The sequence below is a fragment of the Ammospiza nelsoni genome, chromosome 15 (genome assembly GCF_027579445.1).
Source record: "Ammospiza nelsoni isolate bAmmNel1 chromosome 15, bAmmNel1.pri, whole genome shotgun sequence".
Taxonomy (NCBI): Eukaryota; Metazoa; Chordata; class Aves; order Passeriformes; family Passerellidae; genus Ammospiza; species Ammospiza nelsoni.
Window position 1 is genome coordinate 6390563 of NC_080647.1, and position 123692 is coordinate 6514254.

General features: G+C 45.1%; 3 protein-coding genes across 4 annotated transcripts; 1 reads left to right on the forward strand and 2 right to left on the reverse strand.

The window, feature by feature from the left end:
* The first annotated feature begins 23111 nt into the window (after nt 1-23111).
* Nucleotides 23112-53521, forward strand: LOC132079831 (rho GTPase-activating protein 20-like). The gene is made up of 15 exons (XM_059482650.1): nt 23112-23271; nt 37168-37250; nt 39895-40065; nt 40578-40727; nt 41243-41284; nt 42014-42098; nt 42934-43011; nt 43184-43250; nt 44494-44682; nt 45415-45590; nt 46116-46277; nt 47350-47459; nt 48359-48548; nt 49130-49247; nt 49804-53521. Exons 2-15 carry the CDS (start codon nt 37171-37173, stop codon nt 51531-51533), a joined length of 3348 nt encoding a protein of 1115 aa, XP_059338633.1. The 5' UTR covers nt 23112-23271; nt 37168-37170; the 3' UTR covers nt 51534-53521.
* Nucleotides 53522-56399: 2878 nt separating this feature from the next.
* LOC132079832 (adrenodoxin-like) lies at nt 56400-60551 on the reverse strand. Its single transcript, XM_059482652.1, has 4 exons — nt 60319-60551; nt 57971-58095; nt 57418-57547; nt 56400-57161 (listed from the first exon to the last, which is right to left on the reverse strand). The coding sequence occupies exons 1-4, from the start codon at nt 60549-60551 to the stop codon at nt 57041-57043; spliced, it is 609 nt and encodes a 202-aa protein (XP_059338635.1). The 3' UTR covers nt 56400-57040.
* A 6118-nt stretch (nt 60552-66669) lies between these two features.
* On the reverse strand, nt 66670-107321 carry MSN (moesin). 2 transcript variants are annotated; one of them, XM_059483125.1, is made up of 13 exons: nt 107193-107321; nt 85180-85263; nt 77085-77180; nt 76292-76566; nt 75743-75826; nt 75259-75405; nt 74683-74779; nt 73451-73614; nt 72950-73080; nt 72141-72301; nt 71619-71711; nt 70915-71148; nt 66670-69882 (listed from the first exon to the last, which is right to left on the reverse strand). In XM_059483125.1, exons 1-13 carry the CDS (start codon nt 107202-107204, stop codon nt 69718-69720), a joined length of 1743 nt encoding a protein of 580 aa, XP_059339108.1. In that variant the 5' UTR covers nt 107205-107321; the 3' UTR covers nt 66670-69717. The 2 variants fall into 2 exon arrangements, with proteins under 2 accessions (XP_059339108.1, XP_059339109.1); XM_059483126.1 differs by lacking the exons at nt 76292-76566; nt 77085-77180; nt 107193-107321 and having other exon boundaries at nt 85180-85238.
* Nucleotides 107322-123692: the final 16371 nt, after the last annotated feature.

The window sequence follows — 123692 nt, forward strand, 5'->3', positions numbered from 1 at the left end:
TCAAACCTCCTCATTTGGGACACAGAAGATGTTCACAGACATTGAGAAAAAACATCTGTCACAGCAGGATGACCTGCTTTATCAGACCTCTTCAGAGTGGCACAAGAAAAGCCAAAACAGAATTGTGTGGGTTGGTACAACTGCCAACAAGTTTGCAAAAGTGGGAACCCTGATTTTCATAAGCATTGCCTTGGCTGCTGCAAGCTTCTCCCCCTTACCAGGAGGAAAACTGTAGTTTGAGAGAAGGCCATAACCCTCATAACTTGGGCAGCCTTTTCTTTTCTTTTGGACTCTTAAGAGTTTATTCATTAAGTCATATGCCTTCACACTATAGCTGAACTGGGAGAGACACACCAAACAGACCAGAATCTCTCCAACACCCTTTATCTATTTCCATCACATCTTTCCTCTTGTGCTGGAGCTTTTGAGACATTCCAGGGTATTTTCCAGTCCAGTGAAATTCTATCAGCACACCTCTTCCCTCTGCAGTACCTCATGTGACAGCCTAGAGCAGATGCAGGCTGAAAGGCCAGCCTGTACCATTGGAGATTTCTCCCCCTTCCCAAAGCAGCTGAGTTGCTTCACATCCTTTACTCAGGTATGAATCAGAGATCCCTTCAGGCAAGAGCATGGAAACATATGGAAGGAAGGAGGTTTTATTGACCCTGATGGCTTAATCTTATCCCAGGATGTGAATGAGCTTTAACAACACTCAGACAAAAAAGTTCAAACGTAGACACAAATGTCTCTTTCCAAAGCAGCTTATGGAACATTGCACAAATCCAACAAGGCACATAAGGTCTGTTTTAAGCAGCACCCCAGCCTTATCCAGACAGTGAACTTACACTTGGCACCAAGAAAGACAAGAAATTGCCCATCAGAGCACATGGCCTAAGTGAGGAGTTAGTGTCAGGGCATGGATGATCCGCTGAAATGCCCACAGGCAAGGAGTCCGTCCGTCCATCGGCCTGCAGGGCTGGTCGAAAGGGCTGGCAGGGACACAGCCCTTCTCGTGGCTTTCTGTAAAAGGCTGAGAAAATGTGAATACTCAATCTTAAACCTGGAGCAGACCGGGTAACTCGAGGCAGGGCCCGTTCTCTGAGCAGGTAAATACCCAGCCCGATGAGCAGGCTGGGCAGGGACACAGCTGTTCCAGCACTGTCCTGTCAGGAGAGCCTCAGCCGGGATTTGGGCAGGCCACAAAGACAAGTGTCGTTCAAAAACTGTTCTGCTGTGTATCAGAGGTATATGTTATATAAAGGATGTAAAACTTTCTAGTAGATACAAATTCAAATTTAGCGTGACTGGTGCAAGGAAGCGGGGAGAGACACAGAGGTAGAGACGCTCCCGATGTCACCGGCACATCGGGGAGAGCAGCGCTGTCTCCGGAGGTTGCAGGGGAGACTGAACTGCCCCGGCCTCGCTGAGCCGCCTCTCGGGACCAGACCGGGCCGGGCTGCCCCAGCACAGAGCGGCTCTTGCTCGGGGCAGGGCCCGGAGCTGCGGAGGGGTCCGGTTGGGCCGGCGCTGGGGCGGAGCGGCCCCGCCGCCCCCGCTGCCGTCCGCGACCGTCAGGTGTCGCTGCCGCGCCGCTCTCCGCCCGACTGGCCCCTGCCCCGGGCCCCGCTCCAGCCCCGGGCCCTCGGCTGCAGCCCCGGGCCCTCCTCGGCTCCAGCCCCGGTCCGGCCCCAGCGCGGTCCGGCCGGCCCCTCGCTGCGGCCGCCAGGAGCGCCCCGAGAAGCCGCTGCCCGGCGGGGCCGGCGGCCGGCAGAGCCCCGCGTTCCGCGGCGGGTGGTGCCGTGGAGGCTGCGTGGGAACATTCTTGGCGGTCCTGGGCTCGCGGCCTCTCCAGGGAGAGGACTGCTGGTCAGAAGGGGACAAGGACGACTTTCAGGCGGGGGTGGGGCGGCCGGTTTTATTTTTAAAATCCGTGCAAAAATACTGCAAATAAACTCCGAGCCGGCTGACGGGCCCGGAGGCTCGTTCGCAGTCAGCGCAGGGCAGTCCCGCTCTGTTACTGCGGAAAGCCGCAGCACCGAGGAATTCCTTGTGCTTGGAATTGACTTCCCGACAGCCCTGCTGTGGCCCTCGATATCGCTGTGTCAGCCACGGCTTTCTGCTGGGACTCGGCTGGAAAAAAAAATCCTGCAGGGCCTGTCATTGTCAGTAATGGCAGGAACCTGGTTATTGTCAGCCCCAAACCATATCCAAAACTCCCACTGCTCTGCTGGCCATCTCCACCTCTGTCCCAGCACTGCTGCCAAGCACAGTGTGTGCTCAGGGACTGTCCCTAAGCGTTTCTGGGTACTGTGTGCACACAGCTGATGGCAAACACCTGCCATGGACCTGATTCCTGGGCACCTTATCTCTCTGCAGAGGATCACAGTGACCATCTTTTCCCCCACTGGTCTAACTTTGCTTCCTTCAGCCTGACCCAGCCAAGTTCTTCCTTGCTATCCAGCAGTCACAGTCCCTCAGGTTTTGCAGGTGTTTCCAGTTGGGGTGAGCACTGTAATGAGTTTCATGCTGCTAATGCCTTGAGACAGGAAACTTGAGGAGCAAAAAGGATGGGTGAGTGACAGACTGCATCACACAGCCAGCACTGGGGGTGTGGATGTGGCATGGGTCAGGCTGCAAGTGAGTACTCACCGCTGGAATGTCCTGCAGGAAAGGGGCCTGTGCCAGGCCTGGGAGGATGCGAAATGAGGTGAGGAACTGAGCTGACCCACAGGCAGGTCACATCCTGAGGAAGGGGAACCCAGGGAGAGCAGAGACAGCAGGTTTGCCTGGGCTGGGAAGAGTGATGGTAGTTGCAAAGCACAGTGGAGCAGGGGCAAAAAGGGAGACATTCTTGCTCTTTAAGAATACCTGAGTTGAATCATCAGGAGTACCTGCACTTTGCAGTGGGAGCTGGAGTTCCTGTAACCACGTAGTGGGAAAAGCCAAGGCCGGTGCAGACAAAATATCAGTGCCTGCTCTCTATCAGTGTGGCCATGCCAGTGTGCCTCACCCCTGCAGCAGAGCCAGAGCTCCCTGTGCATCTCTGCAGGGCTCTGGCTCCCACCCCTGGGGTCCCACAAGCGTTCCTGCTCACAGCTACACAGAGGTCACTCATCCCCTTTGAGCAGCTCCCAAGTCACACTTGGGTTACTGGTGCAATTTGTTGATGAAGATGTGGTTTGCAATGTCATTTTCTTAGGGAATGAAACATTTTGTTTCTTTACTTAGGGACACTTTTTTTTTTTTTCTTGAATCAATCTTTGGGAGATAAATAAAAGTGTACATGCATACTGAGTGTGGCATGTTCCTTCTCACATTTCCTTTAATTTATTTGATGAAGTGAGAGGGCTCTCCAGTTTCTTTACATATGTAACATTTTTCACTTGCAAAAACATGGGATGAATAAAGTAAATGCATATTTCAGATATTTTTTCCTTTCAACCCTTGGTTCTTAACCTTTTACATCATGTGCCCACGGGAAAGATAAAAAGTATTTCTTACTTCATGTGACCTGAGAATTTGGGGTTTTCTGTCTCCTAAACCTTTTCTCAGTTTACACAGACACACACACATTTCCCTGTACGTACAGTGTGACAATAGCTTGAAAGCAAGTTTGTCTTCCTCAATTTTTTTTTAGCTCACATAAAAAAAGATTGGGAGCATTTAACTTCTCACAAAGTCCTGGCTTTAGCTTCTCTTGAGCTTGCCCCACACTGGCAGCATTTGGTTAGACTGTGCTTGTCCCAGACCTTGCCAGCAGTGGCACCAGGCAAGCTGCCTGTCCCGTGAGAAGAGAGGTCCTGGTGGGTCCACTGCAGGGAAAACTCTTTCTCTCAGGAAGAACTTGAAAGACACAAACCCCTAAAATCTTCTGCATTTCAGCTCTACACCCAATTTAAATAAATTTGCAACAAAGTTCAGCAAGGTCCAGTAAAGGCTAAACTGGCACAGTGGGACTGCTTCCCATTTTCTTTCATTCCTGTCTTTAAAGGAGGGTTTTTCTTCCAACAGGAAAGCTTCTTCCCTCCTAACCTGCAGCCCCCAGCACGGCACAGCCGTGCCCTGAGGAGCCTGGATCACAGAGCCAGCCAGCCTGGTGCCCTCCCTTGGCCATGGTCCAGCCGGTGCCACCCAGCACAAACAGGGCCAGGTGATGTGGGGATGTGCCCTCGTCCTGCCCAGCAGCTGGAGAAGAGGAGGAGAGGGCAGTGGGGTGAAACCCAGGGCCTGTGGGGAGTAGCCAGCTCTGCCCACACCTCAGAACAGAACAGAACAGGCCATTCCTGAGCCCCAGGATCAAACAGCATGAGTTTGGTTGTGTGTCCACATTTCAAAGCCCTTGAATCCACATGTGGAGCCTTTGTGTTCATAAAGCATAAGCCTCAATTTTTCATGTAGTTTTTTTTCAGTTGAAAGCACATGAAAAAAACCATATCCCATGCTGCAGTTCATCTGAGCAGTGTTTGCATAGCATGGAGCTGTAAGCTTGCCCATGCTGCCTATTGGCAATTGCTCCTGATTTATGATATTGTCCAAACAGTGTTCAGGCATCATTTAGGAGAGTATTATTAGCAAAGGCTAAAATAGTGCCAGGGTGTGAGCTAATAATTAAGTAGGATAGACAATCACTGGTCCAGTGCTGAAGCTTTTAAGCTGAGAATGTTTTGTTCACAGCATAGCCACAGCCTGGGAATCAGTGGAAGCTGGAAGGATGTCATTTGGGAGATATGCAGTTTATACACTGCTCTGCCAACTGGGATATCCCATAGCATCAGGAAACCTTCCAACACTGCCCTGTTTCTTCTTTTTCAGTGACCATCAGCTGCCATAACACAATTCAAGCACTGTAATTTTTATATTCTTAGATAAATAATCACAAAATCAGTTCTACTAGGAAGGTTGTTTTGGTTCAAAAGAGGAACATGAATGAAGTGTTGCACACTGTGTAGGGGTTCAGGCAGGATGTGCTGGGTCTGTAGCAAGCAGAGGATTGGCACCTGGAGAGCAAGAGGAGGCTTTTCTCCAAGGTAGCATTTTCATCACGGGTAGCATTGTGGTGCCATTCTTAGGGATTGTGAATACTAAAGCAACTGGGATCAGGGCTGCATGCACTTATAATACAATTTTGAAGGGCTGCCTTGGTTATTCTTCAAATGCCCAGGAAGCTTCTTTGCTCCTGTTGTTTGTACAGAATACAAATACTATGGGACCACTATTGGGATCAGGAAGGAATCAATGTGGATTATTCCTAAAATCAGGGTGGTCCACATTTCCATGGAAAAGTAGTCAAAAACATCTCAAGGCCGTTAAGTTAAAAGAAAAGCATTTGAGAATAAGTACTTTTCATGTGTTTTGAATAAATTAGACTCTCTTAAACAGCTAATTTTCTCTCTTGAGCACAGCAGAAATTGCTTATGGTCAGCAATTGAACCAATACACTTCACCCTCTGCAAGTTTTCTGTTCTGACACTCCTCTCCACCATTTTCTTTATTTACTCACTCTTTAAAACCATTTGTGTTTCTAGTCTGAGACCACATCCCCTGCCACAGGCAGCTCCCAGCTGGGGTGCACTAATCAGCACCTGACCTTCCTAGTGAATACACCTGGCTCAGCTAGGGTGAGACTGCCAAGGGTCTGCCTTTTCTGCTGTCCTTCCCTAAATTGTTATTTGTTCTCAGCAAGCTTTACATTATTTCATGATTTCTTAGATGTTTCTATCTGGCAGTTATTCCAGGGACTTTTGGTGAAAAGCAAGAGTAGAAGAAAATCAAGCTGGAAGACTACAAGGAGATGCCTTTACTCCATGGCACCTCTTCCAAGCCTCACATCTGAAGTGGGAATATTCATATGCATGGAAAGGTACTTTGGCCTAGCAGAAGTTGGTTCCCTGCAGCACATTCCTGAGCTGCAGGCTGAGCCCAGACTAACATGATTTAAGTGGCAGGGCTTCCATCCCCTCACACTGGGAAATGCTGCCAAGGTTTTACAAATCTTGCCGTTAGGGCATTTTTCTTACTAGGTTTCAATCTTAAGTATCCTTTAGCACACTTGCATCCCACTAGTTTCAGATACAAGCTAAAATGAAGAAGAATGACCTGAATTGAAGCCAAGGGAAATGAATGAAGTGATATTTGCAGAGTACGTTGATAGAAGGGGACAAAATGTCCTTGGGAGAACAAAGAAATTGATTGTTAATAACACATTTCATGATGCAGACACCAAAGGAGTTTTATAACAGTTGTGAAGTCCCCATGTGTTACCCTGATAGTGCAGATCTGCAAAGTGCTCAGGGTGGCTCAGGGCAGGGGATTGCAGGGTGGGCATTTGGATCTCCTGGGTTATCAAGCAGCCCCGTGCCTGCCCCCACCCAGCTGGGTCATCTCCAGTGCTGGGCACCCATCCCCACAGGGATCTTCTGGACCTGCTGGCTCGGGGAGTGCACAGACAAGTGGGGAGCTTCAAGGAGCAAGGCTCAGACTCAAGAAAAGTGCATTAATCTGGCTCTAAGTGCCTGACAAACTTTGTTTGATTGTATGAGAGCTGGACAGCACAGAGGGAATTTTAGTGATGCCTGCACTGGAAATGGATTGCTACCCTAAACCCTGAGCAGAAGATCCAAGCCCAGCAACATCTGACAGCAGCTGTGATTGGTCCATAATAATTTGGCAAACAAAAAAAGAATTTTAAACTGATTTAATCCTTCTGGCTTTGTCTAATAATCAGGTTAAGATGAGAGCCATGCTGTGGACAGAAGGAAGGTCAGCAGCCCCCCAGTGTCTGTCAGGTGAGAAAATTAAGTGAAGACGATGGATAAAGAGGAGAGATTCGATGAAGGTGATGGGAAAGAGGACAAAAAAAAGTTAATACCAAAACTCAATAATGACAAATTGAATGAAGTGAGGATTTCTCAGTGAGTGGGGCAGCACCAAAACAAAGTCTGAACACGCTGGGACATTGGACTGGTCCTGAAACCTAAACCATCCAAATCACTGCCAGCAGTTTTCTTTTGAAATCTTCAACTACCAGGGGAAAATAACTGGAGATGCAGAGAACCTCACAAGCAGGTACAGCACAGATGGCTGTGAGCTCTGTATCTTTTAGGTGATGTATTGGAGTTCTAATGGCAGCAACATGTATAACAAATGAGGTCACCAGACTAATATTATTACAGCAAGTTCCACATGAATTAATCATGTTTGAGCCATGATAACAGAGGGCTGCTCAGTGTATTATCTCTGAGGCTCCCATCTCTCTGGCACTTGCTCTTAAGCCAGATGCCTTGGGATGGGGCATGGACTGTTTTTCTTCAAAAGAAAGTAAGCATTTCTTTCAAAAGCAGACACATTTATTCTGTTTTATTCTTGGGTAGATCAAGCTTTGGTAGCAGAAGCAATTCCAAAACTGCAGTATGATATTTTTTGTAAGGTTTTATGTTGGGTTTTTTCCCTCCTTTCTGTGCAAGATACTGAAAGGACCCTGGGAAAGTTTCCCCCACCAGCCTTCTGGTTTTGAGATAAATATAATCTCTTTATAAAAACACACACTCACATAGCTTACAGCAGCCTTGTGCTGGATGTGGTGTTCACCATAAATCACAGCACCTCACTGCCAAACCAAGTCTAAAACAAAATGAAAGAAACTTCTTAGTGAGTGTCCAGCTTTATTTCTGTCCTCAACAGCAGGACACTCATGTGAAAGGTTTTTACTAGTTCTTGCACCAAAAAAAAAAGAAGGTTTGAGAGATCTCCAGATAAAGGTTTTCCTGAATTAATACACAGTTAGGTTAGCATACATCAATAAATAGAAACTCTTATGACCATGAGAGGGGAAAGCCATGCAGGTGTGGAGCTGCTTGGGTGCCTGTGTGTGACATTGAGAGGTCTGGCCACAGCACTGGCTTCCAGTGTGACCATCCTCCCTGATGCTGTGGGGCTGCCAGGCTGCTGCCAAAGGAATGAGAAAATAAATGAGAATGAGAATTTTGACCAAACCCCTGGTAATCAGAGCAGTTGTTAATTGACTTGCACCTCACAACAAAAGTTGAAGTCAGGTTAATGGCAGTGGGTTATCCATGGGCTATTTTTCTCAGTCTGGTCATCCCAGAATCACTGCTGTGCTTTACTTTGCAGTACAAAAGATGTCTCTGTGGCTCACATGTAGCAAGCAGGAAACCAGCAGGAAAGAGTGAAGATTCCACAAAAATTCCACCTTTTTCCTGTATTACTGACTGTGCTGATGCTTTCTCTGTTCAGTTCTTGTTTGGCTCCTGGGCACTCACCCAGACTCACCCTCTGGCAGAGACAAAAAGTGCCATTCATGGACTGAAAATTGGAGCTTTGGTTCTGGGTAAGCATTTGGCTGACAGATATTTCTGCTTGCCTGTCTCCATCATTGCTTTTTCTCCAACTAATTCCTGTCCTAGGAAGTGTGTGGCACTAGAGCAGAGAAGGAATGAGGGAAACCCACAAAAAATTAAAAACATTTTCAAAGCCTGGGGGTGTGAATTTCTGACCTGTTGGCTGATGATGTCGGGAGGGTGTGCCTGCACCTCCAGGTATGGGTGGGAGCCTGGCTGCAGGGGATCTTTCATGTAAGTCAAAGGCACAAGTTACACAACATCTCCCAGCTCTTGTTTCACAGGTCAGGAAGTGCCAGCAGTGCAAGGGTTCAGAGAAATGATCTCTGACAAAATGTGCAGAGTTCAGCCCTGGTGCTACAAGGATGAGGGACAAGCTACCCACGGTTAGTTTGGAAAAAAAAAATAGAAACATACTATAGGTTTCATTTGTTTTTAACTGTTTGGTTTGTTTTCATTTTGTTTAATTTCTGAAATGTTTTGGCCTTTGTGCAGAAAAGTAAGAAAGCAGAAAGAATTATGTTATTTTCTGTGTTCATTTGTCATGAGAGTCACAAAAATCCAGATTATTTTATTCCTAACTATGTCTATTAACTATACAGTGTCTCACAATCATCCCATAAATCCATGGGAACATGGGCAGCAGAAGAGCTGCTCATTCTGCCCACATGCCAGTGTGACAAGGAGGGTGTCACACGACTGTCACATCACCAGCTCTGGGAGTGGCTCAGAGCCTCTGACCCATCTCATGCATACAACTTGTGCCTCACTGTGTCTCAAGGCTCACACAATGATGAGTTTTTATTTCCCAACAGTGAGGCTGATGGGCCTCACTGTTCAAGGAGGGATGATGGCAAAGTTTTGTGTATGGGCATTGCTGCATCTTAATAGAAATATTTTGAGGATTTCTGACTTCCTGGAGAGGTCTCTAAGCTGCTCCACAGGACAATGGTGTTAGAGAGCAAGATTAAAATCTTGGAACTTTTACATGCATTTTTCAGAAGGAGTGAGGTCACAGGAAAATTACTTAGCTGTTGGAAGGAGACGGGGACTGTTTCTAAACATTTGTCATTTTCCTACAAGGGATTTTTGCCACCTCAATGAGCAGCTGTCCAAGGCAGGAGGCAGTTGAGGGGAACATTTTGATGACACTTTGGCTGATCTGGTCCTGCTGATGCTTCTAAGGGCGAGACAGTTTTGCAAAGCTCCTCCACCCAATTCAGAGCCCTGTGACTAACTCCCCTGCACAGAGCCCATTTCCTCAGAACAGCAATCACAGGCTGCAGACAGCAGCCTGGTCCTGCCCCAGTACAGCCAGCACAGTCCAGCATGTCTGAGGGAGCCTTAGCATGGGTGTGATACCCAGCCCAGGAATTCCAGTGTCACGAAGTAATTATTTGTAATAACTCAGAGTAACAATTTCCGTATGTAGGACTCAAAAACAAGAACTACAGGTTAGGAGATAGATACAGCTTGTTAGATGACAGCAGGATTTCCATGCCCTTTAAAATAAGATCTGTCCTGTTTTTTGTTTTGGTCTCCCCACCAAAATAAAATCAGCTGCAAACAGATGTGTCAGTGAGCAGAGGCGGAATTATTGCCAGAGGTGTGAGGTGGGGAGGGTTTGACATGGACTGAACTCTCAGCACCATGATCATACTTTTCTGATTAAAGAGCCTGAACAGATGCATCTTTCACTTCCAGTTTAGATTAAAACCTTGACTGTCTCCTCCAGGTCAGCAAGTTTGGTGTTCAGGCTCTTTCAGGACTGTTCAGAATGTGGAAATTAATAGAGTGAGACAGACACAAACTGAGGTGTCCCTAAAAACATCCATGCAAAGAAGCCTGTGTGCTTCCCTGCATGGAGGAATGGGATCTTCCTTTGCTCATCCCTGAGAGAGTTCCTTTGTCCAGCTGAGCAGAAGAAGCCAGGAAGGTGAAGGTTAATGCCAAGGAGGTTATTTAGCTTGAATGGTGGCTTTTCTTTCCTCCTCCACCCCCCCTTCCAACACACACACACACAGGGTCTGGCACACACACACACATCCTGGAGCAAGGAAAGGAATTCCCTGCAGGACAACAGGACACAGGCCAGGACCTCAGACGATACCTGCAGCTGGTGAGTCCTTGCCCTCACCCCACAGAACCTTCAGCCCTCCCCGTGCTCAGAGCTGGGTCAGCAGCCCCACACACAGAGCTTGCTCTGTTCCTGGGCACAGCATCACCCTGGCTGTGGCCAGCACAAATCCTCTGGCCCCCAGCCAGCCCACAGGGTTTCTTTCCCCCTTTCTCTGCCAAAGCAAATTGACTTGTGACACCTTCCCTGATGTTTTCATCCTTTAAAGGGCGGAAAGCTGAAAGCCTGGCTTCACTGCCTTCACTTCCATGCCTCCTTTGTGCTCTCCCACCTAGATGTTAAATGGGCTCTTTCAGGGAGCACTGGCCATTGGAGTCACTGTGGGCAGGCAGGGGCACACGTGTGCTGCACCCACTGCCAGGCACAGCCCAGGGGGAGCAGTGCTGCCCCAGCAGTGCATCCTGGCTCCTTTTGCTCCCACTCTCCAGCATTTCAGCTCCCTGGGCCTTGGCCATCCTGCTGTTTTCATTTCAGAAAATCATATAACGTAGCTCATGCCTTCTCTGATATAAAACGTTGCAGGTTTTGACTGAAAGATAAATAAGAATTTTTGTGCCCTCTAGATCATGGATCTTATTGTCATCTAAAAAAATAATTTAAAACTTGACAATCTCAGACAAGACTTTTTCCTGACAAGTGGATACCTTCTCCTATTTCCTGCACCTTAGCAGAAATCTAGTCCACATATACACTACAGGCTCACCTTCTCAGTCATGCATGGTTTGCAGCATTCTTCCCAAACAGAATGAGAAAAGGCATGTCCATGAGTGAACTCTGACTCTTCTACTCCTCACTCTTCTATTGACTCTTCTACTCCTCTCCTTGCATGAGATTATGAGGGGCCACCTTGAGACTTGTGCCTATGTGAAATATAACATTGAGGTACTATAACAATCCAGTCAATAATAAACTGTTTAATAATAAAGGTGATGCCAAAACCAGGTGGGGTCACCTGACAATTTGTTTTGCTAACAAAGGCACAAAGGACCAAGCCCAAAGCCCAGTAGAAGGCACCTGTGCACTCAGACGCAGTGCAATGCCCTTGGGTGTGGCCAGCAAATCCATCACCTGTGCTGTGACAGTGGCCAAGATGCACCAGATCTCTGCACAGGTGATGAGCACAGCGCCCTCTGCCCAGATCAGTGCAAGAAAAATGCCTTACCAGGGTCTCCTCTGCCTTTTTTCAGAGCAACTTGCTCTATTTCTACTGTAGTTACCATAGGAAGTTCCTTAGCTGCACACTGCCTTGGTGAGGGCATCTCAGCTCTGTTTATAACAAATTCAGAGCCTAGAGGTAAAAGAGCCACAAGACACCAGAATGTGTCATCTGGCCTTGGAAACTGGGAAACAAAGAGCTTCTAAATATGCAGGGACCTCCCTTTGTTCCTGGGACCACATAGCAAGAAGACAGAAAAGCTCAAACATATACAGAGAGGAATGTCTGCCCTCCTCCCTTTCCATGTGCTTCAGCCAGGATGTTTGTGCAAGAAGAAAGCCAGTTGAACAATAAAACCCACATGTCAGATGGGGAAGGGAAGTCTGGAATCCAGCACACCAAAAGAAAAGATTGACATGAGTTCATCCTCATGATAAGGTTCCCCTCTCTAATGAGGATGCACGTCACAGCATCTTTGATAGGGGACCAGACTGATAATTGCAGCAGTGTGGTACTTGGCACTTTGAAATTTTCACCCAAGAATTGTGAAGCACTTTATAATTAAATATATCTTTACATGAGATGGGAGGGGCCGTAAAGAGATAGCTTTGCTTATTTTGAGTGTGAAAAACACATAATTCCGTCACAACACAAACCAAAAGGCTCTAATTCACCTGGACATGGTGTTTTTAATGAATTTTAATGGAATTATGCCCAGCCAGAGGACTTGCATGTCTTCATGCTTAGTAAGTATTCTTATGACCTTTTATCATAAGAACATACATTTTTAGTGGTAGAAATCATATAAAACAATGGAACACAAGAGTCCTCACTTTAATAAGCATTATTAACACCTCAAAACATGGAGTAGGAATGAAAGTATTGTGAACCAAGTCTGGCAATCCATAAGATGAAGTGAGGTCTAGGCACTGGGAGGTTTTACATGAGTACTTGCAAATTTTACCACATTTTCATCAGATTCATTAGTTTTGGTTGGGGAAAAATGTTGGCCTCTCATCTGTCTGTGTGGCAAAAGTCCTTGCTAGGGTTTCCTTTTACATATAACACCAAAGTAATTAAGCTCCTAATTATTTAAACTTTGAACAAAGTTCTGGCAATGCCTTCCCTCGCAAGGAGAGTCAGCAGCTCTTACTGGACTGGGGCTGTCAGACATTTCCAGACAGCAGCACTGAGCACCTCTCAAAGCCTACAACTACCCCTCCTGCTCCAGGCAGCTGACAGAGATGTCAATGTCCCAGAAGTGATCCCAATGCAACATTTCTCTATTAAAATTACTTCCAGAGCAATCAGGTTTGCCACATGCCCATGGTCCTCAGCACTCTCAGGCAGCCGTGGTGTATCAAGGGTTAGGGCTGGTGGATTCATGCCCTTCACTCCTGCCACTGTCCCCAGCTCAGGAAGGGCTGTACCAATATCCCTTGCCAAATGTCCCCAGCCAAATGAGGAGAGGAAGAGCTTAGAGATACAGATGTGGAGCCTTCAGGTTCTGAGGCTTCCCTGCTCTGTTTATTTGCTTCTGCATGTCTATAGCCAGTTTGAGTGAGGGACTGCTGCCCTGGCTGAGTCAGCAGCTGGGGCTGTTACATTGCCAGCCCTGGCACTGACCACCACAATTTGGCTTCTGTCTGTCCCTTTGCCTGCATTTTACTTTCAGATTCTCTTTAAACTGCCATAAGCTGGTTTCCCCAGCAGCAGCAGCAGCAGCAGCAGCAGTGCTGACAGGGTTTGCATGGTGCTTGAAGTTCTTATCCCAACTTCTGTCACAGACATTTTTTCTTAGAAATCCTTTCTTTCAAATTTCTGCATCTTCTGGGAAGCAAAGGCCCCAGAAGAAGAATGTAAACAATTGTTATCAGCTGCTGTAGAATGCAATAAGATGCACCTGTGATTGGTTCATGTTCCATGTGTTTATAATTAAAGGCCAATCACAAGAGCAAGCTGGGGACAGAGTCCCAAGACACAGAACTTTGTTTTAGATTCTATTCTTAGCTTAGCTTAGCAAGCCTCTGCAAATTCTTTTTTGTATAGTCATAATGTATTATATATCATATATCAATAAATCCAACCTTCTAATCATCAAACGAGATTCTTGTCCTTCTCTCACCCCAAGTGACCTCCTCAAGTCGCTGTAATATACTTCATCCCAGGAAACGACGCATGTATTTCACCCAGCCAGCTCCCAGTGATTACCAGGGCACTATTTGTCCTTTCCATGCCAGAGTCTGATGCCTTTGGGATCAGGCTGTGCCTCACTAACAGCTCCTGGCAGCACTGATTTCACTGGGTCCTTGGCCAGTGCAGCATCACTGATCCTTAACCAGCATCCTGCCAGCAAATTACACCAACACTAACAATAAAGCAACGAGCAGGTGTCTTGTAACACATTCCTCTGGGCTCTGTGTGGACCTGGCAGTGCAGTGGCAGGGTCTGGGAATTCTGGAGATGAGGAGGAGTAAGGGAAAATTTAGATTTGCTGTGGAAGAGCTGACAAGCTCAGTATTGAATAATGGACTCCAGTTTGTGTTTGGCCTCTCATGAGTGGACAGTGGTAGAGAGCCAAAAGTGTTCCCAGCTTATGACTGACAAAGGAGCTCCTTATGGGGAAGTCCTGAGGAAAGAGCTCAGAGACACTGCTGAAAATCTCCTCTAGTCCTGTGAGGTCCTATAGGCTGCAACTTATCACAATACAGAACTGCTCTGTGCCTCCAAATTTGCTTTTCTAAGGGAGAAATGGATTATATGGGCACAGTCCTGTTTATGCTCTTATTTCTGATAGATTTTTTGGTCACCTACTTCTACTAAGATTTACCTTTTGGGGTCAGTTCCTTGGCATGCACAGGTTGGTGTTTCTCTGACTGCACTGAAGCTGTTCTGCCTGTGACTTGTGTAATACACACTGCTGGTCTCAGATGGTCACCACTGGTCCTCTCCAGCCCTTTTGCCATCACCCTCAGCAAGGAGATCAAGTGCTTTACCACCCATAAAGATATTGCCATGTCATTCTGATCCCCATCATGCCCACGGATTTTTACAGACCAGGTGGATGTCCCAGGATCTGCTGGAGAACTCCTTGCTGAAGCTGCCTGTGCCAGGTTTTGTTCTTGCAGAGCAGAGCACAGAGGTGCTTTGCAAACATTCTCACAGCCTTGGAGCAGCACGGGGCATCTTGCCACCACCTATTCCAAGCCTGAGTTAGCCTCTTCCTCTGGGACCACAGGCAGGAAGTAGTAGTCTACAAGTAGAAGCAATCTGGGGTGAAGACAGCTCTCCTGTGCTGTCTGTGTGGCTGCTCTGAGCAGGATTATTTCCACTCCAAATGTGTTATTGCAGGGAATAGACGGGAGCTGGGTGGGGCTGCAGGGGCTGCAGGGACAATAAAAGGAAATGCCTCTGCTCTGCACATGGTCTGGAGAGGGAGGGTGCTAGTGCCAGCCAGGAGGGGATGTTGTGCAACACAGGGTCCAGAGGGGAGGCATCTGCATGAAAACCAGAGCAGAAGAAAGTATTTGAGAAAGAGTGGATGTGTGGGTGTGTGGGTGGTGTCAAGGGAGTGGGAAGGAGACAAAAGAGGCTGTGTATGGCTGTGTGTGAGAGGATTGCAAAGATGAGATGAGAGGCAGAATGTCTGTGGGTGGCATGGGGAAGGATGCAGCGCCTGCTCTGTGCTGCCAGACAGAACACTCCATTCCAGATGCTCTGACCACCTTTTCAACCCCATCAGCCACACCCTCATTGTACCCTGTTAACCCTCCATATACAATGTCCTTGTCTGAGGAAGAAAAACTGTGGTATAAGGGTCTGGGTAGGGTGCCAGTGTTCAGCAAGAGCTGTCCATCCCTTCAAGCATCTTTTCAAAGCTCCCTTGAGCGCACAGAGAGGCTTCAGAGTTGCTGTAGTGTTGGGTCTGGGGGTCATTAGAGAACAACCTCTCCAAAAATGTTTCGCCTGATGTTTGAGTCACTGAGCCATCTTATTCTTACAAAAAATATTCACACATATCAGTGTTACCGGAGGGAAAACAAAAGCTTCATCCTTCTTTGCAGTAGCCTTCCAACTATACTCCTCCCTATAATTTCAACATTTTGCAGTTCAAGTTTTTGCTTCTGTTAAAAAAAAAGTTGGCTTGGTTTGGAGACTGCTTGACCCACATGGCTTTGACCCTGAGGTGCTAGCAAGTGACATTTGAAATCAGACCCCTCTCTAAGCTAGGTTCCTGAAAAGCATGGGCCAAAGAGGCTGATAAATAAAATTAACAGGTTTGAAGACAAAGTAGAGGAAAGTAAAAATCAAGCTTGCTCATAAATATCCTTCAGAAAGTGAAAACATAGAAATAGTGACCTAATGGGAGGCTCTGCTCAAAATTCCAGAGGATCATGGTAATCTGATATGTACACTGACTTTATGAGTCTGGAGTCCTTCTGAAGAATCAGGCCACAGCCACACACACTTTGTCTTAGCCCCTCCATGCCATCTCCATGCCCTGCTGTTACAGCTCTGGCTTGTAAAGAGTTTCAGTTTGTTCCTTTGCTGGATAGTAATTGCCCTGGATGAGCTTCAAATAGGAGAAAAAGTGTTTAAAAAAAAAGACAAAAGGAGCCTTCAGAGGTCCTGAGCACTGTGCCTAGGTGGTGATCTCATGGCAGTAATGACCTCAGAGGTGTGTTTGGCTTGGTTCAGATTCACAGAACTGCCTCTTGCCAAGGATATTTAAAGTGGGCCAAAAACATCTGTAAACACACCCATCCAAATACACATGCTGCAGCCATGCAGTTACAAACACACATGATGGGATTCATGTTAACTCACATGTGCTCAGAGGAGATACAGGGTCTGCAGCCACTGTCAGGTGCTGTTTATCTCACACCTCAGTTTATCTCAGTTTATCTCACAGCTCAGGTGCCCCAGCCCACAGCTCACAGACAGTGAACTCAGCCCATCAGTTGTACCCTGTGCCATGCAATACACATCTCCTGTGCAGTTCCTGATCCTGGATCCCAGACTGGGGGACTTTTCCCAGGTCTTATTTCTCTTATTTCAGGTTAAAATAATTTTTAGTAAGCCATGTGAACTTTGCTGTGCTCCTCATAACTAATCCATTTGAATCGGGAAGGAAGGTGCTCCTGGGGGTCCAGTTTTCCAGGATGAACACTGTGCTCCTCACAGCCACGGCTGTTTGATGGTTGTTGCTCTGAGCTGCTCTCAGCAGTGGCTGCAAAGAGCTGTGGGTTGCCCCTGCAGAGCCCTCAGAGCTCTGCCTGCTGACATTCTTGGTGCTCAGCACATGCCCTGGATCATTTTCACAAGCTGCTGTGCATTCCTCTCCAAACACACGTGGGATGCACTGATTACCTCCTTCTCCAAAGGCTAAATCATGTACACAGGACTAAGGCTGGAAGCTGGCAGGAGGAACAACCCTGTCTGCATAGGCAGAGTGCTTCCATGGCAAAAACTCATACTCTCAAAAGCACATATTTTCCCATAAATGGCCAGTCACACAGAACCAGCAACCACGAGCTGATGTGGGCATAGGGAGGAGCTCTAATGTCCATTACTGATGAGGAGCAGCTCTGTGACATGATTGAACTGCAGGATAAAATTGTGGGTGACTTCACAGTCAGTGCAATGTGCACTGATGGTACTTGGGGCCCTCAGCCAGCATACAGGGCTTGGGACTTTCACCTGCCCCCAGCCCTGGGAGGACACAGAGCAACAAAAGTCCATTTTCAGCACACTCAGGTTCTCAGCAGCTGCTGAACATCCAGACCAAGCAGAACACAGCTCTGACTCCAGCCTCTCCTGGGCACTGACAGCATCTGATGGGATCTCCTGAGCTGAACAAACTGCCTTTGAGGAGATAGAGTGTACTCTAACAACCACAGCAACTCCTTTTAAACTATTTCAGAAAATACACAGCTTTAATCACCTGTTTAAACTATATTTCAAAAACTTGGTCACATAGGGCCGTAGAAAAGGCTCCCTGAGCCTGCCAAAATTTGGAATATTTTCTCTTGAAGTGACTCTGTTTCAGTGTACTGTTACAGCAGATACCAAACACCACCAAGGCCAGGTCAGACTGTAACATTTGCTGCCATCCTGAGTTTGCTTCCACTGAGTATTTGACCTCATATTTCCCATGCTTGGTCCCTCTTAAGAAAGGTTGTTTTGTTGGTATGGAATCCCAATAGGTATTTTCAAGTTCAAGGAAAGTGAAAAGAAACAAACCCAAGCCCCCACTGTGCAATCCTCCCTCTGCACCAATCCTGGCTGTGCTTTTTTCAGCAGGCCTCTATCAAGGAGGGATGAAAGGCAGAGTTCAGGACCAGGTCTGAAACCTGGACTTAATCCAACAGCACTAAATCTCCAGCTGCAATGATGTCACATTGCAGGAGACAGGAGGGTGGAACCTAGAGGGAAATTATTACCAGTGCTTGAAAGTTTCCCCTGAGTGCTTTGGGGCCTCTCTTAGAGTTTTGTAATGGATCTTAGCAAGGCCTTTTCTCCATCACTGTATGGGACAAATCATTTCTGCTTCAGTGTTTCTACTGGGTTGTTTTGCATGAAGAAGACTTCAACATCAGCTTCACAAAGCAGAATTCTCAGGTGACCTGGCCTTTGTTCAGGAAAAAAGGGAAGTCACAGGTGTGTCAGCATCCAGGGAACTCCTGCCTTTCAGCTGCCCCAACAAGACCCAGTGAATGAGAGCAGGGAGCTGGGAAGGTGCTCTTTGCAGCTGGAATTTTCTGATCTTCTATTCAACCTACGATTAAGCAGTCCCAATGCAAATAGACATTCCTGCCCTTTCAAACCAGCTTTGTGTCAGGATATTTCCAGGCAGGCAATGACAAGAACAGGCAGGGGAAGAGAGCCTTCCTCATGCCATTGCTATTAAAGATCTAAAGACCTGTTCTCCAGCTCTTTCCTTTTCCAGTCCCTCCCACATCTCTGCAAAACTGTTTGGAAAATACAGCTTTGGTAATCCAGAGGCTTTCTCCTCTGAGTCTGCAGGACTCTGAAACAGAAGCAAGACAAAACCTAATTATCACATTGATTAAATCATGGCCCTGTCTCACTGGATTTACTCATGTGATTAAAGTTCCATTGAAATAGGAGAACAGGGGGCAACCAAGGAGTTATCCCACCAATTTCAGTGGACTGTGGATTTTAGCCTGGGTATTTACAAGTTAATGATGGTTTAACCCCACTGGAACTGGCTGGTCTTGTGTGCATGGAAATGCAAAAGATGAGATCACAAAAGCAGCAACACCTTGGCCCAATAACCTTGGCCAAAGGAGGAGTGAGGTGTTTTCCAATCCTGCAGCAAGACACGCTGTGTGTTTGTATTGCAAACAGGAGCACAGCCCCGAGCTGGGGGGAGAGGGAGGCCGTACCTCTGGGACAACCTGCGTCTGCTGTAAATACATTTTTTGTCTGACCTAGCAGCAAAACTATGTGTCACCCCACTCTAACCAATACTAGGCAGGCAGTGAGGGAACTAATTGGGAAGAAAATCTTTCACAAAGCAGCAAGTCAGTCATGAGAGGTGAGGGCCCAAAGGCTGAGGGTAAGGAAGGGCAATGACTGGCAACAGTGTCATGGGAAATACATACCTGATGTGGGGGTTCAGAGGACTGTGGCAGGAAATCCTGCTGTAAAACTGACATTTTGCCTTGAAGGAGGAAAAAAAAAGGAGTATCTGCCATTTAGAAGCATATTCCTTTCAGTAGCCTTCATGCTCTTCAGACATGCCCCATCATTGTGTAGAAACCCTGACAGTATTTTCAGCCCAGAATGAAGCTACACAAAAAGGAACCAGGCAAACAGGATGCCAGCAAGCCCTGCTAAAGGAAACACCATGTAAATCAGGGAGAGGAGGTCACAATGACTATAGGATGTGTTACTTCTATAGAAGGGGCCAACTCAACCTTTGCCTTGAGTAAGATTAAACCCGGGCAACTGTGTTAAATGACATTGTGTGGGGAGGATGTCATGGGCTGGCCTTCACTCCTCAAAGGTTATCATCCAAGTCACGGCAGAGGAACACAATTTTTTTTTTACAGATCTGACCCATGCCCCAGCTAACCCTGTCTCCTGCTCTCAGATGCAGCCATGACTTGGTGCTTGAAGTACTAGGGTTAGGGTGTTAGGGTTAGGGTTAGAAAAGGAGGGTCCTCCCTGGTTTCAGCTCACTGACAGTGCAAGGCCAGCCTTGATGAAGTGTCTCAGTTAGTTCCCACATTTGTTCATCTAATTAGAGCCACTGGACATCAGAGCATTACATGCACAGGTAGCAGCGTCAGCAGCATGGCAAACCCTGAGTCACGCTATGTGTTTGCAGCACTCTAGGATGGAAAACAAACTCAGAAGCATGGTGGAATGATTTCTTGATCCTGTGTGTTAGTAGACTCTTTCAAATAGTTTCTCTTCACTATCAAGTAATAAGTCCAAAAAATAAAAGATATTCCTCTTGGTGGATAAATGTTTTCCTTCCGTCTGAGCGGCTCTGTCAGACAGAGAGCTCATCCCTGCTGCTCCCACAGCAGCGTCACAGAGATCTGACAGCAGCAAAGTTTCCAGCCCTGTCCCATAAACAAGCAGAGTTTTCCAAGCCCTTCCCTGCTTGCACTATGGTCTGAAACAAATCCATAACCAGCAAAGGAAACAATTGCATTGGAACGGAATCCCTGGGCTTATTCTTCATTTTCTAATGTGGACAGAGCCAGAGGTGTGGAATTGGGTCTCTCTATGATGCCTCCCATGGGATAATGCACAGTATGCATTTCTCCAAAGCCAGTGATTTGAAATAACAGTTGTCAAGTAATTTATTCTTAATGCCCTTTTGAAAACAAATTCCAAACTGTTGGGGTTTTATTTTTTGGAGGGTGCTGAGTTCTTTTTTTAATAAAACTTTTTAACCCTAAGAGCTACAGTTGTAACAAATTGGTTTTGATCTATTTACTAATGGACTTACCTGCTAGAAAAGGCTGTTTCAGTGGAGCAGTGACATTCAGGGCCCCTTTGAAAGACACCAGGGACCTAAAGACCATTGATGCTGTCAGATTTCCAAGGCTAAATTCCTCCCTACAATATCCAGGCTTGCAGCCAATTTAGCTGGCTTGGAGCAGTTGTAGCTCTAAAACATGCTTGATGTGTATTCAGATTTCAAAAAGGAAAAAAAAAAAAAAAACAAACAAACCCAGCATTGCAGTGATTCAGAAAGATACACAGATGATGGAGTGGAGCAACAAAGTCAAGCACAAGCAGGCAAAGCCAACACAAGCAGAGATGACCTTTCTAAATTCCACAGCCCTAATTCTGCTCCTTGGAAAGAGTGCCTGAGCATTTGTACCCCAGCCCAATATAACTATTTCCTCTCTCCATATCTGACTCCCTACATGGCTGCTGTGATACCACAAAAAATAACTTGAAAACACAGTGGGCTATTTATGATTCTTTTTTTATGAAGACTCACTGTTCTTCAAAAACTGGTCATTCATGGATATGTTTCTTCGGCAGGAGGCAAAGAGGAGGGAAGGCGATTCTCTGTTTAAGTTTGCTCAAAAATTCAGGAGAAATGTTCCCATTGTTCCTGACACATTTTCCTGACCTATGGCACACAGATATCCTGAATCCCCTTTCCCATGCAGTGGAGATAAAGGAACACAGCTGAAGTCCACCCAGCTACCAGTGGCAATAAAATGTAATAAGTTTAGAGGCTCTAAAGCATTTTTTAATGTAGTATAATGAGTGTTGTTAAACTTGGAATTCAGAGGAAATCTTTTCTGCTCATAGATTAGGAAAGAGGTAACTTGGAATGAAAAGATCAAGACGTTTTATCCATGGGAATCCTTTGGAAAAGGCTGTGCCATTTAAATTATTTTATTGTTGCTACAACAGTAAGCAGAACCATATTGAGACTGTGGACCCTAGACATGGAAAAATATGGATGAAAAGCACTAACAAGCGCTAGTCTTGACTGCAGACTTAAATTAGTCTGTCCCAGTGGTACCTTTTTGCTTACAGGAAATGCCTCCTGAGGTATTTCCCAGGAGAACGAGAGCTGATGGGGAGGGACTGCATAGTTTGGAATACTCCATGAATGTGTGTGAGGAGGCAAGGAGGGGCAGGGGGTGGGCGGGGAGGAGGAAGGGAAGGAGGGGACTGGCTGCTTTATTTTGTCTTTTTAAAGGCAAATCAGATTTATTGGGGGGGGGGACGGACACGACGACACACGACACGCTACTCTTTCATTTTCCAAAAATGTCTTTATATATCTTACATTCAAAAGTACTTGTAAGGGTTGTTTAGAGACAGAGGGGATGTCATTCCCAAAATTTCACTACTTGTCACATCTTGTATGCAGAGAGAAAACAAAGATCAGACCACAGAGTACCAGATGGCAAATACAGTATCCTTCATATTTCTTCATAGTTTTTAAAAATCTTCTGACCTTCAAGACAGTCTGTGCAACTGAGATGTGCTTCACTCTCGTTTTCTAAAGGTTTCCATTTATTTAACACTTTAAGTAGTTGTTTGCAGGACTGAAACCTGTGACGTTAAAGAGATCAAAATAGCTTAACATGGATTAGAGTACATTTTTCTCATGTAATATATCCCTTTCAGCACATCTCCAGAGAGGGTTTTATAGCACAGATATTTCTCGAAGTGACAGAACTGTGAAAGTGTGTGCCCTTGGTATGTGTTTACCTTGGAATAGCCTCTCAAGAGGCTTCTTTCTCAACACAGACTTCTTCATAGACACAAAATTTCCCTGCAGTGCAGATAGAAAACTTTCTAAAGGAAACTTCCTACACAACAACAACTAAAACCCACAAATGGGTTTGAGGGTGGGATGAGGGGGCAGAAGAGGAATGCACTCGGGTCCGTATTGATTTTCCTGCCTTCTCTGTGATAACTGGCACTAGAAGCCGACATCGCAGACAGACCCCACTCTCGGCAGCACCAGAAAGGAGCGCAGCAGGAGCTCGGGCCAGGCTCTGAGGGCTCTCACACCCCACTCTGCCCTTCCTGGTATGGCAAAAATCCCCACGAGAGGAGCCTGGAGAGTCCTAGAGTGGGAAACAGAGTGCTCAGGTGCGCTGGCGTGCAGGAAGAGCGGCCCTCCAGAACACAGTGCCCGGCTGTCCGGGCTCCTGTCACGTCTTGACTCTCCCACCGCGTCTGCCCAGAAAATCGATCCTGATTTTCCAAAGCAGCGTCACTTTCTGGGTCGCTCTTTCTCCGTCCCAGCTCCGGGCTCCTGACAGCGGCCGCCGCCAGCCGGGGCAGAGGCAGCCCCGGGGCGGTCTCAGAGCCCTTCCCGTGCCCGGAGGGGCTCCGGGGGCTCGGCTGTCCGGCCGGCGGGGGCGCGCTCGGGGCGGGGGCGCCGCTGCCCCGCCCGGCCCGGCCCGGCCCCTCCCGGCCCCGCTCCGCCCTCCCGCGCCCACTCGCCGCCGCCGCGGCTCCGGGATCGAGCGCTGGGGCCGCCGGCAGCCACGGCCAGCATCCACCGGGCACCGGCCATGGGCCGCGCCGAGTCCCGGCCGCGGGCATGACAGCGCGGCCGCGCCCCGAGCTGCGCCGCGGGCTCCGCGCGGAGCCAGGCGAGTACCGGGCGGGAGCGGAGCGGTACCGGGCGGGAGCGGAGCGGTACCGGGCGGGAACGGGTCGGTACCGGGCGGGAGCGGGGTGGGTCGGCACCGCCGGGGGGGCTGCGCTGCGGGTCCCGGCAGGGCTCGTTCAGCTGCCGGTGCCGGGGGCTCACCGGGAGGCGCTGGACGGGCGGGTGCGGTGCCGGTGGTCGGGACGGGACCCACGCGCGGCTCCGGCAGCCCCGGTGCGTTCGCGGGGTCGCTGCTCCGTCCCGCCGCTGATCGGGGGAGCTGTCGGGGCTGCGAGCCGTGCGCTCCTATCGGGACAGGCTCGGGAATTGCCATCGCTGCCCCGTCCCCGGCAGCGGCTGCGGAGCGGCACCGGCTGCGGCCGGACACGGTGCCCGGGCTGCACGGAACCGCAGCTGCCCTCGTTGATTTTTCAACTCAACAGAACAAGCAACGAAATATGGTATTAGCATAAGGTTAGCTTGAAATAATGGAAAATAAGAGGGAAAACTTTCCCGAAATGCCAGTTAGAAATTCTCAAATGAATCATCCAACACAAACAGTAGCAGAGTGGAACAATTTTCTTTGCAGGGAGTTTCCACTGGAATAAATAGCAAGTTCTGTTAAAAAAATATAAAAATAAAAATTTGCAGCTAGTTGGAATATTTGTAATGCTTGCCAGGGGCTGGAATGTGCCCACAGAATCCTTGTGATCCAGAGTGATGGCTGATTGCAGCTTTTCCTTTAGAAAGTTTTTTAGAACCACTTGCAGATTTTACCTATGAGCCCTACCTAAGACACAGGTGGCTGGATTTCCCTTTACCTTCTGATGGTCTTCCATATTTAGAACATTCCTTAACATTAATTTTCCTAAGCAGACCCCTGCTTGTTGATGCCTCTCTGTCACCTGGAGTGTTGCTGTGATGTGGCAGCTCCACGTTATCTGCAGGTGATGGAAAATGAGGACCTTTAACAGAATGCTCTTTGCCTCAGCATCCCAGCCAGGGTCTCACTTGCCGAGCCTCAGCACGAACCCCTGTTTCTGCAGGAGCATGAAGTTCTGCATAGATTCTGTTCCCCAGATGGACAAGGCAGGACCAGGCACTGAACCTCAGCCTTCTGCTGATGCCTTCAAGGACCTGGTCATCACTTTTGACTTTCGGCTCATTAAGCCAGTGGTACTTGATGGGTTATGTACAAATGGGAATTTTCCTGTACACAACACAGCTGCCAATGCCTCGCTGAGTTCTGCCTCACACCCAGCTCCTGGGTAAACTTTCTGGGCCCCTGGACTGGTGCTTTCCAGTGAGTAGCTAAAGAGAAGTAAAGTATTAGTATGTGAACCAAAGAGAGGTGTTCAGGGGGCTGTTTTGGTGAGCACAGACCTTTTAAAGCCCCCCCCCCCCCCCCCCCCGAGCCTGCAGCTGACCAGTTTTCTCCAAGATCTCACTGCCTGCACAGGCAATAGCTTGCTCGTAGCCCATCTATTTATCGCCCTCTAGTGAGGTCCTAAAAATTAACATAGATTCCTTCCACGAGGTAAATAAATATTAGAGTTTGTCTGTATAAAAAGATTTACATTTTCCAAGAGTCAGTGGCTTCAGGGAATCCCTCTAAGCCTCATACCACACTTTGGATGGTTGCATAGCCTGATTTTTGGCATGGGTACAGAATGATAGTGTGTGTCTCCCCTGCAGTCTCTGGGTGCTCAGTGAAGGTCTTTGCAGCAACAGCACTGGACACAGTTCCTTTCTTTTGACCTGTCATTGAGTGCTGGTGTCATTTTGGCTGAACCCACATGTAGATCACTTGGCATGGCTCTGGTCTGGGTGATTGCTGCTGCTTCTTGGTGCTCCACCTTCCTTAATTACAATTCACCTGGGCTGGCCCCAGACTTGGGAAGTGGCCTTGTCTTTGCAGAGGAGCTAGCTCCAGGGGCTGGAACTCCTTTAGGCTGTAACCAGGGGATGTGATTCAATCACCTGTGTGGTCAGACTGGTTTTACTCCACAGGTATGGGAGAGATGAGGAATGTACTGTGAATATGGTTTCTCTTAATTAACCTGAAGATGTAGCGGATGCTTGTTCTTCATGACCAGTGATGAGGGATCTCAGATCCCCTCCTGCTAGCAATGCATAAGATTCTGATTTGCAGCTGTGATACAGAGATCCTTATGGATCTTTTTCTAGTCCCTCATGGACAGCATTACCTCAGCACACCATGCTCCATCTTCCTACCTACCCCAGGCTCAGCATCCCTCTGTCACACCAGAACCCTCCAAAACACTCCCAGATTTCTGTATTTGTTCTGTTTAACTTCATCCATACCCTACCCACTCCTCCACTCTCACCAGTGACGCCATTCAGCTGTTGCTCCCGGCAGATCTGGATACAAACAGCTCTGAGAATGCCCACAGTAGCACTCAGCCCTTCAAGCTGTTCTCACCTGTGTCCTGCATCACCTGTGTGAGGTCACACCTTTGTCACCTGCACCTGGCTCAAATGAGCAGCCTGTGGAGCACTGACAGTGCACTGGCACTGCTGAGGGGACACCCCACGGTGTCTGCCTGGAGCTGGCATGCAGGGATCCCCCAGGGGCCCTGCTGAAGTGTGATGCTGTGGTGCACTGGTGGTTTCTCAGGAAGTCAGGAAATCTGCCCTGGCAGCTCCCCACCCCTCTGTGTGTGCTGCTGAGAGGGACTGACATCTCCTCAAGGCAGTGCCAGCACTGGGGGTGCTGACTTCTAACAGAGCAAACAGAAATTCTCCTTAACAGCACCTTCTCCACTTCATCCAGGGGCTGGGAGTGTGGCAGTCACTGTGGCTTAAAACAAAGCTAAAAACCAATAAACCCCACTCCTTCTATCTTCCATTCTCTGCATTTCCTCCTGAGATGTCTTAGAGCTGTGGCAAGAGGAGCTGGCACAGGGATGGGTGCTCAGAGCCCATGCACCAGGGATCAGCCCTTCTCTGCTTGTGCACAGCGCTGCTCTGCTCATGTTCCCACAGAGCAAATGGCAGGACAGATAAGGACATGAAAGTTTCCAAAATCAGGCACCTATAGTTAGCCCCTTGGAAAACAGCTGGGGTGGTGCCCAGTTTGTGGCATGTGAGAGAGAAACTGAAGCAAAACAGGATGTTTTTGTGATTTAAAACTTATTTTTCATAGTTCCTATTTAAAGGCTTGGTTTGGTTTTGAAGTTGTCTGCTACATTTATTGGGAGATTTATAACCCAGAGAGCTTTGTGTGTGTATGATGTATGTATGTGCACATGTCCTTGTGTAGGCATTGCCTGTGAAGAGGCTACTGCTCAAACTGAGGAAAATTTTCCTCCTGAAAATGAGTAAAACTAGTAGGAACTAACAGCTAAATAATGGCAAATATAAATTCTATGTAGCTCTTCTGTAAATTTTGCTGGAGAACAGGGTTTTTCTCTGAACACCTCAAAATCAGAAAGATTATGTCAAATTATAAAGTGTTTACCAAAAACCCATGAAAATACTCATGACTGGAGATACTAGTTTATGCATAAATATGTTAAGCCCAAGTAATGGGAAATGGGGCATAACAGGCAGGTCAGGAAGCCTTTGGGGTCATCAGCACCCCACAGGATGTCCTGTATTTAGTCTTATTTCAGCTGATACAGTTTTCACACTGTGGATGTTAAGGCAAAAGTGAAAAAGAAATACTGTGAGAAATTAAAGCAGGGAATAATATATGAATAGAATAATTGTCTCTAAATGGAATGTTACTTGGAGTTTTTCACTGCCTGCTCCTTCAGGGTAGATTGGAAATGGAGGCACCAACATTTCTAAAAAGCCCCATGGCCACTCTCCAGGTGCACCTGGGGGCAGGTGAACCTCCACACCTCTGATCCAACCCCAGCCTGTGCCCTTGCATGTGGCATGAGGGGTCATAACTCTGCTTTAGCCTCACTCTGCTTGCCAGGGGATGATAACCCACTCTCACCCTCCCATCCCCTGCAGAACATTGAAATTTTATTACTGCCTTCCAGGGAACACCACTTTCTGCCTTTGTTGTTTCTTTTCCTTGGCTCATCTCTGAGTTTCTGCAGTTGCTCCTGTGGAATAATTATAACAGCCTTGTGTAGGGAACTTTATGTGCATAGTAGTGATTCCACTGCTTGTATTTTTCCACCTCTCATGCCATCAAAGAATGGGACGTGCTCTTTAAGGCCACACAGCCTGACTTGCGTTGGTTCATAGCATTCTTTTTAGTTAAGGAATGTGCACATCTCTTTGCTAGCCTTGGCAAACTCTCCCATGGCCTCCAGGTTATTTGATCTTCCAGCTCCTCATCATCTCTGATCAGATTCTCTCCCTCCCTTTCTCAGCCCACTGGCAGCTCTTCAGGCTGTGTTTTCAAACCTCTCCTTTGCATCTTCTTTTTCACATGGGTTCAGCTGCTCCCTCCTGCCTTCCCTTTCTTGACCTTTCTCAGCTGCTGAGCAATGTCTCTCTCTTGGCCTCTATCACTGCTCAACCCTTAATGCCTTCCTGCTGCTCCAAAAACTGGCAAAAAAGTGCAATTGTTTAAGCCAAAATCTACTTTTATTTGCCCAACTCATGTAACTTTAGACTCACAGCTCCACTAAAATTCATGATTGGATCCTCATTTGAGGCTAGGATGTCTATTTTTCATTTCAATCAACTGCAGAATTCTGTGGAGTTAAATCCTGCAATTCAGCACAAACCTATCCCGGGGTTTGAGAAGTAGTTTGACAGTAAATGCTACTATGAGTGTGCCCACACTGATGCTGACAGGCAGATGAGCAAGCAGCAGGAGGAAAATGCCTTTCATGGTGTGTGTGCTAGCAGAGATGCTGTTGATTAACCCATTTTTCAGGCAGCCAGCTCTGCAAATGCCATTTCACAACCACCACCAGCTCTGCAGAATGCTAACGGGATGCTTATAAGGCATAAAGGGATTAATGCTCAGCTCTAATGAAATCCAGATGCACAGAGCTGCCTCTTCTCAAAGTCCTCTCTCTGGCCAAGCTGCAAATGAAATGATTTAATAATTGTAAATAGATGAGAAGCACCATCACTTATGGAGCAGCACTCACTGGGCTCACAGGCACTGCTGGCAGTGCTGCTGGAGGGGCTGTGTCACCCACTGTCCCCTGGCTGGGGTCACCCACTGTCCCTCTGCCTGCAGGGACATCAGCCCTGGGGGAACCTGGGACCTTCCTTGGGGCACACAATTCCTGCAAGTTTCCATCAGGGCTGGCTTGGAAGCAGCCTCCTTCCATCCCTGAGCCAGTCCAGGGCAGTTCTGAGGCTGGAGGGTCTCTGGTCACTCTCCCAGGGATGCTGCGGCCACTGGCACCGTGGTGGGGCTGTGGGAGAGGTGAGGAGCTGAGCCAGTGTCATGTGGAGCTGCACTGTCTGCTCAGGAGACCTGGAGCATTTCTGCCTTGTAAACTGTTTGTGGTTTGCACTTTCTCTTCCTTGGGCAGTTTATATTTTCCTTGTCACACACCAGACCTGGGTAGTCTGCACTTCAAGCACTGGGAGTTAATCTGGGCCCTAGCAGGGTCTGGACCATCATACTCTTGCTCAGAAGCCCTGCATGGAAAGGCTGAAGTAATTCTGCAGTTGAGCAGACTCAGCTGTCTATGAACTTTTCATTTTTAATGTGGCAGGAGGAGGGGTTTTGAACCAAGAGGCAGAGGGGAAAGGAGGTATTTTAAAGGCACTAAGGAATGTGTTACATTTTTCTGTTCCTCTGGTTTGGCTGCTCTGCAAGTTTTTCATTTTGCCAAAGCTCAATTCAGTGGACTGTTTATTTGCATTTTTAAAGAAAGAACATGATTCTTCATTTACTTTGGCCTCATTGATGAATTTTTATACTGTGAAACCCAGCAAGTTCCCTTCCAATGTTATGTATATACAACTTCACAACAGAAACTTCCACCCCAACCTAAATTAAATGGTCCAAAGGGTTTTATAAAAGTGTGCCCCTTCTTATTTCCCATGTGAGCAGAATCTGTAGTCACCTTCTAACCACTGGTGTCATGCTCATCATCAGAGCATGCCTCAGCTTAAAGCCAGACACCATATATGAGTGTAGAGGTTTTCTTCAGAGTTATGAGGCAAGAATTCCTTGTGAAATGTTCCTGGGGTGGATTTCAGCATTGGTTCAAAGGAAGGAAAGGAATGAGGAAAGAGTCCTGATATAAATTTTTTATCAAAACATGTAGGGATAATCTGTTGTGATGGGTTTCCGCCATGGGAAGAAGCACTTCAGGAAAATCCCAGCAGGTGCCAGTGTTTGGTCTAATCCATTGTCAACACATATTTCAAATTTACTTGGCCCTGAGTATCAGAATTGTGACAAAACTCTCTGAACCTCTAAGAAAAGGTGAAGAAATTTTGCAAAAAAGGTTTTACATTTCTCACTGCTTTCCTCTAGCAGCTGTTCATGTCTTGCTAAGCCAAATGCTTACATTCAGAAGAATTTCTGAATCAACATCAATATTTATTGATCTCTTCAATTTCCATCAATTAGTGATTTGCTGTGCTAGAAACAGAGAATAAACTTGCATTTGTGTTGTTCAAAGTTTTTCAAATTGATATTGATGCAAAAAATACTTTGAGTGTATCCTTTGGATGTTCAGGGCCTATTCCTGCTGCGGGTGATGACTAAGACTCATCCTCCCCAGCAGTAATCATTTTTTGTGCAGTGTTTTTTGGTTTTTTGTTGTCCTAGAATACATAAACACCCTTTTCTTGCTGAACCCTAAAATTTGCAGAGAAAAGATCTCCTGTGGATGCTCTCAGCAGAGGCTGCCTGTAATTTTCAGAGATTCTGCCCACCAACACTATATCAGTGTTGGTGATGTTTGGAAATAGCAGGATATTTTTTATTATTCAATTTTCACCTCTCTGTCTGGTTGTGGGACCTCAGTGAGGGAGCACAGAGCTGCAGGTGGGCACTGTGTGTTTTACAGAGGCACAGCTGATGGATGAGAGCTGAGGTTTCCCTTCCTGCCCAAAGCTTTTGTGTCCCTTTTCAGATGCCTGTCTTTGAGTGTCAGCTGAGAGTTTTGCTCTGTTTTGGGACCCTGAGCAGTGCCCTGTTATGGACTGAACATTTGTGCTGTTCTCCAGGCATGGGCACTGCTGGAGGAGGACAAGGCAAGGCTGTGCTCAGTACCAGAAACATCCCCAAACCATGACAATTTCCCAATGTCCTTATTTGGATTCCAGCCCAGTGCCATTTTGGAATATCCCCATGACACCAGCTGCTCAGAAAGACCTGCTTCAGGCAGGACTGGTGCTCTGTGTGGTGACAGTCCCCTCCATGCCCTGCAGGACATCCTCCCTCACTGCCATCCACTGCTGACATTGCTGCAGACCCCAAGGAAGGCACAAGCAATCCATGGGAGCAGGGAAAAAATGTGGCATGGAACAGATTAGTGTGAATTAAGCTGATCCCCAGGCACCTATCTTTCCACCTCCAAGTGGAAAACCCACTTGGCTCTTGGCAGACAAGAACTGTTTCTCCCAGTCCTGCGTATATGGGAGACTTTAAAATAAACCAGCAGGGTTCCATTTCTTGGAAGGAAAAGGAAATATTTCAAAGTGTGTCCTTGCAAGCTGATTTACTGCCACCAGGCTGTGCATATTTTAAGAAATGTTTTGGTTTGTTTGGAGCTGTGTATTAGCAGTAAGGGAGAGGGAAGCAGTTAGTGAGACATGACAGGAAGATGAAGTTGTGTAAAATGGCTCAGATAAATATTTACACCCGAGTTTCTTAGCTCTGAGTTCACATCAAACCGTGGTTCATACAGAGCATGTTTTTTGCTGGGCCTGCTCCATTTTGGAGCCTTCTCCCTGTTGGGTGATGCTGGAAGGAAGCTGGTGAGCAATGCCTGGTCCTGAGCACTGTCATGGGAGCACTATCTCTGATATATATGGCATCCTCACACAATCACAGAGTGGCTCAGGCTGGAAGGGACCACACTGGTCCATCCTCCTGCTCAAGCAGAGTCATCCCAGAGCTCAGTGCACAGGATTGTGAGCAGACAGATCTGGAATATTTCCAGAGAGGGAGACTCCACGCTGTCCCTGGGCAACCTGTCCCAGTTCCAGTGTGCACAGAACCTGCACAGTAAAGTTCTTCCTCATGTTCACATGGAACTGCCTGTCTTCCAATTCCTGCCCATTGCCTCCTGTCCTGCTCAGCACCACTGAGCACAGCCTGCCTCCAGCCCTGACACCTCCCTTCAGACACTGATGGACACTGATGAGGTCACCTCTGTTCTCTGTTCTCAGGGCTGAGCAGCCCAGCTCCCTCAGTCAGTCCTTGTAAATGGGATGATCCAATCTTCCCCTGGCTGAGAATGGTGCAAAGAGAGGGAAAACAGTGCAGAAAACAAATCACAGACCTGGCTTTTGTTTGGCTCCTAGAACTCCAATCACTCACCTGTAGGGGACACTTGGAGAAGAAGTGGAGGGTTTTAATCTTATTCTGAGCTGGGCAGGAAACCAAGGCTGAGAAGAAAAGACACCTCCTCCAAGGAGCTGATGGCATGCTGTAGGAAGGAGTGCAGCTTTTCAGGGCACTGTCAGCCAAGACCAGGCTGGCAGAGTGGCACAGCACCCTGGAGAGGCTCGGGGCAGACACTCAGACCCTGCCCTGCCTCCCAGTGCATGCTCTGGGAAGGGTTTCCCATTTGAAGCAAGGGGGAATGAATGGATGCAAGACAAGAGCTGCTGGAGCCCCTGCTAAAACTGCTCCAGCTTGAGGGGTCACATTCAAACTGTGCAGTTTGCTGGGTGGCAGATGAAGTCTGGGAGCAGGGTGAAGGAGACAGCAGCTGTGTGAGTGCACTTTCCATAAACTCAAGTGTAAATCCGCATATAATGGCAAGCTCAGGTTTTTTTCACGTAACCTAATACCTGATTTCCTTTTATGCGCTGAACAATTGTCTCTTCTGTTTCATTATCTCTCTCTAATGGCATTTTCTAACTGGAAGTGCAACAGCAGTGTGCCATGGGGACATGGCAGGAGCAGGGACAGCACAGGAGGCAGCAGTGCCCACATTATCTCATTAAGAGGCTTTCGAGGGCATGCCTGTGCTAATGTAAACTCATTACTGGAGAGGACAGCAGCAGCTGTTTTCACATGGATGGATCCAAGTCCAAGTGATGAATTGTTTCTCTACTCTCAACTGGGTTCTTAAGTGTTTTTTAAATGTTGTCTGAGAGCTAAGTGGCCATGTGCTACATTCATACAGTAATGTTTGCCCTGGTCCAGCAGGCCACTGGATTGCCCTGTCCCACTGCCAGCTGTGCTCAGCTGATCAATAGCAGTGATCTGCTATCTGCTCTGACACCCCATGCTGATATCATGAGGAGAATATTTGTAGGAAGATAGTGTTTCACAATATCCATGCAAGAATAAGAATAATGTTGATGTTGTGGGCTCTGAACAATCTGTGATGCTCCAAATGATCAAAGACATTGTGGCCCATGTTTTACTCTCTCTGACCATGTCCTTAGCAACACAAGCCTCCCTGACAGATAAGAATATCAGCATGAAATGGACTCTGAATCCATGATTATAAAAATTTGGATTTTTTTTTTGAAGAGTATATGATACCCTTTAATCATCTTTGCAGCTGGGAAGTGACTGTTTGTCTGAGGAGGGGAGAGTGACACTGACAGCTTAATGTTCCACACAGGGTAACAGAACCTGGCAGCTAAGAGCAGTGGGAGCAGCAAATTTCCCTTGGAAGTGTGAGCTGGGTGCCGCAATCTCACCCTGAAACGCTGGGTTTGAAGAAAGCACAGTGTGGTTTCAAAGAAACAGCGTATCAGTGTTTCTGAAACAAATATTTCAATTTAAGTTCTACAGAAAAATAGCCCTGTTAAACAATTTTTTTTTTTCATTTCTGAATGGCAACATAACCAAACTGCATCATCCCAGTGCCACAGGCATTACAAACTTTGACCAGCTGTTGTCAGAAGGAAAACCCACCCTGTGCTAAGCAGATGTCATTATTTTTCAGCTCCATCCCACCTTAACTATTTGGAGAATAACATTCAAGTGCAGAGGTCAGCAGGGAAAAAAAACCAACCAGTGCTGCTGGCCAGCTGAGCCGATAGCAGAGACCATACATGGATCTGGAATGAAGGGCATCAGACTCACAGCCCCCCTGGTGCCAAGAAATACACAGCTAAAAGCAGCAGCTCGCAGATGAGTAATGCACAAACATGGCCCAGAGTGTTAGAAGTGTTCAGGCACTTCCAGAGTGTGTTGGGTAAATGAGTCTCTGTTTCCATGGCACCAAAACAGCACAGGGATCACGCCATGGCCTTCGGCACTGCTGTGATTCCGTGCCCAGTGAATGGAGCAGAGCTGAGCTCCAGGAACAGCCCAGCCTGGCTGTGGTGTGGAGGGGCACAGTGAGCTCCCCTCTTCCTGCAGAAGCATTTCTGTGGGCAAGGGCTGCCCAAGGCTGCTGGCAGCCAGGTGAGTCTGGCTGGGAGCCACCCCCAGGCAGCTCTGCTCCAGCCCAGCCCTTGGGCAGGAGGGTCAGGGGGCTCCACCATCACACAGGGGACCTGCAATGCTGCTTCTGTGTAGTGAGATGGGAGGTGGTTTGTGCAAGAAAACCATAAAACTGTAGGTAGAGCTTAGAAATATGCTGGATTCAAGGTGCATCTCAATGGCACTGTGAGAACACTCAAGGTGTTAGGAGACTCTGTCCTGGTCCAGCAGTATCTTAAGAAAATATCATTCACAGGGGCTGGCCCATGCACAATTAAATTGTTTAAAATGAGATACGCAGCTAGATTCTCCCATGCAGAGAGGGAGTACACAAGCAACTGTTTTACTTTGTATGCCTGCTGAAACCAAAGACAGAACAATTTATAATTCCTCTATTAAATAAGATAAGAGTGTGCGATAAGAATGTGTGATAAGAATGTGCTTGGTGTGCCATTGAGAGTTAGATATTTTCTTGTAGGTAGAGGCTCAGTAGGAGTACAAAAACATAGGCCTAGATTATCACTACTGCTACTTCTAAGAAGAGAACTAGTAAGGTTAGGAGTGGGACTGCTGGTATTGTGGAGAACAAGGCTGTTGTGGCTGTAAAGATGAGCTAGATGAGAAGGTGGCCATGCAAATTAAGTGTGTTAACCCTGAAATTGTGCCAATTAGCTGTATGTCAAATTCCCTCAGTCAGATGATTGTTTTAGAGTGGCCAAAATGATTTATTACCTACAGTAAGGGGATTCCATAATGGCAGTGATGCCCTGCCAAAGGAGTGGGACTGGCTAGGATCAAAGAGACTTTGGCTGAGGTCTTGGAAAGCAATTTTTTTGTTTGCCTACGGTCTGTTTGGGGTCAGGCAGCTGGACCTCTGGACAGCTGATGATCTCAGTATTTTTTTCAGAGAGATCAAGTATGGGGAGTACCTTGTGTCCTGTAGTCACAGCATTCCACTGGAGAATCCCAGTGCTGTCTTTGTTGGACTTCCAGGGGTAGCCCAGTGCCTGCTGGAGGTGGTGCTGTAGAACCAGCACCTGTATCAGCTGTAGAACCAGCAACCTGTAGGTCCTCAGATAAGGCTGCTTGGAAGGCATTGCTGCCACCATTCAGGAACACTGGTCAGAAGAAGAAATCCACCAGAACCAACTCCCTGAAGTTTATTCTGGGATAAATGCCCTCCTACCCTAAAATTCCATCATGTCTGTCCTTAGCACCACTTGTACCCCAGAAGAGAGTGGTTTTGGAGTGGCCAACATGATTGCCTTGCCTACAGCCAGGTTTTGTGTGCCATGGGATTTTTTGGCACAGGAGATCCTATCAAGGCTTTATTACAATGCCTCTGAAGACATTGCTGCAATCTGCAGTGCCCCTGGCACAGAGGTGCCTCAGGTCACCCTGTCCTCATCAGTGACCTCTGCAGTGGCAGCTGCTGGCATTTGTCCCCAGGCATCCACACTCATCCTCTCTGCCCACCTTCAGATAATGCATGACTGATGCTTTGCTGCATTATGTTTGTGGAAATGTTTTATCCTATTAAGGCACTTCCAGAAGCCAGATGTTCTGTTTTAGTAGGGGCTTCCTTTTTTAAAAACAAGCATTTGTGAGCTGATGTTTTTTTTATTCAGTTCTCCTTGTGAAACTTCCATAGACAGATTTTTGCTTGGCAATATCACAGCAGGGTAAGAGGGATAAATTGCTGTCCATCTGCCTCTGTCTACATTTGTACATGTACCCAGGGAACCTGCTTAGGGAGCACCAAGGATACTCAAAGCTGAATATTTATCTATTAGGAAATTGATTTATTAAGTCTCACTTGCAGGTCTGCTCCAGCTTTGAGTTATGTAATCACACATTCTTTTTCACAAGGTCATCTGTGCTTTGGAGGCCTCTGTTGGACCTGATCAGGCATGGAGTCAGGAGTCTGTTGTGGAAAGCTCTAACCTGTAGGATTCCCAGGTCCTTGGCTGCACAAGTCAAAAGGTGTCTTGTAAACCAAATGGGAGATGAGGAGGGTGTCCCTTCCCTGGCAGCTGGACTCCACTCCAGCCTCTGCCATGGATTCCCTTTCTGAACAGTGTTAAATCATTTCCACCAACTTTTATTTTCTCACACAAACCCCTGGAGACAGACTTGCAGCCATGCTGAGCTCCTGTAGCTCCAGGGAGGGTAACCAGAAGCAAACCTGCCCCAGCCAGCCTTCCAGTTTGCTCTGAAAAATGTGACACAACGTGGTGAACAGCAGTCACACAAATTGGCTGAAATGGTTCTGTCCTTTGCATTTCCATCCCTGATATGAGATAAAACTTTCCCCTGGCATCACAGGAATGGTAATGGAGTCATAAGGTGCTGAGCTGTAACAGCCTTGCATCCTCAGAGATGGGACCAGTGAGCTCCCATGCAATAAATGTTTCCATTGCTCAGCACAGACCTTGAAAAGTATTCAGTTAACAAAAGCAACATCCTTTCCCCTTAGGAGCCCTCCCTCATCAACCAGTAATCATGGTTTCTTCAATTCCTAGAATTTTTCATATTTTGTAACATTCAGAAGTCAAAAGATCAGTAAGTCTCAACATGCTCTGAACTCCCTGGCACTTAAAGCTCTAACATAGGCAAATGCTGAAATTAGAAATGAGCCACGGGACAGATTTTCCCATGCTCACTAATCAAGAGTCACTGATGTAAGGATTTCTCTCCCAGGCTAAAATCTCTCATCTTTCTCCAGCAGTAAATATACTTAGCAAATAAAAGGGGACCTGTGACCTCTGTATATGTTGACTTGGATAGTTATAATTTCTGACTCTTGGGTCTCACCATTACAGTCACCCCAGTTCTGGGTTATACAAGACTTGGTGGCTGTGGCTGTTAAAAAAGACAAAAGCGTCTTGAGGTTAGGCTGCCTGCAGAGGGGCCTGGTAACAACTGTTTGCTGAACTGGGAGTCATGGAAAATGAAAATAGAGAAAAATCTACCAAGGAACCTCATCCATTCCTCCAGCTGATGAAGAAGTACAACTTCCTAGAACATTACATGCTCTTCATATCTTGGTCTGGTTCAGTTTTAAATTGTATTTCTGTACCTTTCCTTACCAAACTATTCCATGAGTGTTTGGAAGTTTTTCTTGAACTTCATACTTTAGTTTTTTTCCTCTGTTTATTCATATAATTACTTTGAGATTTGGCTGTGAAAACATAAATGTGAGAGTTGACCAGTGTTTCAATGATCAGGAAGGGGATGGGGGTCTGACAGCACAGATCATGGCTCTCAGTGCTGAGGTTTCATGATTATTAGATAAACAAGCAGAGAATTTGGAGAGTGCAATGAGCAGGTCTGCTCCCAAGGTGGCCAGGCTAACTTGAATGTCTTTTTGTCTTGCAGAAGATGAAGCCCATCGCCCAGAGAAGACGATCTACCTCATCTGCCATTACTAAAGCTCTTGGAAAATCAAAGTCCCATTCCAGGTAGAAAAAATACCTTTGTGACTCCTGTTCCCATCTTTCTGCCTGCACAGACTGAAATCAAATTGGTTTTCAAATTCATTTAACCATGTAGAGGGGAATTGGGTCCTGTGGAAGGGGCAGGTGAGGGCAGGCAGGGGGGACAAGGCACCAGACAGCTGTGGTGGGTTGCAGGACATGGGCTGATGCAGATTTAGCACCCCTGAGGAGCATCCTGGGGTTCCACCTCTGAGTTTCCCTGTGCAGCTGCAGCCACTCATTGCCAGAGCCCTGTGCAGCCCCTGCTCCATGTGTGCACTGCCAGTGGGAGGGACAGTCCTGAGAATTGCTTCTGCCTCAGCTGCAGGTGCACCTGGGCAGGTGAGGGGGCTGGAGCTGCTTCTGCAGTGGTGGGAGGCATGGCCAGGCCCTGAGAGCCCTGTGCAGGATGGCATCAGCTCAGGACATTTGTTGGAAGAGCTGCCAGACCCAGACCTGCTCCAGGCCAGCCTGTCCCTGTCAGGGAGCAGCAGCTTTCCCTTCCTGCCAGCTCAGGCAGTGGAGAGCTGCCCCCATGCCTGCACCTCCACTGAGTGTCTGCCGATGCTTTGTTCCTGCAGTGAGGCACCAGGAGTGCCAGCAGAGTCAGGGAGCCACATGCCAGCCATGCACATTTTCTGCTGAAACACTGAGTGTTCTTACCCAGCCCTGAGCTGAGCACTCCAGCCCAGTGGGAGCTGAGTCCTCCTTGACCTCCTCCCCTCGTGCAGCACTGTGTCACTGCCAGGGACAGATAAGGGGATACCACGGTCCTTTCTGCCTTGCTGTGATAGCAGTTTTGTAAATAACATTTCCTGAGGGATTTCTTTAGTTTGATTTTTTCTCTCTTTGTAAGAAAGAGAAGATAAAGCTGAACTGATTGATCTGGACCAGTCCTCCTGAAGAATATCCCTTTAGTATCCCACCATTGGTGATGGATGCACAGTGCAGCTTGCTTCTCTGGAATGAGTGGGAAGTGTCAATCTCACAGGACATTTAATATGAAGGCCAGGACTGAATTTCATTTGGTTGTCATTTGAAAAAGTTATGTGACTTCTTTTTCCTTCCTCCCACCCCCTCTAAATTGCAGTTAGGAAAAAAAAAAGTGAGGAAGAGAAACAAATTCTTGACTTTATTTGGCTGGAGAACATCCTTATGAGGGAGGGAAGCTTTAAATGTTTCTTGTGATGAATTGCTATGGAGGGAGCTGGTCCAATGCCATCTTTGCTCAGGCCATGAAAGCATCAGTGAGATTTTTTTTTTTTATTCTGCCATTGTGTTTATAAAGCTGGGTAATCCTGCAGCTTTAGGAAATCCACTGCTTGGGATTTTGAGATGCTGTGGCTCCCACTGCTCAGCTGATGGACATGGAGAGTTTTAATATCATATCTGAAGGTGATTAAGCTTCTCATTTACAGCCCCACAGCTGCATAAGTCAAGATTCACTTGGTGGTGGCTGTGGAGGAGGGAAAAGGGAATTTCTGTTTGCCAGAGTGCAGGTGTTCCTGTGACTGGGGGAGGATTTTAGTAAAGGAGCTACTGGCTGGTTTTAACCTCACTCCTGTGAAATCAAGTGAGTTCAGTTATGAGGCCAGTGGAAAGTGAGTTAAGACCAACAATGTCAAAAATACTGCAATTACAGCTCGTGTGGGTTTTTATTTGTTTGTGTAGAGTGTCCTCAGACTAGAGGGTAGAGCAGCAAAGGGAGAGCAGAATTGCTGAGGGGTGAAGGGAAGGCAAGTATCCTTTCCTGCAAGCAAGATACACATTTTTGTCTACATGTACAGACAGGAGGATCTCTGTGAGGTATTTTCTGTGTCAGTCTAAGGCCATGTCTCAGAGTTTCACTAATTAAATCAGACTCAGGCACACAAACATAGAGTGTGAGCAGGAACTCTTGCATGTTCACGCAGCACAGAAATGGCTGTGGGAGCTGCTGTGCCAGCTGCCCTGAGCCCAGAGCAGTGCTGAGGAGATGCTCTGTGGGGTGCTGAGCTGCAGGCCAGGACACTGCCCTTGGCAGAGCTCTTCCAGCTGGGGACAGCACAGGGAGAAGGTCTGGTTCAATCTCCATGCTGCCCTGTTGACTGAAGGCAACATGCAGAAACCCTCAGGGATTTTTGGAAATGGTGAGCACCTCTATGAATCTCAGTGGAAACAGCAAGCTGGATGGCTGCCAGGCAAGCCAGAATCAGATGTCTGGAATTAGATGAGTACATGCAGTTCATTTTCTTTTTGCTGCAACTCTTGTGCTGACAAATTGTTCAGTCTGGATGGAAAACATGCACAGAAAGGGCAGTGCCCCCACGCCCAGCTGAGCCACGCCGTGAGCCACGGGCTTTCCATGGTCAAGTCATAGCTCACACACATGTGCAGGAAGTAAGTCTTTTACCTGAGTGAGAAATCACTCAAAAACTGCTATTTCAGCAACTTAATCTCACAGGATTTGTGTGGGCTTTTAGGCAGTTTTCTGTCTGAGGCTGGTAAAGTTAATTGTGCAGAGGCAGGCAAATGTGGGTCATAATAGTGGGCAGTGGGGGCTGGAAGAAGCACAGAGCTCTCAGGCTCCTCCAAAACAGAAAAGGAAACCTTCTGACAAAGTTTTGTGATTTTTTTTTTACTCCTCCAGGGAAACTACTCTTTCCTCTTCCCACTCAGACAATGGGCTGCCAAGTGGGGTGTTCAGCAGCCCAGGCTCTTCCTTCATCCTGGACGAGCGAGTGCAGCTAACCGTGGGCCTGCAGACCCAGGAAAGACATCTGATTTTGTTGAGTGATGTGCTGGTCATTGCCAAGTCCAAGTAAGAGGAATTTCCACTCCTTCCCTTTCCCCAGTAGGTGCTGTTGAAGCTAGCTCAGCATGTGGCAAGATTTTTGGGGCTGTCCTGTGCAGAGCCAGGTGTTGGACTCAATGATCATGTGGGTACCTTCCAACTCATGAAATTTTATGAAGCTCTGATCTATTTGTGGAGCACATACAGCCTCTAAAACAATGTTTCTTTGGAAATGTGGATCTAAACGTGGCATTTCCCCTTTCCACCTTCACAAATTCTTCTTGGAATTAATATTTCGCTCCATTTTTCTGAAGAAAAAGGTTGTCTAATCAGTTTTCCCCATTTCCTCATGAGGTTGCTTGAAGATACACCATGAGGGCAAGAGGCAAAAGGACAAAACTGACTTTCAATCTGACTCCTTCTGTCACATATAAATTAAGAGCTCTAACTGCATCTGCATGGCTTGAAAGGAGAATTATCAGACTCTGGAGGTCTAAATGTTATTCTCTGGCCTAAGGAATTAATAACTTCCATTGCAGATCCTCCTCCAGCCTGAAGCTGAAAAAGCAAGTGCATCTGAGTGAAGTGTGGACCGGCACCTGTCTCAGCGAAGTGACAGAGAAAAAGATGAGTCCTGAGAATTCATTTGTCATTGGCTGGCCCATCACCAACTACGTTGTCACCTTCAGGTACCTTATCAGACATCAGAGCTCCCTCTGCACCCCAGTAGCTACTCAGGTCTCCCTGTGTCAAGTGAAACAATGACTGAGGCTAAAGGGCCCATTTCCTTTTCCATTTCCTTACCCTGAAACCTGGGGAACCTGTGCTGGCAGCAATAGTTCTAGGAACAGCAGGCTTTGGGAAGGAAATACTAGGAGAAAGAAAATAGCAATTAAAGGTTGCTACAAACATAATGAGGGCCCACAAGATGAGTTAACTCCAGCTTCACAGAAAAGGATTTTCCCTTATCTCACCAGTCTGACAGGAAACCTGGTCCAGTTTGTTGCTGGGATTTTTTTGTTATTATTATTTTTGGTATTTGTTAAAATAGAACAGAAGAAGGAAAGGACTGTGCTTTTGTTCCAGGGCTTTGCAGGAAGCAACTTTGACTTACAGCCATATATAAGTGCAATTGGGTAGAGTTTCCAAAGGCTGTTACCCATTCAGCACTTGTTTGATGATCTGCCTCCCTTTTTGTCTTCAGCTCAGCTGATGTGAAGGAACGATGGCTGTCAGAGCTGCTGGGGTAAGTGACCCTCCTTTCATCCTCCTTCCAGGTGGTTCCTCTACAGGCCTTAGAGAAATCTGCCCTTCAAATTGTGCTCTGATTTTCAGCATGTTAAGTGTCCAAGTGCTGATTGAAAAACCCACTTTTGAAATCTGAATATTGATGCCCCTACAAGAGTGCAAAATTGGAGCTAACAGTTGGGGAAAAAAGGGGACCCATCAGAAGACGATATTGATGGAGCATCCTTTTTCCTTTGGAGCTGGAGGCCAACTTTGCTAACACTTGTGGAACTGTCACAAGTGTTACTGATTCTTCAGATGTTTTTTGATTTGAACTAAAATTTTTATTTCATTGCATCTAGAGGCTACAGGTTTTTTTTTCTTTTAATGTTTTATATGTTGCTTCCACTAACACCCAGACAAAAGTGTTTATATAGAGACAAAGAGGGGAAAAAAATCTTCTGACTTGTGGAGAGCAGTAGTGATCCTGAGGGAACACTGGAAGGAATTATGCAGACACATCTACCTGCACTGAAGTACTGCATGGGGGGGATTGTCAGTCTTTGTGCTCCAGGTAGATAAAGAAGTCACTAAGAGCACGTGGCCCCACTATGAACATTACATTCATGTTTGTCATAATTAATCTGTATTTATTACAGTGCCAAGGAGGATGTCCCATCCAAATTTTATGGTCCTTCTCAAATTTGGTTGGGAAATTATATCCCTTCCCCTTTTCTTTGACTTTCAGGCATATCAATGAGGTAAAACAAAATGAGTATGTGAAGACTCTGACCCTTCAGATCGTTGTGCTGGATGATGACAACTGTTCCTCTGTAAGTAAAGCTAATGCTCATCAGATCAAGACTACACAGGGGTCTGTGGAGCAGGGGAGAGAATGAAGGGCTGTGCTGGTATTCCAGCATCTGAGTACCTGCATCCTTCCCACTTGGAAGCCCACTTGGAGAGTTTTGGTTTGAGAAATGAGAAGGTAGCCAGGCCCTTATCAAACAGCACTTAATTTTTAAGATTATTCTTCACCTCTGACATCTTTTCTCTTTTCCTTGTTCTTCAGTTCAAAATTTATGACAGTTTGTGGCTGAGTGCCACAGTCAATTCCTATTTCCAGTGCTATGAATTGAAGATATTGATCACAGAGTCACTGGTGTGTTGTCCTGTATTAATTTACTGGAATGTGTCCCAGCCTAACACACATTTCTTGGCTTCATGCCAAGCTTGGTGGGTCACATTTGCCTCCTGGGTGTTCTTCCCTCACAGAGTGACCCCTGACACTCTGGTTGATGAGCATTGCCATATTCCATATTCACCCTTTTGAGCAACAGTGGCATTATGATCAGCCAAACACTGATGGGATCAAACACAGCATCTTATCACCACCCAACTCCTGTGATTTCTGCTGGATGAAATCTTTGGATGGTATAATAGACCCATGACAGAAGAAGTAGCGGAGAATAGCTTTCACTTTGTATACCCATCATCCTTTCTGGTGTAGTTCAAATTTGTACAGCTCATCCAACCATGAACACTTAGTAAAGACAGTCACTAGATACAGATGTGACATTTCCCCCAGATTTTGAAGCTATAAGAAACTGCAACCAAACTACTCACCTTTGTCTTAGCTTCCTGTATTTTCTCTGTTTGCCTTTCTAGACTACTGCAGTCAAGGTGTCCAATGTGGAAACTGCAGAGAGTGTGATGAAGAAGACCCTTCTACAGCTTGGGCTCCCTGTAAGTGGCAGATTTTAGCTAAGGATGCTGGCAGCATCTGCTTCACAGGACAGAGTGGGTGTGGATAAGTGTAGATTTGCTGTCTGCTGCTTTCTGAGTGGAGGGCAACATCATGGACCCTCACTCTGGCCCCTGTCAGCTAACATTTTTCTCTTTGTTCCTCACCCAACAGGGCAGGACCAGTGAACACCACCTCTGGGTGGTCTCAGGAAAAGATGAGCCTGCTTATCCTCTCATTGGTAAGAGCCCTCTGGCACCAGAAGAAAAAATAATAAATTGTATTAGTGTATGTGGCAGAGAAACATCATAAACATTGCACTCTTCACTTCAAAAGCAATAGCAGGGAGACTGTTCTTGATGTAAGATGTGACATCAAGTTGCTGTGAGATGTCTCTTGGCTTTTATCATCTCAGCATCGCCATTTAATCAAAGCATGGTGATATCTTTGAAAAACTTCACACTTAAATCCCTTTTCTAAGCAAATCTGTGCATTTCTGGGTGGGAGCCCATCACACTTTTAAGCAGATGCTCCAAATAAATGGGAGATCTTCAGGCTATACCAGGAAGTACCTTGTTTGCAGCAGGTGTGGTGCAGGGGTAGGACATGCCTCAAAGCCTAATTCAATCCCTCTGGCTGCTGGTATGAGCTTGCAGGGCTCCAGGTGTGGAGGCTGGTCATACTCTCCTGCTCAGCTGAGCAGGCATCTCCTCACAGGCAGAGCAGGAGGTCAGGGGCAGCCTCTGCCCACCTTCACTGTCTGTGGCAGAGGTGTCCACTGACCTCTGTCAGACAGAGCTTCTCCTGACTCTTCCCAGGCCCTTTGCCTTTGGGCTCTGTCAGAACCAAACCAATTGCTGCAGTCAGGTGGGTATTCAGCAAGGGTGTTTTACATCTAGAGGAAAGCACTTTCACAACTGAAAGAAGCAAATTTTTCCCATGGTCTATTGGTGACTTACAAGCCTCTAGTTAGGAAGCCAACATATTTCTCCTACTCTTTTGGTACTTATTTAGTTTTTATTGCATTTCAATTCTCAAATAATGACAATATTTTGTGCTTTCTGCACAAAACATTGCACCATATTGAAAACCCAGTTTGTTGAATATGGGTTGCTATTTTCTGAACTGCAACCTTAATCCTAAACTGACATCATGAGCACATGTAGGCCACTTGCATCAATGCCTTCACAGGCTGTTTATTTGAAAACTTTCCTTTTAGGTTTTAGAAACTCCTCAGGCTTGAGGGCGGGTAGGTGTGTATATGGGAGCCTTGAGGACAATCGCAATGGTGTTGGAGTGCTACAGATGTGTAGGGGATGATTTCAGAAATAGGAGAAACATTTTAAAATAAACCACTGAATTTTGTCTGTTAAGTTCTAAGCATTCATCATGGCGATCACCAAAGCTGGAATTTTTCAAGAACAGTAAGAGTTTTTACCATAGCTCTGCAGTTTTGCTTGCTCTTTACACACTCTGCTCAACAGGGCACGAGCATCCCTTCAGCATTGCCCTGAGCTGTCTCCGGGACTCTGCTGACCATCAACAAAGAACCAACAATAACACTGTCCTGGCTGATGGCACAGAGGCTTCCTTCCTTGCTCAGCTCTCAAAGGAAAAACAGTGTCAGTTTGTCCTGAAACCCAGACTCCAGGCTCCGATGCAGCTGAGGAGAGGTAAGGGCTGCAGGAGTGTGGTACAGCCGGATAGAGACTTTACTGACCAGTGCAGTGCTGAGCTCTTCTGGCATCATACATGTATCCAGAGTTGCTGTCACACCTGAATGGAATGTAAAAAGGAAAAGACTGCAGAGAGAGGAAATTTCTCTGTGCAAATATTCAGACTTAGCTTTTAGTCCTTCATTAGTCTGCAACTGCAAGTAATTGTAATAGAATCATAGAAAATGCTGAGTTGGTAGAGAACCATCAGTATCATTGAGTCCTGGCCCTGTACCCAAGAGCCCCTGAGAGCATCAGCCTGAGAGCATTGTCCATATGCTCCTTGAACTCAGACAGCCTTGATGCTGTGACCACTGCCCTGGAGAGCCTGTTCCAGTGCTCAGCCACCCTCTGGGTGAAAAACCTTTTCCTGAGATCTAACCTAAACCTCCCCTGACTCAGCTTCATGCCATTTTCTCAAGGCCTATCACTGGTCAAAAGGGTGAAGTGATTCTTGCACTGCAGAGACAGCAAGAGAAGAATGGTGGTTGAGAGTTTTGCTGATGGTTGAGAGATGAATAAGTGATTTCACTGCTGTATATTGTCTAACCATCCCCATTAAGAGTTCAGTTAATAAACAGGTGAGGGTAGAAAGTGCTTGTTTTGCTGGGAACTCTGCCTCCACTGTAGGCACTCATCACTCACTGTCCAGCAGGTAGAGGTGTAATGAAGGTGTGTGTTTGCTTTCAGAGTCACTGCAGAAGCACACCAAGAGGAAGAAGTCCTTGATTGACTGGGCCCTGCGCCGCAGCACCAGCACCCCCACGGGCAGCCCTCCCTCACAGTCCCCTACCACACCCCGCAAGCTCTTCGGCCTGTCCCTGTCCTCTGTCTGTCCTGATGGAATCCTTCCCAAGCCAATCATGGTGAGCAGCAGCCTGGACTGCTTGTCTTGATGTAAATATTTGGTGTGTTTAGCCCAAAATTTGAAGCCCCTTGCAGCACTGATGAGGATTGAATGGGGAAGAGGACCATAGTTTACTTGTGATCCAGACTCAGCTCAGTAACAAGGGTGGGAACAACCCTCTCCTGTAATCCCCATCACTTCATTCACAGGCATTTGTCCTTTTCAGTGGATGTCTCAGGGTCATCACCAGCTGACAAGGGGCAATGTCAGTGGATCCTGCCATGCTATGTAGCCTAGAACTCACTCACTACAAGAGTCCCGTGGGCTTACACTTGTCACAGGATAAGCATGCCCACATGAACTTTATCTGCAGCTTGCCTGTCAGGTTCTTGTCCCTGGTTAGATCAGGATAAATCTCTTGTATTGTTTTCTTCCCATTACTGACTCGGTCATCTGCTAATTACATTGCAACACATGATGAATAATATACACAAACAAGAGGGTAAAGAATTAGGCTCTAAAGTATAACTGGCTTTTCTCTTAGGATATGCTGCTCCTCTTGTACCATGAAGGTCCCTCTACTACGGGCATTTTCAGACGTTCTGCCAATGCCAAGACTTGCAAGGAATTGAAAGAGAAGCTGAACTCTGGAGGTGATGTTCAGGTGGATGGAGAGTCAGTCTTTGTGGCTGCAGCTGTCATCACGGTAAGTGTGGCCAAGTAACTCAGCTGTCTGGGCCAGTGGCACCTTCCTTCTTTAAGGAAGCAGTGAGTCTTTATGGGCAGGGAGGATTTCAGGGGAACAGAAAGCGTTTTCCAGCAAGGAACATTTTCACCTGTTTGTGGGCACAGAGGTGATTCAGTGGCCTGGTTTTCACATGCAGACATGTGCAGCCACTCAGGATGGGGCTCCCTTTGGCACCTGCCCATACCAAACCACTCCCAGCAGGAAATACAGTGATGTCCACCTGCAAGGCAGCTGTGAGGTCTGTACAGTGCCAAATAACATGGCAGATGCTGCACTGACATATGCATAAAAACCCTTTGGTTGCAGCAGCACAGATGTTTTCTGTCATTTCTGAATGCAAGGCAGAGGCTGCAGAAGCTTTGGGAGGCTTGTGCCACTTGAGGGCAGCTGCTCTGCAAGCCCCAAAACAGGAGCTGACCTGTGCTCTCTGAACCTCCAGCCTTCACCCTCTGATCAGCCAGCAAGCACAGGGGAAAGCAGCTGCTAAGTCCAAGCAGAGGGGCTGTGGTGGGTGGGGGATGAAGCTTGTGATAAGACCCATGTTTCAGAAAGGAAAAACCTGTATTTTGTACTGGCAATTAAATCTGGTCAGAGTAATTTAGGCACCAAAGTATAAAAAAATCCCCTTTTTTCTTGTTGGCCTGATATCCAGGCAGTTCCCAAGACAAGACATACATTGAGTTGTTGAATAGTCCCCTGAGAAAAACCAGCAGGCCTCCTAGCTGAGAAATGTTTCAGAGAGATCTGTGCAGAGTCCCAGGGCTGAGTCCTCTGCTGGACTGGAAAAGGGACAGTCCTGCTCTGGAGAAGGGGCAAAACACAAGGGCTGCCTGTTCATCCTGCAGTGCTGCCACAAAAGAGCCTGAGGAAGACAGCTTGGTGGGCATGGGAGGGGAGAATAAACATGTTTGTGTAGTGTCTTGTTTTATCTTGTGCTTAATATGAATAAACAGTGACTGTATGCATTGTGAAACTGAAACCAGGAATTCAAAACTGACCAGACTGCTCTGCATATATATATTTAATTCAGGATTTTCTCCGAAATATACCTGACAGTGTTCTATCCTCAGACATGCACGGACTGTGGATGGAAGCTATGGACACAGAAAATCGGGCACATAAGATTGAAGCTATCAAAAGGTTTGTAAAAGTTTCTTTTGGTGGGTAAAGGGGGATCATATGGGCCAAAGAATAGCCTTTGTTTTCTGGGAGATTACTGGCAATGCTCCAGGCCACAGGGGAGGATCTATTGCTGATTGCCAGTGTCATGGATCAGGAAATTTTCTTTTCAATGGTCTTTTTTGAACATCCTCAACATTTCTGATGCCAAAAAAGTAATTTAAAAATTCTCTTCTGATTATTAGTTCAAATTACCAGAACAAGTAAATTGAAAAAGCATAATAATTCAGCTACCAGAAGTGCATCTATGGTAGCAGAATTAAATCTTCAATGACAGTAACTTTATTCTTACGTGCACAAAATGAGGCTGATCATCAAGGTGGAGTCAGTCAAGGTGGAGATGTGGACCTTGAAAACAGCTTTACTGCCTTGAAACTGCTGCCCTGAACATGAGCAGTTTATCAGCCTCCTGTTGGATATCCCGTTTATTCAACCATGGCTCAGCTCAGTTTTTGAACCTTACCATTTACCTTGGGCCTTCTTTATCCATGTTCCCCACAGCACACGACACAGCAGTGTCTGTGGAGCACTGCTGGCCTGGAGCTGTCTCCTGTCTCCTCTGGGCATTCCCTGTTTAGTTAAGGCATTGTGGGTTTCCCCCACATGCTCTGAACCCAAGTCCCTTTGTCCCTCCAGCTCTGAGACCAGAGCAGGTGGGAAATTTGGATGCAGAGTTGTGGCTCTCACATGAGTTGGCGGAGGGGAGTGACACAGATTCACCTTATTATCAAGTGGGGATGTCTCAGGCTGGGTACAAAGGGGCAGGAGGGGGGAAAAAGCTTTGGGATGCAACTTCTGGAATCCAAAAAGCAGATGTTTGTGAACAGCACTGTTTTCCTTTTTTCCCACTCCCTGAATAGTCTCATCAACCAGCTTCCAGAGGCCAACCTCATCTTACTCAGACACCTCTTTGGAGTCCTGCATCATATTGAGCAGAATTCTGGAGTGAATCAGATGAATGCCTTTAACCTGGCTCTTTGCATAGCACCCAATATGCTGTGGCTACCAAGTCCCACTGGGCCTGAAGAGGAGAGCCGCTCTACAAAGAAGGTAATCTTCCATGGGTTTGGGAAAACTTCTGGTTTCCTCTTTCACTGCTTTTTATGGCACTGCCTTTTGTAGTCTAAAGGAAGGCACAGGGCCAGTGGCAGTGCTGGCTGAGTGGCACCCAGGCCCCATCCTTTCCTCTGTGCAGCTCTGCCTGTGCTGGGAGGGGTTTAGCCCCTCAGGCTGTCCAGGGTGAAAAGGGAAGCAGTGATTGCTTCACCAGATGAGCTTCCTATATGGCCAAGCAAGCCCAAGAAAACTGGAGCAGCTGAAGTTGGACACTGCCACCTCAGCTGGAACAAAATGAGCAATGAGCACAACAGTGCACCAGAAAGGAGGAATGCTTGCTTGGAGCTTATGAGGTGCAAGCAATAGTGAGGAAAACTGTAGAATGTGCTATACCTGGCTCACAGCACCAGTTCACATAGTTCATATTCTTGCCTCAGGTGTTCATACAAATGCACTGCCACATTATTAACAGCTTCTTGAGGAAATTACATCTGTAAAAAAAAATGAGATGATCTGGGTATGGTTTTACTTGCTGTTTTCATGAAACTGAATCTGAAAATTCCTGTCTTTGCCAGGTGGCCTTGTTAGTGCAGTTTCTGATTGAAAACTCAGGAGAGATTTTTGGGGGTGATATTGCTTCCTTGTTCCAAAGACCTGACATAAAGAAGTCCAAAAATTCAACGGAATCTCTGGGTAAGTTGGTGGTAGTAAATCTTCCAGAAATATTTAAAATCTTTTAGTAGGTAAAGTCCTCAGACAAAAGAGTTTGCTTTACCTTCACATTTCTTCTAAGGAACAACATTGAAAACCAGCTAGGTTTTGTTTTCCCTTTGCCTGTCAAGCATAGGCAGGAAGAGAAAGCAAAGCAGAGGGCTGAGGTGCAGAAACTCCAATGTGTCCCCAGAGATGGTTGTCTTTCTCTGTGGATGCTGTTAAACCTACTCTAACCATTGCAAGAATTTAGTGTAGCCTTAACACTGCCATGTCCCAGCAGTATTTTTATTTTCCAGGTTAGTTCTATAAAGCTAAACCACATGGTTTGTATGGAAAGAGATGTAGTTGTCTCTGTTAGCTGTCCTATGAATACAGGCCAGTGGTGAAAACTGGTCATCAAATCAGAATTTTTTTATTATTTCCTGTGAGAATAATGAATTATCTTTGTTTTTCCATGGGCTTCATACAATTTCCCTGGTTTGGTTGTGAGGTACTATATATATAGCAACAAATAAATTTGTGTCCTCTGCCCCAGACATAGGCTTGGCTCAGCATGATGATTCTTCCGATGAGCTGGAGTTTTCCACTTGTGATCCAGAAGGGCCAAAGCACCACCTGGAATCTGATGATGCCATTTTTGAAGTACCCAGAAGCTTGTTACTCGATGAGGATCAGGAAGACTGGGACTTGTTCAGCGAGATCACAGCCTGCTACCAGAGCAAAGCGCAGACCAACGCCAGTGCAGACAGCTACGAGCTCCTGGAGGAGGACGGCTCCTTCTGCTCCATCGGCTCCATCCGCTCACTGAGCCCGGCCCGGGACCGCTGCTCCTCCGAGCCCAGCGTCTGCCTCTGCTCCCAGCTGCCCCCGCAGAGCCACGAGCCCGTGGCCCGCCAGTCCAGCTGCGATGCCACCATCATGAGCAGCCACGCTGACTACGTCCACAGGCTCGGGCAGCTGCAGATGGAGAGCCAGAAGCTTATTGATGAGGGCCTAAGCCCTGGGGTTAATAAGGCCAGGCAGAGCTTGTGGCAACCACCTCAGACCACCTCCAGGGTGAAGCAGATCAGCCTTCAGAAGTCAAGCCTGTCCAACAGGTCCAGTTTCTCCAGCCTGTCCTCTACCACCACCTCCCCTTCTGCCTCCTCACTTAGCTCCTTGGACAGTGCTTTCTCCTACTGCTCAGAGTCATCAGCCATCAGTCCCACAGAGGTCTCATCCCTGCCATTCATGTTTGGCACTTCTGCCAGGCTTCATGCTGTGTCTCCCACGGCTGCCAAGAGGTCCCAAAAAGAGTGGCACAAATCCTTCACATCTCCTTTACATCTGTGCAATCTGGACAGTTTTCATGAGGGTGAACCCAAGGCTGGAGAGACCAGTCATTTCTTTGGAGAGCAGAAAAGTTTTCCATGTGTCAGCAGAGCTGCCATGGGAAGCTCATTCACTGACATTGACTGGGAAGAGGAGGAGAGACAGCTGAGTTGTTCAGGGTACCCTGGCCCAGGGCTCAGGAGCCAGGATTATACCAAAGAGTTTGAAGAAAGCCCTGAGTACCCAACTGCCAGCCCATGCAGTGAGACATCCCCACAGGTCAGCTACCAGCAGCACAGGGAGAAGACAGTGAAGAACATAGAGATCAAAGACATTGATGACTGCCCTCTGAGCCAGGAGAGCCTGAAGCGGACCAAGATAACTTTTTATGTGGCCCCAAATAAAGAAAGCTCTCAGGAGTCTCAAGTGGGAGAAGAGGAGGGATCTGTGACAAACACCAGCAGCACAGACTCACCCAGCAGCAGCAGTGAGCAGAGCCTGTCCAAGAGCTTGCAGACTGTGAGAGTCCACATCCCCCAGACATTGTTCTATGGGCAGAACACCCCCCTTGTCCTGCAGTCCTTCTCCAGGCGCTACCACCACGAGCCAATGGTCCAATCCCTGCAGGCCAAGCACAGAGAGAGCCCCCAAAGTGCCTCTGCTCCCGAGGAGCTGGAGAGACAACCAGTGGAAACGGCGCAGGCGCCAACCCAGAGCAAGGGCTCGGACACATTCAGCCACACCATCCGCATCATCCTCCCCGACACCATCCGGAACACCATCAGGGACTACTTCAAGCAGGATGAAACCGAGCCCTGCCCCACAGCAGAGGTGGAAGCAGTGGAGAAGGAACTGCTCCGGAGCAGGGTGGAGTGGCTCAGGAGCCAGCCTGTGGCAGAGGTGGCCACAGAGGAGCGTGACACAGCGGTGTTTGCAGAAGAGACTTTTGTCTAAGGCAATGGTTGTGGAGGAACTAAATATTTTTTGTGTATGTGCAACAGAAAATATTCTGTAATATATGATCAGGGTGTGAAGAATTTAGCAGGCTGCCTGGAGCAACAAGTGTAAAGTGACACTAATGTGTATGTAATACTCATTTTGGTGGGAGGTGGGGGGGCTGCTCTTGTGTTTTCTTTATGCCCTTTTCTGATGAAAGAGACTTCACTGGCTGGGTGTGGAATGGAGTGAATACCACCAGACTCTCCCTGTCCTTGAATTAGCTGACCGGTACAGGGCCTGACTCCATTTTTTTTAATAGCAGGAAAAGAGAAATGTTGCTTTATTTTCTCCAGTCAGCCGCTGATGTTGGTGGATGACTGGACAACAGGGACAGCTAATGCTTTTAATAATTAGTTAAAAATCTTTACACTTGCACAAAACCCACCGTTATTCACAGTTCATCACAACCATTCATCCAAAGGAAAATTCTTCACCTTCATTCCAGAAATCACTGCTGCTTCACTCTGCTCATCTGTTGTCTAGCTCACAGCCCTCAACCATTATTGGTTGAGGCTGGGTTCCAAAATCAGCAGCTGGAGCCCAGAGTCCAAAGTCCAGCATTCACTGACAGACAGCATGTGTAACATTTCACGGCCAAGATTGCTTTTTTCTGGAATTAATTACACTGTGATTCTTTCTTCTCATACCTTCCCCAAAGTTAGCATTTGACAGAGACACAGTTGCCATGAAGGATTTTAGTACTGTCACTTTGACAGGGCTGTGAATGTTCTTCTGTGTCCTCTGGGAGTAGCTCAGTAGCTAGGAGTTTCAGTCCTAGTGAAAGTTGACAATTTTCTGTCAATGTTGATGCCCCTTTCTAGAGGCAGTGTGGATGAGGCAAGTGACTAAATTCCTAGCCATGCTGAGAGGGACTGGAGCAGGGCTTGGTTTTAGCATGAGGTCAAGGAGTTGTGGAAGTTGTCAGGAATGTTGTTGAGTAGATGCTGAAGCAAAGTCCCATCTTGCCAGAAAGTTGTCAGTCCATGCACTGAAACTGTCCAGGCTTCATCACCGATGCTGGCTCAGAGAAACACTGAGTTCCCCCTCAGCAGAGTATGTGGCCCTGTGCACTCCAGCAGAATTAATTTTGGGGAATTCCAGGCAGGGATGTGCTGAGTAGGCTGCTGGTAAGGACCACCAAAGAGATGCAGCCAGTGGAGTCCTGAAGCATCCCTCAAAGCCATGCTCAAAGTGCCACAGACAAAATGGGACTTGTTAGAGGGTTGTGACACTGCCAGCTGAGCTCTAAAAAGATGCTGAGAGCACCACATTAGTTTGACAGGTTGTTTTAAGGAAACAATGGGAAAGGTCTCAAAGGTTGAAAGGTTTGGGATGGTTCATTTGAAAGTTACATGAGAGTTTTCTATGGTGGTATCTGTCAGAGAGACAATCCTTTTACTCAGTGAACAGTGAATGGGTGAAGGAAAAGAGAAATACATGAATCCTAATGACTGAAAGCTTGTGGAATAAGTGTCCCTGCAAGCTGCTGAGTGTCTGCAAATAACCAGAGCTGGAGCTGCATGACAGCTGCTATGGTTCAGTCCTTGCATAGATGGGAAAGGCACCTCTGTAAAATTATCTGGTGTCAGATCGCTCCACTCATCTGCCAGGTGCCTGTGAGGGTCAGTGACAGGAACCTGGCCCAGCACTCCAAATCCACATCATCAAATACTAGGGCAAGGGAACCAGGGGGAAGCCCAGAGCCCACTTTCCTAGGTGTATACAGTCTATTTTGTTAGATGAAGGGTGTTTATCTCTTAGATGTGGCACTCTGTCCCAGATCACCTTTGTGGCCCTTGTATAATGAAAGGTGTATATAATCATAACACAACTCCACCACCAACATAATTTTCCTCACACATAAACAGCAATAAAGCATCCACAGTTCTTTTTTTCCAGAGCTAAAGTTGTAACTGTTTTAATAAAAGACACACAAGTTGTCACTGTGGTGTTGTCACCTTTTGTTCCCTTGCTCTTGCTCCCCTCTCCCCTGTGTCAGGGTGGTGGCATTTGCACTGAACTGCTGTGAAACACACTCACCTCCCAGCCCAGCTCTGCCAGGCTGGCCACGCTGGCAAGAAGCCTTCTGCCAGCACAGCACTCTAGGCATTACTCCTGTCTTTTCAAGAAGGTGAAAGAACAGTAAATATTATAAGAAAAGTCTGCCTGTTCTTGGAAGAGAGATGATTCTGTGTTCTAAACATACTAACAGATGTAAACTCAGTGACTGGGCTCAGGTCAAAGGGGACCTAAACCAAATGCAGAGTAAGAGCTCATAATTTGCATCACCTAAAAAGATCACAGGAAACTTAGAAAGAAATTAGTTTAGAGAAACACTGGGTGAAACAGGGAAAAACACACAATTTTTCTTTGCCTCATCTTAGGCTGCCTAATGCGGGCACAGTTCTCTGGGTAGCTGCTCTAACCTAGCTCTGTATTATAACATTTTTCTTTATTTTAAACAAAACAAAATCCTGCAAAACTTAACACAAACCAGAGTTCTGGGCTTGGAAATTCACAGCCCTCCTCTTCCATGAGCCAGACAAAAATGCAACTCAGAGACCAATCTTGAAAATGTTCCACAGCCCCCAGCTTGCTCATAACAAGAAATAACAAATGCACAGAAACTTGGTTGGCTTTCTGCCTCAGAAAGGCCACACTTTCCCTTAATGTATAGACCTGGGAGGCAAACAGGTTTTTCCCTTCTTTCTCTGCCCTTTTTCAGATCATTTAGACCATGCTGGCCTGTCACACACTAACAGCCCTGCCCACTGCCCCAGCAGATGCAGCTCTTGGGAAGTCGTGTTCCATGGTCACCATCCAGGAAGTGAGGAGCCTTCAGGGCCTGCTCCCAATTTAGACCAAGGCCAAACAAGTCCAGTTCATCTGCCTGGAAGAGAAATGACTCATGCAGCCTCATCTTATTTCTGTTCAGGATATATGATTTCTTTCCTTATCCTGCAGGCTGACAGAAACGTGACAGGAGTGCCTGAGGCAGCTGCAGTTTACTTTAAACTTTCCAGTTCTATTTCTGATGTTTCAACTGTGAGGAAAGCCAGTCTTCCAAGACATACTCTCCCTCATCCTTTGTAGCAGCTCCTCTGTGCAGGGGCCTCTCTTGTTATTCCAGGGCACCTTCAAGGGACAGCCAGCCCCACCAGAGCAGCCCGGGCTACTCTGACTCCCTGCATTTCCATGCTAACAGCTTGTGCTAGAAACTCTTTCTCCAGAGGTCACCCACACTCTGAAGAGGAACACAGCAGTCATTCAATCCTTCCAAGCCAGAAGCTGCTCCCTCCCTCGCCATCCTGCCAGGATGTGTGGAGAGCTGACCTTTTCCAGCACAGCCTGGGCTCCAGCTGCCAGCTCACCACAAGGTGGGGACTGAGGAGTGGGACTGCAAAGCTCCAGATCACCTTGGCTTTGCAAGAGACTTGAAGTGCTACTGAAGGAGATGGCTTAGCTGCTTTCATTTAATCCATATTTATTATCTTTGCTTTTTTTACAGTAAACCTGGGACAAGTTAGAGGAGAAGAGGTTTCGGAGAAACAGGCAGAGCCTGGAAGATTTTTCTGATGTATGACAAAGCAAAGGGCTATCCTGTCACATGCCAGTCACAATCCTGAAGCCTTAATACATCACCACATCCATGGCCCCCAAATAGAGCTGGGACCCTGCAGAAACCCACCCTGCTGCCATCACCTCTTACAGCACATGGCTCTGGCCCATGCCAGAAATCCTTCCTGCAGGTACCCTTCTGCTAAGGATAAAATTCTGGCATGGATAAACATTTGTACCCATTTTTGCATGAAGAACCAGAGAGGAACACAAAGTCCACTGAGAGGATTCACAGCTCACTCATCACCAGTGCCCACAGGGATAGCAGGCCACGCACGGCACGGCAGGGCTGGTGTCTGCAGTGGGGAGGCACGGAGGTTCACAGAGACCATTAGACACAAATGGCAGCTGTGGCTCCCCGAGACAGGCCCAGGCACCGGTCAGGGCGAGAAGAAGGAGGAGGGATGGGCACGGATGGACACAGGGCAGCAGCCCCGCCACCACCGCGGCCTCCTCATCCTCCTCCTCCTCGCAGCCGCCCCCCGCGCGCCCCCTGGCGGCAGAGCGCCGCCACAGCAGCCCCGCGGCCCAGGCCCAGCGGTCGCGCTGCCATTCCGTAAATCACAGAACCGCAGAATATCCTGAGTTCAAGGGACCCTTCAGGATCATCGAGTCCGACTCCAGGCCCTGTGCAGGACGTGCCAAGAATGCCATAATGTGCCGAGGAGTATTGTCCACACGATTCTTAACTCAGGCTGGGTGCTGCTGCCCTGGGGAGTCTGTTCCAGGGCCCAGCCACCCTCTGGGTGAAGAACCTTCTCCTGAGATCCAACCTAAACCTCCCCTGACTCAGCTTCGTGCCATTTTCTCGAGTTCTGCCACTGGTCATGAGACTGAAGAGCTTGGTACCTGACCCTCTGCTTCTCATTGTGAGGATGTAGAAGAACAATCTCACCTTAATCTCCTCCAGGCTGAACAAACCAAGTGACCTCAGCCACTCCTCATAAAGCTTCCCCTCCAGAACTTTCATCACCTTCATGGTCCTACTCTGGACCCTCTCTAACAGAATAATGTCTTTTTTACATTTGGTGCCCAATACTACCTGCAGTATTCCAGGTGAGGCTCCAGCAGTGCTGAGTACAGCAGGACAATCACCTCCTTTGATCAGCTGGCAGTGCTGCACTTAATGCAGACAACCAAATTTCCATGCATCTCATTCTATTCCAGCCAGGCTCATGGTACCATCTTGTAGGTCTGAAAGGCTCATTGTTAGAATTTTATTTGACAGGTGGGATAGTACAGCAATGACAAAATTTAACATTTGGAGAAAGTGGCTCCTCACAGCACAGAATAATTCAGGGACCCAAAACATCTCAAGTTCATAGAAGTGGTGCCTGCTTACAGGAACTGTCAGCACCCAAACGTCCTCAGTATGTTCTTTCTGACCAAACTCAAGTCACCTACATCACCAAGCCCACCAGTGCACTGACTTGCAAACACCAATCTCTTCTTAAGCTTCCCAAATTGGAAAAGTCTGCTACACTTTTAAAGAGTCAAGCCTTGCAAAATTCTCAGCAGTTAATCAGAATAGCAGAATTCTTCAATTTCAAAGGAGAAAGCGAGTCACATACAGCAGAGATATTTAGCCACCCAGGGAAATATAAAGCCATACACTTTAATCCAGTTGGTTCAGCAAAGCATTTAAGCGCTTAAAACATGTACCAAAGACCCTATTAAGCATGCTGCCTTGTTCAAATAAGAGATTTGCCAAACACATCTTTTTTACTGAATCAGACCTTTATGGCCTACTTTGAGCCAGTCACAAAAAGCAATAGTGTCAACCAAGAGCTAAGTACCCTGCCACACCTAAATGAGGGTGTAAGCTGTGCAGCAGTCATTTCCAGTCACTGTTTGCTTTGCTTTCCAACCTCCAGCTGCCTCCTCATGTCCGACACATCCATGGGGACCCTCAATGTCACACCATCCATCCACTTCTTAACGCACACCTGGCAGCCAAGGCGTGATCTGAGAAGAAAACATGAAGTGAGGCTCCTCTGTTCCCCAGGAAAAGGCAGAAATCCCCCACCCACACTGGGATGTCTGGCTCAGGATGGGTTTTCACTAAAGCTCCTGTTAAAGATCAGCTGTACCTCAAGAGAAAGCAGCTCTCAAGGCACAGCTGTAGTACAGAGCAAGCTCCATCCCCCCTTGGAAAGAGGTGGCACATGGTGAATCAGCCTCAGAGGCTTGAGGATCTGCTGTGATCAGCAGGGAGCCTTACGTGTCAGTGAGTCCATATGCCAAGTCCAGCATGTCTAGCTCTTCATCTGAGATGGCATCAAGCTTTTGGAAGGTGTCCTTGTCAAAGATGAGGTGACAGGTAGAGCAGGCTAATGTCCCTTCACAGGCACCTGGTGGAGAAGCAAGGGAAGGAGAACAAATCAGGAAAAATAAGGGGGTGAGAGAGACCATCTTTAGGAACAGTGTGAGAAAAGGCCCTTTAACAGATCTGGAGCATGTCAAAAGAGATGCCAGGAAACACAACAGATGGATGCAGTTTCCAGCCTGCCTCTTCTCTGGGAGAATCACCATCAGTTTTCAAATTTTTACATCAGCTCCATGCAGCCAAAAGCACTGACAGAGGCTGCTGCAATGCCAGTGTGACAGTGTGAGGTTACATTGCCATCTCAGCATGGTGAGCCACCCAGCAAGCAGCTGGTGGGGAAGGGAAACTTGTTTATGGTCTTGGCAGAGCACAGTGGCAGATCATTGCACTATTCCTAAGTACCCACTGGCCCTAACAGCCCATGCACATATCCTGCTGCAGCACCTACCAAATCCATCAATGGCCAAGTTGTGATTGACTACCACCTCCAGCAAGCTCTCCCCTTCTTTGGCTGTGGTCGTTAGTCGCTCTCCATCCCGATTTATAAAATGCACTGTCACCCGATCCTCAGAGCTGTAAGACAAATTTGCAAAAAATCAGGACTCCACCCTTTTCTGCACATCCACAAATGAGGTCTTGTGGCTGAGAGCTAGAGACATGGCACTTGGAGGGAAATGTGCACACAAACACTTTCTCAAAGGATTGTGCCATGTGCATTAGAAAAAATTCAAATTATCAGTTCTCAGTGGCAGGCAAATCTGAGTTGACCCAAAATATTTCCCACTTTATCAAACAGCCCACAGAATAAATGTCTATCTGTGCACAAACAAGTGCAGGTGCCCTTCAGGTGCTGCCCCTGCTTGGGCTGGCTGGCAGAGGCAGCATGGCTAGGCAGGCAGCACATTTGCAGGTCCCAGGCCTGGGCTGTTAATCCTGGCTAGAGCAATGCAATTACAAGCAAAGTGCTCAGGATCAGATACTGATACAGCAAGAAGGACTGTTGTCATTCATGTTTTGCTTCCCCTTCCCTTTCCCAAGGAGATTACTTGGTGATTGTTCCTTTTTTGCTGCTTTTTCTTCCATGAAGTGCCCATGCCTTTCCTTAACTCCAACACAGGGAGCCTTCTTGTGGTGAGACATGTTCAGCCTCAGCTTTTACAGAGCTGCTGGGCTGAGTAATTTCCTCTGAGCTGATATGATCCATGCTCAAGAAAAAATGCTAATTATTTTGACAGCCTGCAAGATTTAATCTGGCCAAGAGTTAGGAACACAGCCATCAGCTTCTCTTAATGATAACTGCAGAAAGGGAATCTACAAATGAAAGGGAAACAGCATCCAGTTCATCTCCTCCTGACCAGGATCTCACCAATCTGGAGAAGGATCCTACCCTGACAGCAGTGTTCAGGATTTCTCACCAGACAAGCATATCCTGAGACTGTTATATTTGCTAGAGGAAGCAAATATGAGCAAACTGTTTTTTTCCTTAGTGTACATACCAAACGCTCACTTAGATATAGATATATATACCTATCACTTATATATAGGAGGTCCCAGTCACCCAAAGGTCCCAGCTCCTGTGCAGAAAGAAGGCAGCACCCTGGAAGTGGTTGGACCTTTTGTTCTGTAACTCTCAGTGTGCCACTGCCCAAGTGCCCATCATCCAAAGCTCAGGGCATTCTCCAGTGGCAGAAGCTTCTCTTTCCCCAATTTCCTTCATAAAGACACCTACAGATATTTCTAAATATGCAATTTAAAGACTAGCCCTCAAATGTCAAAACAAAACAAAACAATCCTCCTCATTTTTGATGGATCAGAGTAATTTATTCCATTTGTACGGCAAATAGGCATGTTTCTAGGCAATGTTTGGTTTATCTTTATGGGTGAAACAATTTGTTACAAAATAGAAATGGTAAAGTGATAGAATGCCACTTAGTGGTGCAACCGAATTGATTTTTTTAGCTGGATAATTGTCAGAGGTTTGGAAAGATCTTACCAGGATGTGATAAACTCAACACTGTAAATTCAGTGTATGCCAACTGATTATTTCCTTTTAAAAAATAAAATCTCAAACCTTTTGTGACACAGGAAAGTGGTGAAGGAGGTTTCACGAAAGCAGTTCTTCCCCCATCAATGTTTTCCTTAAAAGATACTTTCCAAGGCTATATAAACCAGCAAGATGCCTACAAGTACTGCCAGAGATAATTTCATAAGCAACAAACCAATTAGAAAGAAATCCCATTGATAATGAGTCTTCATAAATCCGCCCAAGTGGGGTTATCTATGACCTTTCTCTAAGGTCAGATGGCAAAATAGTTTGTTGTATTTTCTGCAATGGTTGGCTCTCTCTCTCAATGCCTAGCAGATTACAGTTTCACTCAGATTATATTAGTCTAGGAGATCCACAAATTACATTTATTTTACTTTCTCTTCCTGAACTATCCCAAAAGCAGAGAGAAGAAAGGCTGAAGATAGAAGAAAGGCCGGCAGGGAGCCTGCAGTAGTTCCTGCTGTGGAAATGAGCCAAAGGACTCTTGTGCCTCTTTGTCACCTTCACTATCTGTGGCCCCCACAGCTCTGGAGACAGGACCAGCACCTCTGACAGGCCCCCACAGCTCCAGGGATGGGAAGCAGCTCCTCTCAGGCTGGGTCCTGGCACCACCTTCCTCCCCCATCAGCATCTGCTCACCCAAGCTGGTGGTTTCATCCCCCACCTCCCAGAGGCCATGGCTTGGCTGGCCTCTCTCCTGTTCCTGCCAGGGGCAGGTGCCTCCATCCCTGTGGGAGCATTTGACCCACCTGGAGTCCCCAGGGGCATCCTGGTGCGTGGAGCTGAAGGCTCTCTCTGCCCAGCCCCTTGCTGGGCCCTGGTGCTGCTCAGTCTCAGCACACAGAAGAACCAGGCGAGTTCTGCTGGCGCTCAGTCTGCTCTGCAAGGGCCGCAGGAGCCCCAGGATGCCGTGAGCCATCCTGCTCCCTGTCCCCTGGGCTGTCCTCTGATGCAAGGACAGCTTGATTAGGCATTTATACATACAGCTGGGGAGGATGGGGGGAAGGAAAGGAAAAAACCATAGTAGGACAGCCTCCCTGGGGGTGGAGGGAGGGAGGAGGGAGGGGAAGCAGGAAGGAAGGATGGACAAAGGGATTGTGCTTGGATCTTGCTGCAGTCCAGCCCAGCAGGGCATGGGAATTGGTGGAAGCACGGGAACAGGTGAAACATCACATCCACATGCCCATTTCCAAGCAATGCTCACTTTGTTTTCTTTACACACTTCAGTTTAGGAGCCAGAACTAAATCAAATCTCAGGAGAAATATTAATTGTGATGTCTAATCATACAAGGAGTTGCAAGTTAAGGGCTGGAAGAGCAGAGAGGCAGGAGTGCCAATGACTGCTTGAGAAGAGGGGCACACAGTTCCTACAGCAATGGAGTGAAAGCAAGACATGAATTCTGCTCTTTACAAGATGGCATCCCATCTCTGAAATGTGAATATTCCCTTCACATGATGGTGGTGAGAGGCAGCCACACTTAGCTGCTTGTTTGCTAAACTCTCTGCTGAAAAGTACCATAAAGGTGCAGATAACTATAATTCATTTCATGCTAACTGATAATCCACATTACTAAGCTTTGAAGCCTTGCAGAAGAAAACTCTTAACTTATTCCCAGAAACACTGGTTTAGTCTACCCTCCTCTACAGGGTAAATCAAAATGAATTTGAGGGCCAAAAATACAACAGTAGTTTTAGTTCCTGGTTTCTGTGGAGTTGGGGAACAGCTCTCACCCCAAGAGCATGAATGGTTCCTTCCATCAAATTTACAGCTCACCATTTGGTAGGATGTCTGCTTTAATCAAGCTTTTTTAATGCAATAACATATTGGTAGCCAGTATAAGCAAAAAGAAAAAAAAATGTTGATACTGGACTCTCTAAGCAATTTGTGCAGGGGAAAAACCACAGCATAAGATAGAAAATGTCTGCCTCAACACAGACACACACACAGAGCATTGGATTCATAGTTCTGAAGATGACCAGAAAGTTTTGGCTTTTTGCCCCAAAATGAAAGTTTTCCACCCAAGGCTTTCAGGTTGGAAGGGCTGGAAAGAGGTGCTTAGGCTTTCTGAAAAAACCATCGAAGACATTAAGGAATGCAAGTGTTTTCCATAAGCCAGGAGGGAAATGTATTCTTCAGTTCAAAGGCAAGTGTTCAAGCATTCAAACATACCTCTCAGACAGCTCCAATGGAGACAAATTCATGGGCAATGCATAAAGGATTAAAAAAATAATAATAATTCTCAGGCCAACTTTTCCAGGTGGTTTGCTCTCTCCTACAAGCTGCCCCAAATGCTTCAGGCTTCAAAGCCAAATTCTTGAGCTCCATCTCACCCCCAAACTGAAAACTACTCTATACAGCTTCTGCAGCTGAGAGACTCTGGCCAGTTCTGCCTTTGCTTTTCAGGCACTACAGAGATGCAGCAGAGAGCCCAGTTCTGTCTCTCAGCCATTTCCATGGAAAGAAAGCAAGGCTGGAAAAGAGAGCCACAAGGAGAGGGGCCACAGCACATACAAACCACAAAGCATCTTATCTCTCCAGCAAACCTTGAGCTGAGAGAGATACATTAGATATATGCACAGCAGTTTCCCCAGCAAGGACATTGGTGTGTTTGTCTGGCACTGACTCCTCTCCCTGCCAGGAGCTCAGAGCACAGCAAGTGACAGGTCAATGTCACCTGATGGAAGAGAGGCCAGTGCAGAGAGGGAAGTAAGGGAGACTTTGAGGTGCAGCAAAGGGGACAACTGCTCCCTGCTGAAAGCAAAACAATTCTGCTGGGGCAGGAGAGAATCAGGCCCTTGCAGATTTTGGACAGTCTGTTTTAAGATCTTTGAAATACTGAGAAAGGGCAGAAGCAGGATCTCCTTTCCAGAGTAAATCATTGTTCATTTAGCTAAGGCACAAAAATAGAAAGCTTTGCAAATAGCCACCCCTCCCACAAAAAAAAAAAAAAAAAAAAAAAAAAAAAGGCCAAAAACAACCTCAAAATGTTGCTTCACAGGACAGCACATATTTTATAATAAGGCCAGGCACAGCTGAAGAGAGCCCTTAGCTCTGTTTCAAGTATGGTTTGGCAGGAACCAACCTCGCAGCAGTGCACACAGGCACGTTGCCCCCACCTCCCTGGTTTCTTGCCAGCAGTGCACACTCTGTAAGTGCAGTAGCTGTGCCCACACATCCAGTCATGTTCTGGCACATGCTGGTAAGGAAATGGTTTTCTAGCTTGAAATGCATTGTCCAATACCTTCTGTAGCACACACCAAACAATGTGGTCCTCCCTCCCCCCAGTCTAGGCACTCTCATGCAAATATCCAAAACACCTGTGACTGCCTCAGCTCCACCTCAGCCCCAACTTCTGCACAAGGAAGTGAACAGTGAAATCAGCACTGGCCTAACCCAACCAGAAGCTACACAACACCTTTGCAGCCCTCCACAGCAAGAAGCATACTTGGATTTTTGAGATAGCAAACCCAGCTCCTCTGGGTTAGGATTTCTTTCCAGCAGGCAGAGCTGCCCTGGCTCAGTCTCTGCCCATGCTGTTCCTGTGTAGAGGGGGACAAGCTCATGCTGGTCCCATGGGAGAAGTCTCAGGGACTGTAGTCAGAGCAGCAGGCACACAGACCCAGGAACAATGAACATTTCCAGAAGGCAGCCTTCATTAATTGGAAAAGCAAGAACAGCTTACCCCTGCCCTCCTAACCAAGCCTCACAAATACTTCTTTAGGGAAGCAGATATGGGCTGCTTGCTGACACAGAACTAAAGCACTGAACAAAACTCAAATTCACCTTTCCCATTGTCACTTTAAAAACCCATTAACCACTTTTCCTGTTCCAGAGCAAGTTGCTAATAAAAGCAAACAGAACAGCTTGTACTGGTTTGACTTTTAGCAAGCCCACAAGCCCAGACAGAATGCTTCTGCTGCCTCACAAGAGATGCACTGAGCACAGATCTGGGACAAAGTGCACAACCAAGGGAGCTCAGGTCACAGATACTGCCTAAGAGGCTGGAGCTCAGGGAGAATATAAATATGCCTCTATTTCTACATCTCTCAAACAAGGCTGTTTGCCCCATTCTAACCTTCCCTACATGTTCAGCAACCTTCTGAGAATGACACAAACAAAGGAGCAAGAACCAAATTCTCAGCACTGGAAGCAGGAGGGCAGACATGCAATCAGAGATGGGCTGGCACTGCAACAAGAAAGCACAATGAATTCACAGCAAGGCTCTGGACAGCAGCCATGTCTGACAGAGCAGCTGCTCCTGGCTGGGTGAAGGCCACTAAGAAGTTACAGTGCCCCAGCCAAGACCTTCACTTGCACAGGCTTCTCCTTCAAGCATCCAGTCAAGGATGCTTCAGAGATGGATGGGAGTGCAATACTGCTGCATGTGGGGTGTGGACAGCCTTCACCATAACCTTCCAGCTCAAGAGCAGTTTATTTCACACCCCCTTCAAACTTGTTGACTCCAGACCAATCCTGGCCTGTATTTTGTTAAAGGATGATGCACAACCACAGGCTGCAGCAATCATAGGGGCTTGTGATTTTTAAATCAACTCTGCTCACCAGAAATGTGTGTATTAACACCTGCCCTGAGCAAGTGCATTCTGACCATAAGCTGAAGGTACAGTCCCTTCCACAAGCATCCACTATTACTTTTTGCAGTTTCAGCACTACTTTTTCTCTAATACCCCCTCATTCTTTCTTCCACTTTTCACTATACCCCTCATCCTGACACCTGTCCTGAAAAGCTCCATCTTGGAATTACTAGTAATGTTTAGAGTCCCATCACCTGGAGCTAGATACTCATTTAGGCATTGTTCAGACACAGGGACCTGCTCCCTTGCCTACAAACTGCACTTAGAACTGCAAATCTGAAGACAAAAGCCAGTCTCAGCCTAGCTTTTCATACATTGAGGCCCAGACCTTTTGTTTACAGAATGCTTTGGTTTGGAAGGGATGAAGATCATCTGGTTCCAATCCTGTGACCATGGGCAAGGCTGCCACCCACCAGACCAGACCAGACTGCTCAGGGCCTCATCCATCCTGGCCTTGAACATTTCCAGGGATGGGACATTTTTCTTACAGAAGGAATTTTTCTGCAAGGGAGACATTAACATCACATGTGGCCCAATTTGCATATGGGTATGTAACAGTTATGGTTTGGCATCAGTGACAGGAATTCTGCTCTCTGCCAGTTATCACATGCTCTGAGATTATATGCTCTGGTATAAGACATTTAAATTTTACAGCCAAGATTGAGATATGCACAGCTGCAAAGCTGGCAGGGTGCAGAGCAGTCATGCTGATGGTACAGGGCAAATAAGCCATGCCTTGGGTGCTCTCTGCTTTCTCATTGCAGTCTGTCTTTGTAGGTGCTCAAGCAGCTGCCATATGGGTGCCTACAATTATCGTACCTTACCCTGTACATTTCATTACCAAGGTTTGGATGCTGGAAAAATCTTGTGCTTCCCTCCAAACATTTTATCCTGAGCAAGAAACTAATAAGCATCTACCTAGAGAAATCCCTACAGGACTTGTCTGCATCAAAGCAAATCAGAATTTGGAGACCATGCCCTTGCACTTCCCTGCTTTAGAAAGAGCAAAGAAGAGGAGAAAGCAATCAGTCTTATTTTCTGCAGTTGCTTTGTCCTACTTGGGAGTCAGTGCATCTCAGGCCAAGTGCATTAGTCTACCAAACAGATTGAACTCAATGAATATTTTACTCTGCAGAGTTACTTTGCCTTTTCTTTAGAGTTCTTAATAAATTGCACTGCTTAATAAAGCAACATTGCAGAACCTGCCAAAAGACAGTGTTTCTAGTTCCCCAGCCTTCTGAGAGCCTTTTATGCTCTAGTCTGCCCCTGTCGCACAGACAAAAGCATCTGGGCCCCAAACATATGTAGATATAGCCTAAACTGGATCTGAAACATCCCAGACAGACTAGCAAATCCAACAGAAGCTGTCTACAAAAATTAGAGGTTAAATGCAAATTTCTGATCCTAAACTACAGAATGCCTTACAACAAACTAGAAGAATAGGGTGTTGTGGATTTTAACATGGTCCTGGTACAGAAGCAGTCTTCAGCCTTTAATGCTTTACACTTCCATTTCTTCAAAGACAAACTGAATATAGATAAACCTGCATGGAAAATTACTAAGCCTCAAGCCTCTAAGGTAATGTCCATTGAGAAGCAAGGGCACTAGAAACAGCAAGAACAAGATCAACCTTTCCAGACCTGTGCAACCTTCAATTGAAGGCTGCTGTAGCATTAAAGGAGACATGCAATTCCTCCAGTGCTCAGGTTTTTAGAATCCTGGCCAGAAGGAACAAAAGAAAAAAAAGACTTACCTGTAGAAACTGAATTCAAGCCATGCCTGGTGGGGATTGCAGAAGCCTCTGTTGCTCCACGCTTCATGTTTTGTTTATAGAAAAGTCCAAGTCTCTTCCCCAACACCAGATCTGTGAGCACAAACGTTCCAGTGAAATCTCCACCTTATTCTGCAGTACAGCAACGATTAGGCAGAGGTTCTGTGAGGCCCCTCTTCACAACCACCAAGAAAGCAGCTGCAAATAAAGATCACACAGTTCATTAACAGAAAGGTGGCAGCAGCCACTCTTCCACTGCTGGAACCCATCCCGAGGCCCTGGGAAACAGGCAGAGCCAGCCACAGCAGGGCAGCTGAGAAGCAGATTGTGCCCAAGTCCCCAGAACAGCTGATGGCAGCACAGACTGGGCAGGGTATCCATGCAAGCAGCAGCCCCAAGGCCCAGCCAGGCTCTCCTGGGTGCACCCAGGCCAGGGCTGGGACAGCAGGAGCTCACCCACAGCAGCTCCATCCCCTCCCTCTGGCCAGTCCATCTGCAAGTTGAACATTTGTGCTCAGAGCCTCCACAGAGAAGTATCAATTCCAGGATGGCTCCTGCTGGGGAGGAGGAAAGGGCTGTTACTGAAGCTGCTCCTTTCAGAGTGCAAGAAAGATCTCCCTGTTTGTGAGGGAGCTCCCAGGGTGACCTCTGAGCACCACAAGGCTGATCTGCCCTGCTACAGGACACAGCTCTGCACTTAAAGCATACCTTAAGTAACCAGCCAGACACAATCTGCTGAATTTCTTTGAACTTTATTGGCACTTCAGGAAGAACAAGGTATGGATTTTAACAACTCCTCTGAATAGGAAAAACATGTCTTAGTCAAGGTTCTCTCTGCAGATAAGCACATGGACCCATTAATTACTCCACAACCTTAAGGAATTGATGTTTTATTATAATCCATTAAAACAACTGGTCAAAACCCTTCAACATCATAATTTACAGCAACAAAAAAATAAAACAAGAAAAAATAAGCCAGGCAACATGTGATAAAGTACTGCCCTCCCCCCACCCCCAAGAGGAGTAGTTATCCAATTAAACTGGAACATGAAGAGGAAGAACAATTCACTGTATTCTAACAAATAAAAAATGTGTCTACAAATCTCACCATAATACTGAAAGCTTCTTACATTAGTTTTCTTGCAAAATATCATCTTTATAATACAGTATACATTTCCAAGGGGAGGACCATAAACATATCCTCCATCCCTTGACTAATATTTTCTAATTGTGCATAGCTAGAAATATTGAAATCAAATATCATTAGATACCACTGGAATATAATACTGGTTAAAAAGAAGGCAGAGCTGAAACAACTACAAAGAGTTAGGTGGACTCACTGGCACAAGCCGTTCTATTCCTTTATTGGACCATGTGGAATTAGAACGTTTAAAAACCCATATAAACAGAAGTCATGCCAACATCAGAATACATGAGAGCTCAGCAGTGTTGTGTGACCCATCAAAGCAGAAAATTACTGGTTTATTATTTGAACACATATTCCAGGCACCATACATCAGCTTGTTAGGAAATTATTAAAATATTAGATAGGATTTTTTCTCCCCTCAAATGCATCGATAGTTGCCATGGACAGAGCAGAAGTGCTGAGAACCAGCTTTAAAGCACCAAAACAGAAGTTTAAAGGTTGTCTGTTCCCCAGTAATGAGACTCATGCAGAGCCAATGCCAATCACCTTCAGTACAGAAATATACAAATACATTCTGACAAATTTAACTCCAATCTTTCATTTGTGACTTTCATGGTACTGAGGCATATTTTTCTTGGCCAACAAAAAGCTTGCCATGTCATGTGCCCCCCAAAAGCACTCTGTGTCCAGGGGAGAGAAGGGGGCTCCCACATGACGCACCTGGAGGTTTAAGGGCATAGGTTGGCATGTTGCTTCTAACAGAAGTTGGCTGGTATTTGTATGAAACCCTACACAGATTGCATTGCTTTCAAAAAATAAAGTAACACAGAACTGGTGAGGTTGTTTCCAGCCACCCAAGGAATTCTTGGGGAAATACTGCAGTTTGTTAACACTATCATGAACGTTTCTTTTTTGGCACAGTCTCCCTTTGCCCTTTTTCATACAGCAGGGAGCTAAAAATGCTCCAGTTCTCCGATGTTTTCCTTCTATCACCATTACCAGTAACATCATACAAAAGGAGAATCAACAAAACTGAGCAGGTCACAAAATTTGGAATTATGCTAGGCAAGAAAATAAATCCCAGGCTAACCTAATGACTTCCTATAGGGACAAACTAATCCAAGGAGGGCAAAACAAAGGAGGACTTCACTTTAGTAGAACCCATTTTTAAGATGACTCTCCTGAAGGTTAACAGTTCCTTTTATGAGGGATCAAGGCAACATCCAATTCAACCCTGAGCATACATGGCTATTTCCTCCACAGAAACGGCAGGGAGGACTCTGGGTAGCTACAGCATGGGCAGCTTGGATGACAGGAGGTGATGCTTATTACAATACCTGGCACAAGCAGCTCTCAGGACCAGTCTCACAACCATTTGTATCCCATTTCTAAGAGAAAGCCTTCTGTTCTCAAAGCCACAAAAGGCCAAAGCATCCTTCTGGGGAAGGAAAAGCACTTGAGCCAGTGATGTGGCAGAGTGCTAGTGAGGATTAAGAAAGCAATTGGACAAGTGTCTCAGGATCCTCTCCCCTCAAATGCTGCTTAAAGCCAGGAAGACAGATGCAGTCTTGTACATGACCCAGATATGAGAGCAGTTTTTGGTCCCCAGCTGCTGATCACTTTTTTTGATTGCATCTAGTTTAAACTAAATGTATCTGAGCTACAGTAGATCTATACACAGTCATAAGGCACCAACAACTATGTGCTAAAAAAGGCCTCTTAAGGAAAAACCTGAAATCTTGTTCATGTAACTAGAAAAGTATCTGTTCAGCAAGGGAAAATACAGCTACAATAATTTTTAGTCTTTTACAATTCTACCTCCCACTTTAGGTTTTCAATGGCAAAACCAAAATGGAAGGCAGTGTACTCTAGCTATCTCTGCCTCACTGGTTACATTGAAGTCAGACAAATGATAGTGAACAAAGCCATTGACCAGAGACAAAACCTCTGGAAAGCAGGGAATTCGAGGCTTCAAACCACACTGCATCAGTGGAAATATTCCAAAGGCCTCCTCATGATTAGAAAATTCAAAGCTCCATCATTAAACAACAAAATGTAACACCAGCAGGAACACCACAGAATCTGTTTGGTCTGCTTATTTTTGTAGGACAAAAGCTTTGGTCTTTTAGAGAGAAAGTCCATATTTTACCTTCGATCCTTCTTCCTAAGCTCCCCTTTTTAACTACATGATTCAGACTCTGGGTTAAGTCACAAATTCAGACCCTGGCTACTAAGCTTAATCCTGAAGCTTGCACAGGTTAGTAGGAAGGCAGAGTGTCAGACTGTCAGCTCTTGGCTATCGAATGCAGTACAAGTATCTGCTGGTCTCCCCACACAATGGGAGAAGACAGCAACACAGCCAGCTCAGTGGGCAAACCCAACACACTAAGACTTTACCCCAAGCCAAACAACTTCGGATTTGCCTTAATACACTTTTGCTTCCCCAAGCCACCCCAGGCAGACATTATTTACTATTCCTTCTTCTGTCACTTAACTCCAGCATTTGCCCAAAACTTGATAAATAAGACCATGGTCACTCTTCTGTAGTGGTTCCAGCATAGCACGATTATGAGTGATGATGGGAGAGGATGGGGAAGAGGGGAGAAGAGAGTGCAGGGCAGCAGGTGCAGGGGGAGTTTACATGGACTCGAACTCATCGATGCGCTGCTTGGTGTTCCCCTGCCGGATCTGGCGCAGGGTCTTGTACTTGTCTCGGCCCAGGCGCATGTTCTCAGCGTGGATCATGTCGTTGGCTGTCTTCTTGGTCTCATCCCGAGCGTTTGCCAGCTCTGAGGAAAGAGCCTTTGGAGGAGGAGAAACAGACAGCAGCAGGTTAGTACCAGAGCCTCAAAGCTGGACAAGATTTCCTGCTGATCCTCCTAAAGATCCGGTGTCTATATAGAGACAGGAAACAGACAAGCCCCGGTGTATTCCTCTGGGCAACCTGCTCTAGCTGACCTTGCTTGAGCAAGGAAGTGGGGTTAAATGATCTCATGGAGGCCCCTCCAACCTAAACAGATCTGTGATTTTGTGGAAGTTGTTCATGTTTCTCCCTAATATTTGAAGGTATAAAACATCAGGCAATCTGGCACCTATTTACCTTCATCTAGCACAGTTAAGAAAGGTTGTCTCCAATGTCTGTACTTTAAAAGATCAGCCATGTAGAGGGATCCCTGAAGACAGCAAGAATATCTTGCAGAATCTGAGGAATTAGTAGCTTTCCACCAGAAAAGAAACTTACTGCAGAAAATAAAATGCACCTCTACCCTTCTGTGTGTAATACCAAAATACAATGCAGAATGAGCAAAGCCTGGTGCAAGTCAGGCAGCACAACTAAATGCTTGGAATTGAACACCAGAACACTGGAGTTCCTCACAAGAAGATGATGCAGTAGTGCTGTCTCTGTGCTGAGCCCTAGTGGGTTACTCCAGGGTTTTGCAATGCAGAGTTTTGCAATGCAACCCAGACTTGACAGTTAGAGACAGCTGCTGGATAGGAATCAGACAAAGTTCTTCAATTCCTTGCAGCCAGAGCTATGAACAGCTGTCAGGTGGTTGGCAATACTCACAAACAGCACACTACATCTGACAGACACTACTTGTTGGCACTGCTTCAAAATACTTCACTGCTTCCAGTAAAATGGAATTCAAGTGCCAGGAGACCAGAGCTGCCTCTCTACTCAATGGCTAAGCAGCTATCTGGCAACATCATGATCATCTCCCTTCCCTGTGTCTCCCATCATTTTTTAAATAACAGCAATACCTTCCAGCTGCAAGAAACGTTGAGAAAAGCATAAGCAGCACCCCCACACACATTCTGCTGCCAGCTTCTTACCTTCAAGTGTTTCTGGACCCTCTCATTCTTCTCTGCCTCAGTGGTGCGCTCCTCCTCGCTGCGGTCCTTGATGGTGGCCTCTGACCTCAGCTCAGCACTGGCCTCTGCTGCATTCTCATCCTGCTCATCATCGTGCTCGTTCTCAGAGTGCATGGGCTCAGTGACATGAGGGGTGCTCATGGCAGTCTTCAACTCCTCTTTGGTCTTCTCTAGGTCCTCCTGCACCCTCTGTGCCTGCAGTAGGATATGCCACAGTGAGTCAGTCAGAATAATCCTGAGTGCACCAACGAGGATTCCTGTAACGAGCACCAAGTGGTGCTTCTGTGAGAAGTCTTCTGTGAGACTTCTCACAGAAGCACCACTTGGTGCTCGTTACAGGAAACCTTGCACCTCTGAAGGGGTGTATTCCAAAGCTACTCAGCTACCATCAATTGCAAAATTTTCTGCTGGATAACACTTCAGAGATTTGAAGAATCGTTACTGTTAATGGAAAATGGGCCACGGGTCTAATTAGTCAAAAATTGCTACATGGAGTTAGAATAAGTCACCAGTTCCATGGAGAAAACCAAAGCTGCATATTTACTATAGCCTCACACTTGCAAGAATTGAGTCTAGCATGGAATCTAGGGCAGTAGTTTAGGTTACAACCCAGAACAAACAGCAATTCCACAGAAAGGATTCCATTTGCTCAGATTCTGCTTTACCTTATACTGCCACTCCTGTGCCTCGCTCTCCTTCTTCTGCCTGGCCAGCTCCAGCTGTGTGATCCTAGCTGTGAGTTCTGCCATCTCAGCAGCCTGCAGAAGAAAGGTTTTTAGTGGAAACAAACCCCAAGGTACATCCTAAATCAAACATTTAGTTCAAGTCCTGAGTGAAAACACATCTTTTCAGTGAGAAGAAAGCCTTTCTGTTAACTTCAGTTCCACCAATACCTCCATGATGAAAGAGGAAAGGAAGCCAAAAAAATTTTGCATTTCATTGTGGGTTGGGGTTTTGTATGGTTGTTGAGTTGGTTCTTTTTCCTTCTCCCCAAAGCAATGCTTTATCATTATCACATACAAAAAAAAGGCATACATTTGTATTTATGCATAATTTCCATATACTTGAGGATAAAAATTAAAGAACCTGTGTATATAGTGCTTCCTCACTATATTCATAGCCTGGTTTGCTTCAAAAACTTCTTCTTTCACTATTTTCCCTACTTGATTTTCAGTTCACCAACTTACCAACTGTTCCTGGGTCTTTTGTTGATCATGGGATGCTCTCAATAGGGCCTCCTTGGCCTCTTCTGCTTCCCTACGTTCCTTAGCCAGTTTCTCTGCTTCCTCCTGAGCTCGTTTCCTCTCCTGTTCCAGCTCCAGAGCTCTGCGGGTCTGTTCTTCCAATTCTGACAATAGGGGAGCACATTTCAAGTCAGATCAAGTAAACAATGGCAGTAGAAGAGGAAAGTCTGTCTGGATAAGGGTTTTCCTTCAGAGGGACAGGTAAAGGATGGATGCAAGCAACTGTTCCCTGTTCTTTCCTTTACATTTAACCTGAAGCTGTAAGACTAAAAGACTTCAGTCTAAAAGTCAGGCCCACCCCCAATGGATTTGTGGGGAAGCACTCATCCTAAAATTACATACCTAAGGGTAGAGAAGCATTCAATATTTTGTATGGGCAACACCACACTAACTCTGAGCAATTAGACAGTAAATCACCACAGCAATGGCTGGTGTGACCCCTGCTACACTGACTCTTTCCTCTACAGATATGCTGGGATAAAGCTTCCAGTCAGCACAGGAACAATGGCAAGGTACTTCTGCTGCCAAGAGAGACATCTTGGCTGTTACCTATTTCGTTAAAGCATATATTTTTTCAGCAACTGCATATTGATTTACATTCAGCTTCAGGAGGCTAAACCAGGGCCCTAACACCAGTTAGCACACAACACTGGAGAGACAAATTACTCAGAGATGCTCATAGCTTTACTATTTGAACCCTTCTCACTCAGACTATTCATCATCAAAGGAAACACTAAAAGATTTCCTATTACCTTGCTGAGCTTTCTTGGTTTGCTCCTCAATTTGCTTGAGTCTCTCCATCAGCTCCTCCTTCTCACGCTCAATCTTCTCCTTCTCCTTTTCTGCCAACTCCCTCTTCTTCTTCTCATTCTCCAGCAGGGCTCTGATGGAAGGAAGTCACAATGTAATTTCAAACCAACTTGGAGCACTTCCTAGTAAACACACAAAAAGAGCACACACAAGATGTGCCCTACAGCACTCAGATAATGAGCTTTACTCCCTTTATAGAAGTGCAAAAATATAAAGCTCTGCTGGCATTCATCTCAATGACAAGTTCACAAGTCCAAAAAAGTAATGGGAAGTCACATTTGTGGTGAGTACCATTACTATCAACCCATCAGACCTACTGAAGCAGAAACAACCTGCTTTACTTTTGGCTCAAGCAGATTAAGGTGCTGCCAGCCATTTATCTAGCATATGATGCTACTCAAGCAGTAATTAGTCACACCCAGGCTACTCAGAGCCCAACCAACCTCTCCATCTGTTTCTGGTGTTTCTCTTCCCGAGCCTGTGCCTTCATCTGCTGCACCTCAATGGTGTCTGGTTTACGTCTGCGCATGTAGAGCTCGTGGTTCCCCATGCAAAGTGCCAGGATCCGTTTGTTAATCCGTAACCGAGGGGCATAGAATACAAAGTCCTTGGGACAAGGAAAAGGCAGCATTACATTTGTTCTTTCAGCATAAGAAGCCCCTTGTGTATGCACTATGCTCCTAAGACCCCAAGCATTTTAGAGTTGCCAGCCAGCTTTTCTTAATAACATCTAATTCACTGGTGGTGGCAGTTGGACACTTATTTCTGAAATGCATTTCAACCTGACAAGCACACCCAGGGCAGGAGCACCCAATGTGTCATTCCAGTGCCCTGGGTTTCACTGTAGCACACCCCTAGCACCAAGCACACAGCATCTTGCATCACCACTTCATTACAAACACCAGCAGGGCTGCTTTACCAGGCACACCAAGTCCCTGGCTTCTCCCACCTTCCTTCCCACTTCAATAATCTGTATAATAACCTGGCCAGCCACTTAGGATGTAATGTCTTGGCTTATGCCAGAGGGGGTGTTAAATGTTACAATGAATGGATAAATAACTTTGTTCTGTTCAAAAGGAGCAACAGGGAAATGCTTTCAAGCAGCAATGAAACAAGAATGACCAGAAGAACAGAAGGTACTGGCTAGCACTAGAAATTATTAGGCCTTAAAGATTAAAGCAATTACATTCAATATAAATTTGCGAGGAAAAAAATTCCAGCCTACCCTACAAAATGACTTAAAGCTTTTGCTTTAAGTAAGGTGAAACCTGCAAAAGATCATCCCACACACTGTTAAAGACAACAGGTTGCAAAGGAAGCATCCACAGTAAACAGAGATCCCTCAGATCCCTAACTGTATTATCAGAGATTCTGAACAGTCTTAGGAGAATCAGAAACCCTAAGCAAAGAGCTACTCCCTGCCACTGATGTTAAAAGTTTAAGCTTATACTAAATTTCTACCTTCTTAGCCAGAAAAAAAAAACTGGCTAAGAAAAAAAAAAATAACTATCACTTGACTGCCCTGAACAGGTTTCCCTGCTTACATCAACATTCATGCTATCGATGAAAAGATTCTGTGCAGAAAACCCCAAAAAGCCCCCAAAACCAAACCCACAGAAATCATTCAGCTAAGAAGTTGAAATTTTAATAGCTTAATATGAATCTTGCTTCTTACTGGTGCTTTCTTGTCAATAGGCTTAATAACAAATTTCTTGTCATTGAATGAGATATTTCTGATCTCACTCCAGGGAAATCCAATTTTCGGTGTTAGCCTGTAAAAATGGGAAGCAAAAAGAAATGAGAGAGCCAAAAGTCATTTCAAATCCTTGACTTAGAATATAAAGCTCAAAATTATACCAAATCCACCCTCATATTTAAGTGCCCTTATGGTAGTTGAAATCAGCAGACAAAATTAGTCACACAGATGAAATATAAGAAGCAGTTTTTCAATCCCACTTTTTTTTTTTTTGTCTTTTAAATGAAAATCAGAACTGGAGAATGCATCTATAGCAGGAAGACTAGGGATAAAGTGAAACTATCTTGAAAAGATTTGCCCATTTCTTGTACTTGCTGGTCCAAAGAATCACATTTCATGGATTATTCTGGCAATGTCAAAAACACAGCCAAGAATGATACAGAAATGGTGGAGTTTAGTTTAGTTAAAAATTTGAATTCCAGGAGAGATTGATTTTACATGACTTTATATTAGAAAGGAGCTGAAGGCAATAATGAAGAGAGAGTGGTTTATTACCTATCATTCTGCTCATAAATGTTGAGTCCAAGAGCATCTACACCTAGCCAGAGCTCAGAGCCTTTCTTGTTCTTAATGCTGAAGTAGTTCACACCATACATTTCCAGATCCTGTGCAATTTTCAGGTACTCCAAGACTGCATCTTCTCTGCAGCATGTAAAAAGAAAACATTCTCTTTTGAGTCTTTAAGCAGTTTGAGCAAGAAGGTTCTAACTTCCCATGTGGACAGAGCAGCAACAAGCTGGCAAGGGTTCTAAGCATCACTCTAGTAGATAATTATAAACTCTGCAAAATCAGTCAGGTTTTACTAAGAACAGCCAGCTGAAATGGACCAGCAGAGGCATGTAAACCTAGTTACTCTGAGCAAAATAACCTGAAGAATGCTAACTTATCCTGAAGCAAGTCACAGATTTTTTTTTAATGTATTTGTACATTACACATTGACACTACTTTAAATACAGCAGTTTCACAGTGCATTGGTTACCTAATCATTCCTCGATGTTCCTCATGCCACACCTGGATCCTCTCCTCCCACTGGTCCTTGTTAAGTTTGTGCTGCTCCAAAACCCTAGAAAGAGTATACATGGAATGTTTCAAACCAAGCACTACATATATGCACACACACAACCACATCACTCTATAATAATGCTTCATTAAATACTCCATTGGCATCAGAGTTCCCCCACAAAAATATTCCAAGAAATACAGCTTCATTAAAAAGCTAGATAGAGACAATGGTCAGTATTCAGACTTCTAATAAATGACAAATTTTATTCAGTTTCTTCTTCTTGTAGTGTATTTTGTTTTGGAGCTTCTCTCACTACTTCTGATTAGAGTTTCAGAGTAGCAATAGGAAATTTAAGGTTAAAGCACTTAATTAATTGAATGCTAATCTAAATACTCAAAGTGGCACAAGGCTATATTTTATTCTGAGCATTGCAATCAAAACACCCCCTACATTTAAAAAAAAATAAATTAAAAATCACAAACCCTTTAAGAAAGAGAATGGCTAAGACTATGCAGGTTCACTTGCCTTTGTGGGAGCAGTTTGTCACTAGCAAGGTAGCCAGACTTGTGCACATCTTTGTTGAAGTCTCCGTATTTGGACTGGACGGCGTAGGAAGCCAGCAGCACAGCTGTTTCTGGGGGACAGTAAATGTCATCGTTCAGAATCGCCTCCTTCACTTGCAGGAAGAACAGGCGCTGTGTGATGTCCTGGATCAGCTCTTCTGCCACATCTTCTGGGTAGAACTTGGCACGGAATTTGAAAAGCAGGGGGGTTTCTTTACGTACATCCTGTGCGGTTACCTGCAACAGAGTTAGCAGATTTTATAGCCTATATACATGTGAAAGGGAGCAGTTTACAAACAGGAAGACAAGCATGCACTAGAAAAAAAAATTCTCCTTCCCAATGTAGAAAAGAGTGCAGGAAAGCAAGAATTTTCAATTACTTACTGTTAAATACCTCATCACTTCTCCCCACGGGACTTACAGAAGCCAGTACTTATGACCAGTGGTAGCTAAGTTACTTCCCAGGTTTCTCCCCAACCAAGATGCTCACTTGAGCACAACATCAGCATTTTACCAGGAAGAGTAACAAATCTGGCCTGTTTAACAGAGCTAGATGCAGGACAAGGTCAGACACCACAACTCCTCATACCCTGGGGAGGGAGTGTGTGGACACCACAGCACCAACTCACTGAGGTTGCAGTACTTGAGGTGCATGGGTAGGGAAGAACAGATCCCTGACAGAAGTATGGAGACTGAATTTACCCCTGCACTCTCAGAAGGGAACAAGGACAAGCAAAATCTTGGAGCAAACATACCTTTTTGTTCAATTTTAGCCATGTTGAGAAACCCTTGGTGTCTTGATACTGAAGTCCAAAAAACCAGACCTCTCGCAAACCAATTGTCTTGACAACCTGAAAGAAAGGTGATTATTAGCAAGATCCCCAGATGGACTGAATTTGTCCATTAATGGCTGAGAACATGTTAGAGGTAAGTTCAGACAGTGCCCTGACCACCTGCTTCTCCTGCTGCAGTGCACAGAAAGATGACTGGGCATCTAAGAGGTCTTAAGTGGATGGGTATGATATTATTTTTTCTCCTTCAGCTCTTTAAGGCTTGTTGCTATTTATAAACAACAGCTGGGACATTATTTTTCTTCAGCTACTTATAAGCCAACATGTACAGCCAAAACACAATGCAGCAGCTCTGACAGGTCTAGTAACTTCCAGGAATGAGGAACACAGCTCCATTTTCAGGTATATCCCACACTTATCATGCAAATGTACTATTCCTGGGCAAGTCATGTGCTACTTTAAGATTTGTTTCTACTCCACTCATAGCTATAGACAGGCCTTTCATGCAGCTCTTTACTGAGCAGCACCATTCAGAGGAAGTGCAGAGGCTAAACCCATATGCTATCCCCTGTGTCAGCACAAAGCCACCACAGGCCACTCACAGACATGAACTACACCACTCTGTGAGCTCTCTCTGTAGTTACTTCCCAAGCACACCAGGCATGTAAATAGGAATTTAAAAGGCTTTACAGACATGTTGTGACAAGAGAGAAGAGCTTCATGGTGGGGCAGCAAGACTACTGCAGTACAGGGCCACTGTTGGTTAAAAAGAGGGGGAAGATTCTCCAAAGCCTGATTGCTATCAAGACATCCCCCTTTGTGCCCTGAAAAGCCTGGGACATGCCACAGGGTGCAGCAAGGGGCTAACATTGGTGCAGAGACTGACTTGCCCTGTGAAAACCAGCTACCAGATCAGTTAATATAATTTTGTACTGCCCAAAGGTGCACTCTGTTCCCTTCTGATGTTGGATACAACACTAAAGACATAGGTTCCCCACAAACACACCACTAATTAGATTGTTTAGGGCTTGGATCAGACATTTTATCTGGCCTTTCCAAAGAGCATTAGGGCCTTTGTTCCTTTCAGAAAAACCAAATGCAGTTTTCAGCAGAGGCGTGCCACTGGTGGCACACACATAGACAAAACCTACACTAGGGCATGTAGTCCATGTACATCATCCCACTGGGGTACCTGAAATTATTCAGCCTGTCCTTGCTTGAACATGAACAGAAGAGCTAGGCTAGAGCTCCTGCAGATTCAGGGGGATGCAAATCACTTGTGCATCACACAGCTGATGAGGCTTTTGGAGCAGAAGCAGAGTTTGCTATATACATGAAATTTTGGTCACTGCAATATAGGAAAGATATTAATCTCTAATATTAAAATATTAGAGAGGGTCTAAAGGGGGCAATGAAGATGAAGGGCTCTGAGGGGAAGCTGTATGAGGAGCAGCTGAGGGCACTTGGTCCATTCAGCCTGGAGAAGACTGGGGGGAGACCTCATCACACTCTACAACTTCCTCATGAGGGGAAGAGGAGGGGCAGGCACTGATCACTTCCCTGTGGTGACCAGTGACCAAACCCAGGGGAATGGCCTGAAATTGTCAACCTGATTAGGGTGGATACCAGAAAAAAAGATTCTTCACCCAGAAGGTGGTTGTGGGGCTCCCCAGGGAAGTGGTCACAGCACCAAGCTTGACAGTTTAAGAAGCATTTGGACAATGCTGTCAGGCACATGGTGTGATTCTTGAGGATGGTCCTGTGCAGGGCCAAGAGCTGGACTCAGTGATCCTTGTGGGTCCCTTCCAAGCCAGCATATTCTGTGATTCTGTGATTGGAAGCAGATGGTTCAAGGAGGGGAAGAAAGGCTGTCCTAGAGCTCTGTTCTTGGAACCATTAACATATGAATGGGATGGAAGCTCCTCACTCGACTGCATGGGTCTGCTTTCCTCTCTTCCACTTGACAGCAGCTTATGCCTGGGAATTGAACAGGCTGGGCTGCCAGCAAGGAGCTGAAAGGCTCCACACTGTGGTCCCACACAAAAGGACTTTTATTCCACAGCAGAAGTCTGCACAGCAATGGCAGAGGCAAGAACGAGCTGGGGGCAGAAAGAGGGGACACAGCACAGCACTCACCATCACAGTCCCAAGCTGCCACTGAACTAAGGCAGGGAGGACAGTCCTCCTCCCTCCTCAGCTTTAGCAGGCTATTTAGTTCCATTTAGCAAGGAGAAAAGCATGAAGAAGAAACAGCTTTCTACAGCTGCAAAGAATCTGGCTGGCAGCAGCATAATTATGTCTGGGGGTGTACAGCATTCAGAGCCCTAATGAACTGTGAGATGTTCCAAAAAGCAAACAGCTACTGGCAGTGGCCAGGGATGGAAAAAGGCTGGCACAAAGGATGGGAGAATAGACAGTCTGTTTAACACAGACCACAATACTTAAATACCTAAAATTTACACTCTCATCCATCTGGAGAGCAGCATCTTTTCTTCATTCCAGGGGGAGCATTAAGTCAGTCCCTGGGTCTTGTTTAGCCTGCTGGGTAAAGCTCAGTTACAATGGGCAACAGATTGGATGGAGCCTTAAAATCCAGCTGTCCCATGGTACCTTGACCAGCTACTATAAAACTTTAATTGAGTACTACTTTTAGCTTAGAATTCTATTCAGTAAGCCATACTGACATAGGGGAAAAGGTGCCTTTCTGGTGACTCACTTCATCCTCTGCAGAAAGTCTAAACACACATTAGTAGGGTAAGTTTTTTAGTTATGTTCAGAGAAGAAACAGAAGACCTTTCAGAGAGCCTTTTCTCTCATTCCTTCTTACTCCATGTTTTCTAGGTCTGCATGACAATTCCTGTCCTTCCCTCAGCACTCACTCAGCTCCCTCTGAACTGTGTTCCTACAGTTGGGTGCTGCTCCACAGCAGAAGAGGGAGCCACAAGCAGCCTCTTAAATGTACATTTTAGCATCAAGATGATGACTGAAATTGGCTGTCATTCTCAGCCCAGGAAACACAACACCACACTGGCAAACAAGTACAGATTCTGATGAAAGCACTATTTACATACAGGCAAGAGCAAAGCATGCAAGCAGAGGAAAAGGCGGAGCACTTGGATCATGCTCCTGCATCAAAGGCCAAATATCTCAGGCTATATCATGGGACAAATTCCTTGAATGGGCCCTAGTTAAAGATGAGGTAGGTCTCTCTCCCTCTCTATGACAGGCATGTCAAGGATATCTGAGAGAAAACTGCCAGCTAAACTTATTGCTGGAGCAGCTCTGAACTGGTGCCACACCTGCAGTTTCATATGCCAGTCAAAAACAGCTTAGAATGGGGTCTTCCAGGTACCCTAACTTAGTACCCAGGTTAGGCTCCATTTACAGCCACAAATATTCAACTGTTCCCCCTCCATTTAGCTGGTGGATGTACTTTAGTTTTCCCTTCCAAAGTGCTAAAATGCCAGAGTGCTAAACTACAGGATCTTTGAGTTTTTGTGCTTACTACAGTTTGCCATTGACATCTTTAGCAACAAGCAGTCCATTTTTGGTTGGAACTACTGCTTTTCTAAAAGTCAGAAAGTTTCCACATGCTCCTGTGAAATTTGAGACACATTTTCATACTGCTCAACCACAAACCTTCAGCACAGGGACAAGAGTTCTGGGGTTTGCTGGGGCAACCAGCCACCATCCTGAGACTTGCTGCTTTCTGCCATGAAACTACCTTAGTGAGTTTTGGTTTCAGTGCTTTCACCTAATGGATCAGGTGTTCCAGAAGAGCCATTTCATATGTGTTTAAACACTACTAGGTAGGACCTAGTAGTAGCTAAAGTAGCTAAAGATTTCTTACATTCTCCCTCCTCAAAAAGCTTCGTTTGCAGGCCATGAGACGCCAACCATTTTTATTTCAAACACAGCTCAACTCAGATGAAGTCACTCAAAATTCAAGAGGGGTTTGATCAGCCTGTGCTGTACACTTAAGCAAACATGAAAGAAGTCATGACAAATTGGTACTCTACAAAACCAAACTGGTTTTCTACAAAACCACTAAATTCACTGCAGCAGGTAAACAAGGAGGAAGCTGCTAAGCATTACCAATGTTTCAAGCTGCACAACAGCTTGATGGCCATGGAGATAGAAAAGCAAGGCAAGACAAGCCAGGGCACACAACATCAGAATCTCAAGAGATCTGGCTCTTAATGAAATCTGAAAAAGCCTTAAGAATTAAAAAGAAAATGCATAAGACTTAATGCTGAACATAAAACACAGCATTAGGGACCAGGTTTAAAGTGTGCAGAGAGATGCTTATTGTTATCATTTTAACCCATAGATAAGTGCACATTTCTATTACAAGCTTAGTTTTGGCCCCAAAAGCTTACAATAATGAGGAAAAGCATCTTTGGAAGGTTAACCACATGTTTTTAAAGTTTGAAGTGATAGCTACTGAAGTTTCTCATGTGACATTTTCTTTAACCTGTGACTTGTCTTCATGGCTCTTAATGGGACAGAAATCACCTTTAAGGAGATTGGATGCTCAGTGATTCAAACTACCCAGAAAAGGGAGGGGTTTTTAATGCTTTTTTTTTTTTTAATCCAAAAAAAGGAAGTTTGAGGGGCAAAAGATTGAAGAGACAATTTCAAACCCATCCACAGCAACAAATAACTAAGAATTTTCACCAGACAACAGATTAATCTTTGCTGTGTAGAAGACACAATGCAAAGCACTGCTGTGGTTTACTGGCTGCTCTCTAAACCAATACAGAAAAGGGTCAAAGGAGGAAAATAAGCAGCTATCACTGCTGCAGTGCCTGTGCTCTCCATCCCTAGGAAAGCAACATTTCAAGGTACCTGGGAAGTGATAAAGCCTATGTGATAAGCAGCACCTCTGACATGCAGAGCCCATCCTTGAGCTACTCTTTTAATCCATCACTGGAAGCTGAGGAATGGGAGCAAAGTTACAGTTCTTGCTAGTAAGTAAATGCTGGAGTAAATGCTGGAGTTCAGCAACTGATGTTAAAAGGTACAGCAGCAAAACTGCAGCAGACAGACAGTACAATCCTGTCTCACTTAATCCAAGTTTTGTCCTTTCACACAAGCCTAAGATATTCAAGCTAAAGCTGTACATTTACAAGATTAGGGAATAGGAAGAGCTCTAGAATACATCATGATGTTACTCCACATGTTTATCAGTTCAGTAATATTTCTACAGGCAGCTACTTCGGGGCAGAAACCACTTCCTACATAGCAGTGAGGTATCTGCAGTGTTCTGTCACTACAAAAATTCACTTTGAAATTTAACCAAACAGGAAAGAGGAAGACAGGAACATTTCTACCTCATGCCCATTCACATATTATTACTACAGAACTTTAGACTCAAATGCTTTTTCCCTCATTAAGCTAAAACCTAGCTACAAGCTTTCCGAAATTTTCTGAATTCTATTCAGAGTGGGCCAGAATCATGTGTGGCATAATGAATATATTTATCTACTTTTACACACAACAGGTGAAAATAAATACTGCCTAAATGTTACTGAGCAAAGGCAGCAGATTGCATTGAAGTAGCCATGCAGCTAAAAAGCTTGGTAATGCTTAGCAGCTTCCTTCTTGCTTAACTCAGAACTGACAGTTCAAAGTGAAAGGGCACCTCAGGGTAAAAAGATGCTGGGTATCTTAAAATTTTCTGTACAAGAGTCAAAAATCAAGTTTCACACCAGAAGTCAATGTCCTACAACAGCAAAACCATATATCTACTTTGTAGAGGAGCTCTGCCTTCCCTCAAAAAAGCACTGATGAAAGCAGATCTTTTTTCAGAACCAGCATCATGCAGAAAACACTAGATTATCAAGTCCAGGGGCCCAGCATGGCTTAAGGGAGCTAGAAAATAAACAGGAGTAACTTTGTTGTCACACACCCCATCATGGTCTATCTAACCTAAGGATAGAAACTGAGGCAGAGTGAACAATGTCCAGCCAGAGAGCAGCCACAGTGTCAGCAGGGACAGCAGCCCTGGGCTCTCCGTTTACAGGAACCAATACACAAAAACTGCTCAGTCATGTGAAAAATACTGGATATGCAACAGCTGACAATACATTTAAAGGCCCATCCCTTTCCTACATGGAGCAAGTTTTATGTCAATCAGACCTTTTAGAAATAACAAATGTTTAAAACTAGCTTCAGACACTTTTTTTCCCTCCCTCATTTTCAGCTTCACCTACAATCCAATTTAGGTGAAGTAAGCATTGCCTCAACTTAGAAACTCAGTTCTGCAACAGCATTTGTTTTCTCCCTTGGCAAAGTGTTTACTGTGGAAAAAGCAAAACAAAATTCTGTTTAGACAGGTGCTGTGTGAAATGCACTGAAGGGAGGAAAACGTGCAGCTGTCCAAGAGCATGACAAAGGAGTGAAATCAATTACTAGACCCGAAGAACTGCTATATTGGAAACATGGCTGGATGCTTCTCAGAGACAAACTGATGAAGCCCGAGTCTGCCACCAATGTCAGTGTGCAGCAGAAATCACAGGTGACCTAAAGCTGACTGAAAATACCATGTGTAGATTAAAAATATTACTGATGTGAGTAGTATTGTTTCTCAGCACTTGGTGCTTTGCTTGGATAATAGCAGAAGCCAGATATTGAAAAATAATCATGGGAAGCATCCACATGAAGAACACCACCTTAAAAAAATTTTAAAACCAAAAAATCCCAAAAAAACAGTTCATTTTTTAAATGAGCCTGGGGACATGTCACCTCAGCTTCATTAGCAAACACTCTCATGCACTAACTGTGACAGAGTTCCATGTTGCACAGATGGATTCTGGATAGAATTTGGCTTTCACTTTTATAAATCCAAACCTGTCAGATCTGAGATCACACAGGGCTAAAATATGCAGGAGCTACTACATAGTAAGACACAGACAGCTGAGAACTACACTGCAATTCAGAACTTTTCCAAAAGCCTTTTTCCATTATGAAAGGATGCTCTTTCACTAAAGCTTTGGATCTCCCTACATTTCAGGGCTGGGCTGCAAAGAGCAGTATATCATCTAGTGCTGAATCATCCAGCTGAGTACAAGAGAAAACAGTAGTTTGTGGTTAAAGATCTAAAAAAATATATAAAAATTTAAATTATATTTGCTGGCCCCAAATGAAATATCTGACTTCAATGGGTGAATCAGCCCTTAATTTTCTCTCTTCCTTATGATAGGTACTATGTAGAGCTGACCCCAGAATGCTCAGCTCTAATGAACCACACCCAAATCTGACCTATCTGGTCTGGCAGTTCCCTCCTCTTGTCATTACTCCAAGATTCAATTTGCATATCTTTGAGCTATGAATTTACTGTTCCCATTTCTCTCCAAGGAGCAAATCCATGGCCAATTACAGCAGATAAACACTGCTGTGGAGTCTGACAAAGTTTCACTCTCTGCAGCTGATAATGCCTGTCTTCTGCTGCTCCAGCTCTGGGCTGCACACACCTCCCTGCTTCTGCCAGAGCAGCAGGAAATTTCCCTGCCCAGTGAAAGCTGGGAAGGGTTGATGCACATGCAGACAGCCCAATCAAGTGTGGTACAACCACCACTGCTCCCAAGGTTTCCCTCAGGGCCTGGTGGGAGTACAGAACATCACTTTACCTGCACTTAAAGGCCACAACAGCATTTGAAACCCAGCTGAGCCTCTCCTGGTTTAGAGACCAACTACCCTTTGGAATCAATTACACAATGCTTGCAGGTAAGTCAACCAAAACCAGCTTACTGGGTCCCCCACAAGACTTTTCTTACAAACTACGACTGCAGATACCTAGTGCTTTCCAATTACTATTATTCTGAGCCATAACACCAATTCAGTTCACTAGAAGTAATAGCTCCTAACACAGTCTTGGAGATTACAAAATGCAGTAGTTTTGGAAAAAAGTAGAATTTCTTACTGTGCTGAGTTCTCTTGAAGCTATTACATATAGTGACACTCAGTCTTTGAAGTCCTTCAGAAATTATTTGCTGTTGCCTCAATAAAATTGCAATGTCTTTATCAACTTTATATCTTCTGCAGCTCCATCTCTTACCTGATCAAAGAGTTGCTTCCCTGTGGTGTTGGGCTGGATGGCAAACTCCAGCTCAGCATCCATGGTGGTAACACGCACACTGATCTGGAAGATAAAAATGCATCATTACCAAACATGCTCTACCCAAAAATGAAAACAAAGACATGCCCAGGAGCAGGATGCAGCTCTCAAGCTTCCAGGGACTTCACTGCCAGCAGGCACAAAGCCACCTCCTCTGCCAGCATGGCATTCACAGCTTTCCTGTAGAATATAACCTTCCTGTTTTGCAGTGTTTTTGTCCTCTGTGGTCAAACATTCACATGTACTGACACACATGAGAGCCATTTACATCTTACAAAGTTTAATTTCCAGAGTAGAACACTCTGGTGTCTTTCACAAAAGCAGAGATGTTCCAAAACTTGGTGCACACAAGAAGACATCCAACCCTTTTGTTTGAATCAAGGAAGTTATTCCAGAAGCATTAACAACTCAGTCTGCCACAGAAGGCTGGTCAATAACAATACACTTCCAGTTGTTGTGAGTATTTGGAGAAGTTAAAGGCACAATCCCTGACATGCTCCAGGGGCTGTGGGTGTGAAGCAGACAGGACGCAAGGATGCCCTCACAGGCTGAGTGATGAACACGAGAACAATTCCCATAGCAGTAGAGCTGCCAGTGCTGCTTTCCAATTCTTTCAGGGGGATGAAAGACTTCTAAAAACTGCAGAAATTGATTAGGTCTTTTTAAAATTGTAACCAAGATTTCATTACTATACTAGCCTTAGATGCAAGATCATCAATGTTCTTCCAGAAGAAATATTACATGATGCACTATTTTGACAGGAATGTCTCAACATCACATTTTCACTGGTGGCATGAAAGTGGCAAGGAACTGCAGCAAGGGAGTTCACAGCTTCATCCCACAGAAGCAGGAAGACACACACACACATTTTTCACTTCTCATGAAGCCAGTAAAACAGCAGAGGCGTTTCAGGTCAAATGCTAGTGTAAAACACTGCTGATCCCATTCAAAACTCCTGATAATTACTGGGAAACATGATTTAGATGCTTGGGGCTAGACAGAAACTGTCCTGGCCTGAAAATAGATGCCTTAATTTTAGGCCAGGGAAAGTGAGGTCTGTGAGTACACCAAGCTGCCTGAGAATCCAATTCTACTTGCATGCCTATCAACTGAAAAGGGTAAAGATATTTCACAATTTTTGAGCACAAGCTGTACATATTAAAACAGCTTTATTTAAAATATTTTTCCATCAAAGCAAAGATTCAAGGCTTGAAATTGTTCAGACAAGATACTCACAATGCACCAAACCCCAGCACACAGGCCTTGCATTAACAATTCTCTCTCTTGCTAAGTCATTTACCTCAGATCAACAAATCCTAATTTTTTTGCTCTTCAGGGCAATCAATACTATTAGTACACTCCACCAGGCTTCCAGTGGTGAAGGGTAGAGGGAATTACATTGTGAAGAGCTTTGAGAGCCACTCCAAGTCATATTTGGACTATAAGCTAACTACATGACACAGGAGACCAAAAAAGCAAGAGTAAGCAGAGAAATATTCAAAGAACCACATAATACCTATATGATCACAGGCAGTTCTGATTCCTGTATTTCTACCAAAAATATGTACAGATTTCACATCTTGTTTACTAAGAAACTAGACTGCAAGAGAACTAGGACCAGGGTTTTTTCCCCAATAAGCAAGAAATGTTCTGCTAGTTAATCTAGGTAAGCACCAAAAGAGACCAGTAACTATAACAAATACTTTTTGAGGTTTCCCAGAAAGCCTGCTTCAGACTAGGCAGACCACTATTTTGTACTTGATATCTGCTTGAGATAAACCTAAAGGTTTTCTTGTTTTAAGTTAAGCTAAAAATTCTGTAAGGTTAAAGGTAGGATTAGCACAGCTAAGCTGAAGTACACATAAATTGAAGTTCTGGCTGTTTCATGCAAAAGGAATGTTATTTAGACATTACTAGAACAAAGATATCATGAACAAGTATATCAGGAGCAAGTTGGTTTTGAAGCCCTCTAAACCTTGTGACAGAATGTCAAACTAAGGCAAAACCATCCCACAGAAGTAGCAAGGAAAGCACAAATGGCTTAAACTCCTAAGAAAGAGGTTGTTTTTTTTTTAATTAGCAGCTTTCAATAGCATGCAGATGCCTTAAATTCTCTTAGTGTACACCTTCCCAAAATTATTCTCTTTGAATCCTGGGCCTTGACAATGGGCTAATTTCATGGTGTTTTGGTGAAACAAGAATTTGGCCACTTCTAAGAAGGGCTGAATGCTCCCCAAAACAGCTTTGCTGCTTACACTTGGAAACAGATTTCTGCTTCTCTCCTCCGTAAGCCTGATTCACCCAGCACAGCCACCAGTGAGTGCAAAGCTGTCCATAAGCTACATTCAGGTATAAGGGTTACATTAAATGAGCCATTAAGTTACCCCTTACATTTTGTTAGCTTTGAAGTATTTCCTGTTCACCTAAAGCATGAATGTATCAGCTACCACGAAAGAAAAGAGTCTCTGCTCCACTGTTTATGGACAAAGCACAGTAGCTACTCTTATCTGATATCATGTGCATAGGTGATTAAGGACCAAATATCTGAGCACCAGAAAACTGAACTGAAACATCTGTGTGCCTAAATAGCTCTTAAGAGTTATTTAGAACAAATCACACCTCCACATTTTAAACAAAGCTGCTTCAGTAACTCCATAATTCATGCAGAATACTTATTAAAACTCACATCTTTGTTAGCACAGTAAAATAAGGTCCCATGCTGGAACCAGCAAAATTCCTTCACTGTCAGTCACTTATATGCCATTAAACTATCTGACCCAATATTATCCTTCAATTAGCACACTCAATAGGGAGATTTACACATTTCCCCCCACCACCTCCAGCAGTCCCCTGTGCCCAGGATGAGTAACAACCCAAAGTCTTGAATGGGGCTGCACTTGCAGCTTCAGGCTGATCTAAGAGAGCAGAAGCTGAGATAGCACAGGAAGCAGGCTCGTGTTTTGCAGAACCACACCCTGGTAGTGCCGTTTCCCCAGGCTGAGCAGGGTTTAACACGTTCAGCAGCACTCTGCTGCGAGCTGTCAGCACAACGAGCTGGGGGCACAGCACATCCTGGGCTGTGCCACTGACATTTTAACCATTAGTTACTTTGAACCATCAGTGGTAATTTAATACTTGGCTGAGAAGCTAGTTTGCTGTAAAATTGAGCTTTGTTAAGGCTCATTGGTGTGAAAACAACACACAAAGACATTTTTTCCCCATACCCTACCAAGCTAGAGTGGTTTTGTTTTTCCAGTTCACAACAAGTGGCTCAGAGGGAGGTTTCTACCGTTTCAGGTGGTGGGAGGCACTGAATTAATGCACTCTGCCTGCAGCTCAAACCAGCTACAAGAAGAGATCTGCAGACTGCTATAATGTCTACCAGACAAGTACGTGCCAGGCACTGCATGTTTACCTTCTTCCTCTTCATTCACTTTAAGTCTCACTTTAGGTAAAACCACTTTACTAAGGTATTCATAGCTGAGTACTGACCAACACAAATGTTACACATAGGAATAAAAATGCTATAGCAAAACAGAGCAACACTATGCAGTCCCATCAAAATTTAGATTAATTAGCTTCGTTCCTTGAGAGTGACTGTGCCAAAAAGCACTTTTAAACCATCTAATTAGTTTGCTACCAGGGATTATTCTAAGAAAAGCCTCAAGATTCATCAGCATTAAGCTATCAGATTTTGTATTTCTAAGCCATCTGATAAGGTTTTCATAGGTTTGAGGGATGGCATAACCCCTGGGATGTTTATAATTTGGGTTGCAAACAGAAAAAAAATGTCAATAATATATCTGACTTGAACTGCTGATCTTATACAAATTTAGCTCTGTCAGTCCAGACAAGTAAGGTGCATGCTGCTGAGAGATGTGCAAAAGAGACATTGCACACCAGTGATCCAATCACAAGGTCCAGTGGCAGCACTCATCCCCAACTATACTGCCCTCCTATCCCAAATATTCTGTTAGTAAACATCTATCAAACTTTCAACACTTAGGAGGTGCTTTAAGAAGGTTTACTGGATTTCATCAACAGATTTATCAAAAATACTATCCTAAAGCAGTAATTTTTACTCAAACTCTGTTTAAAGCAATTAATTGAATTTATTCATCATAGCATTAATAATATACCCACTGCAGCATGCAAATGTTTGCAACTCTCTAAATTCTACTTGGATCCTAAAGTCACAGAAGTTTATTGTAATAGGTGACCTCTAAATAGTCTGTTGTCTTTCCATCATCATTTAATAGCCTCTCATACAAACAGCTACTAATTAAATGCTTCCAGACACCATTTTGCACATTGCAAGAACATTCAACTATCACATTTCAACAGGTAAATTTATACTCATCAAATTTTCAAAACATGCCAAAAAGAGTGCTCATATTTAACTGATTCCTTTCATAACAGCTACAGGAAAGAGATAGAAAACTAGCAACCCTTCCTCTTCTTTATTTGGGGAATTACCATAGTTCCACCAGCCTAAACCCTGCTAAAGCTTGCCAGTGCCAGAGCATTAAAGAGTTTCCTGCTGCCAAGGACAGTATTGTCAAGCGTGGTACATCCTGCACAGACAGAAACTTGCATGGCAGAGATACTCTTCCAGCCCCAGAGTAGCTGTAGCCAAAGAAAGTTCCCTTTGACCAGCAAAAGCTTTCCAAAGGCCCATGCCACCACTATCCCCCTCTCCCCATGGTGTTCAGCAATCTGCAAGGGACACACTTAAAAGACAGTGGTACCAGCCACCTATCTGCAGCATCTTTTCAGGTATTTTAATGTTTCCCATATACCTTCAAGTCTCACTTTCTGCCCCACTGTGATTCCAAATAAATTTTACTAGCAGCAGTAATTGTCAGGTTTCTGAATAAATCCTCCTAATAGTGTGCTATAAGAACTTCCTGAGATGAAAAGGTGTAGCTGCATATGGCAGGACAAACAGGAAAGACTGATCCTGTCACACTCAGGAACGGATGTATGGCCTGTGCTAATGCCCCAGTGCATTGAGCAGCACGAGAGGTAGAAAAGACAATTCTGTTTGTCACAAGCTGAGACAGGAATAGAGTACTAGGAAATTCATGTCAGAATAATAAGTGGAGTCAGCACCACAGAGTATCGACCTCTACAAAACCCTGACCCTGAGCTAAAGCTTCTTTCCTCCCTGCATTTCCTGTAGGCAAGGAAGCTGTTGTACCCTGCTGGGCTGGAGGCTTCAAGCTCCAGATATTCCCTGCTCCCCAGCTTCAGGCCTCCAAGTGGACTATTTCTGGAGAAAGTATCATAAGGAAAACTTAGACTTTATTGCAAATTTGACTGGTACAGAAAAGAAGCAAGCTCAATTAAAAAGAAATTCCAGACCAACCTTTATAGCCTTGCACTGAAAGACACCAGTTCACCCAGCAGTTACTCCACATAAAAATACTAAACCAATACCATTCACCAGTTCCAACCTGGGAAGCACATCAAATCCAGCTGGAGTTGCACAAACTAAAATCTCATAATGTACCTTAATAACCTAAAAAACTGCTCAGTTTTGGCTTTTTAGGAAGATCAGCAGCAATATGGTGAGTTTAACAAGAAGTGTCCCCTGTTTCTCAGAAGGTGCAAGTGGAGCAGAGTGCTCTGCAGTGCTGCACTTCCCTTCCCACCACTCTCAGCCTGCCCAGCCCTCTGCAAGGACAGCAGAGCTGTGCAATGCCTTGGAGGGGAAGCAGAGGTGATGCCCCACGCCTCAGCACCAGCCATACTCACAGACATCTGGCTCCTTCCTGAGTGCCAGCACCCTGCTGGAACAGCCCTGGCTCCTCTGTGTCAGGGTGAGGCTGGGATCGGGTCATGTGAAAGCGCTTGCAATTTCTCAAAGGATTACACTTAATTAACCAAGCCCCCTTCCAGCAGTCTTAAAGGGCCTTTTCATACCTCTAAGCTCATCAGGGAACAGAACAGCAGCAGGGACACCCTAGGCACCACCCTGCAGACCCCAGAGAGAGGTTAACCCTCCCTGCAGCTCCTGGGAGCTTCCCAGCTCCCTGCACCAGCCCCATCCTGCTCTGCTGGGACACAGCACTTCTCATCTGACTGGAGCACAGGCCATGCAGTAACTCCACAGGAGGCATCCCATCCCATCCATTTGAATAAAGCTATCACCCAAGGGGAAAGCCTGCCATGGTACTTCTGGTACCAGTGAGCCAGTAGTACTACTCACATCCTGTAGAGTATGTGGCTTTCTTTTGGTACCCAAGTACAGCCTGTAGCAGGAATGCACCCTTTAAAGCATCCCAAATGACTTTAGCACGGACCCTGAAAACACAGAGCAGTGAAGGGGCAGCTGCTACTACCCAGCTTCACAAACTTCTCTGGTGAGCAACAGAATTCAGGCTAAATCCAACTAAATTTGTGCTCATATGGTGTTATTCCTTCCTTGTGAAGGAGCAGGGCAGGAGGCCAGCTTGGATTGAGAAGCTGCTGTGGAGCCACACCTGAGCACAGTCACACCAGAGCTGTGTCCCCACCACCAGCAACTGCTCTTTGTCCCCAGCAAGACAAGATGGCTCATGTGGGCAACAAACCACAGCACCCACACAGCTTCAGGAGCCACGCTGCTGGGGACAGGAAGGGGAAGCAGGCCAGAGCACCAGCCTGCAAGATCAACAAAGTTCACAGCTTTGAGAAGCCTGCTTGCAAAAAGTGTATAGAGAAAGGCTGGAGGCACCAGCACCTAAGAAAGGGTGGAAGCAGCAGTGTCTGGGCAGACATGGTCTGTGCCATCTGTGGCATTTAATACTTCATTGAGACACCAAAGGATGCTGCCAGTGTTTGCCCATAGCTTCCAGCAAAACTCACCTCCACAGCACCAATTTAAAAGCACTGGGCATGGGGGAAACAGAGTTACATCACATCAGCCATAAAAAAGATAAGCTTTCCTATACGGAGCTTGAAAGAGCAGAGGATTTCTGCTTTACCTAACAAAGGGGCTCAAAATAAGCCAATTCTGTGCCCATTCCAACTGCATTTCCATAAATTTTCTGACAAGGTTTATAGTAGTCATTGCATCCAGTGGTTGAAACCCTAACCCTGTTCTTGAAAAAAGTAAAGACAAGAAACTGACTGAGGTGATTAATGAGATTAGCTCAGTTGGTTAGAGCATGGTGCTAATAGCATCCAAGATTGCAGTTTCAATCCCCCTACACATCATACACTTGAGAGCTGGACTTGATGATCTTTGTGGGTCCCTTCAAACTCAGAATACTCTCTGTGTGTGTGTATGTGTCTGTAACAAAATCTGCTACAATATATAATGCTAAAGGTCAGTTTCAAAAAAGGAAACCAAGTGATTTATTCTAATATAAACCCTGGCATACTGTAGTGTCAGAGCCCTGGTATATTTGTTTGACTGTTAATCTCAAAATAATCCTGTGTTAATTTGTACTGCTTATCTCACAGTGATGAGAAGGAAAATAAAATTCTTCCATACAGCAAGTGGTAATCAGGAATGCCTCCATTAAAAAAAAAAAAAAAATCTGTTTCCTTGAAGGCAGTTGCTGCCATTGAAAAGGCAATCCCTACAGAGCACAGCAACACTTTATTGCTTGTCTGGTTCTCAAGACCAAGCATGAGAAGCCACAGCTCCCTTCCTGTTTAAGTGCTCCTCTGCATGTGATTGATGCCTGGCACTCAGAGAGGCCTGAGCAGAGGATCACTAAGCAGAGTTGGAGGGGATCGTCCTTGCAGGACATGCTTATCAGTCCAGAGATCAGCTATTCATATCAAGTTAGGGAATCTACTTCAGACACCCTTATAAAAACTAGGGATCCCGTTTTTTTTTTTTTTCCTCAAATGGTGGAGAATCAGATTTATTACCCTCAAGGATAGTTTCTCTTACAAGTGAGGTCTCCTTCAAACCATGTTCACAGAGTTCACAAGAAAACTTCCAAAAAGCCTGCTCCTCATGCAAAGGGTCTGTTTTTTGCAGTTGCCTTGCTTTAGATGCCTTCACTCACTCACCCTGCCCCAGCTTTGCAGCTTTCTCACAATCAATGTTTCCCTGCTCTGGAGACACCTTCCTTCAGTAGCACCAGCGAGCACTCAAAGCCAGGGCTGTGCCAATGCTGGCTCCATAGGGCTGCAGATCTCCACACTTCAGAACTCTACAGGTATCATTTACCCAATTTAATCAGTGATCTGATTTGGGCAGGCAACTTCTTCAGGAAGAAGGTTCTACTTTACAAAGACTACTACAAAGTTATTAATTCAAACCTATTATTAAAATTCCCCTACCGCCCACACAGCATGGCTTCCAAAATCATTCATGATGTTTCCAGGTTAAAGGTGCTTAAATATAATTCCTTACTTTTCAACCAGTCACCTCCCACCAATGGTGTTTGAACACCCTGGCTATTAGCAGCTTGCCATCCTCTCTAGAGAGCAAAGGAGTTTCACTTAGAGGAAAGGAGTTGCAAGATGAGAGTACTGAGCCAGCAGAAGCAGCCATGGGTGGATCCCCACCCATTTACGGTCAAAACCAGATACTTGTATGCCACTTATTACACTACTTACTCCCAACCTTGTGCAATGGATCAATTCCTCTATTTTTGCCATTTCCTTTTCCATAAATAGATTCTTCAAGCACCTCCCTTTGCTTTCCTGTAGCTGTTCCAAGTAATTACCATTGCCATTTTCTGTTTCTTTAGAGTCAGTTTGAAGAAGTCCTTGGAATAACTATTTTTGTACCTGCTGTTTGAGCTGCTTAGAGAGAACATCCTTTACTAGTCAAAACTAGGAAATTAAAATACCATGGGGAAAATCCCCAACATCTGGATCAGCAGGTAAAACTTGAAGCAAAATCTAGCAATGTGCAGTTGCCATCATTCAACTTTTACAATCTGTGCAGCTTTGGGTCTTGTTTTGGGGAGGTTGCTTGTTTGTAAACACCTTTTTTTTGTGCCTGTTAGAAGAGCCTTTCTCTGGGGAAGCATACACACCTACTAAGGGCTCTTCACACTAATAGTAGGGTTGGCAGTGGTATTTCACATGTCAGACCTTAACCACATCCCTTGCTAAAGCTCTTCAACCTCAGGGCAGTTAGCAGGCAGTGGGCATGTTTGAATGCCAGCACGGTTTGGGTGACATTCCTCACACTACTGTGTGCTCCTCCCAGGCAATCCTACTCACAGGTTACAAACAAGAGTTTTGTGCCACCTCCCTTTTGTTGTAGACCATACAAAGGTGTTATGATCCTGGCTGTGACTGCAGTCGCTCAACCAGCAAAACAGTCCCTGCACTCCCTACCACCACCAGAGGCACTTCAGATTTTCTGAAAGGCTCTTAGGAAGCAACTTTCCCCCCACTCCAACCTCCCCTGTGCCCAGTTCTTCCCCTTCCATCCTGAAGCCAAGGGCAGGGAGTTTCCCAGAACTGTTTAACAGCTGCAAATACCCAGTGTGAGGGGCTGATCAGGCAAGACTGGAGCCAGGATATGTTCCCAAAAAGTCAATGAGCTTTCCAAACATAGCATCCAGTGAATGCCTGCCAAATTCACAGGCACCTACTTTGCTGGAAGGAGCTCAAAACAAGATCAAGACAGGATGCTAACAAGACAAGTGTGACCTACATTGAGACATCACATGTAAAGCAAGTACTTGAGGTTCATGAGCTAACAGACTAAATACTCAGCTCCTATGAAAAGGTCTCTAAATTCATCTACAGTTAAGAATTGTTTCCGAAGTAACTTGGAATCAAGGGCAAATAAAATTGCTACACTCCAACTCTCTGGTAATCACTAAAGACACTTTCCACAGGGAAAAAAAGCACGAAGATAACTGCTGTGGCCAAGCTCTTCCTTCTAAAGGACTCACATTTAGATAAAAGAGCAAGCTTATCTTGCTTCACGTGCTTCTCTCTGGCCTTCAACTAAGAGACTCCTAGCAGTTTAGCTCTGTTACAGGGAGGGGAGCTGAACACAGGGCTGCCTGTTCTAGACACCCAGAGCATGGCCTGGGTGTGGCACATCAAGTTCTTGGCCAGCTCACAGCCCTCACTGAACCTCTGAACAATGGCCAGACTTCTAGGAGCTAGAACACAGCCTTACTGTGGGATCTGACTGCCCAGACTATGAGCCATCCCTCCAAATTTAACTACATGCACAGTCAAGTATGAGCTAAAGCTGTTTCATCATCCTGTGATTTTCAGCTTTATCATTTCCAGCACGCTAGACAAATCCTGCAACTTCCTTTAAGTACAGGGTCTCATTTAGGCTGGCTAAATTTTCATATCTATTTAGGTCACAGTTCCCTAAAACACAGGATTTCCCCTAAATGGTTCAGTTCTACACTTCTTTTTAATATTCAGTTTCCCCACCCATATTTGCTTCCCTCACCACCGACCTATTTTAGATTTTAAATAGTTCTGTTGGGACTGTCCACAGTTTATAAAAAATCAGCTTGTGATTGCTGAAGTAGTCTTTGTTATTTTAAGCTCCATCCAGTTAGGCATCTGAGCTTTCCTAGTACACAGGAGAGCAGCTACACCACCCTGACACAGAACCCATGTCCCAAAAGGTTCCTGAAGGGGCACAGGAGCTGAGGAGAGCAGAGCCAGCACATGCAGTGTCTGTATCCACCACCACAGGAACCCATCCTGCACAGCCTGCACCCTCCCAATCACTTCTCTGGCTTCATTCTTGTACTCCACAACTACACCACAAGTAGGAATTCAAAAGGCTGAATCAGGGTGGGAATAACTCTTCTTTTGTTATTTTCTCCAATAGAATAATTTCATTGGTCCTATTCAGCACATTTACGCAGGTCATAGAACAGCAACAAGGGCAAGATGGGTTTTTGGGTACAACTGGGCAAGATGGACCATGCTATTGAACCACTCTCATTCCTCACTCCCAGGCATACCTGCTTTATCCTTTGCAGCAGCTCTGATTCACAACCCCTTGGTGAGATTTACCATCAAGCCACATGTACACGTGTCATTAACCCCATTTTCTGTTGAACTTCAGAACAGACCTGATGCAAAACTTTACAGTGGCAGCAAACCATCAAAGCTCTCAAGCAAGCAACCAAGTTGATTTAGCTCATTCACGGCTGCAATTAAAGCCACACTCTTGGCTTCACATTCAAACACTTCTTGAAATGGGGCTGTTTTAGAAAGAAAGCCTGATAAACTTCAGCTAACACCTGAGACCTAGATGCATTGATAAAGACGTTGCTGAATGGCCAGGAATGTCAGTGGTCAAGTAAGACTTATTAACATAAACAGACTTCTTGTATCAACTGGGCAAGAGTAATTTCCTTCCATGAATTGCAGTTTCAATACCTGGATCCCTAATTCTCCTCTACAGAGATGTTATGGACCATCTTTATGCAGCCAGACATGCAGATAAGCCAAACTGTTAGTGGTCCACCTAAAGCTGCAGGTCAAAACTAGGAAACTCTACTGGGTAGTAGGAAGAGAAATAGCCAGATACTGAGTACATCTCCTGAGTAGGTCATGCATGCAGATATAACCTAAAAAAGTAAAACTCACTACACTAAGGAGAGGCAGGGAGCCTGAAAACAAGCTTTCTGCAAAGAACACTCAAAAGTCATCTTGAGAGTTTAGCTCTTACCCAGACCTGCAGTGTGGGGTTGCTTTATGTTTTCAGGTTTTTCCATCTGCTAAGGTACAGCAGCATAGGGCTGACAGACTTGAATTCAACTTTGATCAAAGTCAGGGCTCCTTCAATGTTCCTTCATGAAATATCTTACCCCTAACTGCACTTCACCAGAACAGTGGGAGCTGTAAGAGCAGCTAACTACTCCTGCTCAGGCTTGATGTGGAAATTGATAGATCCATATTAATGCATATAATCACCCATCTCTCTCGAAGGGAATGGCAGAGCAGCAAAATCCCTTGGTTTATAAGACTGTCTGAATCCTCTCCGATCACAATTATTGTCAAATCCTTCCAAACACTGCCAAATCAAAGCTGTCATTTGAATATGGTAAAAGCATTTAATGGCAAAGCCTATGGATTAAATCTGTCAGAACTTGAAGCAGCAAAGGAGCAGGGCAGCCTTCTGTCAGATTTTTACTTGATTATTTACCATTGTCAGAACAAACAGTAAGATAGCATTGTATTTCTGTGCATCATGCTGAAGCAAGTGCTGTTCATATTGGTCTGATTTGGAGTGATTTGGAAGTTACTCAGTCATTCTATTTACTCTGTCTTTTGGTAGATTCAAGACAACACTACTATACTGATATATACTGAAAATGCTGTAAGAAATAAAATGCAAAATGCTGGCATGGACCCTCTTTCAAAAAAAAAGATCTCTACCCTAAACTGCTGAATGTGCAAAAGGGTATTCAAACTGAGCATAATACATTGCATTGCCTCTTGCAGTCACTCTTCAATCTGAGATGTTTGTAACAAACCACAGAGCAAGATAAAGGAAAAAAAAACCCTAAGTTGGGGGTTTTTGAGAGTTGCACTTCTGTGTGTATGGCTGTCAACACAGAAGTCCAGGTAAACAGTGCAGAATCTATTGGTCTCTATAGATTTCACAGAGCCTAAGACACAAGCAGCAGCAAGACATTACAAGTGGAGCAAGAAAATTAATTTTCAGGAACTTGCTGCTGCCCAGTTTGTCATAGCTGGGTCAGAATATTATCAATTCCAGGTACAGTTTAGTGTTTTAAGCAAACCAAAAAATTTCAAGGCAACACTTGGGGTTTTTTTCAATACTAACTTCAGGTAAGAGGGGTTCCTTGATAGCTTTTGAAGCAAAGGTTTAGCATAGCAACAACGTAAGTATTTGTCATCTCAGTATTACAGCAAAGAGTAAGTCACAGTCCAGCTTCTGTAACAAAATCAGCACAATGGAGCTGCAGGCTGGAGGACCAAGACATCACTTATCAAAATGTTTCCTTGGCTTAGTGATAAAGCATTTCATGGTCTTGAATAATAACACTCTTCAAGCTTTCCACAGTCCCAAACATGGATTTGGAGCTTCCTGACATTTTTAGTAATACTAGCATTTTCTGAGCCTGTTGTTCAAATTACCAGCAACCTTAGAGTTTTTGAGGCAGCTCACAAAATGAGCCGTCATGTCTAACAGCTCATACAGCAGCTTCTGGTTGTCTAGGGAATTGTGAAGAGTGAAGTGATAGAACATAATCATTTTACTGCTCTCTGCTTCCAGTACTTCACTAATGCAAACAAATCCACATGTTGAGTGTGCTTTAGTGAAAATTACAGATACTGCAACAAAAATCCAGGAGCTTAAAGAGCACATTTTATTTCAGTAACAGAAGAAGCCAGGTTTCTCTTTAGGCAAGCTCAGATCCTGATTTTTCACTGTAGGTGGATAACTGTAGCTACAGAATACTGAATATGGACAGACAATGGTTTTAATACATCTCAGCTGAAGCCTTCATTGTCTACCCAAAAAAAACCAGGTTAAGTTAATCAGTCACTTAAAAAAAAAGTGGTTTTATGACTCCTTTAATACTGAGATACATGTAGGAACAAATGAAATAAACAGATGTTGGCAAAACAATTATTGATGCTTTGGCTTTTCATCTCATCTCACAGACCACAGACATTTATTAACATTTGGATGTAGTAATATACAACTACATACAGTAGTAACTAACAACACACTAGAGAAGCAACACCGCTCTTAGGCCTGCTGTGCAGTGTCTCCATTAATGACTGCTGTCAAAACTTAGAGGGACATATGAATACAGTGAGCAATATAATATAGTGACATTCCTAAATGATAACTTTGCTGATTTAAAAAAAAAACACACACAAACCATACACCAAAGCAAACACATCATAATGTTGCATGTTTTTATTGCTTTAACATCGAGTATTCTATTGTCCTGGCTGTGCTATAAGCAAGCTTCTTTTAATCCTTCCAGCTTTCCAGGCAATTTTGCTTTCTTGCAGATCTGTTTTAGAAGTCAGAGAGTAATTAGATTAACCAAGTTACTGGATGGTACTGAAAGGACATTAAAGTGTTTAAAAGATAATGCAGTCATCAGGCACAGCATATGTGGGCTGTTGGTATCCTGCTACAATAAGGTCACCCACTCAATGGATGAAGGAAAGGTGGTGGATGCAGTTTTTCAGTATTTTAGTAAAGCTTTTGTCTCTCACAGCATCCTTCTGGACAAATTGTTCAGCTGCAAGATAAGGAAGCTCAAATTGTGCAGGATGAAGAAGCAGTGGAGGCAGGGCTCAGAGGGCTGCAGGGAATGGGGCTGTGTCTGGCTGGCAATCAGTCAGCAGTGATGTTCCCCAGGTCTCCATAATGGGCCAGTGTGGCTCGGTATTTTTATCAAATGATGTGGTTTGCAGGGGCTGAATGCACCATTAGCAAAGGTCCTGACAATAGCAGCACTGGCTGTGCTGCTGACTCACTTGAGGGACACGAGGGCTTGAAAAGGCATCTAGATAACTCACAGCATGATTGATCAGTGGCATTAAATTTAAAAAGAACAAATGCCAGATTCTGCACGTGGAGCAGAGTAATACCAGGCAGAATTCCAAAGTGCAAGAGGAGTGGGAGGAGAGCAGCCCTGCAGAAAGGGATCTGAGTGCTGGTCAGCAGCAGGCTCAGGAGCTGCCAGCACTGGGCCCTTGGAGACAAGAGGGCAAAACACACCCTGGGGGGCATCAAACACAGCAAAAACAACCAGTCCAAAGAGGTTATTTTCATTAAAGTGTGTACTCAATGATCTGTAAGCAAATCCTTACTCCTAATACATATGTACAAGCCCCTCCCTCTCTATTATTTCTGACTAATAGGATTGTTTTCATATAAGATGTATGGGACCACCAAGTATTGTGTGGGTTTTGCAATAAAACTTTTTACTGGGCAACCTGATTTTGCTTGAATTTGTTAGCAGTGGAACTGCCTTATTTCTTACAGTGTGCCTTCAGAACCATTTGCTGACATTCTGCAAGTCCTGTAGACTACAATCATCAGAAAGATATCCAGTTCTGGATTTTAACAGAGAAAAAAAATTATACACAACCAAAACCCTCTTGTCCATCCAGAAAACTGCCTGAAAAGACATTTAGCATATTGAGGAACTATTTTTTTTTTTGCCTTCTGAGAATACTGTTCTGGCAAAGTGAATTTAAAAAATAAAATCTATGCCATATTTATATTCTTAGAGACATTATGAATGAAAAGACACACCTCTGGGGGATGGAAGATATCATGTATCCTGACACTTCATCCTAATCATTTCTCTGGCAGTTCAGTTTCTGCACTGTAACCAAGCACAATGGAATTCTGGGCTAACTTTTTCCTTGCCATAGCTTTTGAACTGTACTGTACAGCTGTGGCAAGGAAAAAGCCCAGAATTCCATTAGTTAGCCTAGAATTCTATACTTTATTAGCCTATGCTATATAAAACCAAATACATTTATTAAATGCTGTGACTAAGTGGTTGATCAGATTGCAATAGCAGATTTTTCCTGTACTAAGTCACTTCATCACCATAACTAAATTCCCAATCAAGAGAAGAAAAAATGCTCTGATAAAGGACTACAAAGGAGAATAGTAAATATCAGTGATATACAGACAAGACTGGTTCATGGCATGTCATCAGTTTACAGCTGAACTCAAAGATCTTTTCCAACCAAACTGATTCTATGAGTCCACCTCAAGAATATAGGAAGGTATACAACGGCAGAGTAACTCTTCTCCAATATGTATGTTGCATGCAAAATTCTCCAATATCAACTAAACAACCCCACTAAAAAAAAAAAAAAAAAAAAAAAAAAAAAAAGACAACAAAAAATACAACAAGCAAGTTTTTACAGTATTCACACTCCAGGACAGTACATTTCTGTGCCTGAGAACTCTTCCTCTAGGAAACAAACAAAAGAGAACTAGAAATTTGCAAGAATACAGCTCAGTCTGGGCCATGAATACCATGGCACTTGATTTACTGTTTCAGGTATTCTTTCTGAACTCTTCTGAGATTTCATTTTACTCTACACAGAATCACAGCTGGCAGAGAAAGGAGTGTCTCTTCCCTCTTCTAGTCCCTCATTCTTGCCTAATTACATGTTTCTCTACAGAGCTGATCAGGTTCAGAGCTTTTTCATTCATTCCTCCTTCAGGGGCACTCCTCTGCCCTTTCCCATAGCTATTCATCAACCAGCAACAGCCAAAGGGAAAGAGGCTTAGCATGGCCAAGTACTCCTCTGCCTTAGCCTGGCAAAAGGATGAGAACTGATCAACGTTCTTTCCTCCACACTTTGTATCTTTCAATCGGCTCCTCAGCTACTACTGCAGCTTCAGAGATGTTAGTACAACTAGGAAAAAGCATTCTGCAGGAGTCATGCCTTTAAAAACATCTTCAAAGGATGTTTTTTCCCCCATTTGAGTTCAACAAACTGCTATACAAAGGCGAGGAGTTTCTGACTGCCCCACTGCTGCCCTGGAGGATCACACATTCAGAGAAGTGAATATATCCTTTCACAGCTGCACAGGAAGGAAGCAGCACTAGATCACCAACCTATTGATAGCCACAGTTGCTGCAGCCATAATTATTTCTTGTCAATATAAGGCCCAAACTTCTGCAATTTCAGGTTCTAAACCCCTGAACAGTTGTAGATGTTCAACTAAACCCCTGCCAGTGACTGTCTCTTCCTTCCTCCCCACTAAGTATTTGCTTTAAATACTACCTTAAGAGTCAGCATTAGCTACTGGACTCAGAAGGGTGGGGTTTGTGCCCACAACTTCCAAAACACTTGAATGCTCCACCTAGAAACAGCCACAGGAAGGTTACATAGATGTCCTTGAAAGAGTGGCCTTCCATCAACCTAGAGACTTCAGCCTAGTTTGGAAGTTTCAGATGGGATGAAAACAAACTTTTAACTCAATATTATTGGCTGCACTATGCAAATACCTGCTGTTCCCAAATACCCCTAGGGAAAAGCAAGCAATTAACTGGCTGCTTACTATTGCTCTTAATTTACATCAGTTAATTGCCCTGGATTATTCCTGGGTAGAGAGAGATTTCCTCTTTTCTAATAGTGTGAGTACAGCAGCAGAGAGTTGGTTTCTGGTATAATCACTGAGCAAACAGATAAAAGGGAAACGGGACACTGGAATGACAGAGATCCAAGGAGTTGAAATCTTGAAGCTCTTTTCAAACAAACCCCATTGTAGTTCTCAGAACAGTGATTAAGCACAGATAACAGCTTTATTGTGCAAATTCAGGGAGGCCCTCTTGCTGCACAGAAGGGGAAAAAAAAAATGAAGTCAGCCAAATAAGGTTGCTTGAGCTGCACGGAGCCAGGAAAGAGTCCAGGAGATGACGCAGCCAGAGGAAGCTTTTAGTCAGTTTCCTCCAGAGGCTGGAGCAGAGCCAGAGCCACCTCTGTGGAGGAAGAGGGGCTTCTCTGAGGAGCAGCCATTGAGCAGCAGGGACGTGGCCAGGCCAGCAGCCCCAGCAGGGCACTGTCCCCAGGCACACCCAGGGCCACAAGCAGAAGGTGTTTGAATCCTTCGGATTCAGTTCATCAGCTCTCTCAAGCAGCTACTAGGGACTTAGTGAGCTTTTTGAGAATTTCACTTCAGACTAGACATTATACATAAAACGACTGAACCAAGTTTCCTCTAGAGGCAGAGATGCGTTTCCTTTCAAAATAAGTGAGTCCATATTAAGACATCTTATGAACCATCCTCATGACTAAAGTTGTAATGAAACTTCAGGGGTGACTAATCACACAAGGTGGAATCACCCAAGGAAATGCCCTGAAGGTTTAAAAAAAAAGCTGTTTGTAGTCGTTATGGTGACAGGATATTTGCAAGAAGCAAGTGATGGTGAACCCCTGATAGGAGGCACCCTGTTCCCCATGGGATTCTTACAGCAGAAGCAGCAAACATAAAGCTCTCCTGGGGCCCTTTTTATTGGGTGCACCTCACCAACCTGCACCTTGATCAGCTGCCTCAGGCAACAAAGCAAGAGGGCAAAAATTAAATAAAGGACTCAACTAAGACATTTAATCTTCTAAAATCTCTTGTATGATAAGTATACGTAACATTGTCACCTTGAAGTTTTATGAACTGAATCACGGCTACCAGTTCAGATCAGGCACTTGGAACAGTTCTTGCTCACAACAGTGTAAAACCAGAACAACTAATGGGTTTTGCCCTGTCAGGGCTAGGGCTTGCCATAAGACGAGAAAGAAAGATTTTACCAGTATGTAAAAACAAAGTGAGTATTTGTTTCTCATCAACGGTGTACTTTTAAATCCCTGTTTAACTTTAATATAGAAGGCCTAAAAGTACGAAACAGAAGCTTTTGCTCACTGTCAAGCTTTATTGCTTCACCTGACATGAAGTAAAACCTTGCCATTCTTGCAGAACCTACGGACCAAGCTGTTGAATACAACACAAGCTAGGGTGCAAAGGCCTTTCCTGTTTTGCAAAATCCCATGGTAGGCATAAAGCTACAGATAATTCACTGCTTCCCAGTTTCAGTGGTTCACCTGCTTCCACTGTAAACTCAGCATGTTTTAGCTATTGCTGCTTCTGAACTACAAAGTTATCTGAAAATCACCAACAGGGGAAACACTTCTGTATAAAAAGGTCTTTGGGAGCATTCAAACGCATATCTTTACAGCAAGTCATATCTGATGGCATTAGAAGAAACATATAATGAATTGAAGTTAGCACACATGTAAAACTTGGATCAGTGTCACCAAGCTTCCCAAGTTTACTGAGTGAGGAAGAGACAGCACCAATGGGCCAGTCATGAAATAAGACAGACAGCATCTAGAATGCTTCATAGCACAACAGGATGAGGAGAGAAGTGCCCATCTAATAAAGTCACACTTTTCATCACTATGCTTTTCCTCTTCAAGGCATCAAGCAAATTCCACTAGAGGAAATAAAAGAAAAACGATCCAAACAAATGTAGCAGTCTACTCATAGTTGCCATCTTGTTGCAGCATTTCGTAGCAAGTAGCCACAGACAAAAGAAACTAATTAACCAGAGGATTCTCCTGATACACACATCAGTATCTCAGTTGCTTTTCTTCTAACCAGAACCTTGAAACTCCAAAGAACAATGGAAAAAAAAAACTTCTGGGACCTTTTGAGTCCTGCTGGGAATTAGGACCATCAATTCAAACTACAGATAGAGTCCCTAAAGATCCTGATAACTATTACTACACTTAGCTTCAAGCTAAGGTATAATAAAGTCTGGACTGGTACCTTTTCCCTTGTTACCTTCTAAAATTTCTGTATTCACAAGACTAGCTTTGATTAAAGCCCTTTCTCTACAATGTTACCCAAAAGAGAACTGCCCAAGTGCCGGTGACAGGACTGTTGAGAGCACACCTCACACGTGATGAATGCTCCTGTTTCACGTTCAGTGGCCCATCCATTCACAGAGCAAGCACATGCATGGGCAAAATAGTCAATGAACCCCAAAACAGAAACCTTGCACCAATCAGGGAGAGATCAGAGCCTACTCATGGCAAATAAACAGACTGCACACACAAATGGAGGAGAGACTTGCCAAAGCTTGACACCAGCTCATTTTTAGCACTCATCTGCTTCCACCCTCTGCAATACAAAGCATGGGAGGAATTATATGCCCTTTTTGGTGTCTCCTTTAACTGTCCTGTTTAAACTTTGCAGGACACAACATATTTAAGCCAGAGTTGTATCACTAAATTAAACAGGGAAGGTTTCCTGTTTAGAGTATGGCAAGATCAGCAGGCTGATGCATGATGGACTTTCTACACAGCCTACAAAGCCTCCAGCAACCAAACCTCCCCATTACATGTCACAACAGCAAATCATGTGCACTAGTTCAAAGGTTACCAGAGTTAATCTTGGATTCTTATTAATAGTGCTACACAGCCTAGTGTCACTCATAGCAAGCCTCCCATAACAAAATGGAAATCTCCAGCTACATGTGCTAACATTTAGCCCAGCTTGAGGAGGTGTAGAGACTCAGAACTCAACAGGTTTTGCTGCTTAAGCCACGCAGCAGCATGTTTCTATAAGCCTGGTGAGATGAATGATAAGAGCTACCAACCAAGTAGTTTTGACACAAATGCTTTTCCTGCCCAGCCAGAACTGTTCTCTAGAACATTTCCTCCATCTGTCTTCTTCACAATGGATTTATTTTTGTGATGAAGCCCACATAAACCTACATCTAACTGCCCAGGTTTCACCCACATTTGACCTTGATTTTTTTTCCTTGACTGAGGAAAGTGTCTTGGATTTTACTGTTTTGTTAATTAAGCAGCTATTAACAAATCTTAAGCCAGCACAGTAGTAGTCATGTTTATTTCACATGAAGAACTGATTACACAGTTATGCCAGCATATCCTGTTCCTGCAAACCAAAGCTCAAGAAATAATGTTTCAAATATTATTTCAGTTGGGTCTGTAACTAGAGCAGATGAGGCAGGAAACCAAAGGCTGATACAGCAGCAGGCCCTGCAGCTCTGTACTGCAACAGGCACAGACACTGAACTGCTCTCTGGAGAACCCTCAGCGTGCAACACAAAGCATTACACCAAAACACTTGCATTTCTCTATCTGCTCCAGTTTTTAAAAGCTCCAAAAGCAGAACTGCTCTGTCAAAACAAGAAAGCAGCAGACTGAGAAGGTGAATCCGGCCCAGGGTGTGTCTGGGAGGCTGCAACGAGCACCTCGCTGCCAGCTCAGATTCAGCCTGGTGCTGGGAACCCCGCCCCGCAAGCCGCTCTCGGTCAGGATTTCTTGGCCGATCCACGCTAAAAAAAGTCACTCACCACGACTGTAAACTCTCTAGCTAAAAGGTCTCAAGCATAGAACTCCCCTAACTTGTGCCATTTCTGTTAATCTTACTGAACTTGTTGCTCTATATAGGCTTTTTTAATAAGTAAATCTTCAGTAATCACTAATATTTAATGGAAGGCCTTTCTAAAGCTTAAGAAAATACTGTCTTAACCTTGAAGAGGCTGAGGTTTGATATCCTTCAATACACTGATGTTTGAATAATAATAACCATGATCTACCTATCCATGCTATCAGAGATGGCAGTTAAGACATCAGGAAAAGTAGCTGTCAATCAAATAAGCATTCAATATCTACAGTGAAGAAAGTAAACTATTAAAAGAAAATCACTGCAGATTTCATTTCAATTTCTATTTGCACTGAGGTGAGTTTCTGTTTGGATTTGTTTTTTTCCTGTCCTTTATGTAAACCACAAGCTCTTAGCTTAAACATTAGATTTCTTAGGCCATTTCAGATCACTCCGGTACGGAAACATCCAGAGACTTCCAGCCTGCTCTTCCTGTTTTATCAATGAAGGGCTGGGACTAATCCTTTCGCTCCAACCAGGAGAAATTAAATGGAAAAACCCCATGCTCCTCATTAGTCACCGAACTCCTGCTGCGAGGAGAGTCAAGTACGGACTTGACTAGACTTTCTAAAGTACCAAAATCTCCTCGGCCAAGAAATACCTCGAGTCAAGCTGGGACAAGGTTCCCTGGCAACCCAAACTGACTAAGCGCAACTTGTGAAAACCCCAACTTCTGCTCTTCGGGAAGCGCACGAGGCGGCCATAGCAGCCGCCCGCTCCCTCCGGGCTCTCGGAGCCTCGCCCCGCTGCCCCCCCGGCCCCAGGGGCACACGCGGGCGGGCGGCGCCGCCGCCGAGCTCCGCCGGACATTTTAGGGCGGAGAGGCGGCCCCGCCGCGCCGAGACCCCGCGCTCCAGGCGCGGCCCCTCGGGCGGGGGAGCACAAGATGGAGGGGCTGGGCGGGAGGCTCCGCTCCCCGGGGCTCCTCCGTGCCCCTCACCGCTCCCTCCGGCGCGGCCGAGCCCGGGCGGGAGGAGCCCCCAGGCCGCGCCCGCCCGGCCCCGCGCACCCGCCCGCAGCCCGCGGCGGGGCCTCCGCGCTGCCCCCCGCCGGCGGCACCCACCGTTTTCGGCATCTTCCCGGCGGGCTGGGCACGGCCGTCGCTCCTCCTGCGCCGGTGGGGATCCGCACGGGCTCCTCGCTGCTTCTAACGGGACTCCGCGCCTCTCCGCCCGGCCAGGCCCCGCCCGGCCCCGCCCGGCCGCTGGAGCCCGGCGCCCCCGCCCCAGGAAGGCGCGGCCTCGGGGGCTGCGGGGCGCTCCCATCGCTGCTGGAGCCGAGGGCTTCCAGCGACCACCGACAGCCCCGGCCGCAGAAGTTTATGCGCGGATCGTTGGGATTTCTGGTCCTTGATAAAAGCGTTCTTTAAGAACAAATTGCTATTTCGTCGGCGATTGCACTGTTCAAAGTAAGACCGCAGCACTGACCTGTGACCAGTGTTTCTGTCCCTTGTGAGCCAGAGCTGTGTGCACACAGGTGCAGCTCAGCCCCGGCTCCTCGGCCCGTGCTGTGGCCGGTCAGTGTGCTGTTCTGTGCAAGGTTTTCACAGCCATCTGTTTGACTAAAAAGTACACTTCCAGCTTGTATGGAAAATCACGCTGCGATAAGCCAGTCTCTGTAAAAGAGGCAGAGGAGTCCTGCAACTTAACTCGAATAAAGGGAGAGAGTCCACTGGCCCACGCACACACATGCCCAGGGTTTTTTCTCTCGAGGTTTTGGAGGGTACAGCCTCCTCTTATCCTGAGCTCCGGCCGCACGTTGCCCTTTTCCTTTCTCCATTGGCTGAGGCACAGCCTTCTCGAACATCCTACCGCGTATTCCCCCTTGAACCTGTCATTTTACCCCAAAGTTCAGAAACTCAAGCTTGTGCAGACCCCCTTGCCTGTTTCAGGAGCTAAGCTATCAGGGATCTGCAACAAACCTACTGCCCAAAGTTAAGTAGAGACATTTAGACCCATTTCAAATCCTTTAACATCCATATCTTCACCCATCGAATTGTTTGTAAAGACATTAGCACACAGCTTCCCTCTCAAGTTCCAGATGCTCCAAAAACCCAAGGGACTGTGGCTCCCTGAAGCTTGGCATGTCGCATCTGGTCTTCAGGGCTTCTCCAAGGCCACACCCACAATCACAGAATATAAATGATAACCAAATTCAAGGATAAAAATAGCAGAGGACCAGTGGCAGGCCATCCACCAAAGCTTCTCTTGCTATTCTGTTTTGCAACGACTGATGAAGGGAATCAAGGGTCACCATTTTCATGGGGATTTAAAGAAGCGGTCTCATCTCATTTGAGACTTTGAATATAAATTTCATATAGGAAACTAAGTCCTATTTTCTCCCAGGAAATTAGAAGTCATTCTTTTTAAAGTTAACGGTGTCCAGAAGAAGGAAATTAAATAAAGCTAATGTCTTGTTTTTAAAGAAAATAGGAACATGCCATATTTTTTTTCTTGACTTTGTGTCTTCTTGTCAAATCTGTTAAACATTTTTGTCTGCCAGGAGATGGAAACAGGGTCCAGGCACTTTGTTTGCTTCAGCTGAATATGCAGGTTTCACTTAAACTAGAATCTCTACGCTGTGCCTACATAGGAAAAAACATGAGTACAATTGGATTGGTGTAAACTGGTGTAACTTTTCTGCACAGAAAGTCACAGGGTGCCTAAGAGACTCTTTTACAAAGTTTTCTTCCTTTTCTATCTCCTTTTACATTGAGACTTTCTCAGACAAGGTCAAACAACACTGGTTGCGCAGCTTTCCTACAGAAATAGATACTGACAGAAGACATACAGAATAATAAAGTCACTTGCTTGTGATTTTTTTTGCCAGATTTGGATCCAGAAATGTTAGGTGTGAGATTTCTCCCTAAATTCAAGAGACTCTGTGGAGATTTCTTTTATGCTAGCAACATATATGATGGGGAGAGCCCAATTCTGCTTCTATTGAAACTTCTATACCAACATTTCTTCATAAAACTTAGGTAACTGTTTGGAGAATTCCATTAATCTTTTTGCAAAGGTGATAAAACCTTATATGATAAAAGTCTAGCTATCTTTATCTTATTTGGCTATCCCTTGCCAAATTTAAGGGGCCATAGTTTAACATCCAGGAACCCAAGATTTTCTTCATAATGCTAATGACAGGAGTGCTAATGAAGCAAATGAATCCTCAAGCCAGTAAAACAATCAGATCCAAAGCAACTGTATTCCCACTTAGAGTGTGCCAGGCATTGGCCAGAAAGTCATAAACCCCATACCAAACAGTCCCAAAGAGTCTGAAGGGCTGAGACAAAGCTTCAGCATAACATACACTTGTTTCTGACCCCAGCCACTTCTCTTGTCCTTCTTCCCTATTATTCTTATCAATAGCCAAACAAAATACCATTCATGCCACTTTGAAAGACAAGAGTATCCTGTGACAGGCACATGAGTCTCTATACCTCACTTCCTCCCCAGCTTCTTCTTTTCCCCTTCCCCTTCACTGTTGACGTGGAGAACAAGACATCTGAAATTTGAACCTCATGGCACTCCCATGGAACTCACAGTTCCATGATGAATTCCTGTGGTGGAGGTGCTGCACCAAGACGTGCCCTTCCCTGCAGACCTCTCCTTTAGCAGCTGCTGAGTAACAATGGTGTTGTCCAGCAGACTTTTACTGAGCCCTCCCGGCCTGGCCATGTGTGAGAACAACCATATCAGTGGATTCCTTGAGAATTGCAGATGGGTTACATCTCCTTCTGACTTCAGGATGAAATTCCAAGGGGTAAAATTATCAGCCAATTAAAAGTCCTCCTTGCAGGAGGCTGGAGAAATGAGTAACATACCCAGGGCTTCAAAAAGGCTGTTACTCCCATACTGCTCAGATCTTAAATAATATTAAAGTATTTCAGAATTAGATTAAACCAGGATGACATTAAGCATTCTCCTGGGAAGAGGTCTGGTATTTCACTGCTGATTTATTGTCTTGGTTTTATTTTCATCAAGCCTTTTGTAGTAGCTTCTTTTAAGCAGAAAGAACACGTAAATAATTTGGTCTGACATACCAGAATTATTTAGCATGAGCACTAAAAAAGGGCCTGTTTTAACAGCATATGGGTTTTTTGACTAATGAGGAATTACTTGAGCTCCCCTTTGCATGGCTTTGATAGAAGATAGAAGCCAAAAGTGTTTCATACTAGAGATGTACTTCAGAGGGCTAAATTTAATTTGATTCACATAACTAAAGGAAGGCACAAAATGAAATTGTTACTATAGTATGAGAACTGCATCATTAATACACAGTAGTCCTGGACTCTATTTAAAATTATCCAGCCTGGTTCTGAGGTCTTCTTTGAATAGCAGCTCAACTTTCTTCCCCTGCTCTGACTGCTTTCCTTCTGCTCAGACATTAATGCCTACAGGTTCACAATGAATTGCTCCCAGTGATGATCTTGGATCCTTTTCGTGTTTAATTGTATTTAGGCATAAAAAGCATCTTTCCTCCCAAACAAATTTCACTCCGTTCACACCGTTATGTCTTGAGAATTGGGGTAATCTTTTGCAGTGATTCTCAAGCTGGAAGGATGAGAGGAGTAAAGGGGAAAGCACTTCACATTCAGGAAGGCAGGATTTGAAAAAGCTGGAAATAATTCCATTCACATGCAGCTGCAGTGACAGGGCAGAAGCTGATGGGGCCACTGGATTTGTGATCCCATTTATCTGATCCCTTTTCCACCTCAAGAAAAGGAAATCATTGCAGTACATGGTCCCAGCTCCTGGCTTGTCCACTCACCAGGGCAGAAATAGCTGAAACTGCCTGGAAATCCCAGGGATTTGTGTCTGCCAGATGCTTTGTAAAGCCCTAGTTCCTCATTCCCTCCAGCACATAAATCCCCCACGGGCAGTGACAGCCCTGTGAGGAACATGGAGAAGGCTTTACTAGGAACAATGACTCACTGTATGGCCCACACCACTCATCTCTTCCTGTATGTCTGGGGATGTGCTGGGAATATGCTGTTTGTGCAGAGGGAGATTAAAGGGGAGGGATCCAAACCAGACAAAAGGTGTGCAATGAATGCAATGATCATATTTAAAAAATGTAAGAACAACTCATCTGCTAGAATTGTCACATCTTCATTTTTGCTTTGTTTTTACCATATGGGAGCAAATACTCACGTTTTCTACATCTTGTACTGCTTGCAGCTCTGTGGGAAATAAAGGGAAATCTAATGGATATTCTGGGACTTTACTCCAAGTATTTACAACCCAAATAGCAGATAACATCACTAGGAAGGACCAAAAAAATAAATAATGGGAATATGGTTTGCCAGTTTGCGTGAAAGGTACTGATGTAGAAATGCCCTTAAATCTGTGCAGAATTGGAACAATGAAAGGTTTGGAGACTGATGCTGGCACCTTCTCCTTAGAATAGGGAGGTGGAGTAAATCCCATTGCTCTGTTCCACCTCAAACCAGTGAAGAAAAATTATTCCTGTGGGTGATGGGATGAATCAAGGTAGTGCTTTCAGTTTTAGAAAAATGTATCTAATCTAAAAGTAACCCCAGTGGAATTTCTTCTGATAGGCTTGAGGGTGTGATGTGTTTCCAAAAGGAAACATGCTTACTCACATGTATTCCTCAGAGGCCATTAAGCATTTACAGTAATCATGGCCAACTAAAAACATACTGAAAGCAAAATGTAAAACACCTACATTACCCATTGCATTTTATCCCCCTGAGGCATGTTAAGAAAATTTCCTTATCTGACCATTCAGCAGCCTCTGGCAGTTACACTGACACCACCAGACACTTTAATGCTGGGACCAAAGCCCCTTCTCAAAAAGCAGCTCCAGTGACCTGGTAGGGGTCTCTCTTGACTCCCTACACACCCCATTCTCAGACAGTCAGACAAGTTTTCCCCACCAGCTTGACCCCAGGGTTCCCATAGCAGATTCTCAGGCCTCTGGTTGTTTTAAGTAATTTTATCACAGGGCAGCAACAGAATCACAGTTTGTCCTGGAGCCTCCAGGGAGGGACTGTGAACAAAGGACTCCCTGCCCTTTTACATCCTCACAGTCTGTGCTGGCATGGCCTGGGATTCTGAGTCATGGGCTCCTGCTGTGGCTCTGAGTGTCTGTCACCTGGCTGGCACCACAGGCCTTCGTGCCATTGTTCAAGGGACCCCTGCCAGTCCATGACCTCCTGTCCCTGAGCTCAATCCTCAGCCTGAACAGGAGCCTGCACACTGAGCTACCTGCACTAAATGTATTCCTCAACAGGCAGTCCACAACACCTGCGGGACATCCACCAGACCTGTCTTGACCAGCAAAGCCTCACTGTAACAAACCATGACCAAAAAAACCCCAACAATTTAATCTCCAAGATATAACAAAATCTGATGCTCTTCTCTTCACCCATCTTACTTTCTTAACAGGACAACTCTGTTTGTAGACATAAAATCTAGCAAATTTTTTATTCAATAGGGCTCAGACTGCCAATAGTTTACATGCAGTACTAACAGGCTTTGCTGCAGAAAGGAAGGTGACTTGGATCTTCAGCCAAGATCTTCACAGTTTCAGTGCCCCAGAGAAACAGGCTCTGAGGGAGTTTTCTCCTCTCTTCCCCCTCTCTCCTGCTCTGCCTCCTCAGATGGCTGGTGTGAAGCCAAGATGATGGTACTGGTGTGATGACCATGTAGGGCCACTGCCTTTCTGACTCAGAGATTGGGAACTTGGAGGCTGTACCAGAGGCCACCAGGCTCTTCCTTCCGTGCCTGCCAGAGAATGGGAGTGGCCAGTCCAACCTCAGGGGGTGAGAACCAGACTCCAGATGGTTCTGACACAGGTGACCACTGCATAGGGGTCTAGATGGAAGGCATCCATTCACACTGGGGTTTTCTGATGGTGGAAAGGGCCAAAGAATGACCAAACCGAGCGCTACTGAACAAGAACCAGGGAGAAGACACTTTTGAGAGGGATTTTCAGGTCATGCAGTTTCACTATTTAAAATAAACTGCCCCCAAAGGCACATGGGTCACCAACACTCTCAATGAGCTGCAAAGGAAGCTTCAGCTGCAAAGAAAATCCAGTTATGGCAGGGGATAGTGGAGGCAGTAGTGTCCTCTAGATTAGAAACAGACTAGCAGATTGCTCTCCTTGGTCCTACAAGCTGTGTCAGTGGGTGACTGGATGGTTTTATACTCCTTTTGACTAGCTATGAAAGTAATTTAATAAGATTGGCTATCTCAGAGGGGGCTGACAAAGTTGTCACCTTAAGGCTTCAGGCAACAGTGCAAATTCTGTATGTTATATTAATAGTTTATAAATAAATTCCTCTACATATAATCTCAATTCTTAATTTAAGAGACTAGTTTCCTGGATATTTTGTTTTTTGAGCTGTCAATGCAAAGAGTTTATTTTTCAAGCATTTTGTGGTGTTACAGTTCAAGTACTGCAGAGCACTGCCAGTATTAAGAACTAGAGAGGCAGATAACAGGACAAGAATAACAGCTGTTTTTCTTGTCCAGGCTCTATGATACATAAAAAAGGAAAAACTGCACAAAAATCTGATCCATATCCCTCCAAAGCTGTAGAACAGGTGCAGATTAATATGGAGTCTCATTCTCCATATCTTAATGCTTTGTGTCCTCAGGCACAGTAATGGTGTAAAATATGCCCCTCTACTTGGAAAGTGTCCATGTCCATGCTGAATAGGTGTTGAGAACAGCTGGAAAGTCAGGGTCATGTATTTAACATTTTCAGCCTGCACACATAGAAATACACCTGGTGCCAGTGTACAAAGAGTTGATAAAAGTTTTCACACATCCCCATCATCACTATCCTCTAGGTCTCCTGGGGATTACCAGCTTCTCAGCCACCAACTGCATGAGAAAGTCACATTTACATTGGCTTTTTAATTCAGACCAGGAGGTTGGTTTTGAAGTTAATTTCCTAATTCAGTGCATTTTGTTTCCCATCATGGTGCAGTCTCATACCTGGTGAACAGAATTCCTTTTGGATGTGCTCCAGGACTGTACCTATCATGCTGCAGCTGTTGGCAAGCATTCAGTTAACTGGACCAGAACAGAGCAACTCCAAAATCATCTCACTGTGAAGCACATTTAGTGTTAATGTCAGTCAGCACCAGCTCTTTTGTTTTCCATACCTGCTCTCATTACACCACACTCCTTGTTACTGTAGGCATGTTTACCTGTCAAAATGATCCAGACCTGCTTGTGTGTCAATAGAACCTGTTCAAATATTTTTAGCAAGATAGATTTTAATCGGGGTGACAGTAAGTTAGGAAGCAAGGAGATATGCAGATTTGCTGGCCCCTCTGTGGGGACAGTAACCTCCAAGAAAGACAGTCTCAAATGCAGTCAGAATTGTACCTTCAGCCCAGAATTGCCTGAGAGACATGGGTGGGTTTAGCACCAAACTGCAGTTTTGGAGCTGGCTTCATTCTCCTTCTCCAAAATTCTCCTTCTCCCCTCCACAAAATGCCCTAGGATCACCCATGCATTAAGGTTTCACTGATTAACATCAAATTCCTCCTGGAACAGAGGAGTGCTCCTCCTCAGAGGTTTAACCCTCCAGTCAGCCCCTACTCCTACTCAGCTATCCCTGACCTTCCCTCTCACCTGACACTGTGATTTAAAAACCTTCTCTCTCACACACACAGAGCAACTGCTTCTAATCTAAATTTCTTCTGCTTCTCCAGGGCTCCAAGACTGACTCTGTGCTCCAGGAATTCCAGCTCCTACAGAGCAGAATCAGAGCAGGGGTGGGGTTCTCAGTCTCAACAATAATACTAAGTCAGTTCTCTCCACTGTACTGAAACTTGGTCAAGTGAATCAATGCATTGGAAAAAAGGGCTCAGAAAGCCATAAAAAGGGAAAAGAAATCTGGCCCATGTTTCCAGGTAGTGGCATGTAATGTGGAAGATGATCTCAGCACTAACCATTTCAGACAAATAATCCTTTACCAGTTCTTTCCATTTAAGCCTCAGCTCCATTCATTTTTGCCTGTGACTTAGACCTATTTTTGGAAACCTTAAAAATATACAGGGAGTTGCCAGCCATTTTTATTCCAATGCAGGAACATTTTATACTGATGGCATTACTCCTGGCTCTTGCTCAAATATCAGCTTTTTTTCAAGGTGAACACCAAGCCCTGACCCATGGCAATGTCCTCTAGGTAAGTGCTGCATGTTTCATGCTAGAACACGAAGGGGACTCAAAGCCAGAACTTCACTGTGCAGAAGCTGCCTAGAGCAGGAGTCTAATCTGGCACTGCTGATGTTACCTCTCCCACTCAGCTGATACACTCCCAAAGGAAGGGAATTCCCTCCCACCCTGGTAACACCACAGGGTGTGACAAAGCCAGGGTTACATGACTGAGAAAGGTGTGCACGCCTGGGCAAGCCTGGCTCCACACACACTCTCTGCACCCAGCATTTTTTTCCCTACAGTGGAACACAATGATGCACTACTCAGAACACCCAGCCCAGATAGATGAAGGCATGAGAGATGACATCATGTATTTTTCTTAGGTTTTTGCTAAACACATGGTATTTCTGATGAAAAAAATGCAGAGAATTAAGGCATTTAGGATATTTGAACAAGCAGAGCGAGTGGGTAAGAGGAATTACAGGTGGATAGATAGATAGATAGATAGATAGATAGATAGATAGATAGATAGATAGATAGATATCACAGATTGACAGGTAGGCACATATAAAGACATAGATAAATACTGTGTTCTTGGCTGTTCTGTGTCACAGAATTTCCTGTCTTCAGCCACAGACACAAATAAGTAGGCACTCAGTCCCAATTACGCCTGTTTGGTTTCAGGAGAATGTTTCTGTTTTCACAAGATACACACACTTCTACCTTTAAAACACAGCCATGACTTTTTCGCTTTGTCTTACAAATTTTTTTTTCCTCTCACTTAACCCATTTCTATTTCATCATTCTTAAGAAAAGAAAATCCCCTGAGTTAAAATGACAAGGAGCTACTAATGTCAAAATTAGTTTTTTAAGCCCAAACATATTTTGAGATCTCCAAGCCCAGGAGTTTTCCCCTTCCCCACCATACATATTCCCTGCATTTCCCTGATGACAGGACCTCAGCACTATGAGTTTGCTTGAGTTTGGAGCTGATTTGCTCCAGAGAGGTTTTCAGCCATACAGAGAAACTGAGACAGGCCCCATCCTGGGCTGGGCACCCAGACCCTGTCACTATCACCAAAGACAGTGGAGGACAGAATTAGAAACTGAACTCACTTTGCCATAGAGCTCCACTGGCTCACCTTAGTATTTAATTTGCTGCAGTGTGGTTGGCACTGTCAGAAAATATGAAGTTGGATAGTTAACTTTGCTTTAAAGACAGGAATATGTACTAGGTGGTTTTTTCAAAATCCATTCCTATTTTCTACTAACCCTATTACCTGATGCATTTGTAGGAACTGAATGCTTCCAGAAGCATAAGTATAGAACAGGATGGTGTAAGGTAGGACAGAATAACAAGGCAGAGCTTACCACAGAAGCAAACTTCTTATCATTGGTCATCATGTCCTCAACTCAATGTTTACAATGCCACAATTTATAGTACAAATACAGCACAATACTGTGTTCCTATAGTAAAGACATAATAAAAATATAATTTATAGTAAACATTTCAGGCAATGTCAATTCAGTAAATATTTCATTTCAACAACACAGACAAGAAGATCCACTTCCATATTAACCAACACAGGGTGAGACGCCACCTGCACAGCCTGCGAAGGCAGCTTGAGCTTTCTTGGAACAAAATTTAAACCCTGTATTGCCCCACTGCAACATAAAAAAATGGTGAAGTACATGACCAGACCACCACCAACCCATCTTGCCTATTGACTTCAGGGAATGTAAAAGCCAAGTGTGAGGACAGAATATATGTCCAGATTATCTGAATCTATGCCAAACCATAGATGTGAACTCTGTCAGTTTCCCTTCAATTGAATTTTCCAGCAATTTCCATTTTAAAGAACTTAGAGGAAGTAGACCAGTGAAATACAAATAAGGTATTTATTTTCTTTTAGAAGTTTTTTTTCCACACAAGCTGTATTTCTGTGAACACTAATACTGTATCCACACAGTTCTGTATTGCTGACAGAAAACTTTTTGTCTGAAGCAGACAGGACATTTCTGTCTGATTAGCTAGGGCATTTTGAGTTTTGCTGACTTCATGCTTTAATGCTAAAACACTTCAGCAGGGATGAGATTTGGTCTGGCATAAGTCTATAGGTACATGGACAGGTGATGTCTGATCTGTCTTCCTGAGACAAACAAATGCAGTAATGCTTTTTAATAAACTTGTATTGGTAGAAAGAGCCACCTCTGGACTGGCTCTTTGTATCACCAGACTGATTTGTTTCTGGTCTGATACTCAGTCCTAAGTCGGGATTTACTGCCCTGGTGAATGATTGCTCTTCCACTTTCTCTTTCACTTTGAGTTTGCCTATTTTCCTGGGTGATTTACCCTGGCTATAAACAGAGATAATCCTGTACACAGTGGGAATCAAGCACACTTTGCTCCTCTCCCAAATATATCATAACCTAAACTTCCATAAGTTCTACTTTGTAATCTTTTCTGATCTTCTCTCTGTATTATTTCGTATTTGTCATAAGGGATTAAGAATTCTCATAAATCCCAATCATACTGCATCACAGTACTGTGTCATTTTTGTCTTGCTCAGATGCAGGAAACATGGCATCACATCACGCCATACAACCAAAATGGGAAACATTTAGCAGCAAAGATTACCTCTGTCAAAATCACCTGAAGAAAACCTGCCATGCAGAGTAGTGAAGCAGCCTGCAGTGTGTAAGCACCAAGCGAAAGCAGCCTCATGTGGAAAGTCATCCCTGTGCTGTGGGAATTAAATCAGACTCAGCACATGATCTAGATTTCCTCCAGCACAAACACAGATCAATATCCTAGAAAGACACAAACCAGTATCTTAAGTGAACATTGACACCTCACAAAGCTCCACAGGTACCTGTGCCCCACTCCAAAGCTGTGCCCATCCATCCTCTGCCAGGTACAGCCCTGCTGCCATCTCCCCTCTCGGTGTGCAGGCCACCAGTTTTCATACTCAGCAAAAATCCCAGAACTGCACAAAGGACGTGGCAAGTTCAGTGCTTAGAAGAAGAATCTCCTCTCCTGCCGTGCCAAGCCCACCCAATTACCTTAGCCTTCTAATGACACAGAATAACAGAAGTTAATTCAAGTCCTCAACATCCCACAGCTCTCACAGTGGTGCCTGAGCACTTGGTTGTCCTGGGGCCTTTCCTGCAGCACAGCTGGGTGTAAATCTGAAAGATCCTGATGTTGTCATTAGAACCTAGCACTTGACTCCATTGGATGCAGGGTGCTGGCACAGCTCTGCATAAATTCATTTCAGTTCCTAGTGCTGCACCCTGCAGCATTGGGAATGAAGAGCAAACTACTTAATGAGTGATAATCAACTTGTATATATAGCTTTGAAAATAGCTCAGCGTGGTGAAGAATTGAATCTTGGTTTTCCTATCCAAAAATAGCTCATGAGGAACAGCCTACTTTTGTTTTCCAGTAAGTCCAAGTGAAACCAAACCCAGCAAAATTTATGCATTATTTTACTTTTTGTCCAGTAAACTGCAAGACCATTCTGTTTCCTTTTAATATCAGTTTCAGGTGTGTTTTATTTATTATACTTGCTTGTATTCTTCTCTAAGCTGACTCTCTTCAGAATTTCAAGTCTACTTTATGGTTAAACAAATCTAATATTTTGATACTATCTGGAGGCATAGGATTGGCTTAAAACCAGATGAAGATAATTCATTTTATTCTGTAGAACACAGGTTCATTTAATCTCAGTGTCTCATTTTCCTTACATATAACATGAAAACACTGGTTTCTCATGTTTCAATAACAAAAAGTTACATTGCAATTACTGCAGGTCTGCAAAGGAGGGTATGTCCAAATTATTATATATACAGTACTGTATTTATGAAGTTTTAAACCTTGTTCAGGAAAAAAACCCAGATTTTGCAGATATCCCTCTGTGGTCACAAGCAAGTCTGCCCAAAGAGATTGCAGCTGAAGGATGTGCTGTGAAGTCAGCCTAGGTATTGTCCTTCTCAAAAAAAGTTATGAGAGCCCATCTTGCTGAACCTGAATCTGTTCTTCCCTACAGAGGTGCAGACTGAGTGATTAACTGTAACTGAGAAGAAATCTGACTTTTTGAGTCAAATTCTAGGAGAGTTTGTATAGCTAGGCTCCACAGAGCCTGGCTCTTCACTTTACAGGAATTAATTTAATGCTTAGAAATGGGGGAAGAACATTTCACTGACAATATCTGCTATATTGAGACTTAGCTTCACCTTTCAAAATGATCAGATTAATTTAATTTTGTACTGTTTTATATAATCCACAGCTTTTGACTTAACTGCTTTGTGTGTAGAGTGATTTGGAATGAATGTGGGTATTATAAAAAAGTAGATGTCTGGCAATGATAAACTGATGAGATTTTGGTGAGGGGTTTCCCTGTGTTTGTCCTCAACTAAGAACATTTCACGTATTTCAGCTCTGCCTCTAAAGTAACTGTAGTTGAAGGCATTAATATTTCATGAGGCATAAACGGTTCCCCTTTAGGAAAAGTAAAAGCAGTTTTTCCTGTTTGTGAAATTTCCACATTGCCAAGAACAAGAAAGCTTTCGAAACACTATCTTTGCTGCTTGCAGAGCTTCACTGCCTTATAGGGCCTGAATCCCCTGGATTCACGCTGGGGGCGGGCTGGGAATGCTGGCTTTTCCTCCTTCTGGGTGATTCTGGGAGGCCTGCAAATGATGTCATGGTACATTTTAGGCTACAATAACAGGAAATCATCAAGTGTTTACACTGGCAGACTGGGCTGTGATGTGATTTTCCTCCTCTTCCTCTCTGCCCCCCCCACCCACCTCGCCCCTGCCATTGACTTCCTTGATATATCTGCTTCCTCTGATTAAAATACTACAAGGTGGCAACACTGAAGGAGGAAAAAGGGAAGTGGGGGAGGGAGACAGAAAGGCAAATATTAAAAAAGGATGATTCCCCTCAAATCACTGACAGAGAGCACAGTCCTCCCTCCCTGGCCCAGCACATTCTGTGGTAGTGCAGGCTCAGAAACACGTCAGAAACTGGCCTGCTGAGGAACTGGAGAATGGACCGCTCCCAACTGAGACATGAAAAAGAAACTCTCCCCTCCTAGAACAGATGAGTCACAGAAAAGATCTCCCTGGCAAGGTTTTCTTTGAATTTTCCTCCTGCACAGGCACATCTAAAAATATACGCCATGGATTGATGGATTTCAAGGAGGACAAGGCCACATTTTCAGGGCTTGGGTCAAAGCAAGGATGCAAGTGACTTTTACCCAGACTCTGTCACAATCTGTAGCAAACATCAGTTTTCAGTTTCAGTTTCAGAGGCAAGGGAGGTTGCTAGGGTTCAGGTCCTGCTTGTACCAGTGATGCACAGCATGAATGTTAGACATTGTGTCCTTCCCAAACTGTTAATACAAAGACAAGGAGGAGGAAGGTGTAGGGTGGTATCCAGAATTCAAGGGATGAAGTTAAACAGACTAATTGGCTCCAGGGTAGTTCATGTCCCCATAACCATATAGAACCTGCCATTAGCTCAATTTGTTAGAGCATGGTGCTAACATGTTGAATGGGCCATTCTCTTAAGAGCTGGACACCATGATCCTTGTGGGTTCCTTACAATTGAGAATATTCTGTGATTCTGTGATATAATTCCAGCTCATTGCTATTGCACTGGGTTAGCAGAGTGCACACAAGTAGCTCCAAGTTGGAGGAACAGTAAGGAGTACCTGGAAGGGGCTAATTCTACAGCAGATATCAGCATTTAGCAGGAGCTTATGGAGGATGTCTCACAGCAGTGTGGAAGGGAGTCTCAGATGAGAAAGACTGCAAATATTGAAGAAGTTTTCTGTAAATGAAATTTACTGGAAAGTTTGACTCCATTTATTGGGATTCTTGGGGATGATCCTGTGCATGGCCAGGAGTTAGTTCAATGATTCTTCAGGGTCCCTTCCAACTCAGCATATTCTATGATTCTATGACTCTGGAAGTCTAGACAGGAATAAGGTAGGAAGGGAGAGAGTAGCAAATAATTTTATTTCTATTGTATATTTTTGCTCCATTTATGCAGCATCAGCAAGATTGACAGTTTAAATTACACTGAGAAATCTCCCAAATGGAAATGAGCCTGAGACACTCACTAAAGTAAAACCACTAGGATATAGAAAGTCTTTCTAAGAGTACCATGGCTCTGTTCAGTGCATTTAGAAATTGCAGGTTTCCAGTTCCTAAAGCTCAAGAACAGACAGACAGGAAACCTTTTAGAAAAAAATACAGTCAGAGGGACTTACACCTTGCATCTATGATGCAACTGTAAAGTGTAATTTACAGCAGATAGCAGAAGGAACGGGAACCATGAAGATGTGATTTCACCACTCCAAGTTACTCAAACAGTCATCTATGGTCAGTGACAAGCTGATACAAACTGCTTTAACACCATGGGTGCTTTGGCTTCATCATTATTACTAATGATGTTATTACCTGAGGCATCCAATCAGGGCTCTGAGAGAAACACCCTCACAGAAATGCTCACACATTTATTATCTCCCAGCATAAGTCTACCCTGGTCCAGAATAAAGAAGAAGATTTTGGTCCAACCAGGTAGCCGGGATCTTAAGGCCACTCAAATAGGTACTTCACCTCCCAGACACTCTCAAAATGAAGAGCAATCTCACATGCTTTGCTAAATGAGGGGTTGAGACTTTCCTCTCTTTAATAATCCCAAAGATAAATTGTAAGGGTTCACCCATTGGTAAATTGTGCAGATCAATAAGCTCATCTTTGGGAACCAGGCTCTCCAGGGCAGTGGTCACAGCACCAGTCCTGTCTGAGTTCAAAATTCATTTGGACAATGATCTCAGGAGTTGGATTCAGTGATCTTTGTGGGTCCCTTCCAACTCACTGCATTCTATAATTCTATAATTACCAGCTCCCCAGCAGGGCCAAAGGAGCCAGTCATAAGCACAGATAAGCCTAAGCCACTTCCTTCCCTGGGCTGCACTGGAGTCACCAGGGAACCACACCACAAACTGCTCTCATGATGGGTAATACCATCACACAGCAGGGCTTTTCCCTTATCATTCACTGAGGCAAAATGCCTCATAGTGCTCCTCTTGCTGGGGAAACACTCAACTAAGGGACTCCATGAGAGAGAAGTATGGTCTAGAGAAGGGAAGGACTCTTTCCCTCTTGGCAAAGCCATGTTGCCAAGCACAGGCCCCATCTCCCCATCACTTCTGTGCTGGATGAAGCTCTGTTGATGTTTTCCAGTGACAAGCAACTCCTCATGCCTCCACACTGGGGAGTGCTGGGAACATGAAAAAGGAGGGGGAGCTGTATTTACTCCATGCTGATTTGCAGGTCAGCTCAAGTTAGCAGGACTGATCAGCATGCATGAAGTAATTCTTTACTGAAAAATCCTAAGCCATTTTCAAGAATATGTTCTTTTTACTGATACTTTCATTACAGGAGGCAAAAGTGCTCTTTGCCATATGGTTTAGTGTCATCTGATAGTCCTGCAAGGAGCAGGGAGTTGGACTCGATGATCTTTATGGATACCTTCTTGAGATGTTCTATGGTTCTATGAAAAGTGGGGTGTTTTTACTTTCTAACCAATAAAGATGGAAATATTTTCATGAGCTAAAAAGGCTTCATCACATCTTTCTTATTTTGGACATTACTTCTGTAATCAATACACCATTGTATCTTCATGTTAAACATGTAGATGTTTTCTCTTGTCTCCACTGCAACCGAATGGTTTTACTCAATCAAAATGTCCCCTTGTGGTTTTACCAAAGTGATTGCTTCCCTCTGGATGTGACTGGTGGTCACTGGTCTGGGTGACTGTGGCAAACAGTCACTGGATGCGGTGCTAATCAGGGTCTGCAGAGTTCCTGCTCATCAGCACGGCTTTGCCTCAGGATGAGGAGCCTTGGCTGAATCTGGGTTCCATTTCTGGCATTTCAGCTGGGCCCTGGGCACCCCTCATCTGGTGCTGTGTAGCTGGGGCCAGGCTGATGAGGACCCTGCTCTGACCGTTTTGGTTTCAGGCTTGGCTTCTGGTTCACTGAGTGACCTGACAGGAACTGCTGGCCCCTACTGCATCCTGACAGTCTGAGATATCCAGTTTCTGAGATTTTATTCTGATTCAAAATAAAAACATATTACCAACTATCATTGCCTCTAAAACATGTCATGAGCTTTGTGCCTGAAATGTTTGCAGTGTTTTCTTTCACTTGCACTGGAATAGAGGGAAGTTACCTCATGTTTCAAGAAAAATAAAGCAGCCTTAAAATTCTATTGTGAACAGAAAAATCACACATGCGGACAAAACTTAATCAAAATGGAAATAAAAATACAACCTTAATGAAATTTAAATACTTAAATGTTATTGTATACTGAAATTTTTACTTCCTAAACAAAATAATCTT

Bases quoted from the DNA above. Each gene is read 5' to 3' on its own strand.
- LOC132079831 (XM_059482650.1), top strand. From the start codon at position 37,171: ATGAAGCCCATCGCCCAGAGAAGACGATCTACCTCATCTGCCATTACT. The intron at 43,251-44,493 runs GTAAGAGCCCTC...TCTGCTCAACAG, and splicing joins GCCTGCTTATCCTCTCATTG to GGCACGAGCATCCCTTCAGC. The intron at 46,278-47,349 runs GTAAGTGTGGCC...TATTTAATTCAG, and splicing joins TGGCTGCAGCTGTCATCACG to GATTTTCTCCGAAATATACC.
- LOC132079832 (XM_059482652.1), bottom strand. From the start codon at position 60,551: ATGTATAAATGCCTAATCAAGCTGTCCTTGCATCAGAGGACAGCCCAG. The intron at 58,096-60,318 runs GTGGGTCAAATG...TTTGTCTTACAG, and splicing joins GATGCCCCTGGGGACTCCAG to CTCTGAGGATCGGGTGACAG. The intron at 57,162-57,417 runs GTAAGGCTCCCT...TTTTCTTCTCAG, and splicing joins GCATATGGACTCACTGACAC to ATCACGCCTTGGCTGCCAGG.
- MSN (XM_059483125.1), bottom strand. The intron at 75,406-75,742 runs GTAACCAATGCA...TACATGCTGCAG, and splicing joins GAACATCGAGGAATGATTAG to AGAAGATGCAGTCTTGGAGT. The intron at 71,712-72,140 runs GTAAGTTGGTGA...TTTCTTCTGCAG, and splicing joins AAAAGACCCAGGAACAGTTG to GCTGCTGAGATGGCAGAACT.